This window comes from Carcharodon carcharias, chromosome 10 (genome assembly GCF_017639515.1).
Source record: "Carcharodon carcharias isolate sCarCar2 chromosome 10, sCarCar2.pri, whole genome shotgun sequence".
Taxonomy (NCBI): domain Eukaryota; kingdom Metazoa; phylum Chordata; class Chondrichthyes; order Lamniformes; family Lamnidae; genus Carcharodon; species Carcharodon carcharias.
In genome coordinates this window covers 62,300,743-62,421,086 of record NC_054476.1, presented here as the reverse complement: position 1 = coordinate 62,421,086, position 120,344 = coordinate 62,300,743, and the positions used below count along the sequence as shown (strand labels likewise).

General features: G+C 44.1%; 5 protein-coding genes across 15 annotated transcripts in view; 3 read left to right on the top strand and 2 right to left on the bottom strand.

Annotated features, from left to right (window-relative positions):
* Positions 1–2,311, bottom strand: part of ddb1 (damage-specific DNA binding protein 1) — a 100,701-nt gene extending 98,390 nt beyond the window's left edge. The window contains exon 1 of the mRNA XM_041196910.1: positions 2,188–2,311. Coding sequence (XP_041052844.1) covers positions 2,188–2,248 — 61 coding nt within the window. The 5' untranslated portion in view covers positions 2,249–2,311. The remainder of the gene's footprint in view (positions 1–2,187) is intronic.
* A 7,671-nt stretch (positions 2,312–9,982) lies between these two features.
* Positions 9,983–27,254, bottom strand: LOC121283600 (cytochrome b ascorbate-dependent protein 3). Of its 3 annotated transcripts, none has more exons than XM_041198357.1 (7): positions 27,149–27,254; positions 25,965–26,017; positions 24,868–25,061; positions 21,020–21,228; positions 17,751–17,905; positions 13,386–13,557; positions 9,983–11,103 (listed from the first exon to the last, which is right to left on the bottom strand). In XM_041198357.1, the coding sequence occupies exons 3-7, from the start codon at positions 25,052–25,054 to the stop codon at positions 11,083–11,085; spliced, it is 744 nt and encodes a 247-aa protein (XP_041054291.1). In that variant the 5' UTR covers positions 25,055–25,061; positions 25,965–26,017; positions 27,149–27,254; the 3' UTR covers positions 9,983–11,082. The 3 variants fall into 3 exon arrangements, with proteins under 3 accessions (XP_041054291.1, XP_041054293.1, XP_041054292.1); XM_041198359.1 differs by lacking the exon at positions 27,149–27,254 and adding an exon at positions 27,008–27,032; XM_041198358.1 differs by lacking the exon at positions 25,965–26,017 and having other exon boundaries at positions 27,149–27,253.
* A 14,160-nt stretch (positions 27,255–41,414) lies between these two features.
* Positions 41,415–60,120, top strand: armc7 (armadillo repeat containing 7). 3 transcript variants are annotated; one of them, XM_041198186.1, is made up of 4 exons: positions 41,415–41,594; positions 56,252–56,368; positions 56,741–56,884; positions 58,288–60,120. In XM_041198186.1, the coding sequence occupies exons 1-4, from the start codon at positions 41,459–41,461 to the stop codon at positions 58,623–58,625; spliced, it is 735 nt and encodes a 244-aa protein (XP_041054120.1). In that variant the 5' UTR covers positions 41,415–41,458; the 3' UTR covers positions 58,626–60,120. The 3 variants fall into 3 exon arrangements, with proteins under 3 accessions (XP_041054120.1, XP_041054123.1, XP_041054121.1); XM_041198189.1 differs by lacking the exon at positions 41,415–41,594 and adding an exon at positions 49,952–50,011; XM_041198187.1 differs by lacking the exon at positions 41,415–41,594 and adding an exon at positions 53,855–54,282.
* Positions 60,121–64,424: 4,304 nt separating this feature from the next.
* Positions 64,425–89,267, top strand: tmem138 (transmembrane protein 138). 2 transcript variants are annotated; one of them, XM_041196587.1, is made up of 6 exons: positions 64,425–64,561; positions 72,670–72,767; positions 75,502–75,704; positions 77,400–77,571; positions 84,173–84,248; positions 89,064–89,267. In XM_041196587.1, exons 3-6 carry the CDS (start codon positions 75,577–75,579, stop codon positions 89,174–89,176), a joined length of 489 nt encoding a protein of 162 aa, XP_041052521.1. In that variant the 5' UTR covers positions 64,425–64,561; positions 72,670–72,767; positions 75,502–75,576; the 3' UTR covers positions 89,177–89,267. The 2 variants fall into 2 exon arrangements, with proteins under 2 accessions (XP_041052521.1, XP_041052522.1); XM_041196588.1 differs by lacking the exon at positions 75,502–75,704.
* Positions 89,268–95,212: 5,945 nt separating this feature from the next.
* On the top strand, positions 95,213–119,672 carry LOC121283428 (transmembrane protein 216-like). Of its 6 annotated transcripts, none has more exons than XM_041197994.1 (7): positions 95,213–95,275; positions 95,369–95,473; positions 100,527–100,543; positions 100,917–101,010; positions 105,853–105,945; positions 115,672–115,873; positions 116,396–119,672. In XM_041197994.1, exons 2-7 carry the CDS (start codon positions 95,464–95,466, stop codon positions 116,412–116,414), a joined length of 435 nt encoding a protein of 144 aa, XP_041053928.1. In that variant the 5' UTR covers positions 95,213–95,275; positions 95,369–95,463; the 3' UTR covers positions 116,415–119,672. The 6 variants fall into 6 exon arrangements, with proteins under 6 accessions (XP_041053928.1, XP_041053930.1, XP_041053932.1 ...); XM_041197996.1 differs by having other exon boundaries at positions 100,280–100,543; XM_041197998.1 differs by adding an exon at positions 105,447–105,532 and having other exon boundaries at positions 95,237–95,473.
* The last annotated feature ends 672 nt before the right edge of the window (positions 119,673–120,344 follow it).

Below are 120,344 nucleotides of genomic sequence, written 5' to 3'. Positions count from 1 at the left end.
ACTTAACTCCTATAGTGCTGTTAGGTCTGGATTCCAAAATTTTGATCCAGCAATAATCATATGTATTTTGCCATTCATCCAAGCTAAAATAAGTTTGTTAAAGGCTTTCTTGAGGATATTGCCCTGTGGGAGATTCAGTTTGGTACACATTTCATTCATCCTGTATTATTTTCCAAGATAATATGCTCCCTTTCTTCATAGTTGTGAGGATCCTTTTTGAAACCTTACCAAGGCACATGGAGTCCACACTGGAGAATGGAATGTATATGATCATGCATTTTTATTTTCCTGGTTCCAGCTGCAGTTTCTGAAAGCAAAGTTCTGAGGAATTACTTTAATTAAGAGGTTCTAAACAAAAGCAGAGTGTGCTTGAGGCTGTGCTCTTTCTTTTGAGGTGAAGGGAGTATACTGGATGAAATAAGGAGATAAAAAGGAAGCTGGAAGATACAGCAGGCATACCACTCTCCCTTTTCTCCCAGAGATTTGGGCTCAAGTGCAGCCCAACTGCAGAGGAATCTTTCATTCAATGGCCCAACAATTTCATTCCAAATTGCACTAAAATTTGGTACTAAATTTAAAGTCTCACTCAGCAAAGTTATTGGATACCTGCTGCAAAATATAGGGGATATTAATTAATAAATGCTTCTCTGAGATATGAGTGAGTGATATTGTTAGAGCAGAGTACGGGAAGCTTTGCACTGTATCCAACCCATACTTAACCAGGGAAACCTAGATACCTAGTGGCCTAAATGGAAAATCGGTCCATTTCTCAATGCTATAATCTCTCACTTGGCATCCTAAAAAATGATAAAAGCAAAAAACTGCAGATGCTGGAAATCCAAAACAAAAACAAAAATACCTGGAAAATCTCAGCAAGTCTGACAGCATCTGCGGAGAGGAACACTGTTAACATTGAGTCCGTATGACTCTTCAACAGAACTAAGGAAAAAATGATATCCTGTTCGCAACTATAGAGGAACAGAACACCACAATGGAAACTATCAGAATTAACATGCGATGTATGCCAGTCCAAAGGGCAACATCCTCATGAAAATTTTCAGTAAACCTTTTTAATTTGGAGAAATGGCAAAAGGCCCAGAAAACCAAGAATCATTTCTGGGAGATAAGCATTACGCAAAGATAATATGGTAAGGCTCAAGTTGGCAAACAAATTCATTGAAGATCACATTAATAAAACTTGTATTAAAATTAGATTTCTGATTACTCTGTAGATAAATGATGTGATACTGGCCCTACAACCTGTATTTATACAACACCTTCAAGACCCAAAGTGCCTCATAGAGGTGAAAACTGCAATGCAGGAATAAATATAGGGTCAGCACCCAAAGATAAGAAAAATATCTGTTCCCATGTTCCAGCACTATACAGTTCCCTGTTTAAAAGTGCATATGTGCAGATATTACATGTGCAGATGATTGAATCTGGTTGCGACAAAACACAAGTGTGAAATAGCCTGACATTTACTGTGTAGGCTCAAACATTAAACATGCCCACTTAAACGAGGCATAAAGGGTTGGTTACTGGCATCCAAATAGCAGCATCCACTGTGGTCTGCACATTTAGCAGGGAAGAAATGAGAGATCCAAATTGTCTAATTTCAGCCCTTCACTGCCCTGTTATTAGTAATTAACTGCTACAACCGTGCACACTATTGAGTTACATCTGAAGGAGTGTCTAAGATAAATAACAAACAACTGCCTATGTAAATAATTTACTCAATTTATTACAGTCAAGGAAAGTTAAAGGAAGCAATATCTCAAGAAAGGCTGCATGACTCTTTTACCTTTTGTCTTGGGGAGGGTTTTCTCAAATCTGTTCTCCGTACCATGATTTTAAGTTAATTAGAAGATATTAATAAACAAACAAAGGTTTGTCATCTTTTGATGTAGTGAATGCTGCTTTAACATTAACGTCCTACTGTAATTAATATTAAGCCGCATAAATATCAAGAGCTGAATCAAAAGTGCATTTCCTAACTGCCCCAAGGATTGCTGCAGCGTCTACCTGCTGCTCACTCAGTGTTGAATGTTGTGGCTAGGCCTCACTTGAGGCCTGACCCTGCCAGCCCAAACCCACCGCTCTTCCTTCCTCAAAACCAAGCTTCTTTGCCGAACAGGGAAAATGAGAAGAGGGACTGACGCTTTTTTCCGCGTTCAAAATATTTACCAGTAACGCAGGCATTCACGGCGGTCGGTTTCTGCGCTGTCACCACATAGTTGTAAGACATGGTGGCAACCCGCGCTCTCCGGCAATACCAGCTCCTCTCGCTCGCGCTGCTTCCAGCCTCGCGGTCCCGCCGCCCCTATCACGTGATGATAGTCCGAGCAACGGCCGCTGTCGCACTAACAGCGGCCATCTTTGATCGGGGCAAATGCAGACACCTAACTCCTGTGGCTGGTAATCCAAAGGGTTGCTCAGCACCTCAGAAGAGACTGAACAACTTACTCACTTACTCAACATATCCATTTCCCATTCATGCCACCCAATGCCATTCCTAGTCAATGGTCATCCTACAGCCAGCACACGTCCAATTGTAAAAAGCCAGCATCTTATACCGCACCCATCCTGCTGTACCATCACACCCCTCTTCAATATGCTTTTCTAACAGTGCCTTCCAAATCTACCACCTAGAAATACAAGGGCAACAGATGCATGGGAACACCACCACCTGCAAGTTCCTCCCGAAGCCACATACCATCCTGACTTGGAACCATATTGTCATTCCATAACACTGGATCAAAATCCTGGAACTCCTTCCCCAACAGCAGTGTGGGTATACCTACACCACATGGACTGCAGCAGTTCACCACCACCTTTCCAAGGGCAACTGGGGATGGGCAATTAAATGCCAGTGGAGCCAGCAGCACCCACACCCTTTGAAAGGATAAAGACAAAGCTCGACGCCTCGGACGGTGGCTAGAAAACCAGGAAGTCAAAGTGGAGCGCACATACAACTACTGAAGGCTTAGGCAGACCGACTGGACAACACCCCTGAGTCCAAGAAGCCCGAAGGAGAGGGAGATTCCCCTCGTGTCTGACAGGTGAGGTAATAGGGTTGCCACATAGTGGATTAATAACTAAGGTCAGGATACATGGAGCCAAGGGACAAGTAGCAGACAGATCAGCAAGCTAGCTACACAACAGAAGAGGTTAAAGGTAAATAAAAGCAAAATACTGCAGATGCTGGAAATCTGAACTAAAAACAAAGTGCTGGAAAACTCAGCAGGTCTGGCAGCATCTGTGGAGAGAGAAACGTAGTTGACATTTTGAGTCTATGACTTATCATACGGGCTTGAAATGTTAACTCTGTTCCTCTCTCCACAGGGGTTAAAGGTATTATTCAAGATTGGCAAAGGTGGCAAGCAGTGTTTCACAAGGATTGATATTGGGAGCACAGTTGTTCACAATTTACATAAATAATTTGGACTCTACCTCTCATTAAAAACCACCATTTTGAAAGTCCCCCCCTTCTTTGGCCATGTGTTTTTCATTTGTGTCAAATCTTCTTTGCCAACTTATACTCAAAACTACACATCCTGATCTTGAAAACATTCTCTCATGTGTACATAACTAAATCCTAATTTATATCCCTCTTCGCATTTTCTAAAATCTACCATTTTATTTCTCTCAAATATTCTAATATCTCAGCTTCGAAACAAAAGCAGGGAGAAAATAATTAACCGGTCAGACTGTTTTCATGGCACATGATCAAAATATTGTTTGCTTGGCTGTAATAAACACCACCACTGTGCATGAAACCAATGATGTCATAAATTTGAGATAGCCCACAATGCATTGCTAGAAGGTTTACAAGGACACAATTGAAGTCTGAAACCATTTATGTTTAAGGAGCAACCAGATTTGCAAAACTATTACCAAAGTTACTTGTGCTGGTTTTGTTTGTCATCATGTGGATCAATTTGTTTGCTGGCCTAACTGGTTACACAAATATTGATTGCAGACCTGATTGTATTTGGAATCACAATTGTTCCAGAATTACAGTAGAATTTGAGTATGGGGCATTGTATAAAAAAGTATCAGAATCTATCAATTACATTGACGCGGATAACGGGGGAATCAGTGACATGTCATTCGTGTTTACTTGCAGTGATTGTTCCATGTGCTTTGTTGATTTCCTGATGACTTTCAATTTAAATCATGATAGTCACAAAGTACAGAGACAAAGGCTATATTTACTCTTATCTAGATATCAGATATACTTTGTGCACTCATAACATCTGCAATCTAACCTTGCAAAATACTGATGCATATAAAGTCTGTTCCCCAAAGCACACTGCTTGTCTGACATCCAGTCTTCAGTAAACTTTAATCCCCTGCAAATAATTATTAAGATCAAAGCCACTGCCTTTATCTCCCACCACAAACTTAAGGGGCAGGATTTTCCCGTCGGGGAGCAGGGCCCACTCGCCGACGCGTAAAATGACACACGGTGATGACAGGCAGAACTCCCAACGTCACTGCGCCCCATTTAGGCGGGGGCGCAGCAAAATCAGCTGTGTGCCCACCGACCTGTCAATGGCCAATTGAGGCCATTGACAGAGTAATTAAACTAATTAATGGACCTGCCCGTCCAACCTTAAGATTGGCGGGCAGGTCAGGAGCCCCGGCAGGAATTATAAAAAGCATGAAACCTCATCCACGGGCAGGATGAGGTTTAATGTAGGTTTTTTAAAAGTGTTAATAAAGTTTTTGTAAAAATTATGGACATGTCCCAACTCATGTGACAGTGTCACATGAGGGGACATCAGGATTTTGTTTTTTCTATTTTTAATATTTGTCACAGAACAGCCGATCTCCGCAAGGCAGCACTTAGCCTCAGGGAGATGAGTGCGTTCTTTTGTGCGCGTGTGTGAAAGAGTGCACTCTCGATTTTGGGATTTCCCCCCCCCCCCACCCCCATCCCTGCACAGGGAGCACATAGCGCTTCTGCGGATGTCACGTTGGGCGGGCCTTAATTGGCCCGCCCACGTAAAATAGCACAGCGCCCCCAATCAAAGGCGCTGATCAGAAGTGCGCCTGTGCTTGCCCGCCCTTCAACTTTGCCCCCGATGGGGGAATAATCCTGCCCATTCCATTCTCTTCTCTAGCCATTATTTTTAAGCTGAACCAGTTTGCGAGCTCAGTATCTGATTTGATTCCAATGCTGCCTATTCCAAACAAGCCCCATTTAGTCATCAGTCCTGTTCTTGCTAATCCACATAGGCCCTCAAGTTCTCCAATTTAAAATTCTTATCCTGGTGTTTAAATCTCTTCGTAGTTTCATCAGTTCTGATTTGTTAGCACCACTAACTCTACAATCCCATCTAACTTTCCATTCCTTTGATTCTAGCTTCTTGATCATTTCCTCCTACCTTCTACACATTGTTGGCAGCTTGCCTTTGGCCTCCAAAGCACTACATTCTGGAACTACATCCCTAAACTCCTCATTATCTCTACCTCATTCACCTTTAAGAACTCTTGCCAAGTTTTTCCTCATTCCTGCTAATATCATTCTTTCGCTCAGTGTCACTTTATTGCTGGCATCTTTGCAAATCATTTAGTGTCTTTAATGGACAAAATGCTATGTAGATACAATGTATTGATATTGTAAAAACAACTGATATTTAATCTATGGAGATAATAGTATAGTTGTAATGTTATTGGATTAATGCTGTGGAAGCGAGTTCAAATCTCTCAACGGCAGCTGGAGGAATTTAAATTCAATTAATAAATATGGAAGAAGAAGCTAGTTTCAGAAATAATCATTTAACCATTGGATCGTCATAAAAATTCAACTAGTCCACTAATGTCCTTCAGGGTACAAAATCTGCTGCCTTTACTTGGTCTGGCCTACATGTGACTCCAGGCCCACATTAATTTGCGGTCTTAATTGCCTTTTGAAATGACCTAGCAAGCTTATCAGTTGTAGACAGCTAACCATCACACAAAGGGCAATTAGGGATGGGCATTAAATGCTGACCTTGTTACCAGTGCTGACATCCCAAGAACAAATAAAAAATCCAATATTTCATCATTTCATTGATAATTATTTTGAAGGAGGCTTATTCGGGATAGTGTCACATCTAAATCAAGCATGTTTTTTTTCCTGTGAAATATATGGGAGAACACAAATAGTAGCTTTGAGCCTGCATCACCATTCGACAAGATCACGACTGATCCGATTGCGGCTTTAGCTCCACTTTTCTGGGAGAGTCCTCTACTGGATAAGATGTTCTGTAATTTGAGCCTGTTTTCTGCCATTTGTTCTGGTTAACAGGCAACTGAAAAAGTGAACCGGAATTACCATGGAATGCGGTGTTAATGATGAAATGGTGCCTTATTGGACTTGTACCCTGAAGAGACCAACCATGAAAAGAAAACCCAAAGAAGGGTATATGGCACTGATCATAAAAGCAGAACATTAGCAAACATCATTGTGTGTAAATCTACATTTTTCTGATGTTACTCCAAACATATCAACTGAGCGCCAAAATCTCAGCATTTTTCACTCCGAAAAAGATGTTTTATATCTACCAATCCCAATTTATATTGTTCACCAATAACATATCAACTTGCCTCTTCTATACATCCACCAGAGATGAGTCATTATGGTTACTGGGCACTAACTACTCCATTTTTCTTCATTTTAAGCAAACTATAAGTGCCAATTCCATAATCAAAAAATCCATTATGCAGATTACAACAAAAGATGTACAAGTAACAACCCAACAAAAGCTGCTATCCACTCAAATTACACAATTTACTATTATGGATGTGGTATTAAGCTAAACTAAAAAAATCCAAAGTTGCATTATCCCTCTACTTCATTATTAGAAAACAATTCAGCAAACATCACATCATAAATTGGCTTTTTTGGGAGAAAAACTGATGCATAAAAATGCAACAGTTTGAAAATAACCACTTTAGGGAATTTTGAATTTGTCACCAGGAGCCTGGGTCTTCCACTGTACGCAATCTAAAATGTCACTAACATCTAGCTGGACCATCAGACTTGGGCTGAAAGCTGCATGTTTGCTTAACTTTGCTTATCCTGTTTGTTGATACATTGACAATTATGAAACAGATACATCAGTAATTGATCCTGAAAATATTAACGTATTGAGGAGCTCTTTTTCAGACGTCTCCAAGAACCACCTTGGGAGCTGAATGCAGCTTGCACTGCTGACCTGGCTGTACATCTGTGACAAATAAAACACCACTTATATCAGCATCTGCATTAAACAGTCAGCTTCGAATAAGTTTTGAATGGATCTGCTTCATAATCAAAGCATGGTAGACAAGACTGAAGATAACCACAGATCCATCTCAATTTAGTTTGCTCTGTAGCATACCCAAACCACAAGGCATGGACGGGAACTAAGAAAATTAATGATAAGATTAGATCTGTAAGTGGCACATATCTGTCAAATTGAAAGAATTTATAGGGGAAAACGTGAAGCCTCCTGGAGATGAGTAACCCAACTGCTGGCAAAATCTTCCCAGTTTAATTCTTCTGTGCCTCAAAGCCTATATCCCCTTTCCTGAAGTTTAGATTTAAGCACAATCATATTACTGCCTGTATTTTTTAGGGTTGTGATAGATTGCAGAGTTTCAAATAAATCCTTTACAATGACTTAATTGTACATTTGTTTTCAAGTTTACATAACTCCGTTCCAAATATTACTTAAAATAGGAATGAACTCTGACCCATCCCCTGCATTGTTCATGTGGTTACCTCTAGTATTTAATCTCCCCATCCTCCCCAGGGAATTCTGCCTTGTTGGAAGTACAGTCTTGCAGATGAGATGCTTAACCAAAGCCCTGTCTGTAAAAGATGCCCCAGCAATAATTTTGAAAAGCAGGAGTTCCCCTGTTACATTCTGGTCAATATTTATCCCTCAACCAACATAGCTTAAAAAAATTTGACTCCAGTGCTATTTTTGGACTCTGTACACATTTAAATTTTGACTGCTATTTCTCGCACAAATTCATTGTCTGCAAAGCAATTTGAAGTGTTCTACAGACCTGAAAGGCAGTATATAAGAGTTTCTCTTTAGCTAGTTAAAAAGTTGCTATCATTTTCCATAATCAGCCCTTGCAGTTTAAATTCAATCTAAGCCGGTTTTTGTTTATTTAATATCTGCAAAGATGCCCGATTTGAAACCCTCTAATATCTGCCAAGGTACCCTTTTTAAGAATGGGCCAGGGCAATCACCATTTGAAACCCTGGATCAACACCAGTTTATCCCTACCCTCCGATCTAGCTGACTCTTAAATTGTTCTCTGAGGCAATTAGGGGTGGGCAATAAACGCTAGCTTAGTCAGCGATGCACACATCCCTTGAATGGAAAAAAAAATCTGGTAGCTGTGCGGTCTTTGGCTTTGTTAACCTAGCTGAATTACAAAGTCAATAAAGACCCCTCAGAGAATGAGGCTGGGGAAATAATGGGGAACCAGGAAATGGCAGAGGAGTTGAATAAATACTTTGCATCAGTCTTCACGATAGAAGACACTAATTAGCATACCAAAATACTATATAATCATGGGGTAAAAGGTTAGGGGGAGGGGAGGAAATAAATACAATAACTTTCACTAGAGAAAAAGTACTAGGGAAACAAATGGGCTAAAGGCTGATAAGTCCTCTGGACCTGATGGGTTGCATCCTAGGATATTAAAGGAAATAGCTGCAGAGATATTGGATGCACTCGTAGTAATCTTCAAAGAATCCTTAGATTCTGGAAAAGTCCCAGAGGATTGGAAAACTGCTAATGTAACACCCTTATTCAAAGGGGGAGACAAAAAAACAGGTTAACTATAGTAATTCTGTTTTTGTTTTGGATTTCCAGCATCCGCAGTTTTTTGTTTTTATAACTATAGGCCAGTTAGCTTGACATCTGTCATTGGGAAAATGTTAGAGTCTATTATAAAAGATGATAAAAAATAGGTGGGAAGGTAAGTGGTGAGGATGACAAAGTCTACAGAGGGATTTAGACAGGTTAAGTGAATGGGCAAAAACATGCAGGTGGAATATAATGTGGGAAAGTGTGAGGTTATGCACTTTGGCAGGAAGAACGGAGGAGCTGAATATTATTTAAATGGAGAAAGGCTGAAGAAAGCTACAGCCCAGAGGGATTGGTGTCCTCGTGCATGAATCCCAAAAAGCTAGCATACAAGTTCAGCAGGTAATATGGAAGATAAATGGAATGCTGGCCTTTATTTCAAAGGGAATGGAGTATAAAAATAGGGAAGTCTTGTTAAAACTATACAAGGCACTAGTCAGACCACACAGAATACTGTGAACAGTTTTGGTCCCCTTATCTAAGGGGAGATATATTCGCATTGGAGGGAGTCCAGAGAAGGTTCACTAGGTTGATCCCAGGGATGAAGGGATTTTCTTATGAGAGGTTGAGTAGGTTGGGCCTGTGCTCATTGGAGATTAGAAGAATGAGAGGTGACCTTATTGAAACATAAGATTCTTAGGGCACTTGACAGGGTAGATATTGTTTCCCCTTGTGGGAGACTCTAGGACCAGGCAGCATAATCTCAGAGTAAGGGGGTGCCCCTTTAATACTCAGATGAGGAGGAATTTCTTCTTTCAGGAGGGTAGGCAATCTGTGGAATTCTTTACTGCAGAGGGCTGTAGAGACTGGGTTGTTGTTCAAGGCTGAGATAGATAAATTTTCAATCAGTAAGGGAATCAAGGGTTATGGGGAAAAGACAGGAAAGTGGAGTTGAGAATTATCAGATCAGCCATGATCTCACTGAATGGCAGAGCAGATTCGATGGGCCGAATGGCCTACATCTGCTCGTACATCTTATAACGTCCTAATCCACTTAAATGGTTCTTTTATAAAACAGGATGTAGGTTCTGATGTTGGTGGCCAAGGCAACAAATTGCAGTCTATTAAGTAGATTTGCATAGTATATTGCTGGTTAACAGTAAATACACAGATGAGTGATAAAACATCAGGAATCCTTTATATGGTTGTATACATTAAATACATTGACAAATGATTCTTATATCTAAAACCAATCAAAAACAAAAAATAGCTTTTGGTCATAGTACTAATAGCTTCGCTTCTCTCCCAATAAAGTGATTTCTTGTACTCCAGGAGTACATTAAAAAGGCTGTTGACCCATCAAACAAAGTCAGATAAAGTGCAAGTGTAGAGTGGAGCTCTTACTGCTGTTAGGCAGCTAACTGAACCTACAACAGAATATCATTAAAACTTGTGGATATCTTGTGCAAACATTAATTTTTGAACTGTAGTCAGAACCTAGCTTTGGACAGTAGGGACTACCTACAATCATTACAATCAAGTGCCATAAACATGGAGATTCATCCCAATAATCTGAGCTGGATTCATGTGTAGTCCCAAAATGCTTGGTTAATAATTCATTGCACTGTGGAGCAGAACTTCAAAAAGCTCAGGATTACAATCTAGGTTCTAGAAATACATGTCAATGTGCTGTTCTATTCCATCAACTAGATCAGTTCCTCTTTCCTTAAGTGAAGTGAAAAGCACAGATTTGAAAACCATTTTCTTGGAAAATGCTTTGGTCAATGATAGAAATCTGCTTTAAATGGTGGCTAGTTAACAAGCCTAGAGATTACTTTTTCCAGCAAGCAAAAAAGAGTTCAAGTTTCTTCATTCAAACATGATTTTTTTTTAAAGTAAAGTTGCTGCCTTCAAATGTAAAGTGCAGCACAATGTTGTTAACCAAGTTGGTTATGTGCAGGGCCCAGCTTTTTGAACTGGCTGACTGCAAGTCTAAACTGTAAAGCAGATGGAAAGTCATTCCACTTCTCACCTTTTAGGCATTGCTAGTGACATTTAAATTCATTTTCAAATAAAATATCAACTTGGCCCATCAAATATTTATCTTGCCTGTTCTTAGACTTGGCAAATATTGTAACAGTAAAATTACTTTGAAATCAATGCTTTGGGGGACAAGACCATCATTGTGAGGAATCAGTAGTTCAGTACAGTGGTATATTAGTATGCAAATCTCAAGACTGGCTTCTTCAACTGCATACAGAAGCTTCAGTGATTTCCTCATTTAGTTTTCAGTCAGAAGTGGCTAAAGAAAAATACAAACAAAATTTCAGTCAGCAATTATTAGCTGGCTATACAGATGCATTTGTCAAATGAATAAGTGCAGTTACTGTAGATAATTAGATGGTATTAGATTACCTGGCTGCTGCAGAATGCTTTGTTATAATTATTTGTCCATGTATCATTTATTAAGTGCACTGATAACATCTAGTGACAACGTTCACCCAAAAATCAAATTTTGTTCTTCACCTAACCCCATTTTTTTGTTTAAACCTTGATTTAATGTCTCATCAACAATGGCCAAGACCCAGTTTGAGAGTCAGAATGCAACAATTTACCCTCCATCTGTTTTTTTAGTTAGTGAACTTCTGCTGGAATATTGTTCCACAGAAGCTGGCAGCCTTTGAGACTCCTCAATTAGGCACTCAAAACTACAGTGAATACTGGCAGGATATTCTTATCAAGCTCAATTTTTTTGTCAGCAAATAGTATATGTGCATGCACTGGATGTGAATCAGTCACCCAGATTGATAACCAAGCACAAATTGATCAAACCTGGCACCTTCTGGTCAATAGCTTGGTACCATCCTGCAGGGCATATCTCCCCCAAATAAACCATCAGGGAGACAATATTTGTTAATTAAAATCAGGTAATTTAGCATATATCAAGTTCAAAAATTTGGTTAATAGCTCAAAGTTTAGATGTTATTCTTTCATATTGAAGGATAGTTACTCCTGCCAACAAACTCATCAGCACAGTTCAATATACTCAAGGCAACCTTTACAGTAAGATGCTACTACACATGTCTGGGAGTTACAACCTTGAACAGGTTTTAAAACAGTATATTACATTAGTTTAAACTAAAGGATGAGGAACAGTAATTCTGTACAAGTTGGTTAGCCACACCACATTTTCTGGATCACATAAGCAAGTTAGTTTCTTGAAGGAAATTCATTCAAGATTTTTTTTTAAAATATCATTTGGAACAAGACAAATAACAATATAATAGGAGTCGAAGTTGTTTGTGTATAATTTAACTTTGATATCAAATAAAATTGTGGGTTCTGACAAGCAGCCCGAAAAGCTGTGTTTTTCTTTATTCTCCCATAGGATGTGGGTGTCACTGGCAAGATCAGCATTTGTTACCCTTCAGCAAAGCTAGGCCATTTCAGAAGGCAGTTAAGAGTCAACCACATTGCTGTAGGTCTGGAGTCACATGTAGGCCTGAACAGGTAAGGACAGCAGATTTTCCTTCCCTAACTAGTGAACAAGATTTTTAAATGACACAATCGACAATGGCTGCCATGGTGGGATTTGAATCCTTGTCCCCAGAGCGTTAGCCTGGGCCTCTGGATTACTAGTCTAGTGACGTTACCACTATGCTACCATCTCCCCAGACTTCCACCCTCAGTTTCCTTAACTAATTCAACTGAGTGACTCCAAGGGCAGAATTTGTTGATCATATGGTACAGTACCAACTCATGATGCACAATATCGTAGAGGGCACACCAAATGAAGAAAGTACTATTTTACAAAGACAGGAACATTATATGCATGTCCCTTTATGACTACAAGTTTGACTGCTAGGGTAAAGCAGGTATTTATACAAAAGTTAGACTTGTAGACACTCCCAGTTCCTAGAGAGAGTTTTGTTTTTTGCACATTTGCTTTGTCGCACTAGTTTAATGTTGAAGGAAATGTGCTATAAGGATTTTGTATAATCTTACTTAAATTTGAATTCAACATTTGTTTTGAGGAACGTATAATAAATGTTCCAGAATGACATTTCAATAAAAATTCAGTTTGTTCAAGAATGAGAAGCAGTGAAATAGGGCTATTATATTCTAAAGAACAGGAAGCACATTTATGCATTGACATAGCATGTACTCATCTGCATTCTCTACTTCCATCATGGAAATTTTCACAAAAATGGAAGCCAGATGGAACAAACCAAGAGATTACTCAATTAGTGTGTCTAATTTCATGATACCTTAGGAAATAAACAAGGCTGAGCTTTGCCAATTTTTCAGGTAGGAGGTTATCAAAAGCACAGTCAGCCCAACTCACTCCACAAGGGCTCATGCACCTAGTTGTCAAGATTAACAGAAGTCTGAATATTAGGTTTTTCCACACCCACTAAGAATTTTGTACATGATATAGGAACAATTGAGGGGGTGGAAGGAAGGAAACATTAGAATTTTTGCCCTTAAAATATATCTACCAGTCATTGCAAAACAAACAAATGGGACAAAGACATTGCAGTTTGATTTAGATGATAGTGTATTGAGTTTGTTTGCACAAGGTACCTCTGTGGCATCGCTGGGTGCAGTTGTATGTGCATTTGGTCGCTGCCATTCATGTTTGAGGAGCATCCAGGCTACAGTCAGTGAAAAACACAAGAGTAACACTCCCAAAGTGTTGGCCAAATATGCCTCAGGTGGAAGCTTCTTATAGGGAGCAGTTGAGTTTGGAGCATTGCTAAATGAAAACAAGAGCATTTAAAAAAAACTGCTATTAGAGTAATTAATATTTGAACAGGTCAAAATTATTTGACTTTTCATTTTTGCTTCCCACGCCATCCCCAAAACCATGATTCTGCAGAGAATGGTTTGACAAGTGGGCCTGTTCCCAACCCTCTGGCACCACTGCTCAAGGTACAGATGGTGCACAAAAACATGAGTAAATACAGTTAAACGCTTGACTTGTTTGATTCTCTGTTGAAAAAGTACAGGAACAGGAGTTCAACATTTTTGCTTGAGGGCTACTCCGATTCCTTCGTGAAATTCAGACCCTGTAACAAGTATTTTCTGTACAAGATAGTTCTACAAATAAACAAAAACATACATAATGTGAAACTTGGGATGCTGGTGCTGAGCAACAATTTTAAGATTTGGATATTTCAGTAGCAGAGTAGATTGTGCTCCATTTACCAGATCTACAGATTACGAGGCAGATATCAGACAAAAATAACTTGTTCTAGTTAAAAGTAAATTGATCAAGTAAACAAGGACACTCAATCCCAGCAAGGATATCTCCGCTAAGCTTCCTGACAAGGCTGTGTATTTCCTTACCATAGTTGGTGGTGAGTAAGCTTAGTAAATGGTACTAGATTTAAAGAATAAAGGTGGCTGACAACCTGCCATCAACCCTCTGTAACCTCACCCGCCATGCTAAAGGCAATCGCCCCCATCTTGTGGTAATTAAGAATGGGTAACAAGGAAATAGCAGAGACTCTGAGCAAATATTTTGCATCTATCTTCATGGTAGAAGACAAAGCATTCACGAATAATCAAGGGATAGAAGGGAGTTAGGAGATCAAATCACTGGAGAAAAAGTACTTGTAAAACCATTGGAACTAAAGGCTGACAAATCTCCTGGACCTGATTGCCTGCATGCTAACATCTTAAAGAAGTTGCTACAGAGATAGTGAATGCATTGGTTGTAATCTTCCAAAATTTCTTGAACCTAGAAAGATCCTAGCAGATTGGAAAGCTGAATGTTCGAGAAAGGAGGCAGACAATGAAGGAAATTATAGATGTTCAGCTATTTGGCCAATTAAAAGGAAATAAGTGGACATTTTAGAAAAAAGTCAAGTGGAGTCAATACGGTTTTGAGAAAGAAAAAAGAAATCAAATCATGTTTGACAAATTTGAGTTTGTGGATTTAACAAGCAGGGTGGATAAAGGGAAACTAGGAGATGTCAAGTATTTTGATTTCAAAAAGGCATTTGATAAGGTGTCCCAAAAGATTACTACACGAGGTAAGAACGCATTGTTTTGGTGGTGATATATTAGCATGGAGAGAGGACTAACTAGCAGTCTGGATAAATGGGTCTCTTTCAGGATGGTAAATTGTAATTAGTGGAGTGCCACAAAGGGGCCTCAACTATTTACAATCTATATTAATGACTAGGATGAAGACAGTGTATTGTAGCCAAATTTGCTGACTATACAAAGGTGGGAAAGCAAGTTTGAAGAGGACAAAGGCTGCAAAGGAACAGATAGTTTGAGTGAGTAGGCAAAAAATTGGCAGATGGAGAACTTGTCCCTCATGACAGGTAGAAAAGTAGGTTTAAATAGAGAAATTACAGAATAATGTAATATAGAGATCTGTGTGTCTTCATGACTCAGTTAGCATGCAGGTACAGAAAATAATTTGGATGGCAAATGGAATGTGGGCCTTTATTGCAAGGGGTAGAGTATCAGAGTAAGGAAGTCTTGCTACAACTGTACAGAGCATTGATGAGACTGCACCTGGAGTACTTTGTACAGTTTTGGTCTCCTTACTTGAGACCTACTTGCATTGGAATGTTCACTAGGTTGATTCCTGGGATGAAGGTGGTTGTCGTAAGAGGACAGGTTCAGCCTTTACTCATTGGAGTTTAAAAGAATGAGAAGCTATCTTATTGAAATGTAAGATCCTGAGAGGACTTGAGGGTAGATGCTGAAAGGTTGTTTGTGGGAAAATCTAGAACTAGTGACATATTAAAGAGGTCACCCATTTAGGACAGTTGAAAAAGGAATTTCTTCCAAGGGTCACTAATCTTTGCAATTCTCTACTTCAGCTGTGAAGGAAGAGTCATTGACTATATTCAAGATAGAGATATAGTAGGGGAGTCAAATGTTATGAGGAAAGCAGGAAAGTGGAGTAAAAACCACAATCAGTTCAGCCATGAACTTATTGAATGGTGGAGCAAACTGAAGGGGTATATGACTCATTCCTACTTGTGCAGTTAAGTGGAGACTACACCAGCGTGAAGCAGCCCAGAGCTCTGTGCTGGAAAAGAGTACCAACCCTCCAGATTTGGCCTGGTGTCTCCAGGAATTGAAGATCAATGTCCAGGACACTGCTGTGTGCAATCCTGGAGAAAAATCCAGACAAGATTTTGTCATTTTCTTTGAACAGTTCTCTTTATTAGATAGAAAAGTATTGCAAATGGGAAAAAGGCTTTTTGGCTGACAGTCAAGCATCATCCAATTGGGTAAAGTCTTTTTGCTTTCCAATTGATATAGGAAGGCAGTACATCACAAGGATGGATATGTTGGCCAATGAAAGGCCTGAGTGTGGTTAAGTCATGTGATGAAACCTCCAGGAATGCATTTAATCACTTTTAGCAACCCTAGAAAAGAGCCTGAATATGGGTAAACTCCAGTGAGACACTTGGACACATTTTGGGGTCTGTAATCCTTCAGTCAACATGTACCAATTTCTGCAGTTATGTACAGTGTATGTGAGGAATACAGTCTGGACCCTGAATGTGTTTATTGACAGCAATTTACTGGACCCATTTATCTTCATTTGCCCCTTGGCTCCAGCACCTCGGTTTGGCTCAAGTGAAGTCTATTGGCATCTTCAATTGTTACAAATTTTTGCTTTACTCTGCATCAACATATTCCTTTCTTTGCATGGAGCTTCCCCTCATCTGAGTATCACATTACATGTAAAGTTAATTCAAAAGGGGCCAATGGGATTGGAGGCTCTTGTTCTGTTTTTTCTTTAAATTTAGCAGATTGACAGTTGATAAAGATTTATCACCTGACAACTGAAAATGTCAATGTGCATTTTGCAGTTAAGTATCAGGTGTGACATTAAGAAAATAAAACAAATGGATGAACCTGTGTGCCAGTTTAGCCTGCTTCTCCATTAGAGCCAATCACATAGTCCACCAACTGAAAATGAATTGGTTCTCCACTCATGTGTAGTTCAAGGTGAGGAACAGTGAATAAAATAGAGATTGAAATTATACTCAAGATATTTTGATAATGCAGTTCCCAAGGAGCCACTGGCTGGCATTTCAGTCCAATCACTAATATTCAGCACCAACTTCAGTTTGGCCAAGTTTTTTTTGAAGACTCCTGGTCAAGAACTTCTGGCATAGAGCCATGTCAACACATGCATTTATTATAGTGCCTTTATGTAGTACAACATCCTAAGGCACTTCACAGGAGTGTTTTATAAAATTTGACACTGAGCCAGAGCTATTATGACAGGTGACCTCAAACTTGGTCAGAGGTAGATTTTAAAGCAGCGTCTTAAAGGAGGTGGAAAGGCTTGGGCCCAGGCTGTTGAAGATCTTTCTGCCAATGTTGGAGCAATTAAAATCCAACCACACCTAAAGAATGGTCACTTAAAGTTTGTTTTGGGAAAGGGGATTGGGAAGTGTATTTGGATCTTCCCTTCACATTCCATCTCCCCAATTCTTACTATTTATTGGCTGGAACTTAATCTATTTTTGCCTCGACTCATCTGAGAATCTGGCATCTGCATTTCAGTTACATAAGCAGCAGCGACCTAACTCCACATTCAAATAGTCATTCATAAGAACCTGCTTAGAAGGCTAGTTCAGCTTTCTGGCTAAGCAGGATATCAGGGCCAAGCACAATTCAGTTATCACTGACACTTCCAGCAGGGGTCACTGGATAGTAATCAGAATTTGGAAACCAGGCCGATTTTGCCCCCATCTTTAGGACACTCCAAATCAATATCATTCAGTTTCAGTAATGAGTTTAGCTACTCCCTGTGCAGATCTGCTATTGTCTCGTAAGAATCTGAATGATGTCAGAAGATTGACAACAGTAATTAGTATGAAGGGGAAAGAGTATGAAGTGGCTGTAATTATGGCTTCAAACAAGGGGGATATTTTATTCTTTTAAACCTTAAAATTTACTTACAGTACAAATATTAACTTTTCATTAATTCCTGACAGAGAAGCAGCAATAGTCATTGCCAAGATGCAAAGTCCAGAGAAAACATGCAGGTCTTTGTAAGCAGCTCGAAGCCAGAGAGGTGTGCAAGGCAGCAAAAATGCCAGGAATCCCAGCAGCCACTGTAGATCAAAAGGAGGAACACATTAGATCATCACAAAAATGAAACCAATGGCACAACCTACATCTTGTACTTGTTTGACCAGTCCCTCATGAGCCAGAAACCATATTCCAGGTTTGTCCTGGTTAGTGGACTTTAGTGATGTAGTTGTCAGGGGGAGAGGGTTTACAACTGGCAGTGTTAGTTGAGTAATCATGTTGGCTAGGACATGAACACTGCTCTGCAGATGTGAATAGAATCTTGCATCTTATTGCAATGAGCACCTCAGGTAATACAATGTATTGCATTGGGGCATTAGTCTAGATCTGTGTTCAAGTCCAAATTTGAAGCTTGCACTCTAATTTATGGGGTAAGGGGAGTGCTGATCATACATTATATGCACTAGGATGGAAAAAGTATAGTCAAGTTGGAGTAGCAAAAGCACTCCAGCCATCTAACGAGCAGAGCTGCACAAGTGGAAATCACTGCAGACATGGATGGTGAAAGCAAAGGGAGCATGACCTTGTTACATGATATACTAGAGGGGAATTTCAGTAGAACATTATATATCCTATAAATGTTAATCAGACAGGTCATCTTAAGATGAATGGTATATAAAAGGCAACATCAGAACTACAAAATGTCTGCTCACAATCTCAATAGTAACAAGACAAAACAATTCAGTTGAAAGTCTTATCCAAACTACTTGCTTAGTAGTTTTAGAATCTTTGTTACTTGTAATTATCAAAATTTTAAGACAGCTAAAGTTCCTTGCCTCCAAATTGTGCTGTCTTCTCTTGAAAGGATTGACTCATGCTAGTGACCAGTAGATATTCTGATACTTCACCCAACTGTGCAGGTCATTCATTTAGGCTTTGAGCAGGTGTCATCAAGACATCACTGCCAAGTGATTTTTAGTCAGTGGTAGGACATGCATTCAGTAGTAATCAGGAGCAGTATCATGGCTGATGTTCAGGTTCAGTGAATAAAGGTTCTATTGCAAACAAGGGTATCAAAAGTGGAAGTGAGAAGTGGTTTTGCAGAACTATTGTGATAAATGAAATTGTAAGCTAGGAGGGAAGTTGCCAATTTGGAGATTTCCCCCTGGGGAAGATATAGAAGGAAGAGGCGGGATGCACATGTAGGGGCAGTAGTTTAAGGATAGAAAGCACATGAGTAGAGAATCCACACTAACAAGATCAAGAGGGCAGCCATGGCCAAGTGCTACAGTGATTACAATACATAGAATATAAAGCATAGGAACAGGTAGGGGCAGTGGTTTAAGGATCCACAATAACAAGATCAAGAGGACAGCCATGGCAAGGGTTACAGTGATTACAATACATAGAATATAAATCATAGGAACAGGGTCATTTGTCGCCACTGATGTATGCTGGATACGCAACTCCATATACGTCATTACATTTTTAGGCGCATTCCCTTTTCACCTATGAACTTACCTAGTTTCCATTGGGAAACTCCAAGCTATTTGTCTCAACTACTGTGGTAGGGTGTTCCACATTCTAACCACTCCAGGTTAGAGAAATTCTCATCTCCCACTAGATTTATCAATAACTAATTACGGCTTAGTTCAATTCTCCCACAAGTGAGAACATTTTCTCCACATCTACCCTTTCCAATCCATCAATTTTAAAAACCCCTTTTCCAGATCAATCTTTCCAGATAGTGCAAAAAGATTTACAGGGATACCAGTTGTTCCAGTGCTTGTCCTTTTTATAGTTAGAGACTAGACTATGCATTGTGGCCTGACCAGAATTCTATGCAAGTGTAACATTACTTCCAAATTCCATACCAGTTACTCACTTTGTATATTTGCTAACATTTCTTTTTCCAATATTTGGTGATCTATAGTATACCCCCATTACAATGATGGATCTCATCTTTTATCTCAATTCATGTTGATTCTGTATCTATTTTATTGCTAGTTGCATCTTTGCTATTTATGAGTACAATTACTTTACCTCCTCTCCTTCCCATTTAATATTCAGCAATAATTATCAATCCTGTTTCATAGCCATCTTTGCTGTCTGTTGCATCTGAAGAGGAGTTGAGGGAAGAACTGGTGATCAACTAATTCAGAAGAGAGGGCAAGGGGAAATTGAGAAGAATACCATGGAAGTAAAATGGCCATGTGAGATCGCAAGATTGAGATAGCCATGAATATGGACAAAAATGCTTAGAATGGAGGGGAGTTTGACAGGGGTGGGAGGGATGAAGAATCAGTGTAAAGGCGGAGACAAGAGCTCAGGTTTTTAAAACAAGAGGAACAAACTAATGTGTTTGTAGGATAAAGTACCAGAGGGAGTGACTGACTTTCAGACAAATTTTAGGCTTAAAGAAAGTCTAGGGTAGCAATAGGAGTTCAGGCAGCTTATGGTTATTGTAGGGATGCAGGGTCAAAATACTGGTGTAAAGAAAATAAAAGATGCATGAACTGAGAAAAAAGGAAACAGGGGAGAAGGGCCAAAGTGGGAACAGAAAAATGAGGCGAGTATTGTTCAGGCTCAGAGTGGCAGCCAAAAACATATGTGAATAGACAAAGGAAATTCAACTTAGAGGCATGGCTGATTGCAAACAGTAGGGAGAAGACAAGGAGGAGCCTGAAATTAAAGAACACAGCCTTACCTGAGTGTTCAGAAGTATAACAATTAGAAAAAGGTGTTGCTGTACAACCCAATAGCTCAAATATCCTCATGCAAGAATGGCCTAGGTACTCGGCAGTTTTGATCATGTGGAAGAGGGGGCCTCATACAAGCCTAATCCTCAATGTTAACACTAACACATCAAGAGTTTGTAGAGTAACTAAAACTGGGAACTTCTCTCCCCTTAACACCAGGGAAACCAGACCAAATGTAGCAGCTTTATTGCAGCCCCAGTGAATCTGAATCTATTGCTGTCAGAGTTCTATGATATTCTGCTCTACATAGTCAAATACCTGCAGTCCATTGATTGAAAAAAAATACAAATAGTTAAGGCATTATCTTAGCAGAAATTAGGTCAACTTTAATGGTTGTGGGAGTAGGTTAGCAAGTTATTTTTTGCCAATACAAGAAGTTATTTTGAAAAACGTGTTTATAGGAGAGGTCTACAATAAATACATTTTAGCACTGCTTACCTGCAAGCCAAAGAGAATGACTGCTGCAAATCCCACCCAGCTATGCATAGAATACAAGTTGGGAATATGCATCTTATTGTGGAACCCAAATGCTGCTAGTAACCCAATGACAGCAAAAAACAATGCACCAAGGTTTAGTGTAGCATGAACTGACTTTAGGATCAACTTGTTGCTGGACCAGGTGAAGGGCAATCTGTATACAAGAATAGCTGGAAGAAAGGAACAGGTTACAGTTACTCCTCTATCCATACAATGTACAGGTTAATTTCCTGGTGGATTTTAAAGCATTTACCCAAATGGGCTGGGGTTTTCCACTTATGCTCACTGACTTACAATTTTCTGCTCAAGATAAAGGCTGGTGAGCACCCATACCCACTTGGTGCTGTACACACATGCACTTCCCCTCTTAAGTCAGACCAGAACCAGTCAGGGTGGAGAAAATGGACAAGGCTCAACTCAGTATAGCACCACCGGTAACTTGCGAACATCAATACCCTGTTCCCTTCAGGTTAAATCAATACAAGAACTAAACCCACCCTGTTGGTCACTCAGGAGGATGTTCCATGTGTGGATGATCAATGTCACCTGTTATTAGTCTTGAGTTGCTGCCCCATTGCTAAATATGTTTCACATGGTGCAAAAAGAAATATTTGTGACATTTGCATGTACTGGAAGCTACATATTCATACACAGGGCCCTGTTCTTTGTAGGCAGAAAGAACATGTACACACATGGCACCTGTTTCAGCTAAACAAAATAAGTGACAGCCATTCGCTGACTCATTCTTCAGGGCAATGCCTTGACCAATCAGGGTCAAGCTGCCTGGTTTAAATTTCAAACAATGCTTGGCAGCTGACTGTCAGTCACCATCATTGGTGTATTCTCAATGGCAGCACCTCTACTAGAGTCTACTTGCTAGCCAACCAATCAGCACTATATTCACATAAAAGAGTATAAATTGTTGTTTCCCCTTATATTGGTGACCTTGTGAAGAGTCCCAATGAGTGCTAGATGAGAAGCTCAGACTTGTCTCTTTCAGCAATACGCAAGTTCTGTACTAGCATAAATCTATTTTAATAGTAATTTGGAAGTTCATTTGTGATAGTCTAATAAAAGTTCAGTTCCTGTCTGAGACGATGAAGATCAACTAACAAAGGGTCACCATAATTGAGAGAAGGTGAATTGTTTTCTCAAAAGAGAGAGGCAAGGATTATATGATGTGGCATAGCAGGATCACCCAGTGAGAATATTAAAAGATAAAGCTAGCATTGATAGGAAATAATTATGGAAAATACTTGAGCTACCAGGCTCCCAGTGAAGGACTGACCAACTACACAAGCATGCACTGGGCAATTTGGTGTTAGGACCATTTAGTAACAGGTACAAGGCCCAAAGCATTCAGCTGCAGAAGAGAAGTGCAGCACCAGGAAGGGATAAACACTCTTGAGAAATGCCAAGTCTCACATCCATACCAACATAGGATTTAGGAGTAGGCCATTCAGCCCTTCAAGCCTGCTCCACCATTCAATAAGATAATGGCTGATCTGGTTGTGGTCACAACTCCACTTTGCCATCTGCTCCCCGTAACTCTCGTCTATCAGAAGTCTGTCTAACTCTGCCTTGAATAAATTCAATGACCCAGCCTCCATTGCTTTCTAAGAAGAGAGTTCCACATACTAACAACCCCTTGGGAAAAAAAAGTATCTTAAACAGTAGGCTTCATTCACTGTGTCCCCTTGTTCTAGTCTCTCCCACAAGTGGAAACATCCTCATGATATCCTGTAGGTAGTAGCAGTGTGTACTGGTGGAAAACAGAATATTTAAGATGGTGGAGCAAGTGCCAGTCAAGCAGACTTCACTTCTGTGTGGCACTGAGCTTCAGTGTTGTTGCAGCTGCACTCAGCCAAATGGGGTGTACACCTGAGGAAAGTAGGGAGTATTCCATCATAGGCCTGACTTGTGTCTTCTGGATGGAGCAGTTTTGGGGAGTCAGGAAGTGAGTTACTCTCAGAATTGCAAGCATATGATGTACTATTCTAGCCATTGTATTTATATTGGCTGATCCAGTTCAATTTTTAGCCAATGGTAACCCACAGGATGTTGATGATGGGGAAATCTCAATGGTAATGCTGTTGAATGTCATGGGGAGATGGTTAGAGGTGGTCATTGCCTGGCACAAACTTGCCACATATCAGCCCAAACCTGAATGCTGTTTAGGTCTAGCTGAATATGGACACAGACTGCTTCGTTAGCAAAGGATTTGCAAGTGGAACTGAATATCCTTACTTCTTATGTTATGATGAAGGGAAAGTTTTTATCTACCACCCTCCCTCAACTGATGAATCTGAGCTCTTCCATGTTTAACACTATTTAGAAGAAGCACTGAGGGTAGCAAGGGGACAGAATGTACTGTGTGGCCAGCTGAAGATAGTTGAGCCTAGGACACTGCCCCAAAAACTCCTGCAGCAATGTCCTGGGACTGAGATAATTAGCCTCCTAACAGTTTTGTTATTTGCAATGACACGCTGGGCAGCCGTTATTGAACATGGGGTGTTTGTAGAGCCTCCTCTCATCAGTTGTTTAATTATTCAGCACCATTCATGACTGGATGTGGCAGGAGTGCAAAGCTTTGATCAGAGCCATTGGTTGTAGGATCACACAGCTCCATCACATGCTGCTGTCACTGTTTAGTATCCTTGTAGTCCTGCATTATATCTTTAGAAGTTGCAGATTCTTAGCTATGCCAGATGCTGCATCTAGCATGCCCTCCCATACTTCATTGAACCAGGGTTGGTTCCCCCACCTTGATTGTAATAACAGATTGAGAGATATGCTGGGCCAAGAGGTTAGAATACAATTCTGCTACTGCCCCACAGCACCTCATGGATGCCCAGTTTGAGCTGTTGGATCTGTTGAGAATCTATACCATTTAGCACAATTATCCTCAATGTGAAAAATGGGACCTCATCTCCACAAGGATTGTGCAGCAGTCACACCTACCAAAACTATCATGGACAGATGCATCTGCAGCAGATAGATTGGTAGAGTAGGTTTTTCCCACTTGTTGGTTCCCTGACCATCAGCTGCCAGACTGGGTCTGCAGCAATGTCCTTCAGGACTTGGACAGTAGTGGTGCAACTGAGCTACACAGTACATTCTGTCCCCTTGCTACCCTCAGCGCTTCTTCTAAATAGTGTTCAACATGGAAGAACTCAGATCCATCAGTTGAGGGAGGGTGGTAGATAGTAATCAGCAGGGCGTTTCCTTGCCTGTGTTTTACCTGATGCATGAGACTTAATGGGGTCCAGAATCAATTTTGAGGACTCAGGCCACTCTTTCCTGAGTGTATACCTCTTGGGCCACCACCTCTGGAGGTGGTGACCTGCTGATGGGATAGAGGAGTCAGGGACATTGGCTGCAAGGTATGATTCCTATATCAGGTTGCTTGACAAGCTTGTGGGACAACTCTCCCAATTTTGACATCCCCAGATGTTAGTGAGGACTTTGCAGGGATGACTGGGCAACATTTGCTTTTGTTGTAATTGGGGCCTAGGTTGATGCCATGTGATTCCTCTTTATTCAACTTTTCTGCAGCAGTTTGGTACAACCTTGTACCATCAGAGACTGCAACTATGGTGACACGATATAGCTAGATTGAATGGAAGGTGTAGACTATAGCAATTTACAGATGCTAAGTATTAATGTAAACAATCAAAAATTATGCTTATAATAAGTTTGAAAGGTAGGCTAGTCTCACCTATGCAAATAATACAGTGCAGCATTTAAATATCAAGATGAAATGGTAGCTCCGGAAGCAAATCAACTAGAAAAATGTATTCCGAGCTTACCATTCCCATAAAGGACAACAAGCCCAGTCACCATGCAGACAGGATGCCAATTAAACATCTTCGCTGTTCCATCCCAGGCAAAGCCTCCTCTGTAGCCCTTACTCCATGTAGTCACAAATATTATACAAAGTAGACCAAAGAGGAGAGACAAGGTGTAGACAAGATAAAACACATTGCTGCTCTTCATCTTTGCCCTGTACAACAAAAATAATAAAAGTTATTGTTCATTTTCCACACATCTCTCAAAGTTGCTGACTTGTGCCAAAGTACAGAATCAAGAAAAGTGGGATGGGCTAGTCAAGTCAATCATTACTATAAACAATTTGTAAAGTTAGTTTCACAAACCAACTCTGCCACTTTCACCTATGGGAGTTCAATTATTTATTCAATTCCATACATAACTCAAAGTTGGACATATGCAATTTGCCTCCCTTCAGAAAGTTTACCGACTTTCCCTGGGATAGGATTCCATTTGGCTGGTGTCCCTCCTGTAACTTCTAAATGCCATTGTCAGCGTATAAACTAAGTCAGCAAATTTTGATATTGGGGCTGAGGAAGGAAAAAAGAGGCATAAAATCCATTTCTAGAAAAGGGCAAAGGAAAAAAATGGATGATGGAATTAATGTACATGGATAACTTTCCTATGGTGGGACAGAATTGAACAAGGGAGTATAACCTTAAAATTTAAGCTAAGCAGTGGGTGGGGGAGGAGGGGGATGTCAGGACACAGATGTCCCTACAAAGGGTAGTGGAAATCTGAATATCTCAACACACAACATAGATGAGAGTATCAAGTTTTACAAGATCAAGACAGGTAAATGGAGTTAAAATATCGATCAACCATGGTGGAACAGACTCAAAGAGCCAAATAGCCCACATTTCTCCCAGATTGGGGAGGTGAAAATTTGGAACATGGATCAATTGTAGTATTTAGAAGTAGTACCCAGCTAAAAGCAACTGAATAATTAGACATATCAAATCCCAACTTTCTGGTCCACATGGTTCAATGCAACAGTCTTTATACAAATTCAAGTTTTTGGACATAATCACTCTAGATAAAATTTAAGTATTTTTGCATAGTTACATATTTCACTTACCCCAAGACCTTCCTAAAATAGCCACAAAATACAAGATTTCTGTCAGAATTTCACTGTAAATACAAATGTGGAACAAAGTTATTCAAGAATCCAAAAAGAGGAGTGTTTACATATCCATTTGTAGAACACAAGGCAGTGAAGGACTATAAACATAATTTTAAATTCACTAAATAGAAATATTGAACTGCAGGGGAAATTGCACATTTTGATGTATTTTTGAACTTTACAGACCAGAAAGTCTTTAGCCCTGTGCCAAGTTAGCCATTGGAGTAGCCACTATAGCTCCTTTTGTACTGCACACGATGCACATATGCCACTAGCACCCAATAGAAGCAACATTGCTGTCAACCCAAAACTAAACTTGCCAAATTCCAAGAGTAGATCATGTTTCCAATTATAGAAGGGATTCAGTAATAACACAAGAAATAGGAGGAGCAAGCCAATAAGACCTTCAAGCCCACTCCACCAATGAGATCGTGGCTGATTTCCAACACAATACTCACATCCCTTGATGTTTTTAAATATGTAGAAATCTATGGATCTTGAGTCTTGAACACACCCAAAGGATATAACTGACGTCCTACAATTTCCCTTATAGGAGCAGGTAAAGGCACTGGTCATATGATTTATAAAGTATAATTTTTGGCAATCAGAACTTACAAAGTGCATTGAAGCCATTAATATTTTGCAGTTAACATATATAGAAACTGATGTCGAGTATCTGCATACCAACTACAGTGTAGCTGCAGTTTTAAAAAATGTTCCTAAATCATCTTTTTAAATCGATAAAACCAATGCACATTTTGTTGTGCATTTGAGAAAGCTCTAGGGACCTTTCGCTAACAGTCCATTAAGTGACACACTTAACAATGGTATGAAATTGATCATTAAAATGTTCCATTTGTTCGTGACAGCAGCTTGTACCAATGATATTGGAATTTAAAGGAGAAATCGCGATCTTGAAAGTTTCGAACTTCACAGAAAATAGCCACTTCCGCTTGAATTCCACATGCAGCAATAAAATCGGCTTAACAGGAAGCTACCATTCTGTCGAAGGGTCATGAGGACTCGAAACGTCAACTCTTTTCTTCTCCGCCGATGCTGCCAGACCTGCTGAATTTTTCCAGGTAATTCTGTTTTTGTTTAGGAAGCTACCATTCTTTCCCAGAATTATAGTTTCTTACCTTACACCTCCCTTCTCTAGAATTAAAGCTAGCCTGACGACCTTCAAGCATATCCTCTAAGCAACTCAGATCACATTCCGCATCTAACACGCAAGCGCATCGAGCACATTGCATTCGGGGTATTGTAGTCCTAAGGACCCAATAGAACGCCAACTCTCACAATGCAATGATAAAAACAAAAAAACTGCGGATGCTGGAAATCCAAAACAAAAACAGAATTACCTGGAAAAACTCAGCAGGTCTGGCAGCATTGGCGGAGAAGAAAAGAGTTGACGTTTCGAGTCCTCATGACCCTTCGACAGAACTTGAGTTCGAGTCCAAGAAAGAGTTGAAATATAAGCTGGTTTAAGGTGTGTGTGTGGGGGGCGGAGAGATAGAGAGACAGAGAGGTGGGGGCGGGTGTGGTTGTAGAGACAAACAAGCAGTGATAGAAGCAGATCATCAAAAGATGTCAACGACAATAGTACAATAGAACACATAGGTGTTAAAGTTAAAGTTGGTGATATTATCTAAACGAATGTGCTAATTAAGAATGGATGGTAGGGCACTCAAGGTATAGCTCTAGTGGGGTTTTTTTTTGTAATGGAAGTAGGTGGGAAAAGGAAAATCTTTATAATTTATTGGAAAAAAAAGGAAGGAGGAAACAGAAAGGGGGTGGGGATGGGGGAGGGAGCTCACAACCTAAAGTTGATGAATTCAATATTCAGTCCGGAAGGCTGTAAAGTCCCTAGTCGGAAGATGAGGTGTTGTTCCTCCAGTTTGCGTTGGGCTTCACTGGAACAATGCAGCAAGCCAAGGACAGACATGTGGGCAAGAGAGCAGGGTGGAGTGTTAAAATGGCAAGCGACAGGGAGGTTCGGGTCATTCTTGCGGACAGACCGCAGGTGTTCTGCAAAGCGGTCGCCCAGTTTACGTTTGGTCTCTCCAATGTAGAGGAGACCACATTGGGAGCAACGGATGCAGTAGACTAAGTTGGGGGAAATGCAAGTGAAATGCTGCTTCACTTGAAAGGAGTGTTTGGGTCCTTGGACGGTGAGGAGAGAGGAAGTGAAGGGGCAGGTGTTGCATCTTTTGCGTGGGCATGGGGTGGTGCCATAGGAGGGGGTTGAGGAGTAGGGGGTGATGGAGGAGTGGACCAGGGTGTCCCGGAGGGAGCTATCCCTACGGAATGCCGATAAGGGGGGGTGAAGGGAAGATGTGTTTGGTGGTGGCATCATGCTGGAGTTGGCGGAAATGGCGGAGGATGATCCTTTGAATGCGGAGGCTGGTGGGGTGATAAGTGAGGACAAGGGGGACCCTATCATGTTTCTGGGAGGGAGGAGAAGGCGTGAGGGCGGATGCGCGGAAGATGGGCCGGACACAGTTGAGGGCCCTGTCAACGACCGTGGGTGGAAAACCTCGGTTAAGGAAGAAGGAGGACATGTCAGAGGAACTGTTTTTGAATGTAGCATCATCGGAACAGATGCGACGGAGGCGAAGGAACTGAGAGAATGGGATGGAGTCCTTACAGGAAGCGGAGCGTGAGGAGCTGTAGTCGAGATAGCTGTGGGAGTCGGTGGGTTTGTAATGGATATTGGTGGACAGTCTATCACCAGAGATTGAGACAGAGAGGTCAAGGAAGGGAAGGGAAGTGTCAGAGATGGACCACGTGAAAATGATGGAGGGGTGGAGATTGGAAGCAAAATTAATCAATTTTTCCAAGTCCCGACGAGAGCATGAAGCGGCACCGAAGTAATCATCGATGTACCGGAGAAAGAGTTGTGGAAGGGGGCCGGAGTAGGACTGGAACAAGGAATGTTCCACATACCCCATAAAGAGACAGGCATAGCTGGAGCCCATGCGGGTACCCATAGCCACACCTTTTATTTGGGGGAAGTGAGAGGAGTTGAAGGAGAAATTGTTCAGCGTGAGAACAAGTCGGCGCGACATTAGTCGTCTCAATTTCTCTGCTCCTCTCACCCATTCTAACCTGTCTCTCTCTGAACTTACTGCACTCCATTCTCTCAGGTCCAACCCTGACATTGTCATCAAACCCGCTGACAAGGGTGGTGCTGTTGTTGTCTGGCGCACTGACCTCTACCTCGCGGAGGCTGAGCGTCAACTCGCAGACACTTCCTCCTACCTCTCCCTGGACCATGACCCCACCACTGAACATCAAGCCATTGTTTCCAGGACTGTCACTAACCTCATCTCCTCTGGGGATCTCCCTCCCACAGCTTCCAACCTGATAGTCGCCCAACCTCGGACGGCCCGCTTCTATCTCCTACCCAAAATCCACAAACAGAATTGCCCCGGTTGACCGATCGTCTCAGCTTGCTCCTGCCCCACAGAACTCATTTCTCGTTATCTTGACTCCCTTCTCTCTCCCCTTGTCCAGTTCCTTCCCACCTACATCCGTGATTCCTCTGACACCTTACGTCACATCAACAATTTCCAGTTTCCTGGCCCCAACCGCTTCATCTTCACCATGATCGTCCAATCCCTCTACACCTCCATCCCCCACCAGGATGGTCTGAGGGCCCTTAGCTTCTTCCTCGAACAGAGGCCCGAACAATCCCCATCCACCACTACTCTCCTCCGTCTGGCTGAACTTGTTCTCACACTGAACAATTTCTCCTTCAACTCTCTCTCACTTCCTCCAAATAGAAGGTGTGGCTATGGGTACCCGCATGGGCCCCAGCTATGCCTGTCTCTTTATGGGGTATGTGGAACATTCCTTGTTCCAGTCCTACTCCGGCCCCCTTCCACAACACTTTCTCCAGTACATCAATGATTACTTCAGTGCCGCTTCATGCTCTCGTCGGGACTTGGAAAAATTTATTAATTTTGCTTCCAATCTCCACCCCTCCATCATTTTCACATGGTCCATCTCTGACACTTCCCTTCCCTTCCTTGACCTCTCTGTCTCAATCTCTGGTGATAGACTGTCCACCAATATCCATTACAAACCCACCGACTCCCACAGCTATCTCGACTACAGCTCCTCACACCCCGCTTCCTGTTAGGACTCCATCCCATTCTCTCAGTTCCTTCGCCTCCGTCGCATCTGTTCCGATGATGCTACATTCAAAAACAGTTCCTCTGACATGTCCTCCTTCTTCCTTAACCGAGGTTTTCCACCCACGGTTGTTGACAGGGCCCTCAACCGTGTCCGGCCCATCTCCCGCGCATCCGCCCTCACGCCTTCTCCTCCCTCCCAGAAACATGATAAGGTCCCCCTTGTCCTCACTTATCACCCCACCAGCCTCCGCATTCAAAGGATCATCCTCCGCCATTTCCGCCAACTCCAGCATGATGCCACCACCAAACACATCTTCCCTTCACCCCCCTTATCGGCATTCCGTAGGGATCGCTCCCTCCGGGACACCCTGGTCCACTCCTCCATCACCCCCTACTCCTCAACCCCCTCCTATGGCACCACCCCATGCCCACGCAAAAGATGCAACACCTGCCCCTTCACTTCCTCTCTCCTCACCGTCCAAGGACCCAAACACTCCTTTCAAGTGAAGCAGCATTTCACTTGCATTTCCCCCAACTTAGTCTACTGCATTCGTTGCTCCCAATGTGGTCTCCTCTACATTGGAGAGACCAAACGTAAACTGGGCGACCGCTTTGCAGAACACCTGCGGTCTGTCCGCAAGAATGACCCGAACCTCCCTGTCGCTTGCCATTTTAACACTCCACCCTGCTCTCTTGCCCACATGTCTGTCCTTGGCTTGCTGCATTGTTCCAGTGAAGCCCAACGCAAACTGGAGGAACAACACCTCATCTTCCAACTAGGGACTTTACAGCCTTCCGGACTGAATATTGAATTCAACAACTTTAGGTTGTGAGCTCCCTCCCCCATCCCCACCCCCTTTCTGTTTCCCCCTTCCTTTTTTTTTCCAATAAATTATAAAGATTTTCCTTTTCCCACCTATTTCCATTACAAAAAAAAACCCCACTAGAGCTATACCTTGAGTGCCCTACCATCCATTCTTAATTAGCACATTCGTTTAGATAATATCACCAACTTTAACTTTAACACCTATGTGTTCTATTGTACTATTGTCGTTGACATCTTTTGATGATCTGCTTCTATCACTGCTTGTTTGTCCCTACAACCACAACCCCCGCCCCCCCCCCCTCCACCTCTCTGTCTCTCTATCTCTCCGCCCCCCACACACACACCTTAAACCAGCTTATATTTCAACTCTTTCTTGGACTCGAACTCAAGTTCTGTCGAAGGGTCATGAGGACTCGAAACGTCAACTCTTTTCTTCTCCGCCAATGCTGCCAGACCTGCTGAGTTTTTCCAGGTAATTCTGTTTTTGTTTTCTCACAATGCAATGTCTTCCGGGGAGTTTGGCACTTTAAAGGGGAATGGACAGTTTGAGGATTACCTCTGCCGAAATTAAAAACTTGTTAATATTATAATTTCTGCTCCATCTCCCTTGATGAATCTGTAATTACAGTAAGGAGGATCTGAAATGTGATTTTTTAAAGAGGCATTGTTATCAGATCCAGATGCTTGGGGGCAGCATCTATGTTAACAATCAAAAATTTGATGTCTGGTTCAGATTTTGGAAATTTCTAGGCACTGTAGTCAAAGTCGTGACTTTTATGCTAAACTGGAAGAGTCAGGTGTACTTCTATGTCCTTCCATCACAACTGAAAATGAGTTCTAATAAAAGGTTACCAACCTGAAATATTAACTGTTTCTCTCTTCACAGATGCTGTCAGACTAGACGAATATTTCCTGTATTTTCTGTTTTTATTTTCACTTGTCTGGTAAGTTTTAAGCGTCAGCCTTGTTCAGTTATAGCACATATGTCAATGCCTTCAACCCCACATCTTAGACTACGTAGTCTAGGTTGACATTTCAGTGCAGTACTGAGAGAGTGCTAACTTTTGGATGAGACTTTAAACTGGTGCCTTATCAGCCCCCTCAAATGAATTTTGAAGGAGCAGAAAGTATGTATGTTCTGCTCGACATTTAGCTGTTAACCAACAGCACCAAAATAGATTATGTGAGAGCTTAGCTGTGCACAAATTGGCTGCTGCATTTGCCTACAACTGTGACTGAACTTTAGAGTGTTTCATTGACTGTGAAATGCTTGGGATGCCTTTGGGAGAAAGACGCTATATAGATGCAAGCTCTTCTTTTATTTTTATTTTTCTGGCACTGACTTGGCTGAAACCAAAGTTCTCTGTGACTTTGGAGCATCATACCTCCTTAAGCACTCTCCAGTTTTGACATGATCGACCACAGAATCCTGTTCTAATGCCTCTCCTTCATTGTCCAGCTTGGTGACTCTAGCCTCACTTGATTTCACCCTTAAATATCAAATAGTAGCTACAGAATCTCAAATAATGACTTCCTGCCCTTACACCTCTGGAGTCTCCCTGAGAATTTATCCTTGGGCCCCTTCTTCCTGACCTACATGCTGCCTCTTGATGACATCATATGCAGACATGGGGCCATCAGCCCTACATCTCCACCACCCATTCCGAGGGACAATGTTAAAGTAATGATCTCTCATCACTGACTCTTCAACAAATGGAAAAAACCTTTCCCTAGTCCCCCAATAAAAACATCCATAATTTCAAAAGTCTTTATTAAATCTCTATGCATTCACTGCTTCAGGAATGGAAATAATCCCAGTATCTCAAGTGTCTCCTCGTAACTCTGGTGAAGATCCTTCAATAATGAGCTAGATAGGGATTGTTGATAGGCTATTAAACCGTAGATTAGATCACAAGACAAGTCTAATCATATCCCCACTGATATCATTACACACACATTCTGACAGGAGTCACTGGATAATGATAAGGAGTGAGAAATGTGATTCCCGCCTTCTCTCCCGCCTCCTGCTACCTCCCCCTCCCCCTCCCCCCCTTCCCCCTTCCTAGCCCTGGAATGTTGAAGCCATCTGTAGCATGGAGTTCATACCAGTTAACTCAGCACAGGCCAAAACTCAAATCAGGGATGGTCTGATTTGTAAGATCAGTACATAAAAACCATCAGGGAAGCTCCATCTTTGAATTTTAAGAGACACAGTGATGAAGGATAATGTAGGTGGGACAGATACATGCATTCAATCGAGGCAGATATACAATCTCTTGCATTGCTGATCAAAGTTAGTTATGCCTTAGGGAAGCTATAAGTCATCTAGCAAACTGTTCCCGGTACTGCATTCATATATTTGGTCTACCTAAAGGGCAAGGAGTCTGAATTTTGGCTTCAGTGGGTACAATACTGCCAGTCTGAGATCCCCAATACAGTTGTAAGTTCTGCAGATTACTTAGAATCAATTACATAGAATTTATGTCACAGAAACAGGCCATTTCTGTGGCAATTTTTAATGCTGCAACTGAGCCTCCTCCCACCTTACTCCATCTCGCCATATCATCATATCCTTCTATTCTTTTTTCCTCATGTGCTTATTTGGCTTTCCTTTAAATGCATCTCTACAATGTGCCTCAACTGCTCAATAATAGCTGTTGTTTACATATAATGGGATAGTCCATGCCAAGTTGCAGCAATATCCAGATTTGGGCTGATGAGTAGTAGGTAAAATTGTGCCATAAAAATGCCATTCAATGATCATCTCCAACAACAAAAATCCAAGTCTCTGCCCTGCCCTGCAGACCTTCAGTAGTAACACCTTCCCCATGTTTCTATCAGCAACAGTCTTGGGGCTTGCCTTTGACTCAAAATTTAAGTGGTCCATCCATATCGATACCATAGTTGCCAAACCAACGTAGCGACAGTCATTGAGTGGCTCACCTCCAGGTACTCAGTGCTCTTGCACAAGCTACAAGGTTCACATCAGAAGTGTGATGGAATAACAGATGGGTGCAGGTGCAACAAACAGCAAGAAGCATAGAGTTGCATGCTCCATACTATGCAGTATTGTTCTAATCTTAACGGAGTTTCCTACTCTTAAATACAACAAAGGTTAAACTGTTGTTCTCATATGCAGAGAGAAAATTGCATTACCAGCTCCATCATTTTCAAATTATACAGAAGACCAATTCATGGGCTTTGCTGGCTGGGCCAGCATTTATTGCCCATTCCTGGTTGCCCTTGAGAAGGTGGTGGTGAGCTGCCGTCTTGAACCGCTGCAGTCCATGTGGTATGGGTACATCCACAGTACTGTTAGGAAGGGAGTTCCAGGGTTTTGACCCCATGATATATTTCCAAGTCAGGATGGCGAGTGATTTGCAGGAGAACTTCCAGGTGGTGGTGTTCCCATCTATCTGCTGCCCTTGTCCTTCTAGATGGTAGTGGTCATGGGTTTTGAAGGTGCTGTCAAAGGAGCATTGTTGAATTCCTTGGAGTGACCCAGCACAGTGGTATACAGTCGGGATGGAGTTGCCCTGGGAGTCCTCAACATTGACTCCAGACCCCATGAAGTCTCATAGCATCATGAGCAGGGAAACCTCCTGCTGATTACCACGTACTGCCCTCCCTCAGCTAGTGAATCAGTCCTCCTCTGTGTTGAACATCACTTGGAGGAAGCACTGAGGGTGACAAGGGTGCAGAATGTACTCTGGGTGGGGGACTTCAATGTCCAATACCAAGAGTGGCTCGGTAGCACCACTACTGACCAAGCTGGCCAAGTCCTAAATGACACAGCTGCTAGACTTGGTCTGCGGAAAGTGGTGAGGGAACCAATAAGAGGGAAAAACATACTTGACCTCATCCTTATCAACCTGCCTGCCACAGATGCATGACAGTATCTGTATGAGTGACCACTGCACAGTGATTGTGGAGACGAAGTCCAGCCTTAACATTGAGGATACCCTCCATTGTGTTGTGTGGCACTACTACCGTGCTAAATGGGATAGATTTTGAACAGATCTAGCAACTCAAGACTGGACATCCATGAGGTGCTGTGGGCCAACAGCAGAATTATACTTGAACACAATCTGTAACCTCTTGGCCCGCATATCCCCCACTCTAGCATTACCTTCAAGCCAGGGAATCAACCCTGGTTCAATGAAGAGTGCAGAAGGGCGTGTCAGGAGCAGCACCAGGCATACCAAAAAATGAGGTGTCAACCTGGCGAAACTATAAAACAGGACTACTTGCATGCCAAACAGCATAAGCAGCAGGTGATAGACAGAGCGAAGTGATCCGACAACCAATGGATCAGATCTAAGCTCTGCAGTCCTGCCACATCAGTGGCCTCCAGTCGTGAATGGTGGTGGACAATTAAACAACTCAATGGAGGTGGTGGCTCCACAAATATGCCCATCCTCAATGATGGAGGAGACCAGCACATCAGTGTAAAAGATAAGGCTGAAGCATTCACAACAATCTTCAGCCAGAAGTGCAGAGTGGATGATCCATGTCGGCCTCCTTTGGAGGTCCCTAGCATCACAGATGCCAGTCTTCAGCCAATTCGATTCATTCCACATGATATCAAGAAACAACTGAAGGCACTGGATAGTGCAAAGGCTATGGGCCCTGACAATATTCTGGCAATAGCACTGACGACTTGTACTCCAGAACTTGCTGCACCTCTAACCAAGCTGTTCCAGTACAGCTACAAGGCTGGCATCTACCTGGCTATGTGGAAAATTGCTCAGGTATGTCCTGTACACAGAAAGCAGGACAAATCCAACAAGGCCAATTACCGCCCCATCAGTCTACTCTCCATCATCAGTAAAGTAATGGAAGGGATCATCAACAGTGCTATCAAGCAGCACTTGCTTAGCAATAACCTGCTCACTGATTGCCCAGTTTGGGTTCCGCCAGGGCCATTCAGCTCCTGACCTCATTACAGCCTTGATTCAAATATGGACCAAAAGAGCTAAACTCCCAAGGTGAGGTGAGAGTGACTGCCCTTGACATCAAGGCAGCATTTGACCGAGTGTGGCATCAAACAGCCCTAGCAAAACTGGAGTCAATGGGAATCAGGGGGGAAAGCTCTCTGCTGGTTGGAGTCATACTTAGCACAAAGGAAGATGGTTGTGGTTGTTGGAGGTCAGTCATCTCAGCTCCAGAACATCACTGCAGGAGTTCCTCAGGGTAGTGTCCTAGGCCCAAGCGTCTACAGCTGCTTCATCAATGATCTTCCTTCCATCATAAGGTCAGAAGTGATTGCACAATGTTCAGCACCATTCACAACTCTTCAGACACTGAAGCAGTCCATGTCCAAATGCATTAAGACCTGGACAATATCCAGGCTTGGGCTGACAAGTGGCAAGTAACATTTGCGCCACGCAAGTGCCAGGCAATGACCATCTCCAACAAGAGAGAATCCAACCATCTTGCTATTCAATGGCATTACCATAACTGAATCCCTCAGTATCAACATCCTGTGGGGGGGGGTACCATTGACCAGAAACTGAACTGGACTAACCATATAAATGCTGTGGCTACAAGAGCAGGTCAGAGGCTAGGAATAGTGTGACGAATAACTCACTTCCTGACCCCCCAAAGCCTGTCCACCATCTACAAGGCACAAGTCAGGAATGTGATGGAATACTCCCCACTTGCCTGGATGAGTGCAGCTCCTACAATACTTAGGAAGCTTAACACCGTCCAGGACAAAGCAGTCCGCTTGACTGGCACTACATCCACAAACATTCACTCCTTCCACCACCAATGCACAGTAGCAGTAGTGTGTACCATGTACAAGATGCACTGCAGGAATTCACCAAGGGTCCTTTGAAAGCATCTTCCAAACCCACAGCCATTACCACCAAGAAGGACAAGGGCAGCAGATAGTTAGGAACACCACCACCTAGACGTTCCCCTCCCAGTCACTGAATATCCTGACTTGGAAATATATAGCCACTTCTTCACTGTCGCTGGGTCAAAATCCTGGAACTCCCTTCCTAATATCACTGTAGGTGTACCTACACCACGTGGACTGCAGTGGTTCAAGAAGGCAGCTAACCACCACCTTCTGAAGGGCAACTAGGGATGGGCAATAAATGCTGGCCCAGCCAGCGAATAAACGGAACCGGAAATCAGTTGGCACCCAATTTTGTCAGCTGACTTTGGCTGTGGCCCTTTGTGATATACTAGGAATTGACCTGCTGAAGTCTATACGCTGTTATTCTCCATATGGCCCCTGTATTCTGTGCATCACATGTCTCTGATCAGACTAGTGTTCCCCATTCTTGTGTGTTATCAGATTGGACAAAGTTTGTAAATCCCTACCCATGTGCTGGTTATTGAATTTTGCCAGGTAGTTCTGTATTATCAGATCACACAGACTCTTTCCTGAGCCTCCAGGTGGGGTGACCAACCGTCCTGTATTTTACGGGATTGTCCCGGAATTATTGTTGATGTCCTGTGTCCTGCTCGGCAGGCATGGGGGTGAGTGTTCCAACAGACCCGGGGGTGCAAGAAATCCTGCATGCCCCTGGGTGCTTGGGGTCTCTCTCCCCCATTTCTGTCTCTTTTCTCTCTCTCTCTTTCCTTCCCTTCTTTTTCGTGCCCTCTTTTCCCACTCTCCCGTCACTGTCTCTCTTCGCCTCTCTATCCCTCCCTCTCTCTTTCCCCTCTCTCTCACCATCTCTCTTTCCCCTTTCCTCTCTCTCTTTCCCTCTCTCCCTTGACTACAATGCTTTACTACAAAGTTCAGATATGGATCACAGCTTAATCTCAAAGATGAATTCTTCCCTGAAAGGGTCAGTTTTATAAATCTCAGCATTTGTTCTTCTATTGAAAGCATATGTCTGGCAATGTAGTGCCCTGAGCTAGATGGTTGAATCTAAAAATAATTCTGTAAAACTGAATTTGATTTCCCCATGCTTTGCTCTGTAGAGACCGGTCAGAATATCAAGAGTTGGGCAGCAGTGTGAGAGTCAAGGGTGCCGAGGGCCATCAACACCACTGTCTAGACAGGCAGCAGCTTGATGATGTTCCCTGGCGCAGAGCTGATGAGAGAACAAAGAAATGCACCAGGATAAATAATCTTCAAATATCTTGTTTCTCTTTTGCAAAATCTTCAAGAGCTAAAATGAAAGCATGTTATGGATGTGACTTTCGAAATGCCTATTTCTCCTCTCTAGAATAAAAAGTCTGCTCAAATGAACGAGGCACAAGACAGTCAGCTCGCCACCATCAGTGAGTGGATGGTGGCTGAGCAAAAAGAGCATGAGACTCAGATGCTGACGCAAGTTTCCTGGCCCCAGGACTGGGTGGAGGAAGTGGATGGAGATTCCCTCCAGGTCAAAGGAGGTGCTCGAGACCCTACACTCTGCCCCCCATCACCTATCTCAGCTTCGAAAGAGGGATAAGATGATCAGGAAGCTGAGAGAGGGCATCCTTGTGTCAGAGGGAGGAGCTGCTGGAGGCTCAGAATGTAAAGCTACAAGAAAGGAATTGTAGTATTCTCATAATCAGATAACTCATTTATTTGTATGATACTTGCACCTCCTTCTGTGACTAAAACAGCATCAAATGGAAACAGATGTGTAAATTTGCATTGGCCCAATGGCCTCCCAGAATGACACTAATCATTTTTTATAATTATAGCAAGAGTGTCAGCTGGGAAAAGCTACCCAACGACGACTGTTTCCAACCGGCAACAGCCAACTGGCCAGCAACCAGTGTTAGCTGTTTCCAACTGAGAAATGCCAGCTGCCTGGCAATCGGGATCAATTGTTTCCCACTGGTACCTGATTTATGATTGGCAACTGCTTCTCCCTTTCTGGTTAAATTGTTTTTCCTTCTGGAGTCCATATATTTTAGCTGCTAGGATCAATTTGAAGTCAGCAAAATGCTTGTAGGTTTCAGATCAGCTCCGGGTCACTATGGCTTTCTTTTTTTGAATATTTTTAAAATGGTATGAAAGTATGCCCTCTGGTGTGTGATATCTGGATTGTGATGAGCTTATGAGACATTGGAGGATTGTCCAAGGCATTGCTTCCAGTAAGTCATTTTATATAAAAACAGAATTACCTGGAAAAACTCAGCAGGTGTGGCAGCATCGGCGGAGAAGAAAAAAGTTAACGTTTCGAGTCCTCATGACCCTTCAACAGAACTGAGTAAAATTAGGAGAGGGGTGAAATATATGCTGGTTTAAGGTAGGGTAGGGGGGAGAGAAGTCGTGGGGGGGGGGGGTGTGGTTGTAGGAACAAGCAAGCAGTGATAGGAGCAGATAATCAAAAGATGTCACAGACAAAAGAACAAAGAGGTGTTGAAGGTGGTGATATTATCAAAACGAATGTGCTAATTAAGAATGGATGGCAGGATACACAAGGTACAGCTCTAGTGGGGGTGGGGTGGAAAGACTAACAGGGTATAAAAGGTATAGATTTAAAAATAATGGAAATAGGTGGGAAAAGAAAAATCTATATAAATTATTGGAAAAAACAAAAGGAAGGGGGAAGAAACGGAAAGGGGGTGGGGATGGAGGAGGGAGTTCAAGATCTAAAATTGTTGAAAACAATATTCAGTCCGGAAGGCTGTAAAGTGCCTAGTCGGAAGATGAGGTGCTGTTCCTTCATTTTGCGTTGGGCTTCACTGGAACAATGCAGCAAGCCAAGGACAGACATGTGGGCAAGAGAGCAGGGTGGAGTGTTAAAATGGCAAGCGACAGGGAGGTTTGGGTCTTTCTTGAGGACAGACCACAGGTGTTCTGCAAAGCGGTTGCCCAGTTTGCATTTGGTCTCTCCAATGTAGAGGAGACCCCGTTGGGAGTAACGAATGCAGTAGACTAAGTTGGGGGAAATGCAAGTGAAATGCTGCTTCACTTGAAAGGAGTGTTTGGGCCCTTGGACGGTGAGGAGAGAGGAAGTGAAGGGGCAGGTGTTGCATCTTTTGCGTTTGCATGGGGAGGTGCCGTAGATGGGGGTTGAGGGGTAGGGGGTGATGGAGGAGTGGACCAGGGTGTCCCGGAGGGAACAATCCCTACGGAATGCCGCCAGGGGCGGAGGGGGGGCGGTGGTGGTGGAGGGAAGATGTGTTTGGTGGTGGCATCATGCTGGAGTTGGCGGAAATGGCGGAGGATGATCCTTTGAATGCAAAGGCTGGTGGGGTGATAAGTGAGGATAAGGGGGACCCTATCATGTTTCTGGGAGGGAGGAGAAGGCGTGAGGGCGGATGCGCGGGAGATGGGCGGGACATGGTTGAGGGCCCTGTCAATGACCGTGGGTGGAAAACCTCGGTTAAGGAAGAAGGAGGACATGTCAGAGGAACTGTTATTGAAGCTAGCATCATCAGAACAGATGCGACGGAGGCGAAGGAACTGAGAGAATGGGATGGAGTCCTTACAGGAAGCGGGGTATGAGGAGCTGTAGTCGAGGTAGCTGTGGGAGTCGGTAGGCTTGTAATGGATATTGGTGGACAGTCTATCTCCAGAAATTGAGACAGAGAGATCAAGGAAGGGCAGGGAAGTGTCAGTGATTGACCATGTGAAAATGATGGAGGGATGGAGATTGGAAGCAAAGTTAATAAATTTTTCCAGGTCCCGATGAGAGCTCTGGGGACCAGAGTTCAAACCCCAGCAGGTGGTGGAATTTGAATTCAATAAAAATTTGCAATAAAATGTCTAGTGATGACTACAAAACCATTGTTGATTGTTGTAAAAGCCCATCTGGTTCACTAATGTCTTTTAGGGAAGGAAATCTGCTGTCCTTACCTGGTCTGGCCTATGTGTGACTCCAGACCCACAGCAATGTGGTTGACTTTTAAATGTCCTCTGAACAAGGGCAATCAGGGATGGGCAATAAATGCTAGCCCAGCCAACGACTCCTGAACAAATAAAAAATTGGGATTTTTGTCTCTTCTTAAAGATTATATTGTATATACAAAAAGTGCCATCATTAGATGTGTGGAATGTGATATCCAGAGTGTGACATTTGGCACGTGCTGACATACTGTATTGTTTTTACATTATTTGTTAACACTACATGGCACTGATCATGATCGGAATGCACTATTTTGTAAAGACAGAAACAGGAAACATTATACCATTTTAAATACAATGGATGATTCTGCTGCTGAAGTATAGCTATATATATGAACAATTACACTGTGTAGCTTCATTGCTTAAATTAATCTTCAGCTTGCTTACAAGTCACGCTGTAGAACTTTGACTTTGTTTGCAGGAAACTGCAGACATTTGGCTCCAGAACTAAATGAGATACATAAATTTGAACGAGACTGTATGGCGTCTGGAATGTGACATTTGGAGTTCTGATGCATTACTTTAAAATGTTTACAGTTAAGTAGAGAGGCAGCTAAATACATATTGCCATGCTACAATAATGTGAGTGGTTGGAGCCGAATTCTTGAATATCAGCCTATGTCACAGATTGTGCAGGCACAATCACGGGCTAAGTTTTGACTCTTGAAACCTGATGTGCTTTCTTCTTGCTCTCTTTCCTGTCTCCCAGCCACCTCTCATCAGCATCTTTGGCTCCTTGATCCACCGAAGTTCTCCAAAATGGCCTGTTGTTAGCCACTTCTTCCCAGCTTACAGTACTGTTGGTAAAGGTACTTGAAAACTTTTAACAAGTATTTTTAAACTTTTGTCTTGGTCATATCAGCAGTCTTGAATCATCTGAAATTTCTGCATTTGAGAGATCTTTGGCATATGCCCATCATGGCAACTTAATTTCCTTGAGTACTTCAGTGTCAGGAACATTATCTCCACTCTGAATACTTAGAATACATTGAAAACAGCAGGCATAGGAAGAGTTTAATCTTTCATACCTGCTGTAGGTGGTTCATGTCTCATTGCACTACAGCAATGGTTGAACCATACTTAGCCATTCAATGGTAACTTCATATCATTCCACATATGCTTTGTCAATTGGTGAGATGTGATTGCTGCATTTCTAACATAAAAATTATCTAGTTTGTCTAGCAAGCAGTTATCTGACAGTTAATCCTAAGTAGCAGAACCTGAGTACAACTTTTAGTGTGGTGCAGTGTTGTGCCATGATCACTGTCTTCTTTATATTGATGGTAAGCCCAAAATCATTCCTAGTGAAAAGCTTTCTCAAAGCCAGAGAATAGTGCAATCTGCAGACTCTGACACCAGGAGGGGAGGGGGCAGGTGGTGCTTAGATAACTCATTGGGAGGTTTGTGGTGCTCTTTCTGATGCCTTTACTTCACCATTGTGTGTTCCCATTGAAGTCTCTCTATGTACTCGGTGCCTTCCCAAATGAACTTTCTCCATTTTGGTTAGTCACAACCCAGAGATCGGCACGGATGTTTGACCACTTCAAGGATGCTTTGAGGATGTCCCTAAAGTGTTTCCTTTGTCCTCCTGGGAGTTTCCTACTGAGTTCTGACTACAGCAGTTGTTTTGTGAGTCAGGTCAGGCATACAAATGTCATGTCCTGCTCAACAGAGCTGGCTTTGCATTATTAGTGCCTTGATGCTGGGCATGTTGGTTTGGGTGCTGCTGTTGGACCGTTTTTCTTGTCACAGGATTTGGAGCACCACTGGTAGTAATTTCCCAGTAATTTGAAGTCCCTGCTGTAGGTTGCCCAGGTCTCTGAAGCATATAGGAGCATGGAATTACTGCTGCCTGTCTGGTAAACCATGACCTTAGTTCTGGATTTGAGTTCCTGGTCCTCAAAATAGTATTTTCCTCAGCTGGCTGAAGGTTAAGCTGGCTCATTGGAGATGATGATGAATTTTGTTGTCTATGTTTGCCATCATCGAGAGAAGGCTCCCAAGATATGGAAAATGGTCCACATTTTCCAGGATCTTGCTACTGATCTTAATCGATGGGTTAGGTGTTGTGCTGTGGGACCTTGGTTTTCCAGGTGTTTAACTGAAAGGCCCATTTTCTCATGTGCTTCATATGCAATGTTGTAATGTAAGAAACGTTGCAGCTAATTTTCACACAGTATGCTCCCATAAACATCAGAATGATAATAAACACAATTTTTGTGGTCTTTTATTTGGTGTGGTCTCATCACAGCTCCAATCTCTGTAATTTCCAAAACAAAAACAGAAAATGCTGTAAAATCTCAGCAGGTATAACAGCATCTGTGGAGAGAAAAACAGAGTTAATGTTTCGAGTCCGTTTGACTCTTCCTCAGAGCTAAAGAGAAGTAAAAATATGATGAAATTTATACTGTTTAAGGGGGGGTGGAAGAGGTGAAGCTGGATAATAGGCCAGCGATAGGTGGGGGCAAAGGAGAGATTGATAAAGATGTCATGAACAAAAGGACAAAGGGGGTGTTTAGGGCAGTGGTACGGGCTAAAGGAGGTGCTGCTGGTGGCATTAAGATAAGAAAGCAGAATGTGATAATTGCAGGACAAGGGTAAGCACTCTGAAAAGAACAACATGAACAAGTGACAGATGGCCCTTGTGGGGGTGGGGTGGGGGAGAGGGACGGTGGTGGGGAAAAATGATCGAAAATAGGATAAAAAGTGGGGATAAAACAATGAATAAATGAATAAAAATGAAATAAATAAAAATAAGTGGATAGAAAATAAAAATAAATATTGAAAAAAGGGATAAAAACGGGGTGAGGATAGAGGAGAGAGTTCATGGTCTGAAGTTGTTGAATGCAATATAAAGTCTGGAAGGCTGTAAAGTGCCTAATAAGAAGATGAGGTGCTGTTCCTCCAATTTGCGTTGAGCTTCACTGGAATATAGCAGCAGACCAAGGACGGACATGTGGGCATGAGAACAAGATGGTGGTGTGTTGAAATGGCAAGAGACAGGAAGGTCTGGGTCATGCTTACGGACAGACCGAAGGTGTTCTGCAAAGTGGTCGCCCAGTCTGCATTTGATCTCTCCAATGTAGAGGAGACCACATTGAGAGCAGCGAATGCAGTAGACCAAATTGAAGGAGATAGAAGTGAAGCCCTGCTTTACCTGAAAGGAGTGTTTGGGCCACTGGGCGGTGAGGAGGGAGGGAGGTAAAGGGGCAGATGTTACACCTTCTGCGATTGCAAGGGAAGGTGCTGTGGGAGGGGGATGAGGTGTTGTGGGTGATGGAGGAATTGACTGGGGTGTCCTGGAGGGAACAGTCCCTATGGAATGCTGACAAGGGGTGAGGGGAAAATGTGTTTGGTGGTGTCATCATGCTGGAGTTGGCAGAAATGGAAGAGGATGATCCTTTGAATGCAGAGGCTGGTGAGGTGAAAAGTGAGGACAATGGGGACCCTATCTTGGTTCTGGGAGGGAGAGGAAGGTGTGAGGGCGGATGCGCGGGAGATGGGTCAGACCCGGTTGAGGGCCCTGTCAACCAAAGTGGATGGGATACCTCAGTTAAGGAAGAAGGAAGACATGTCAATGTTACTTGCTGAATTGTTTTCTACATCTGTGTGTTAACTTTTTGTGATTTGTGTACAAGAACAGCCAAGTCTCTCTGAACACTAACATTGCACTCCTTCGCACCTTTGAAAAAAATGTTCTGCTCTTCTACATTTTACCTATCAAAATAGATAACTTTACATTTCTCTGCAATATATTCCATCTGTAACATCCTTACCCACTGACTTAACCTATCCACATTCCTTTGCAGTCTCTGCATCCTCTTGACAGCTTATTTTCCTACTTAGCTTATATTGTCTGGATACACACTCAGCCCATACACCTAAGTCATTGATATAGATTGTAGATAGCTGAGGCTCAAGCACTGATCCTTGTGGTACAATATATTTACAGACAGGCAACCAAAAAATGTTTATTCCATTTTAATAAGATAGCAATGGATGGATGTGCACTTAAACCCAAATAAAAACAAATAACTTCAGAATACAGAAAATTGAGAGATATAGGGCAAAAAAAATTGAGAATGCTTTATTTACCTATAAAGGCTTTTACATGAACAATAGGTCATTTAAACTTTCCAAACATATGATTACACTAAAATGATTGTTTCAGATTGACTTGTAATTCATTACTGTGTGGTTAATGCTGAGTAGAGAGCTCCCTGAATTATACTTTTTTGAAAGCATTATAGCTGTCAGCTGTGTCTCCAGCCACAGACACATATGAGTCATATGGTTCAGGGTTCAAGTCCCTCTCCAGGACTTGAGCACAAAAATCTTGGCTGACACTCCAGTGCAGTACTGAGAGCATGCTGCATTGTCAGAGGTGCCATTGAGATGGTAAACTGAGGTCCCGTCTACTCTACCAGGTGGATGTAAAAGGTCCTATGCCACTATTTCAAAGCAGAGCAGGGGTGTGTTTCCTGGTGGCCTGGAATACTTAACGGCAATCTACATGGTGCGCAGAACTTTTTGTCCCGTGGGTGGGCGCGCGCCTGACCTGATTGGGAGTAAAATAGTGCGCAATGATGTCGGATGAGCATCCTGACATCCTCGCGCGCTCGCGCGATAGTTCGCTCAGCAGATGCATGCGGTTGCTGGAGCGGCACCTGCCATTAATTAAGCAGCCACTTAAGGCCGTTAACAGTCCATTTGACAGTGAATTTTCCTTGCCCATGCGATTTTCTGTATGTCGCACGGGCAAAATGGGCAGGTGGCCAGCTGACATTTTCACAAACCCCATTCAACGGCGCGATAAAAAGTGTCAGCAGCATTGCCAGTGTGAGTATTGAGGAGTTTTGGAGATAGTTTGCAACTGGTTGCTTATTGGTACTTGGCAGCTTCATCTCTGTTCTGGGCTTCATTCTTACAATTTCCAGGATTCACTTCAGGACTCATTGCTGCCTGTTAGGCCCCCGGAGGATTCAGATTGTGTGGACCCTTCCAGGTATCAGACAGCCTTCCCGTATCCGGGTAATGGAGATTGTGGTCTCCACTGGAGGCACCTGTTCTGAGGAAGAAGAGTCGGGGCAGAAGGGAGAGGAGGCCAGGTGACCCTATGCAGTTTCCAAGGGAGGACACGAAGGAGGAGAGGCCCAGGCACAAGGGCGTGGGGCCAGCAGGTAGTCCAAAGCAGAAGGGGTCACAGAAGATGCCACTATCCTGCTGCCAGGGATTGCAGGTGGCAATGCAGCTACCTCAATATTTCTGAGGTGAAATGCCGAAGGAGGCTCCGCCTCTCGAGGGAGACCGTGACCTCCATTTGCCAGATGATTGGGCCTGAGATCAGCTCCGACTGTGTGGGTGGACACCCCATGCCAGTGGCTCTGAAGGTCATAGTGGCCCTCAACCTCTATGCCTCCGGCTCTTTCCAGGGGTCAGTGGGGGATCAGTGTGGAGTCTCCCAATCAGCTGTCCACAGTTGCATCGAACTGGTGACAGAAGCTCTGTTCAGGAGGATACTGACCTTTATTCTTTACTGCATGGCAAGGCCAGCCAGGCTGAGAAAGCCAGAGGCTTTGCAGTGATTGGTGGGTTGCCCCACGTCCAGGGTGCAATAGACTGTACACATGTGACCATCAAGGTGCCAGCAGGTAAGCCCAGTGCCTTCATCAATAGGAAGGGCTTCCACTCCATGAACATGCAGATAGTGTATGATCACAGGATGCTGATTCTACAAGTCTGTGCAAGATACCCTGGCAGCTGCCATGAAGTGTACCAGAGACACTCCCAGGTGCCGAGGCTCTTCAGTGCTCCAGCCTGACTGGATGAATGGCTGCTGGGTGACAAGGGCTATCCATTGGAAAGATGGCTCATTACGCCTCTCCGCCACAGTGGCAGAGAAGCATTACAATACGAGTCATGCCTCCACAAGGGCAGTGGTAGAAAGGACCATAGGTCTTCTCAAGATATGCTTCCAATGCCTGGATCATTCAGGGAGAGCTCTACAATATCCCCAGAATGGGTGTCACTGATCATGGTTGCACACTGCACTCTCCACAATCTGGCAAGGGGGTCCCACTGGAGGAAAGGGTCTTAACGCAGCTCTACAGGCCACAGATGATGAGTCCAGTAGTGAGTCAGAAGAAGAGCATGGTGAGGAGAATACTGAGGGTGCGGAGTCAGACCTCAGTAACCTACAGAGAGGCAAGGACACCAGGGGTGCCTTGATCCAATGCTCCTTCAACTAGGCTACCAAAGACCAGCTTCAAACGCGTGCCAGGGCTGCCGCCTCCATCCAGGTGTCTGAAAGGACCCTTTCATTTGAATCCAAAGAACACTCATTGCTGTGAAATAAAGTTCAGAGCCACCTATGTCCAGCATTACATACTGGCATTCTCCGCACTAATGAAATAAAAAGGCAAAGCATACTCAGGCATGACAAAAATGTTATTCTGACAGTTCAGTAATCTTAACAGAAATGTTTCTGGTATCTAACATCAGACCGGTATACATAAAGTAAACAAAAATGAACATAAAATCACCCATGACCAGTCCGTCTTGTGCTCATGGTGCCTTTAACTTGCATTAGCGAGTGCTATGTCTAGGTGTTTCCCCCATCACTGGCACTGGCATTGGAGACAGCCTGCTGACTCTGCAGTCTTGTTGGCCTTGATGACCTTGGCAGTCGTTGTCTGGCCAGTGGAACCTGTGCTGACCCCGCCTGGGAGGGAGCAACCAGTGCAATGGCTGGCATCTCCCCAGTCACTGCATCCTCATCAGATGACACGGTCACTGGTGGAGGGACGGAGGAGCTGCTGCTGTCATCCAGAGTGCCCTGAGAGGAGCCTGCAGAGATGACAAGCAGCTCATGGACCAACATGAGGTCACTCTGGACCTTCCTGAACACCATTGATGGATGGGCACCTGGCTGGGTTATTGGATGCCTCATCCATCTCCCACACTGACACTGACCACCTGAGGTTGGTGCCTGTGTGAGGGCTTGCGAGTCCAAGTGCAATCCCAGGAAGTCCTCATTCTGTCCCTGGAGCAGCATCTCCATGAAAGTCGCCATGATCAATGGAGGAGACAGTGCACTTGACCATGACGGTCAACGCAGTGCTCACACTCCACATGCACTCCTCCATCATGGAGACCATAGCATGCACACCCTCATGGATCTCCACCTGATCCTCCCGCACATCTCACTCAGACACCCAGCATCTGCTGCCTAATGGACGACTCTACAGGCTCATCATCAGCCTTCAACTGAACATTGTCCTGGTCCCCAGCAGGGCTCTGACTGCTGGCACCCAGGGCACTCTCTGCCTCCGCCTGCACCTCAAGCAATTGTGTACCGAGATACTAGCCACCGCTCTAATGCTCACCGAGATGCTGGTATCTGCGCTGGTGCCTGCTTCAGAGAGCAGGTGTGACGCAGGTGCAAATGACATCTGGTGGTCCTCTGGTGTCAGGGATGGCCCTTTGGATCTGGATAGCAAATACTTTCTGGCGAACTTAAAAGGGAGAAGAAGGACATGTCATTAGTTAAAGTCATCACACTGTCACGGTGCATGCCAGGCACCCTGGTGGGACAACGGAGATTTGCATCATTTTGCCCTCATCTTCCAATGATCAGTTGGGACTCCAGTTTCGAGCCTCACACCAATGAAGAGACTACACTAGAATGGTTGCACAAGCTGAAATTCTCACCTCTGTGCACTGCACTCTTACCGTTGTTTGGCACTCCTGCCTCTCTACATCCAGTTGCATGTGGGGCATGCTGGCTCCCGAGCTCTAGGACATTTTGCTTGTACCTCAGGAGGATTAGGAGGCCAGTGGGGCCTCCGCTGGTCCACGACCTTTCTGTATTGTTCTGGGCCATTTTGTCCTGGAACAATAGAGGGGCATTGATTAGTCTACTCTGTACATGCAGCGCCATTGTAGCCTGGCCAACCCCAGCTGAGGAGCACCTGGCAGGGCACATCAGAGTCATGGCCCTCGAGCTGCAAGACAATCAGTCCAAGCAGCCAGGACTAACCCCCTTGGCCAACTCCAGAGTGATTGACAGTTGACACAAACTCTAGCACCCCTGAGATCCATGGGGGGATGGCCAGATCTTAACATATCTGCACACTGACCCTTGCCAACATGGTACTCGCCCTTCCTGAGCGCAACAGGTCATTAAATTGCTTCTGGCACTGCAAATAGGAGCGCTGCACCACGTCACAGCTGCTGACCAGTGCTGCCACCTGCTCCCATGCCCTCTTGGTGAGGTGTAGTAGCCTCCTCCTCCCATCCCTGGGATAAGAGGGGTCCCTCTTGGCAGTCACCTCCTCCAGGAGGATAGTGAGGCACTCATCAGAGAAGTGGGGGGGCTGAGTGTCCGCCTGATCTGGCCTCCTGCCTGCCGTGTCCAGCTGCTCTTGGGTCCATAGTGCTGGCTCAGGGATCGTCCTCCATGGCAGCATTCCAGGGGCTGTCTAGGTCGCTTTTAAACCGGCCACCGGGTCACTATTGGCACTCCTGCCACCATTCGGCCCTTCCTGGCCAGTGTAGAGCCACACTTCTTGCTAGACAGGCCTTAATCGCGGGCGACGATCCATTTCACAGCCACTCCCTGGCCTGCCTGACGAAGGGAAAATCTTAATCCATAAAAACAGATTATCTGGATAATCTGGTCATTATCACATTTCTGTTTGTGGAGGCTTGCTATGCACAAATTGGCTGCTGTGTTTCCTATAGCCACTTATAAAAGTGACTACACTTCAAAAGTACTTGAGACGTCTGGCGTCGTGACAGGGGCTGGATAAAGAAACAAAAACAGTATTACCTGGAAAAACTCAGCAGGTCTGGCAGCATCAGCGGAGAAGAAGAGTTGACGTTTCGAGTCCTCATGACCCTTCAACAGAACGAGGATTCGAAACGTCAACTCTTTTCTTCTCCGCCGATGCTGCCAGACCTGCTGAGTTTTTCCAGGTACTTCTGTTTTTGTTTTGGATTTCCAGCATCCGCAGTTTTTTGTTTTTATCTCGCTGGATAAAGAAAGTCTTTCTTTCTGCCTCTGTCCCTTTAAATGGAAATGCCTCTCACCGGTAGATGGCGCTAAATTGGAAGAGTAATTATGACGCTCCTGGGTGCGCATGCTCATAAACTTCGGCGACGTGTCTTGGTTTCCAGGAAATTACGTTGATGTTTTTCTATAAGGCATTTCCGGTTTGGTTACAAGGTGAGTAACCAGTTAGAATCCAAACTGAGCAATGGTTGTGTTAGGCTTTTTGTGTCCTGGGATCAGGCTGTTCGGGTTTGAGCTTTCTCCCTGCCATATGAGGTCGGAGAGGATTCAGTGCCCGTTTACATTATTTTATGCTGAGTGTGGCTGGAGTGAGGTTCAATAATGTTTCACAAAATGAAGACGAGTTGCTTCAATAACTAGTCACAAGTTTAGTCAAACGTGTTTCCCTATGAAATGTGTAATATCTCTGCGAACATTTCTCTCAATGTCGACTTCCAGCTGTACTTGATTAATATAAGTTTTACTCAAACTCAGACATCTTAGTTCAAATACTCCCTCTACTTCCTACAGTACCTTCCTGTGTAAACCCATTTGCTCTAATTTTACTTATGAAGCTCAGTATAACGTTTTGCTTTATGCCTCTCCTATGAAGTGCTTTGGGATATTTTATTATGTCAACCATATAACTGCAAGTTGTTGTTGAAGTGCAAGTAAATCGTTGTTTTATCAGGAAGGGGCCTTTGGGTCCTGGATGATAAGGGTGGAGGTAAAAGGGTAGATAGCCAAAAGCTTGGTCAAAAAGGTAGGCTTTAAGGAGTTTCTCAAAGGGAAGTGGAAAGGTTTAGGGAGGGACTTCCAAAGCTTAGAGTGTAGAAAACTGAAGGCACAGCTACCAATAGTGGAGTAATTAAAATTGAGGATGCCTCTGTAGTGCAACTAAGCCCCTATGCTTAGAGGAACCTTGGCTCCCAGAGATGCAAATATGGGCCCACTGGTGTGTGGACATGCCCTTGCATCCATCAACCAGGTCCCAGCAACAGGTCAAATTGTACCCAGAGCCCCCTTGCTTGGGGGAATAAAATGCAATGAAGTGGAGTCCTGTAAATGGCTGGTGATCACCTTGAGCAAGCACTTCTGGTAACTCCTGCAACCAAGTGACCTCCAGATGTAGGAGCTCCTGCCCTTCCTCTGGATTTAGTCTATAATGTCAAGAGGGAGATGCAGATGCTGGAAGTTTGTGTCTTCAAATCCTGCCCAGGTTATGCAGCCTGCATAAATGAAGAGGGCACTTCACCCTTAATAACAAATGGAGAGGACACTTCATCCTTACTCTTACCAGTGAGTGGACCAATATGTAGGAAGCGGTTTATGGGTTATGCTCCCAGTCTAATTAGTGCAAGGAAAGGGTTTCATGGGTTGCTTCTGGTGGAAAGGATCATTGCAATCTATTGGTCAGTTACTGTCTGCCTCAAGTTAGGCAACCCCCAACCAATAAGGTGCTGACCCGTCAACGTCTGCCTTCCTCTATTGGAGCATGAGGATCAGGGATCCTATCCTGACAAGCAGATGGTATTTAGGTACTGAAGAAACGAAAAGTGAAGTCTCTTTGTTTGTAAGCTGGCATGTCAGGACTGTGTGTGCTTGTGTACATGAGGACTTGCAGTCAACAGACAATGTACGTAATATGGCATTGATTGACTCTGAACTACACAAGTTCACCAATAACATTGCTGCTTTCCAAGAGGCTAGATTGAATGACATTGGATCTTTATGTGAGGCCAATTATACCTTTTGGCATGGCGAAAGTGCAGCTGATCACCGTGGACATGGAATGGGTTTTGTTGTCAAAAACAGATTGATGCAGATGATTTTAATGCCTGTTGTGACTTTTGAATACCTCATACCATGGAGGTTTTGTCAACATCGTCTGCGCTTATGTACCAACCAGCGCCAAAGACAAAGATCACCTCTACGACATTCTAGATGATATTCTGGAGCTTCTGCTACATGGAGAAAAGTTATTTCTCTCGGGTGACTTAAAGTAAGAGTTGGTGCATAGACAGTTTCATGGCAAATGTAACTTGGTCTTCATGGTGTCGGCAAGATAAACTTAAATGGCTGCTAGAACTTTGAGCAGAGTGTGGACTTTGCATTATCTTCCAGGGCAGACATCGGCACCAGATAATCAGCAGAAGATGTGATATGTCTCGCATCCTTCACACCCAGACCTATCACAGTGCAAATTGTGATACTTATTACTCATTTGTCAATTGTAGGGTGAAGGAAAATATACAAGTCCAAACACAATGGCATGCTGCACATCAACATTTCATACATAAGGCCAGAAGTTCTCAGGCAGTCTCTTCAACCTGAAGGCTCACCAGATAATGCAGATGAAGCACTGAAATCTCTGTGGTCAATCAACTACAAAACTGCAGTAACCATGTTTGGCAATGACTCCTGTCACTGAAGCAAAGAACACAGCTCACCAGGCCCCAATCCTAAAGCACGTGACAATTTTGTGTTAGCAGTTGTGCACATTACAGCAAGGTGCTGTGCCAACAAGTATTGGATCAATCTATGCAAAGAAACTGCTAGTTGACCACGAATAACCTTTGCACTATGTATGACGATATTAAAAGAGCAGTTGGCTCCACCATCACCAAAGTTGCTCCTTTGAAATCCACAGATGGAGAAATACTCCCTGACAGGAACGAACATATGGCTGCTAGGTAGATCACGACTCTGAGCTATAATGACGTGAAAAATATTTCTCTCTGCCTGTGCTAGATGATCTTCTGCAGCTATCTGTCATGTATGAGCTTGATGCAGAACCCTTGTTACTTGAGCTTGAAAAGGTCATTGACTCCCTAGCAGCAAGGAAAACACTTGGAAAGGAGGAAATACCATACACTCAAGCATGGAAAGTCTCACCTGCTGTCATACCTCACAGCCAATCTCCTCTGCTGGAGAGAAGGCTCTGTCCCACTGGAGATGTGTGATGCAAACATCATCACATTGTACAAGAACAAAGGTGATCAAGAGAATTGCAACAACTACTGGGGCATCTCACTGTACAACGTCAGTAGGAAGACCTTTGCCAGAGTCATTCTAATGAGGCTCCATCGATGAGCCAACAGAATATACCCGGAGGCACAGTGTGGCTTCAGAGTAGACAGGTTCATGGTACGCATGTTATTCTTTCTGTTAGCTTCAAGAGAAGTGCAAAGAGTAGCAAACACCACTCTACCTTGCTCCTGTGGCACTCTCAGAAGCATTTGACACCATGACCAGGATGGGCCTCTAGTGGATACCAGAGAAAATCTTTATGTCCTCCCAAACTTCACAGTTTTATACAGTCCTTCCATGATAATATGCATGGCACAATACAGCTCCACCTCTGACAGTTTTGAGATTAATAATGGGGTGAAATAGGGCTGCATCTTAGCCCCTATTCTGTTTAGTACCTTTCTCTCTGTCCTGTGCTTTCCTTTCTGACATGGAAGGAATGTACCTCCACACATGATCAGATGGGAAACTCCTCAACCTATCAAGGCTGAAAGCCAAGACAAAGGTGTGCCATGTGATCAGAGAACTTCTGTGAGCTGATGATGCTGCATTAGTTGCCCAGACAGAAGACCAACTTCAAAGGCTCATAGATGGTCTGTCCTGTGCATGTGTCATATTCTCCCTCACCGGCAGTGTCAAGAAAACTGTAGTTATCGGACACAGTTTTGTGCATCTGCCTATGATGAGATTCAACACACCACTGGAAGCAGTCAGTAAGTTCTGCCACCTTGGATCTACGGTGACGGACAACCTGTCTCTTAACAAAGAGTCCATCACATACATTGGAAAGGCAGCCACCAACTTTGGCTGACTGACAAAATGGGCATTGAAAACAACCGACTCACCCACTGGACCAAGATGCTTGTCTGTAAGGCCTGTATCCTCAGCACATTGCCGTATGGTAGGAAAGCCTGGACAACTTGTGCTGATCGTGAACAGAGGCTCAGTCACTTCTATATCTGGTGTCTATGGCGCATCCTTGGCATCACATGGAGAGACAAAGTCACCAATGAAGCCTTTCTAAAGCAAATATGCTAAGCATGCTACCACTAGTCAAGCAAAAAGGGCTTTATTGGCTTGGGCATGTGAACAGGATGGAAGATGGCAGTATCCCAAGCATAAACCATATGGAGAGTTGCCTGTGCCAAGAGTCCAGCAGAATGCCAAGCTGCGATTCAAGGATGCTATCAAAAGTGGCATGAAAGCCCTCAACAGCAATCACTAGAACTGGGAAACTCCAACTGACGATCGATTCAAATGGCAACAGACACCAGCTGTGGGCTGGGACTCACCAGCATGATGAGATATGCTTTCAGAAGCTCCACAGTGGACACCAGTCCTGCAAACAAGCGTCAGCAGAGATCATCCCAAGCCACTGACAAGGGACTACTTCTTGTGTCATGAATCACAAAAAGGTAGAATACAAGTTCAGCAGATAATAGGGAAGGCAAATGGAATGTTGGCCTTTATTTCAAAGGGAATGGAGTATAAAAATAGCAAAGTCTTGCCAAAACTATACAAGGCACTAGTTGGACCACACACAGAATACCGTGACAGTTTTGGTCCCCATATCTAAGGAAAGATATACTGGCATTGGATGGAGTCCAGAGCAGGTTCACTTGGTTGACCCTGGGTATGGAGGGATTTTCTTATGAGGAGAGATTGAGGTTGGGCCTGTACTCATTGGAGTTTAGGAGAAAGAGGTGATCTTATTGAAACATATAAGATTCTTAGGGGGCTTGACAGGGTAGATGCTGAGAGGTTGTTTCCCCTTGTGGGAGAGTCTAGGACCAGAGGGCATAATCTCAGAGTAAGGGATCACCCATTTAAGACAGAGATGAAGAAGAATTTCTTCTCTCAGAGGGTAGTGAACCTGTGGAATTCTTTACTGCAAAGGGCTGTAAAAGCTGGGTTGTTAAGTATATTCAAGGCTGAGATAGACAGGTTTTTAATCAGTAAGGGAATCGAGGGTTATGAGGAAAAGGCAGGAAAATGGAGTTGAGGATTATCAGATCAGCCATGATATCATTGAATGGCGGAGCAAATTCAATGGGTCGAAAGGCCTACTTCTGCTCTCACGTCTTATGTTCTTATTCACTTGTGGCAGACTTTGCCTTTCCAGAATCTGCTTGCTCAGCCATCAAAAGAAATGCAGCAAATGATCTCATCTGACCTCACCAAAGTTCCAAGGCTACATTAACATCATCTTTTGCAGATGGAAGGATGCCAACCACAATCAACCAACCGCCGAGTATTTCCGGCATTGTTCCAGAGACTTATATTGAAACAAATTTAAAGCTAGCAGTCTGAAATATAGATATTAAAAATATAGATATTCTTGTGATTTGAAAGGTAATCAGTCTCCATATGTCACAATAGGTAGTTGACTTGACTTTCCAGGAGTTTTATGAGGGAAGTGTTTGAGAGAACAGGAGCTAAGTCTCATGAGGGCAATATAGGTTGGGGATGTGGGAAAATCCATTTGCATTATAGGTTCAGGATTGAGTTGGGAGTGAGGAGGAAATGGTGGCTGCATGAATAGCTTTGCTCTGAGAGATAAATTACATCATAAGCTCCTTGCACTTGGTCATCAATGTTGATAAAGTTAACAGTGTTTTTGTGGAAGGCAAAAGAGTGAGCTGGAGATGTTGAAAGAGTATTGCTAATTTTTTTTAGGAGCAATGATGAGAATATTGCAAGGGGAGATGGACAGAGAAAGTGATGATTTACTGATTGGGAGAGGTTTGAGTGATAAGGACAAAGGGGTGGGGGACAATGAATGGAAAATTTTATTTCAGGGTTAAGTTAAACTTTGAGGACTCAGAAGCCAGGTGAGAAGGGACCTGGGGAGGTGAAGTGAAGTTTAAAGTACCACGGATGAGAAGCCATTCAGTGCTGATACTAATAGAGCAGATCTTGGCCAATAAATCACCTTGCATTAACAGCAAATGACTAGGAATTTGAAGAACAATGGTGGAAGAGAGTGATATGCTTGGAAAAACAAAGAATGTATCAGAGTTGTAAGGGGGAGAGACCCTTGATCATGGATCATGATGGCAGCTTCTCCACTGCATGGTGAACTGTGTAGCCATGTGGGACTGTCACTTTAATATGGCTGTGGCTGGACTGAGTTCCTAAGCCAGCAGTGCATAGAAATATGAGTGAGCCAATTGGCTCATTTGTTCTGTCATTTTGTTTACAACGGAAACATAGGAACAAGAGTAGACTATTTGGCCCTCAAATGTTTGAAGATGATTACGCAGTTTCTTATTTTTTAATCCTATCTCTCTGTTCTTCCACCAGCTGGAATCAGGTTATGTCCCACCACTATTTCCATACTGCAATTGGACTAGGTTTGTAATCAGTTTTCTCTTTTATGTGCAGCTGACTTGAGATCAAGTAAAATGGCCAGTTCAGGTCAGCTGAGGGAAGGTAAATCCCAAGACCGGTTTGACTACCTACAAGCCCTGGTTACCGAGTTTCAAGATACTGATAGTCAAGGTAGGATGACAAAAAATGTAGGATGGTGATCCATGATTATCAGACGCAATACAGGATTGAAACTATGGGATTCTAAATAGTAGATGTTCAAAAAGGAACTATCACAGGGATGTTTGGAAGTGAAGCACAGATTCTAATATTCTTGTTGTGCTCATGTTTTTTGCCACACAAAACTGCCATTGTCTTCAATTTATGCTGTTTAGTATTTTTTAATCAATTTGTTGCAGTACTTCAAGGCATTCTGGGCAAACATTATTGAAGTTGCCTTTCACATGATGTTTGTTCTGTGATTGTGCATGTCAGTCCCAATGACTATGACAATGCCAGTCCTGTGTGTATAAAATCTAACATTGTTTTATTCTAACTTCTCAGAGGCAAAGGAGCAAGTTCTGGCGAACTTGGCTAATTTTGCATATGATCCCAGTAACTATCAATACCTTCGACAGCTGCAGGTTATTGACCTATTCCTGGATATGCTCACAGAAGATAATGAAAGATTTGTAGAATTTGGAATAGGTAAAACCTAAATTTTTAATTGTCTTTTTTCACACTCCTTTAGTTGGGAGATATGGATCTTCCAAACTGTGCTAATGTTGTCATAATCAATCAGCAAGAAATATGCTTTTTAATTAAATATGACGTATTTATATGTTGAAAAAGCACAATACCAGAAACATTGGTAATACCATCTCAAGATTTTTATATTTACCTATTTATCTGATTTTCTGTGATGTAGCTCAATGGTACTCTGGGATTTGAAATATGGTTGTTATGCTTAACTGCTAACCTGACATGTCCCTTTAAGGTCATTGCTCAAGTACTTCCTGTAGGAAAGTATTTTTTCCAAAGGCTTAAACTTTATTTCTGCAAGAACTTAGAGGGAGAAGGGAAAGAAGAGAGAAAGCTTGAGGAAATAATATATGCACCCAGTCAGTGGTGCACTTGTGGAATGGAGATTTAACACAAATAAAGTTTTCTGACTTCTGTCCCTGGTTACAGACTAATCACATTCAAAACCATGCCTGGGAATCAGAAACTAAGCTTTTCTTTGGGTGAAACGGAATGCCGGCAGCAGATCGATTAGAGTTACTCAGCTGAGGCAGGTCACAATCCCTTGCGTATTTAGCTTGGCCATACGTCATTCTGACTTGTGAAAAAAGCCAGGGAGACCAGTTCAAAGGGAGAACTGATTTTGAGGCTTTGTTCTTATTTTTTTTTGGCCCCTTGTCCAGGGGTTGTCCAATAACCTTCCCACGCAACTTGAGGCCGAGTACTCTTTCAATCTTGCCAAGAACCTGGTTGTTGGGTATGACTTTTCCCACATTCATAATCAGCAATGACCTGGGGCTTTTCACTGATTCTTGTGGCCAGTTCCTTGATCAAAGGTCAGTTATAGTTTAATTACCGCTAATGAGGGAATTTTCAGATAGCAATTACAATTTTCCAGGTCAATCTGTAAAACTTCCTCACCATTAGGTTATTGATCTGGAATTAACTTGCATATAAAATAATTGGCCTTCTTTCTGCTTTGGGCCCTTTGAAGTGTAATGGATGCTCTTCAGACTCCCTCAAAACTTTATATAGGTAATGGTAGATCTTCCAAGACTTTCCTCATGGAAGGCTGGGCATATATGTTTATGCTATGCTGTGTGCCTGTACATTATCATTAGGGATTTTTCTATTCCAAAGTATTATGGGACTTTCAGAATAAGATTGTTTCTTTCGTGGTAATTATAAATCAGTGATCTTGTTTTTGTGTGTGCGCTAAATGGGAAGGGAACTGTCAGGACATTTACAGCATTATTAATATTTAATGTGAATGACCATTCATCATATCCTCACCTGTACTTCTAGTACATTACCTCCTTCTCCAAATTTTCATGGACCAAAGTGTTGATAATGTTTTTTATTTCCTTCAGGTGGTCTCTGTAACCTGTGTTTAGACAAGGAGAACAAGGAATACATTTTGCAGAACAATGGAGCTCAGGCAGTCCTGGATTGCTTATCCAGCCCTAATGAGGACATAGTACTGTCTGCCATTACCACTTTAATATACTTGATGACTCCTTTGTCCCGGAAAGAAATCACAGCAATACCAGTTGTTGAGTGTATGCTACGGTTCTCTATGTCCAAAAACAAACGTCTGAGTAACTTAGCGACCCTGTTTCTGGAAGATTTCTGCTCACCAGAAGAGGTAGAAAAAGCTCAGAACTTGCAGAATCACACAGCACTAGGAATACCACTTCCAAAAGAATAGGCTCAGAAAATGTTTAGAATTCTACACAATTTTGATGCTTATGGGAAGGGTACAGCTTCTGGGCGTGGTACACTAATGTGACAGGTGCACACTTCTGGATTTCTTGCTCCATTTGATTCATGTAATAACTCCAGAGTTTGCAGTATATGGTCCCATTGCAGAACCGTCCCATGTTATACTTTGTTAATTGTGCTACGTTGTCTTTTGGAGGCAGGTTCCAAGCTTGTTCCCTGACTTCCATATGGTGTTGGTTGCAGTATAAAATGCATACATATACATAATTATTATCAATTTTAATGCTGTCCAAGTGCCAGCTTGGGTGAGTTGGTAGCACTCTTGCCTTTGATATAATCAATGCTGACACTAAGGAAATGTTACATTGGTAGAGATGTGCCAACCTTCAGATGAGACAGTAAACCAAAATCCTGTTCAGGAGGGTACTAAATATCCTACAATTATCTTCAATGAATGGGGCATTCTCCTAGTGTTCTAGTCAAAATTCCTGCCTCAACAAAGACTGTAAAAAATCAGATTAATTGGTCATTCATATCGTTGATGTTTATGGTATAGAATGGCTGCTGCGTTTACCTACATAAATTGTTACACTTCACAGGTATTTCACGGATATTTCAACAGTACTACATAAGTACAAGTTTTGTTTTTCTTATCTTTCAGTGAAAATGACAATAACATGAACGTGCCAGCATCCAATATAAATGGATAATCTTAATTATGTAATTTGGAACCAGTGCTGTCCCCTGAATTGAAGTACGAGGGGATTATGTCTGTTTTTTCTGCTGGGGGATTAGACCAATTTTCAGTTTCTCAGTTTTACACACCAATGGAAACTTACTTATGCAATTCAAAGGGAAGCTGGAATTTTTGATGTCTCTTTATCCACAATGTGTTTATTTACCTGGTTACACTTGGGAATTTTTTATTCACACTTGCGCATACAGACCAAATCCTTCCATCACTTTCTGAGCAGTGTTACACAATTTCCTTTATTATAAAAAAAATGTAAGATTTGTTTTTTGTCCTCCAATGATACTGGCTCTCACTGAGGTACAATTGCATAAGTGCCAGCGTTGCCTTCCTTCAGTAACGTCATGTAAGTGCCTGTTCTTCACGTGAGTTTAGACTGAGTATGTTAACAGGCTATTTAACAGTGAATCTGAGCTTGATCTTGACCTTACCTAATGGAATTCTGCTTCTCTAATGTTAGGAACTTTGACATCAATCAATGAGCTTTGTACTGTTCCGACTCATAACTGATCAGTGATTGAACCAGAGGTCTTTTGAGTTTGTGCAGCTTGATATTGCAACATGTGTTGTCATTATACACCATGTGCAGTGTGCATAGAATTAGTTCACGGTTAACTTTATGTTGTATATAATATTTGTCATCTAATATATTTGTAGAACTTTTACATAAAAGTTCTATGTAAAAGGTTGAGTTGGGATGCTCAGAATAAACTTAGATAAACCCGCAAAAGTGCAACTATATGGAATTGTGTTTCGTGTGCAACCCTCCTGATCCCTCCATATCAACTTAAACGATGCTAAGATTAGTGCATGCTTGTTGCGCAGACTATTAGGAAGCCACATTCCAAGTAATATCAGATGGGATTACCAAGTGCATGAAATGCTTGAGAGAGAAAATGGAAGACTTCACATGCTACGTCTTTTCATCTTCTCAAGCATCACAACAGATCTCAAACTGACCTATTCACTGTGTTTAATAGTTATATAAGACTGATTGTTAAATACGCAGCGCTGGTTTGCAATGCTGGACTTCCCAAAGAGCTTGCAAACTAGCTCTGAAGTGTTTAGAAATGAGCATTAAAACTGACCTTGGATAGCTAAAGCCAAAATCAAACAATGAATGTGTTCCCTTGCTGAAAAGTAGAAAATGTTTCGTCTGGACTACGCTAGAAAACTCTTGAATCCCACCTCCTATTGCCACTATCTCTTGCTACAAACACAGAATCTTTACAATGCAGGAGGAGGCCATTGGGCCCATCGAGTCTACACTGGTTCTCTGAAAGAGCATTCTACCTAGTCCTATTCCCTGCCATATCTACATAATTTTCCACATTCTCTTTTCAGATAGCAATCCACCTCCCTTTTGAGTTGGATTCCTATGCAATTGCAGAAGGTGCAACATCTGCCCCTTTAACTCCTCCCTCCTCACCGTCCAAGGGCCCAAACACTCCTTGCAAGTGAAGCAGCACTTCCCTCAATTTGGTCTTCTGCATTTGCTGCTCCCAGTGTGGAGAGACCAAACGCAGACTGGGTGATCGCTTTGCGGAACACCTTCGGTCTGTCAGCAAGCATGACCCAGACCTTCCTGCTTGCCATTTCAGTACACCATCCTGGTCTCACGCCCACATGTCTGCTGCAATGTTCCAGTGAAGCTCAATGCAAACAGGAGGAACAGCACCTCATCTTCTGATTAGGCACTTTACAGCTTCTGGACTTAACATTGGGTTCAACAATTTCAGACCATGAATTCTCTCCTCCATCCTCACCCCTTTATTATCCCCTTTTTTCAATATCCATTTTTATTTTTTAATGTATTTTTAAATTTTTATTTTTTCCACTTTTTAAAAATATATTTTTATTCATTGTTTTATTCCCCACCTTTTAGCCTATTTTCAATCTTTTTTCCCCACCACTGTCCCCTCCCCCCACCCCCACTAGGGCCATCTGTTATTTGTTCATGTTGTTCTTTCCTGAGTGCTTATCCTTGTCTGGCTATTATCACATTCTGCTTTCTATCCTTAATATTAGTCCTCTGGCATCACTCCTGTGCCTAAGGAAGACTGGAAGATTATGAATAGTGCAATTTCCACAGCCGCTTCCTTTAATACCCTTGGATGCATCTCATCTGGTCCTGGTACCCTATCTATTTTAAGTAAAGATAATCTTTCTAACACCACACTTTCTCAATTGTAAATTCTTCTAGTATACCAGTTATCTCCACTCTTACCTCAGCCTGGGGAGCATTCTCTTCTCTTGTAAAGACAGATGCAAAGTACTCGTTTAAACTTCTGCTATTTCTCTTGTTTCCATGTGCAAGTCCCCATTCTTTAGCCCTAATCGGCCCTACTCTTTTTTTTAACCACCCTTTTATTTATATGCTTATAGAAGATCTTGGGATTCCCATTTATGTTAGCTACCAGTTTCTTTTCATGTTCTCTCCTTGCTTTTCTTATTAGCTTTTTCACTTCCCCTCTGGTCTTTTTGTATTCAGCCTGATTCTCCATTGTATTTTCTACCTGACATCTGTAGTACATGCACTTCTTCCTTTTAATCTTCACCTCTACCACTTTTGTCATCCAGGACACTCTGGATTTGTTTGCCCTACCTTTCCCCTTCAAGGGAATATACCTTGACATTGCCTGCAATACTGTTTCTTTGCAGCTGGCCCATTCTTCAGCCACTGTCTTTTCTGCCAACATTTGATTCCAACTCACTTGACTCAGATGCATTCTCATCCCATCAAAGTAGGCTTTCCCCCAATTAGTTATCCTTGCTCTGGATTGTTCATTGTCCTTTTTCATGGAAACCTAAACCTTATGATACAGTGGTCACTGTCCCCTAAATGCTGTCCCACTGATATTTGATCCGCTTGGACAACTCATTGCCCAGAACAAAGTCCAACAGTGTCTGCCCTCTTGTTGGACCGAAAACATACTGAAATAATTACCATTAACGTGCTCCGGAAACTCCATCCCTTTGCAGTATTCCTATCCCAGTCTATATTTGGATAATTGAAGTCCCCCATTATAATTACTCTCTAATTCTTGCACCTCTCTGCAATTTCTTTGCAAACTTGTTTCTTTACATACTCTTCAATAGGTGGTGCTCTATATAGTAAAACGATCAATATTATTGCACCTTTTTCATTCCTTACCTCTAGTCAGAAAGATTCTGTCCTTAGGATGTTCTGGAATATCCTCTCTCTCCAGTAACATAATGCCATCTTTTTTATCTATTTGTTCATGGGATATGGGCATCACTGGCTAGGCTAGCATTTATTGGCCATCCCAAATTGTCCTTGAACTGGGTGGCTTGCTAGGCCATTTCAGAGTCAACCACATTGCTGTGGCTCTGGAGTCACATGTAGGCCAGACCAAGTAAGGATGGTAGATTTCCTTCCCTAAAACACATTAGTGAACCAGATGGGTTTTTACGACAATTGACAATGGTTTTGTGGTCATCATTAGACTTTTAATTCCAGATTTTTATAGAATTCAAATTCCACCATTTGCCATGGTGGGAATGTGAAGCCAGGTCTCCAGAGCATTACTCTGGGTCTCTGGAATACCAGTCCAATGACAATATCACCATGTCACCCCCTCCTTTCATCAATACCACACGAATTATGAAAGTAAATATGCAATGGAATTAAAGGAGAAAAGATACCATTCTGCAAATAAGACGTAATATGAATAGACTGAGACAGCCCAATTCCTCATGTCATAAAACTCAAAAGTATGCAAATGATTGAAAATTTAATGAATTCAACTTGACAACATATGATCTAAGGACTTAAATGCAAAATGCAGAGTATTCTGTAAATTAAAGAGACCTGCGTTTTACAATGTATTATTTGTACATTAAAAATATTCAGAATTGTGAACATTTCATTCTTTACTTTATTCTTGTCTATAACAATGCTCCGAATTATGATTACTTGTTTTATTTGTATTATCACAATTCGGCACATGTCGCCATGGTCTTTCAATAAACCAATTATATGTCCAAAAATGTAAATTAAGAATCCTACACAGTATGATATGCAAATATATTTACGTATTTCAGATGAAAGTCATGATCTGAAGCGTTAACTCTGTTTCTCTCCACAGATGCTGCTCACCCAGCCTTATCTGTTTTTATTCCAAATTTCAAGCATCTACGGTATTTTACTGTAGTATGTACACAAAGGTTCCCCTTGTTCTTGATAAATGCTGGAGGGATTGTAGAGGAGTCAGACAAACTCTTAAACGATTAATTTTAAATAATTTTACAGCATGTAGAAATTGAAAGTTAAAATTTTAACCAAGATAACCATTGTCTTAATGATTTGAATGCTAACAAACCGCGGATCACAGTGTTTCCCTTAATGCTTAAGATTTAAATTTTCTCCATGAATTATAAATAAGCAGTTGATAACAAACATGACAATTTTCCTGAAAAATAATCATTTCACGGCTTCTTTGCAAATTATTCAATTTTCTCAAATTAGGTTGGGACTCGTTTGCAGTTCCAGGCCTTTTTCTCACTTAATACAGAGCTTCGCTGGTACAGCAGAAGAAATTCAACTTCACAAATGTGCAAATTTTGATCACATGATGTTTTTAGTACTTAGCCCTAGATTCGCTTTTTAAATAAATGGATTCGGTAAGGAAGCAAAGGACGGTGGGTAGGGGGGAAAGAGAGACACATGAAAGATCTTTTATAGTTCGTGCATCTTGTAGGTGGCTGCTGCTGCTCCTTAATCTTTGCTTCCTGAAGATTTTATTCGGTTTTTGGTGACCCCAGTGTTCAGGCAAACCTGCTCCTCTTAGCGGGGACAGATGTCGCTGGTTTGGAGAACACCAAATGCGGCCACCGCAGCTCCTGTAGTCGGTCAGGTGTCGCCATTTTAGCGGAAACGAGCCTTGACCGCTGCTGCTCCTCTAATCCGACAGATGTCGCTGTTTTAGCGGGAACGAAGAGCGGCCGCTCCCTCTTCAGTCCAGCAGGTGTTGCTGTTTTAGCGGGAACGAGGAACGGCCGCTGCTGCTCTTCCAGTTCGGCAGGTGTCGCTGCGGAGGACATGCGCATGCTCAATGCTCGCCTCCCGGTTTCCATGAAAGCCGCAACGGCCTCGGGAATTCTCTGGTCTGAGCCGGGATTGGGGACGGGGACAGAGTGAGTGGTCCGAGGTGAGCAATCACTTATTATTGTGATTTTCGTAGTAGTCCCGGCTTCTATCCTGTCCCTGTGAAAAGCTGCAATTATCTTAACCTGGGGGAAATAAACATTTGGTTTAAGTTCTAAAGTAAAATACTGCGGATGCTGGAAATCTGAAGTAAAAACAGAAAATGCTGGAAAAACACAGCAGGCCTGACAGCATCTGTAGAGAGGAAAACAGTTAACGTTTCGAGTCCGTATGACTCTTTAGAACGGTTTAAGGCATAGATCGGATGGTGAGGATTGGAGGTGAAACCTAGGAATGAATAAGAAATAGGCTGGTCGACGGGAAGTGTTAATTTCAGAGGTGAGGAAAGGACAGGCCCCATGCGAGCTTGGGCCCAGGGGTCAGTGGTGAGAAATTTCCTGTTAGTCTATATTTAGAGAGTGAGCGCTAACCTTAATCAGAGATTTCCGTGTAGGATCAAATTTAAATTATTCCAGGTCTTTGATCACCTACAGAATTTCCTGACATCTGTCTTAAAATTATTTGTCTCCTTTATCTCCACTCTTTAATGTCGAATAATCTTAAGGGTTAACATTTTTTATTTCTATCCCTTATAGATATTTTATAGACCTTGATAAAATTACCTCTTGCCCTCTCTCTCAGCCAGACACATCTTCATTGTCTTCAGTAATCAAATGTGTCTCATATTTCTTGGTGATCAGCATTTTGGGTGCACTGAGGTTTAATTATTACGTTCTCTAACTTGTATTATATCATTTTAACAATGTTGTTGAAGTAGCCTGTTAGCTTTGATTGGGGTTTTGCCTCAGTCAGGATTAGACAATGCCTTCATACATTTTGAGTGTTGTATCTACTAAGACTCTTGTATTTCTTTTAACTTCACAATGAGCTATTACTCACAAGTCCTTCTGTGACTGGGTACTGCAGGGATTGGAGTATGTACTGGATGTGAGTGATATCATTTGACTTTTTTTATGTCATGGAAAGTGGGCAAGGCCAACATTTGTTGGCTGTCCCTAATTGCCTTTGAGAGCAGTTAAGAATCAACCACATTGCTGTGGGTTTGTAGTCACATGTAGGCCATTAGTGAAGCAGATGGGTTATTATAACAATTGTTCACCATTACTGAGACTTGATTTCAATTCCAGATTTTTTTCAATTAATTGAGTTAAAATTCCACCAGCTGTTGTTGTATTTGAACTGTCCACAGAGCATTTGCCTAGACCTCTGGATTGCTAGCCAAGTGACATTATCTCCATCCCCCCATAGGTTTATAATTTAGAAGTTTCATTTTTATACAGTTTAGTTCTGTATTTGTTTGCCCTAATTTTTTTTTTAAAAAGGCACATTTGCCTGATTTTGCACTGCGACTTTCTAGAATCTCTAATGGTTTTATTGTAAGGCCATACTTAGCTGTTTTAATGTTATTCATTGAGTAGTTGTCATCTATTTTTATTCCTTTCATAGCACTTTCCATTTGTCAGCATTAAATTTTTTTTTTTTGCTTTTTTTTCACACGTTGTCCAATTAATTGTGTAATTTATTTGGCTGCTTTTTTGAAGGCTGGTTGGGCATCATCTATAAATTTGACCATTTTATTTCTGATTCTGGACTGTGGGGCATTTATATAAAAACAGTAGTGCTCCAAACATTAAGCCCTGAGGCCCTCAATGCAGTTTTTGTTGTCCTAACAAATCAAGTGCCCCTTTATGTCTTTAGGAAAGGGTAAAGAAAAAAAGGGAAGCTTATGACAGACACTGAAGGCTCAGTACTGCAGAAAACCAAAAAGATTATAAGAAATGCTGGGGTGAAATTAAGAATAAAATTAGGAAAACAAAGAGAGGGCAAGAAAAAAATATTGGCACGTAAAATGAAGAAAACCCAAAGATTCTTGATAAATACATAAAAAGCATGAGGATATTGAAAGAAAGAGTGGGACCTATTAGGGACCATAAGGGTAACCTCTGTGTGGAGGTGGAGGGCATTGGTATGGTTCTTAATGAACACTTTATATCTGCTTTCACCAAAAGAGAGATGATACAGACATTGTAATCAGGGATTTGGGGGTGGAGGGAGGGGGGGGGGGAGGGAGGGGGGGTGGGTGGGGTGGGGGGGGGAGGGGGTGGAGGGAGGGGGGTGGGGTGGGGGGGGGAGGGAGGGGGGGTGGGCGGGGTGGAGGGGGGGGTGGGCGGGGTGGGGGGGGGTGGGTGGGGGGGTGGGCGGGGGGGTGGGGGGGTGGGCGGGGGGGGTGGGGGTGGAGGGAGGGGGGTGGGGGGGGGAGGGAGGGGGGTGGGGGGGAGGGAGGTGGGGTGGGAGGGGGGGAGGGGGGGGAGGGGGGGGGTGGGGGGGGAGGGGGGGGAGGGGGGGGAGGGGGGGGAGTGGGGGGAGGGGGGTGGGGGGGGAGGGGGGGGGGAGGGAGGAGGGGGGGGAGGGGGGGGGGGGGGGGAGGGGGGGTGGGGGGTGGGGGAGGGAGGGGGGGTGGGGGGAGGGGGGGTGGGGGGTGGGGGAGGGAGGGGGGGTGGAGGGAGGGGGGGGAGGGGGGTGGGGGAGGGAGGGGGGGGTGGAGGGAGGGGGGGTGGGGGGTGGGGGAGGGAGGGGGATAGGGGGAGGGGGGGGGGGTGGGGGAGGGAGGGGGATAGGGGGGAGGGGGGGAGGGAGGGGGATAGGGGGGAGGGGGGGTGGGGGGTGGGGGGGGAGGGGGATAGGGGGGAGGGGGGGAGGGAGGGGGATAGGGGGGAGGGGGGGGTGGGGGGTGGGGGGGGGAGGGGGGATAGGGGGGAGGGGGGAGGGAGGGGGATAGGGTGGAGGGAGGGGGGAGGGGGGGTGGGGGGTGGGGGAGGGAGGGGGATAGGGGGGAGGGGGGGTGGGGGAGGGAGGGGGATAGGGGGGAGGGGGGGAGGGAGGGGGATAGGGTGGAGGGAGGGGGTAGGGGGAGGGGGGGTGGGGGGTGGGGGAGGGAGGGGGATAGGGGGGAGGGGGGGAGGGAGGGGGATAGGGTGGAGGGAGGGGGTAGGGGGGGAGGGGGGGTGGGGGGTGGGGGAGGGAGGGGGATAGGGGGGAGGGGGGGAGGGAGGGGGATAGGGTGGAGGGAGGGGGTAGGGGGAGGGGGGTGGGGGAGGGAGGGGGGTGGGGGGTGGGGGAGGGAGGGGGGTGGGAGGTGGGGGAGGGAGGGGGGGGAGGGAGGTGGGGGAGGGAGGGGGGTGGGGTGGGGGGGGAGGGAGGGGGTGGGGTGGGGGGGGAGGGAGGGGGGGGAGGGAGGGGGGAGGGAGGGAGGGGGGGTGGGGGGTGGGGGAGGGAGGGTGATAGGGTGGAGGGGGGGGAGGGGGTAGGGGGGGAGGGGGGGTGGGGGGTGGGGGAGGGAGGGTGATAGGGTGGAGGGGGGGGAGGGGGTAGGGGGGGGAGGGGGGGGAGGGGGGGTGGGGGGTGGGGGAGGGAGGGGGGGTGGGGGAGGGAGGGGGTAGGGGGGGAGGGGGGGGTGGGGGGTGGGGGAGGGAGGGGGATAGGGTGGAGGGGGGGGAGGGGGTAGGGGGGGAGGGGGTAGGGGGGGAGGGGGGGGTGGGGGGTGGGGGAGGGAGGGGGATAGGGTGGAGGGGGGGAGGGGGTAGGGGGGGAGGGGGGGTGGGGGGTGGGGGAGGGAGGGGGATAGGGTGGAGGGGGGGAGGGGGTAGGGGGGGAGGGGGGGTGGGGGGTGGGGGAGGGAGGGGGATAGGGTGGAGGGGGGGGAGGGGGTAGGGGGGGAGGGGGGGTGGGGGGTGGGGGAGGGAGGGGGATAGGGTGGAGGGGGGGGAGGGGGTAGGGGGGGAGGGGGGGTGGTGGGTGGGGGAGGGAGGGGGATAGGGTGGAGGGGGGGGAGGGGGTAGGGGGGGAGGGGGGGGTGGGGGGTGGGGGAGGGAGGGGGATAGGGTGGAGGGGGGGGAGGGGGGGAGGGCGGGTGGGGGGTGGGGGAGGGAGGGGGATAGGGTGGAGGGGGGGGAGGGGGAAGGGGGGGTGGGGGGTGGGGGAGGGAGGGGGATAGGGTGGAGGGGGGGTGGGGGGGAGGGGGGGTGGGGGGTGGGGGAGGGAGGGGGATAGGGTGGAGGAGGGGGATAGGGGGGAGGGGGGGAGGGGGTAGGGGGGGAGGGGGGGTGGGGGGTGGGGGAGGGAGGGGGATAGGGTGGAGGGGGGGGAGGGGGGGTGGGGGGGAGGGGGGGTGGGGGGAGGGGGGGAGGGGGTAGGGGGGGAGGGGGGTGGGGGGTGGGGGAGGGAGGGGGATAGGGTGGAGGGGGGGGAGGGGGGGTGGGGGGGAGGGGGGGTGGGGGGTGGGGGAGGGAGGGGGATAGGGTGGAGGAGGGGGATAGGGGGGAGGGGGGGTGGGTGGAGGGAGGGGGGGTGGGTTGAGGGAGGGGGAGGGAGGGGGGTGGGGAGGGGGAGGGAGGGGGGGTGGTGGGGGGGAGGGAGGGGGGTGGGGGGGTGGTGGGGGGGAGGGAGGGGGGTGGGGGGGTTGGGGAGGGGAGGGGGGTGGGGGGGGAGGGAGGGAGGGGGTGGGGAGGGGGGGGAGGGAGGGGGGTGGGGGGGGAGGGAGGGAGGGGGTGGGGAGGGGGGGGAGGGAGGGGGGTGGGGGGGAGGGAGGGGGGTAGGGGGGAGGGGGGGGAGGGAGGGGGGTGGGGAGGGGGGTAGGGGGGTGGGGGGGAGAGGGAGGGGGGGTAGGGGGGTGGGGGGAGAGGGAGGGGGGGTAGGGGGGTGGGGGGGGGAGGGAGGGGGGGTAGGGGGGAGAGGGTAGGGGGGGAGGGAGGGGGGGGTAGGGGGGAGAGGGTAGGGGGGGAGGGAGGGGGGTAGGGGGGGAGGGAGGGGGGGTGGGGGGGGTGGAGGGAAGGAGGGGGGAGGGGGGGGGAGGGAGGGGGGGGGGGGGTGGAGGGAAGGAGGGGGGTGGAGGGAAGGAGGGGGGGTGGAGGGAAGAGAGCGGGGGAGAGAGGGGATGGAGGGGGAGAGGGGGGAGGGGGGGAGAGATGAAATTACCAAATTGAGAAAGGAAGCATTAAGGTGCTTAACAACTTTGAAAGTGGAGAAGTCTCCAGGCTCAGATGAAATGTACTCTAGGCTGTTAGGGAAAGAAGCAGAAGCTCTGACCATCATTTTCCAATTCTCTTGTGACTAAAGGTGTGGTATCAGGTGACTGGAGAACAGTTAACTTACCATTTTTAACACAGGAGAAAGGGATAAACTGAATAATTACAGTCAGCCTAACTCCTGGTGGGAAAATTATGGGGAAGAAAATTTTGAGTGACAAGATGAATCTTCATTTAAAAAGACGCTGATTAATCAAAGGTAATCAGCATTGATATTGAATTTTTTGAGTAGGTAACAAGGAGGGTTGGTGGTGGTAAATGCATTTGATGTGGTCTAAGTGGATTTTAGCAAGGCTTTTGATAAGGTCCCACATGTAGACCAGTCATGAAAGTAAAAACCTTGGGGCTTGAAGATAAAGTGGCAAATTGGGTCCAAAATTAGCCTAGAGGCAGGAAGCAAAGGGTAGTTGTTGGTGTTTTTGTGATTTGGAAGTCTGCTTCCAGTGGGGTTCCACAGGGCACAATAAAGGATCCCTCGCTTTTTATGGTACATGTCAATAATTGGGACTTAAAAGTAGAGGCTATGATTAAGAAGGTTGCAATTACACAAAATTGGGTGTGTAGTTATGATGGAGTTCAACCTGGAGAAATGTGAGGTAATGCATTTGGGGAAGGCTAGCAAGGCAAGGGAATACACAATAAATGTAGGATACTGAAGTGTAGAGGAACAGAGTTGGAGTGCTTGTCCGTAGATCCCTGAAGATAGCTACAGGTAAATAAAGTTGAATGTAAAAACAAGTAGGTTATGTTAAACTTGTATAAAACACTGTTTCAGCCTCAACTGGAGTTTTGCAATGAGTTCTGGATGCCACACTTTGGGAAAGATGTGACGGTATTATGAGTCAGATGGTTAGCTCCGATGGTTAGTGCGTGGTACTAATAATGCCAAGGTTGTGAGCTTGATCCTTGTGCTGGCAGAAGCTTGTGTTCCGACTGAAGTAATACCAAATTTTAGGGGAGGCGCTAGTATAATGGCAATGTCACTGGACTGGTAGTCCAAGGGGCCTGGGTTAATGGTCTGGGGACACAGGTTCAAGTCCCACTGCAGCAGCTGATAGAATTTAAAACTGGAGGGGTTGTTCGCTGGATGGCTAGCATTTGATGCAGAATGATGCCAAAAACAGCCTGGGTTCACTCCCCATACTGGCTGTGGTAGTTCATGGAGGCCAGCCTGCCTCAATTTACTCCATGCTTGTGGAATATGGCCCTCAAGCTATAGATAACCAATTGTGTCTCTCTCTCTCTTTGAGAGAGATGGTTGTAGTCCTGTGTGGACTATGGCTAATTACAGAAGGCATTAGAAAGAGCGCAGAAAAGATTCCCAAGAATGGTCCCAGGCATGAGGAGCTTCAGTTATGTAGATAAATTGAAGAAGTTGGTACTGTTTACCTTGGAGAAGAGAAGTTTGAGAGCAGATTTGATAGATGTATTCAAAATTGAGGGGTCTGGACATCTTAGATTGCAAAAACTGACCCCAATGGTAAAATGATTGAGAGGGCACAGATTTATTGTCATTGGCCAAAGAAGTAATGGAGCCATGAGGAAAATCTTTTATACACAGCCAATGGTTAAGACCTGGAATGCACTGCTTGGGTGTGCAGTGGATGCAGGCTCAATTGAGGCATTCAAGAGGGAATTGGATCAGTAACTGAAAAGAAAAAAATGTACAGGGTTACAAGGAGAAAGCAGGGGAATGGTACTAGTTGAATTACTCATTCTAGAGCCAGCGCAGACACGATGGGGTCGAATGGCCCCCTATGCTGTAACAGTTCTTTGATTCTGTGAAGTGGTCAGTGGTTATGGAATACTTGCATTCCACGTCTCAACTAATAAAAGCAAGAGCTGGGAGGTTATGCTGGTATCGTACAAAACTTAAGTTAGGCTACAGTTGGAGTACTGTGTGCAGCTCCGGTCACTGCATTTTAGGAAGGATGTGATTGCAGTAGAGAGGGTACAGGGGAGATTTCTGAGGAGATTGCCTGGACTGGAGAATTTTAGTTGTGAGGAAAGATTGGACAGGCTGGGGTTGTTTTCTTTGGAACAGAGGAGGCTGAGGGGAGATCTAATTCAAGTGTATAAATAGTAATGAGTCTAGATAGTGGATAGACCCTGTTCCCCTTGGTTAAAGGTCCATAATTAGGGGGCATAGGTTTAGGGTGGGCAGTTTCGAGGGGAAACTTTTTTCACCCAGAGACTGGATGGTGTCTGGAACTCTGTCTGAAAAGGTGGTCGAGGCAAAACTCTCATAAAATTTAAAAAGTACTTGGAAATGCACAAGTTTACAGCTGAATGGCTGATTGTCGGCTGGCATGGACATGATAGGCTGAATCCATGCTATAAATTTCTGTGATTTCCAAAAGACTTACAAGAATGGCTCCAAAGTTGAGGAACATCAATTATGTGAATAGATTGGAGAAGCTGAGGCTTTTCTCCTTGGAGAAAAGGAGGTTAAGATGATATTTGACAGAGGTGTTCAAAATTATGAAGAGTCTAGACAAACTAGAAATAAATTGTTCCGAGAAGGAACTGAGAACCAGGACTCAGATTTAAGGTGATTGGCAAAAAAACCAAAGATGACGTAAGGAAAAACTTTGCTGCTCAGCAGTTGGTTACAATCTGACATTAGACTGCACCATTTTTTCTTTTTGTACAACAGGAGGTTTCACAGTATTAATTGTCTTTACCTTTGAGCAGTGGTAAATTGAGTTGTATGGAAGTAACTCTTCACAGTGACAGCACACCTGCACTGTACAGAGAGCAGTGTAGCATTCAACATCTATTGGCTACTTCTTATCTCTTCTATTAGAGTAAATGAAAGGCCAAGATGTACTTGCAAGATAATGTTTCTAATCCCAGAGGTACTATCTGCATAATTAAAGGACCATATTAATCTGCTTTGTATATACTCTCTACATAATTTGTGGTTCCAATGTTAGTGGAGAGGAGAAAATAAATAGAAATTACCAATTTTTAAAAAATTATCAACTTCTTTTGTTCCATAACACAGGACAGAATGCTAACGGTGGGACAAAGATAGTGGAAGATACTCAAGAATCCACAGTTGGAAGGTTGTAGCACTGACGACGGTTACAGAGAGAGGGAAAGGTGAGACCCTAAAATGATTTGAACACTAGGATTAGAATTTTAAATTGGTTCCTGGTCACCAACACCAATATAGATCAGCGAGCTGGACTTTGCTTGGGTTCGGATAATGACTGCAGTTTTTGGGGTGACCTGAGGATGATGGGAGGTGGGGGGGGTGAAAGGTGGGTATCCAGCTTAGAGAGCATTAGAATAATCCAGTCTGGAGATAACAGTGGCTCCCTGAGGGTTCTGACAGTAGATGGGTGGAAGTAGTAGACTCTCATTATGATGAAGAGAATAGAGGGCCAGAGCTCTCACCGAGTTTGTGAGCAGTCTTTTTCAAACAAACTGGATGGCGAATGGAATCTGTGGCAAGGATCTAGAGTTTCCGTGGATCCCATGGGAGCCAACAGTCCACAAGTACCTTGTTCAATTTGCCATTCTTTGTGTGAGCATCCATGACAGATATCAGCAGGATATTTCATCGCAGGCTGTAAGATCTAATGTCTACATATTCGGTTCTAGCAAGAGTCACTAGGTGTCAATGAAGAATTGGTATAGTGTCTAATATTTTCTACCTGCCTGGCATGGAAGGCTGGAGCTACCACCAGCCTGGCTGAGATTAGATAACTCAGTACAAGCATTCCAGGAAGCTTCACAGAAGCCTTCACTAAGCCATGTGAGATTATGGGATATGTGACCCAAAACTCGATTAAAGAGGTAGGTTTTAAGAAGTGAGAGCAAAGAGAGGTAAAGAGGCGGAGAGGTTTATGGAGGAAATGCCAGAGCTTAGGATCCAGGTTGTATGCAAGATAGTATTTTACCAGCTGTTTTTTGAAAGATGATGATGATGATGTAAGGAGCTAATTGGCTGTAATTTTATTTTCATTCCTATAAAATGGAAGCTAAATAAGCATGCAGATTAGAGTCAATCTCTTGATAACAGTGACTCAGTTTATATAACAAACTAAATATAGATTGGCATACAGTTCTGTCTGGTTTCAGTAGACTTGTACAACATGATTTCTACGGAGGTGGGGTTGGGAAGAGCTTATCAACAGCATCACTGTAGTACAGGCATGTGGTCCTCATGTTGAGCCTAGAGAGATCATGAATGAAAAGATCTTAAAGGTTAATGTAACAGTTGTCACACAGCATCCATGCATGCATGCTTCCCAGCAGCAGGAGCTCAGCGTCACTGGTTTTCAGTTTGCGTGAGATCCCTCCCTGATTTATGTTTGTCCTCATAACAGGTAATTATAGTGTTCAACCATTGCCTTAGCTGAGATTAACTTGGCATCCCAGCCTGTGTAAGAATGGATGTGTGTGTGAATATATATGTAATTGTTAATCAATTGTGAAACGTTTTCTTACATTAAAACATGTCAAAAGTAACTCTCATGCTCTGAAGCACTTTCGGATATCCAGAGCTTGTGAAAGGCACTGTATAAGTGCAAGATTTCCTTAAATGCTGTGTTACAGATTGGAAGGTCTGAGGACTTTATCTACAGTACTGCAAACATAAGACCAGAAATTGCTATAAATGGAATTTGGTTTCTTTACAACAAAAAAAGACAACAAATTGGGTAGGGGTAGGTGGGTTTATTTGTAGATTGCCTTGTACGTGAGAAAATATGATAATTGATTACATGTTGTATGATCCGATGACACGAGCTGTGCTTTTGTCACTCAGCCCTTTGTCAGTCTTTGAGCACACTGTCTATTACCCCCATGAAGAGTGAAAGAATTTGGCCAATGCCCTGCTTGTAGAATCATAGAATAGTACAGTACCGAAAGTGGCATTCAGCCTTTCCAGTTTGTGCTAACTCCTTTGAAGAGAAATTGAGTTAGTCCTACTTCCCTGCCCTGTTCTTTCATCATATCACTTCAATTTTTTCTCCTTGTAGTATTTATCTATTTCCCTTTTGAAGTTTAATATTGAATCTGTATCCACACCACCTTATCAGGCAAGATGTTCCAGATCCTAATGACTCGTTCTATTTAAAAAAAAAGCTTTTCCTCATCTCACCTTTTTTGCCAATCATCTTAAACCTTTGTCCTCATCAACTGATCAACCATGGAAACAGTTTCTCCTTATTTACTCAATCAAAACCTTTCATGATTTAAATACTTCTATCAAAACTCTTCTTCGCCTTCTCTGCTCCAAGGAGAATAACCCCAGCTTGAACAATCTAAGCAAATAACTGTAATTCCTGATCCCTGGAGCAATTCCAATAAACCACATTGTACTCTCTCCAAAGTCTTCACAGCATCTCGTGCGTACAGCTACTGAAAGAAAGAATGAGAGACAGCAACTACTTTTTCTGTTTGTGGCTTATGCATAATACCTTGCCAGGACCCAGGAGCAGGGACTGTAATTGGACAGGTGATTGATTAGTCATGTAGCAGGTTTGAAGTTGTAACCATAAGCAGTGAACTAAGTTTATGACTTAGTGAGTTTAACCTGACCACACTTCCTTATTAGAGATCTTTGCAGTTAGATCTTGAATTCAATTCATCACAAGACTAAACTAGTGCCCCTGCTTGTACTGGATTAGCTGATCTCTATTAGGATAGCATTTGAGATATCATGATAGAGACACAGTATGTCGTCCCAGATTCTCTCATCAGTAACCTTCTACCTATGGGGAGGTGAGGGAAGTTGGGATTTGTTGCGAAGTTTATATCCCCATAATTCTATTTTGTGTGCACATTTGTTTTAATTCTGTGGCTGAAGTATATCCTTGTGTTCCAGGTTGTTGAACAGATCATGTGTTTACATGACTGTACCACTGATTTTCTGTGTTACCAACACTGACTTCACTGGGGAATGCTCCAGACATCAAATTACAGCCTTGTGCTGGCAGTACAATTCCTTCTCATGATCTACGACCTGTTGGCCAATTCCTTTTCTGAGCTTATATTCACGGAGCCAGTCATCCCGCTGATAATGTTCATGTGAGTGTGTGTGTGAGCATGAGAAGATATTTATATTACAGAACTACAGAAATGTTAACTCTTATCTCGGGTACACAAAAAAAAAAATTCTCTATCTCTTAGTAACATTAAATGTGAGTACACCTTGCAGTTCGGCCTGTGATATAGGAAATCAAAGGTTGTTTACCACAGTTGAACAAATCTTACAAAATTCAATGAGATGAGAGATCCCAATGCAATTATTATATTTGTTACCAAGTCTTTAGTTCTTTGCTTTATCCTGAAAATCATCTTTGCGGTTTTGACTTATTTTGGAATTGAATTGCACAACTATTTTAAGACATAAGTCTGGTTTAATAAAGACAGTTGTGTCATCTATGGAAGCAAATTTCCCCTCAATTGAATTTGCAACCACCTAGGAAAGAATGTGGATTTGATCCCAACCCAAAGATACAATACTAAGCCCTCAATAAAATGAATTTTAGATAACCAGGAAATTCTCATAAATAAACACGAAAGATATATAGACTTTGTGATTTTAAATGTGATAATACTCTATCATCTGTAATCTTGTTTGATAATGTCCTGCTGCATGGGCCTTCACCAGGCTTTTCTACTTTAAACATTTACCAGGGTGCAGTGGAACCTCCTAATAGCCAATAAGTAGAAGATATCTTGGGAAATAGAGATCTAAGATCAAACCACATTTTCCTCCCAACCAAAACATGTTCGGTAGAGACAAACAGCTGTGTACAGAGTGAAAATCTTAGTTCTTTCAATTAAAAATATACTTGCTCTCCTCCAGTTCCTCCATTTGCCTTGTAGGTAAAGGTAGTAGTGCGAGACTGTACAAATCATGATTAGTTAGATTCTTATGACTGCAGTATAGAATCTTAGAATGAGGCCATACAGCCCATCATGCCCGTGATTGCTCTTTCACCTTGTCCCTTTCCCCCAACTTTTCCCTGTAGGCCTCCAGTTTATTTCCTTTTCAGATAATTATCCGATTCCTTTTTGAAAGCCACGATTGAGTCTGCCTCCACCACATTCCATTCCAAATCTTAACTGCGTGAAGACGTTTCTCCTCCTATTGCCGTTGCTTCTTTTGCCAATCTATGCCCTCTTGTTCTCAATCTTCCTGCCAATGGGAACAGTTTCTCCCTATCTGCTCTGTCCAGACACCTCTAACACATCTCCGCTCAGCCATCTGTTCTCCGAGGGAGCTACTAGCTACGTACAGGTTGATGAGGCACTATTCACAAATTTAAATTTGACATTATTTGTAAATGGGGAATAACTGGCTTTCAATACTATATCCCATTTGCCATTCAACTTGTGTGAACCTAGACAATTAATTTTACAGGTTATTAAATCAAAGAGGGCATCACTGTTACCCTGACATAATATGATTGGGGCTAACTGGACAATGTTTAGGAGCCATGGTGGGTTTCCCCTTCCTGATATGGTGGGAGTGAGACCAATTTTGGACCTTGAATATTACCCTAGCTGAGATCAGCACTGACCAGGGATCTAGCCTGTATGGCTCAGTATTACACAAGGCACTGCATTTACCAGTTTGATCACTTTCAAACACTCTGTTGCCGATTTGCATTTAAAAGGAAAGTATGTATTGATTGGCATTGTTATTTCAGAACTGCTATAATTAGTCTGGGAACTTTTAAAAACAAAAGTCTGAATGTTTTTTTCTTTCTTCAGTATTCAAGACATTGGAATCCTCTTCAATATCATCATCATCTTCCTAATGTTTTTCAACACATTCATCTTTCAAGCTGGCTTAGTCAAATTGCTGATTCACAGGTTTACAGGAACCATTCTTGTCACTGGTATTTACTTTGTTCTGAGTGTCAGCTTTCATGTTTGGATTCAGGTACGCAAGCTTTATACAAAGGAAGAAGTTGTAAATAATGCATTTGAGTGAATAACAAATTACTACACTTCCAAGTAATTCATTGCATGTGAAACTTGAGATGCTGTAACAATGCAATCTTTCATTTTTTTTCTTGGGTGGGGGGGAAGCGATAAATATGCCTTTCTAGTTGAATATGACTAATCTTTTAGTAAGTAGTGAGGATAGGAAATAAACACTTTAATTCAAGGCAGAAAACATTGGAAATTAATGAGTAAATCAACATCCAAAAGAAATCAAAGGCATATGAGGATTTAGCTGATCTCAACCAAAATGGTGCTGCAGTTGCCCTTTGGACCCTTGACAGGAAGATTAGCCAGGTATTAAATAATCCTCCAAGACACCTGCTTGCGCAGATGCCTGGTTATGCTACACTTCAATAATTTACCAATACACTATCTGGGCAAATATAAGAGTCAGTACCCTCAGTAGGGAAAATGAAACAATCATTTCCCTGACATTTGTCTGGTCATAATTATCTGCAATTAAAGGGGCAAGTGACTAACCTGCTCTCATCCCAATCAGTGCTGGCTGAAAGGTGTTTGAAAGTAACTTATTTTTATTTTGCCTTTTTCCTTGTAAGTTTTTGCTTCTGCTTAATTGTCCCCTACACAGCATGACTGAGATTTAGAAGCCTTGTTTCCTGCCAATTTTCTAAGTCCTTTTCTGAATGGGTTGATTCTTTGCCTGGCTACGGATCTTTGATACCCTTGGTTTCAGATGGGATCTGAGATAGTGAAAGTTGGCAGGCTTTTCTGTCATGTAAGAAACCATCACAGAGCCCAAATGGCACCTTCACTCAACTCCACTTCCAGCAGTGATTGCTAGATGTCAGTCACAAGCAGAAACACTGATTAGCTTTCTCCTCTCGAGCCATTTGCAATGTCTTTACTGGTGTGCCACAAATATCAGCTAGTTTAGCATCGGCTTTGGGTTCAAAACTGCTCCTGAGCTGTTTTAGGTCAGCTATTCATTAAATAGTAGAGAAGCTAGTACTTTTATTGAGGAACTCTGATGAAATGCCAAGGCAGCTGGTGCAGGATACCACCAATGTTGCAAAAAGAATTACAGCTGACAAGGTAGGTCACAGAAGTGATCAGATGTCAGCATGCTTTGGTTTCAAATTGTTAGGTTATATGAAGAGAGGAAAGTTAAGGAGTTTCACAATTTTGAAGTCCAGGCAAAAATGAGAAGTAATGCATGCATCTTTATTTCAACATGGTGGAACCATAATATTATCAATAAAATGGATCAAAACAATGCAGCACACAATAGTAATACAACGTAAATATGCTTAGGTTCTCTTAAATGATTTTTTTTAGTCTAGGAGAATTTGTTGTGCAGTGGTTTTATAGTTCATTGAGATCTGTCCTTACAGTTAGAATGCTTGAGATAGCCTGGATGTTTTTGCAGCTAGTGATTCTGTAGGAACTGCCTGACAAATTTGATTAGAATTCTTTGGGGAGGTAACAAGCGGGATAGATAAAGGGGAACCAGTAGATGTCATATATTTGGATTTCCAAAAGGTGTTTGATAAGGTACTGCATATAAGGCTACTTAATAAGATAAGAGCCCATGGTGTTGGGGGTAGTATATTAGCATGGATAGAGGATTGGCTAACTAATAGAAGGCAGAGTTGGGATAAGGGGGCATTTTCGGGATGGCAACCTGTAACTAGTGGAGTGCCACAGATCAGTGCTGGGCCCACAATTATTTACAATATATATTGATGACTTGGATGATGGAAGTGAATGTACTATCGCAAAGTTTGTTAATGACGCACAGATAGGTGGGTAGGCAAGTGATGAGGATGACACAATCTTCCAAGGGATATAGACAGATTAATTGAGTGGGCAGAAACTTGGCAGATGGAATATAATGTGGGAAAATGTGAGGTTATGTACTTTGGCAGGAAGAATGTAGGAGCTGAGTATTATTTAAATGGAGAAAGCTGCAGCACGGAGGGATTTGGGAGTCCTCATGCATGAATCCCAAAAAGTTAGTATACAAGTTCAGCAGGTAATAGGGAAGGCAAATGGAATTTTGGCCTTTATTTCAAAGGGAATGGAGTATAAAAATAGGGAAATCTTGCTAAAATTATACAAGGCATTAGTTAGACCACACCTAGAATACTGTGAACAGTTTTGGTCCCCTTATCTAAGGAAAGATTTTTTTTATTCATGGAATATGGGCCAGCATTTATTGCCCAGCCGTAGTTGCCCTTGAGAAGGTGGTGATGAGCCGCCGCCTTGAACTGCTGCAGTCCATCTGGTGTAGTTAAACCACAGTGCTACTAGGAAGTGAGTTCCAGGATTTTGACCCAGCGACAGCGAAGAAACGGCAATATATTTCTAAGTTAGGATGGTGAGTGACTTGAAGGGGAACTTTCAAGTGGTGGCATTCCCATCTAGCTGCTGTCCTTGTCCTTTTAGATGGTAGTGGTCGTGGGTTTGGAAGGTGCTGTCTAAGGGGCCTTGATGAATTCCTGCATTGCATCATATGGATGGTACACACTGCTACCACTGTGCGTTGGTGGTGGAGGGAGTGAATGTTTGTTGATGTGGTCCCAATCAAGCGGGCTGCTTTGTTCTGGATGGTGTCAAGCTTCTTGAGTGCTGTAGGAGCTGCACTCATTCAGGCAAGTGGGGAGTATTCCATCACACTCCTGATTTGTGCCTTGTAAATGGTGGACAGGCTTTGGGGAGTTGGGAGATGGGTTACTCGTTGCAGGATTCCTAGTCTCTGATCTGCTCTTGTAGCCACAGTATTTATATGGCTAGTCCAGTTCAGTTTCTGGTCAATGGCAGCTCCCAGGATGTTGATAGTGAGGGATTCGGTGGTGGTAATGCCATTGAGCGTCAAGGGACAATGTTTAGATTTTCTCTTGTTGGAGACTTGCCTGACACTTGTGTGGTGCGAATGTTACTTGCCACATGTCAGCCTAAGCCTGGATATTATCCAGGTCTTGTTGCATTTGACATAGACTGCTTCAGTATCTGAGGAGTCACGAATGGTGCAGAACATTGTGTAATCATCAACAAATCTCCCCATTTCTGACCTTATGATGGAAGGAAGGTCATTGATGAAGCAGCTGCAGATGGTTGGGCCTAGGGCACCACCCTGAGGAACTCCTGCATTGATGTCCTGGAACTGAGATGACTGACCTCCAACAATCACAATCATTTGCCTTATACTGTGTATGACTCTAAGCAGCAGAGAGTTTCCCCCTGATTCCCATTGACTCCAGTTTTGCTGAGGCTCCTTGATGCCACACGCAATCAAACATAGCCTTGATGTCAAGGGCAGTAACTCTCACCTCACCTCGGGTGTTCAGCTCTTTTGTCCGTGTTTGAACCAAGGCTATAATGAGGCCAGGAGCTGAGTGAACCTGGTGGAACCAAACTGGGCATCAGTCAGCAGGTTATTCCTAAGCAGTGCTTGATAGCACTGTTGATGACTCCATCCATTACTTTACTGATGATTGAGAGTGGACTGATGAGGCAGTAATTGACCCATTTGGATTTGTCCTGCTTTTTGTTTACAGGACATACCTGGGCAATTTTGCATATAGCCAGGTAGATGCCAGTGTTGTAGCTGTACTGGAACAGCTTGGCTAGTATCGCAGCAAGTTCTGGAGTACGAGCCTTCAGTACCATTGCTGGAATATTGTCAGGGCCCATAGCCTTTGCACTGTCTAGTGCCTTCGGTTGTTTCTTGATATCATGTGGAGTGAATCGAATTGGCTGAAGACTGGCATCTGTAATGCTGGGGACCTCCGGAGGGGGCCAAAATGGATCATCCACTCGGCGCTTCTGACTGAAGATTGCTGCAAATACTTCAGCCTTATCTTTTGCACTGATGTGCTGGGCTCCCCCATCATTGAGGACGGGGATATTTGTGGAGCCTCCTCCTCCAGTGAGTTGTTTAATTGTGTACCACCATTCACAATTGGATGTGGCAGGAATGCAGAGCTTAGGTCTGATCCTTTGCTTGTGGGATCACTTCGCTCTGCCCATCACTTGCTGCTTATGCTGTTTGGCATGCAAGTAGTCCTATGTTATAGCTTCAGTAGGTTGACACCTCATTTTTAGGTACACCTGGTTTGCTCCTGGCATGCCCCACTGCACTCTTCATTCAACCAGGCTTGATCCCTGTCTTGATGGTAATGGTAGAGTAGGGGATATGCCGGGCCATGAGGTTACAGATTGTGTTCGAATACAATGCTGCTGCTGATGGTCCACAGCGTCTCATGGATGCCCAGTCTTGAGTTGCTAGATCTGTTCAAAATCTCCCATTTAGCACGGTGGTAGTGCCACATGACACGATGGAGGGTATTCTCAATGTGAAGACAGGACTTCGTCTCCACAATGACCGTGCAGTGGTCATTCCTAACGATGTCCTGCTGGTGGGCAGGACATACCCAGGGATGGTGATGTCTGGGACATTATCTGTACAATAGGATTCCGTGAGGATGACTGTCAGATTGTTGCTTGAGAGATTGCTGTGAGACAACTCCCAATTTTGGCGCTAGCCGCCAAGGAGGACTTTGCAGGGTTGACAGGGCTGTTTGCCATTGACGTTTCTGGTGCCTAGGTCAATGCCGGGTGGCCTGTCCAGTTTCATTCCTTTTTTTTTGAGACTTTATAGCAGTTTGATACAACTGAGTGGCTTGCTCCATTTAAGAGTCACTTGTAGGCCAGACCACGTAAAGGGCATTGTTGAACCAGATGGGTTTTACAAATCATTAGACGTTTAATTCCAGATTTTTATTAAATTCAAATTCCACCGTCTGCCGTGGCGGGATTCAAACCCAGGTCCCCAGAGCATTGCCCTGGGTATCTGGATTACTATTCCAGCGACAATATCACTATGCCATTGCCTTCCCCTAGATACTAAGATATACTGGCATTGGAGGTAGTTCAGAGAAGGTTCACTAAGTTGATCCCTGGTATGGAGGAATTTTCCTATGAGGAGAGGTTGAGTTGGTTGGGCCTGTACTCATTGGAGTTTAGAAGAACGAGAGGTGACCTTCTTGAAACATATAAGATTCTTAGGGGGCTTGACAGGGTAGATGCTGAGGTTGTTTTCCCTTGTGGGAGAGTCTAGGACCAGACGGCATAATCTCAGTAGGGGGTTGCCCATTTAAAATAGAGATGAGGAGGAATTTTTTCTCTCGAGGTAGTGAATCTGTGGAATTCTTTACCACAGAGGGCTGTGGAGGCTGAGTTGTTAAGTATATTCAAGGCTGAGATAGACTGATTTTTAATCAGTAAGGGAATTGAGGGTTATGAGGAAAAGGCAGGAAAATGGAATTGAGGGTCATCAGATCAGCCATGATCTCATTGAATGGCGGAGCAGACTCAGTGGGTCAAATGGCCTACTTCTGCAACATCTTATGTTCTAACTTTCTTGCTGTTGATTAGGGTGGATTAAAGAAGATGGCATTATTTTCAGATAGGGTAACTGTAAATTCTATCATGCACGGAGACAAACCAGGGAGGGGCCATGTGCAAAGTATAGTAGATAAATCATAAGTACAACAAAAGCCATTCAGCCTATTGAGCCAATACTGGCCCTTTCAATGAGCAATCCACTCCCCTGCACTTTCCCCATATCCCTGCAACTTTTCTCTTTCAGGTATTTTTCAAATTCCCCCTCCCCCAAAGGGAGTGATAAGAGGAAATGTGTATCGAGAAGCAGAGTGCCATGTTACAAATGGGTGGCAAAGACTAAGAGGGGAACTCGGAGAGACTAAGAATGAGAGTAGACGAGGGAGAAAAAGAGAGAAAGACATCCATTTATATTGTGCCTTCATCATGACCATAGGACATCCCAAAGCACTTTGCAGCCAATGAAGTACTTTAAAGTGTAGTCACTGCTGTAATGTAGGAAACACACATGAGTCAAGGACAGATCCAGTTTTTGGGGATGAGGGCAGCAGAAAGAAAAAGATTGGGAGTATAGCTTACAGTTCATCCATCAGAATTCCTTTTATTACTAACATTGCATTAGTAACTTGCTGTATCTTACTGCTATTTATTCTAATTGTAAAGAAATCTGATAGATCAACGAGGATAGGTTAAAACTAAGTTTGTCATACTTTTTGGACAAGATACAAGAATGTGGTGGACATTCACACTATCTCCATTTGACAGTATCATATTTACAAGATAATTGTTGACCTTGGTCATGCAATTTTAGACTTGGTATGCAGAAGGTGGAGTCTTCAGCTCATAGGAAACTTAATTTGCTTTGAATGTGGGATGCACTGTTGGGAGAAAGCCCCAGTGCAGCTGCTACTGTTCAGGCTATGTTTGACCATCACAGATGTTGGCAATGCTCATGTTTTCTGATATGCATGTGCTGAAAAAGGTCAAGGGGATTTGGCTTGCTTATAACTGGTAATCTTATTAGCTGATACGTAGGTGTCATGTTGTTAAAAGCATTACTAAACCTGTTTGCAAGTTGTTGAAAATGGCTATGGGAATTGCTAGAAATAATTTCCCTGAGCTGCTTAGTCTTATTCACCTTCAGTGTCCACTTTAATTCCCATTCCTATCAGAATCTGCGATGGTGGAATATGCGTAGGTACGTGTGGACAAGTGGACTTCAGGCACTTTTCGTTTTCCAACGATTTGGTAAGTGTGCTTCTGGTAACTTTTTCATATTGTCAAGATTGCCTACATTTTTAAACATTCTTTTGTGTACATGCTGATTTTTACTGAGGTAAGGTTCTTTCAACGCTGGTCATTCTTCATGTGTGAATCCAGACAGTGATTTTCAACAAGACACTTAACAGCAAAGGTATTACAGTTGAATGTTCATAGCCAAATGCAATGGGGGACATAGGCTAACAATCAGGAGCAAGAAACCTGGCTCCTTAGCTCAGGATTGCTGAGGCCAAGTGCAGTGCCCCATTGTGACACACTGCTTGATTGCATCTAATTTGACATAAACTAAGGTTTAATTCTGAGTTCTTCCATACAGTTCACTGCTACATCAGGTTCTACTAGATAATTGGAGAGGAAAGAAAATGACAGTGAATTCATTGCGGATGTAAATAAATAGAGCATTGTGGACTGTGCCAATTCACTGAGGCATGAAAGAGGGTGAAATACAGGACGTGTTGTGGATTCGCCCCATATGGGAGTTATTCAACCTTACCTTTACTGTCAGGCGAGTGGTCGAATCACAAGATGGAGCCAGATGGACCCATATAGGAATAAAGGAACTAGGAATGGGCTAGGGGACAGGGAAAGAATGAAGAATGGACGGAAGAAAGGAGGATTGAGAGGATTGAAAACAAGTCAGTGTACACTTCCTAATGGTTAGCTTATGAAATGCCATTGGGCAAAGGCATGGGAAGTGGTGTCCTGTTTTTATCCTGAGCCAGGGAACTATGTGTAGCAGACAAGTATAAGCTAAAGTATAAGTACAAGCTAAAATTGATTTTAAAATTGTTAATACTTCTTAACTGGCATCCATGATCGTAAGATGCCAACTGCCAGTAGTCGGCTTTTAGATTCTGCATCAGTAAGGTAGCCCCTCCTAATGCTTCCTTTGTTTGAAACTGAGATTGAAGAAGCCGCTATATGGAGCAATGCAGGGTATAAACATGTATCCATTGTACTTTATCAGTACTGCATGTGTTTCAAAAATGTTTTTTTTCTTACAATCTCCTCAGAAATCTAAAAAGTTTTGCAGGATTGATTCAGCCTGCCACTTCTGTCTTGTCCTCCAGGGACTTTGAACTTTTTTTCAATCTGGGTGCCAGATGCACATGTCAAAACCAGTGAGTGGGTCACATTTTACTTATGCAATAATGCAAAAATGAGAACTGTCTCTCAATCCTCCTTTCTTCCATCCATTCTTCATTCTTTCCCTGTCCCCTAGCCCATTCCTAGTTCTCTCCCTTCCCCTCAGTGACTGGTCTCCCTCTCATCTTCTGATTTTTTTTTTTTTCCCCCGCCCTCCCCACCCTTTCCTGGTCCTCTCTCCTGCTCTTTCCTTTGACCCTGCCTGTTTGTCTCTATTCTCTGCTTCACCCTTTACCCTGCCTCACTCTTTAGGCTGTTATGTATTCTTAGAAATATTTAATTATAATCCTCACTTCAAAAGATGTTTGCTTCATGAACATGAGGAGCAGAAGAGTGCTTTGGCAGTTCACAGATGCTGTGCCTGAAAGACAAGTAATTACTTTGTCTTTATTGGGATGTGGGCCAGCGTTTTTTGCTCATCTCTAATTGTCCTTGAGAAGGTGGTGGTGAGCCATCTTCTTGAACCACTGCAGTCGTTGTGCTGTAGGAACACCCCTTCAGGAGGGGAGTTCCAGGATTTGGACCCAGTGACAGTGAAGGAACGGTGATATATTTCCAAGTCAGGATGGTGTGTGGCTTGGAGGGGAACTACTAGGTAGTGGTGTTCCTATGTATCTGTTGTCCTAGGTGGTAGAGGTCGTGAGTTTGAAAAGGTGCTGTTGAAGGAGCCTTGGTGAATTGCTGCAGTGCATCTTGTAGATGGTACACACTGCTGCCTCTGAGTTCGTGTTGGATAGGGTACCAATCAAGTGGGCTGCTTTGTCCTGGATAATATTGAGCTTTTTGATTGGAGCTGCACTCATCCAGGAAAATGGAGAATATTCGATCACACTCCTGACTCGTGAAGAGGCTTTGGCAAGTCAGGGGGCGAGTTACTCGCTGCAGAATTCCCAGCATCTGACATGTTCTTGTAGCCAGCGTATTTATGTGGCTGATCCGGTTCAGTTTCTGGTCAGTAGTAACTCCCAGGATGTAAATAGTGGGGTTTCAGTGTTGGTAGTGGCATTAAATTACAAGGGGCAATGGATAGATTCTGTTTTGTTGGAGATGGTCATTGCCTGGCACTTGTGTGGCACAAATGTTACTTGCCAAATAATCAGCCCAAGCCTGAATATTGCTGCATTTGGACACTGATTGCTTCAGTATCCGAGGAGTCCCAAATGGCACTGAACATTGCAACCATCCGCAAACATCCCCACTTCTGACCTCATGATGATGGGAATGTCATTGATGAAGATGGTAGAGCCTAGGATACTACCCTGAGGAACTCCAACGATGTCCTGGGACTGAGATGATTGACCTCCAATAACCATAACCATATTCTTTTATGCTAGGTATGTATGACTCCAACCAGTGGAGAGTTTTCCCCATGATTCCAATTGACTTTAGTTTCGTTAGGACTCCTTGATGCCACACATGGTCAAATGCTGCCTTGATGTCAAGGGCAGTCACTCTCACCTCACCTTGGGAGTTCAGCTCTTTTGTCCACATTTGGACCAAGGCTGTAATGAGGTCAGGAACTTGAGTGTCTCGAGTAGAACCCAAACTGAACATTAGCGCCACTTAATAGCACTGTCGCCAACACTTTCCATCACTTTCTGACACTGTTCCCTCAAAATCCTGTACTCCAGGCTCAACAACTTTACAGAGCTTGAAGGTGCTTTGGATTACTATGCTCAGAAGCACAAGTGAGGAAGGATCTGCCTCTTGTATTCAATCAACCATCCAGTTTTTTTTAATTCCAAAACTTTTTTCAATTCATAAAAAGAAAAGCAATTTTTTAAAAGTTAACTGAATTAATTTAACAGTCATCTTTTGCCATCCAATGTATTACTGAACTACAAAGACACAAAGTTCCAACTTAATTAAGCTCTTGGTCTGTGTTGTTAACTGACCTCAGCTGAGGTGATCATAGGGATGCCACTTTTGGCCTTTGTGTCCCTTGGTCAGGGAGGGGAGAAAAAAGCAAGGTTCTTAAAGGCTATCCTATGACCTTATGGAAAGTGCGTGTGTGGACATGTGGAGTGGGCATGGTCAGACTTGGATATGAAGTCCTTGATCAGCCCGCTGATGCTTATTAACAAAGAGTGAGGAAAGGTGAAAAATTAGGGAGCTGGGTAAAGCTTTCTTTCTGTAAAACCTTTAAATTATACTATCTCAATTTCTATTATTTCCTGCTTTCTGGCGGTAAGTAATACATTTGCTGGTTTTGAAGAATGGTCTGTATGCAATTAAATGTAACTTATAATTTTTCTGCTGAGTCAGAAATTAATAAATACTGAATATTGCTTTTGTTATCTCCCTAAATTACATATAAGGCCCAGTACAATGCTTGACCTTTACTTCCAGGCCTCTGCTTGCCCCATAAATCAGCAGCAACCCCTCTCCTCCCCACTTTTCACCGCACTGCTGCCAACAGTTAGCTGATACACAGCATCTTCCCAGAATGACATAACTAGAGTGAATGATCAAAGGTTTGAAATTATATCATAATACATTGTCAGTAATGACACACAGCAGCGGATTGTATTACTTCACTCCTTGCCTCCCCTGATATATATCCCTCTACTCAATAGTCTGACCTCTGCCTGGGTACAGTTGTAAAAGCACCAAGCATCCTCCAGTACCACATCATAGTGGTCTTGAGTTTAGACAGTGAGTATTTCAACTTCTTTATCTTTGGAGGACTTCATAGCTAAACATAAATCTGTCCTTGGCTTGCTGCATTGTTCCAGTGAAGCCCAACGCACACTGGAGGAACAACACCTCATCTTCCGACTAGGGACCTTACAGCCTTCCGGACTGAATATTGAATTCAACAACTTTAGGTTGTGAGCTCCCTCCCCCATCCCCACCCCCTTTCTGTTTCCCCCTTCCTTTTTTTTCCAATAAATTATAAAGATTTTCCTTTTCCCACCTATTTCCATTATATAAAAAAAAACCCCACTAGAGCTATACCTTGAGTGCCCTACCATCCATTCTTAATTAGCACATTCGTTTAGATAATATCACCAACTTTAACTTTAACACCTATGTGTTCTATTGTACTATTGTCGTTGACATCTTTTGATGATCTTCTATTACTGCTTGTTTGTCCCTACAACCACACCCCCCCCCCCCTCCACCTCTCTCTCTCTCTATCTTTCCGCCCCCCACACACACACCTTAAACCAGCTTATATTTCAACTCTTTCTTGGACTCGAACTCAAGTTCTGTCGAAGGGTCATGAGGACTCGAAACGTCAACTCTTTTCTTCTCCGCCGATGCTGCCAGACCCGCTGAGTTTTTCCAGGTAATTCTGTTTTTGTTTTGGATTTCCAGCATCCGCAGTTTTTTTGTTTTTATAAATTTGATCCTGCTATTTGCACTTTGTAACAACAATTGGAAATTATTTGGCCTCAGCACTCCCAGGCTACGTGAATGTTGAGGCCAAATCCAATAGCCTGATCAATTAACTTAGCATGGATCAGGAACTGAACCTGGGGCTTCCTAGTATGTAAAGTTTTATGTTACACACAGTATGAGAAAAGCCTTTGATCTGTTTCTACAGATACCTTGAGCCGGTTGCTGTAGAAGGTTTCAACTGTAATTCCATCAAGCACTAACCTGAAACTGTTTGATTTTATCACCCTCCAGCTGCTGTTTTATACTATTACTTTTACAAAAGAACTATCCTCTGCCTTGGAGACCCTCGATTATATGAGGACTCAGAATGGCTCCGAAATGAATTCTTTCGTGTCCGAAAATAAGATGGCAGAGTGACAAATGCAGTGACACACAACATTAAAAATGGACTGTTACATGGATTTTTACCTGAGTAAAAAGACATTTTTTAATTTGTATGAATTTTATAATTATTTTTGAAAAAGTATTCTTTGGGGACTGCTGCACACTAATATGTTCATATTATTTCTGAACTCAAGCAGTAAGAGGTGGAAATTCTGAGCACTTCACTGCTAAATCATGCAGTTGCCATTAGTTCTTTCTGTCAAAAGGGTATTAATTTTGCTCAAATCTCACCAAACATACAGATTTTCTTTATAAAAGCAAAATACTCTGGATGCTGGAAATCTGGAGCAGGATCTTCCAGTCGACGAGTGGAGGTGGGGCCTGCTTGTCAATGCATAAAATGACGCGGGATGACGTCGGGTGGAACTCCCGACGTCACCCTGCGTCATTTCCATTTTCAGGTCGGTGGGGGTGCAGCAGTGTCTGCTGCGCGCCCGCCGACCTGTCAACGGCCTATTGAGGCCATTGAAAAACTAATTAAGGTCGTTAATGGACCTGCCTGTCCAATCTCAAGGTTGGCGGGCAGGCCAGGAGCCCTGGCGGGCTTCGGAAAAAGCATGAAACCTCATCCATACGCGGGATGAGGTTTCATGATGGTATTTAAATTTTTAATAAAGGTTTCAGTTAAAGTTATGGACATGTCCCAACTTGTGACAGTGTCACTTCAGGGGAAATGTCAGGGAAATTTTTCTATCATTTGTATTACAATTTTTAATTCGGAGACAATCTCCCTGAGGCAGCACTTAGCCTCGGGGAGATCTGTGTGCTCTTTTGTGCACGTGTGGAAGAACGCACTCCTGGCTGAGGGAATCCCCCCCTCTGCCCGCATAGGGAGCGCATAGCGCTTCCTGGCGGACGTCACATTGGTTGGGCCTTAATTGGCCTACCCACGTAAAATGGCGCTGCGCCTCCGATTGGGGGTGCCGGTTGGAGGCGCACCCGCTCCTGCACTTCCCCGATGGGGGGGAAAACTTTTCCCCTGAAATAACATCAGTAAATACTCAAGAGGTTAGACAGCATCTCTGGTGAGAGAAACGGATTTAATGCTTCAGGTTGCTGACTTTCCATCAGAACCCTGTGCAGATTTTGTTGTCAGCAATTTTCCCCCCTTTTGTCACTACATTTCCCTGAAGACACTTGCTCTTGCTGAGGTACAGTTCTGTGACAATGGTAGTTCTCCATGTGGCCGTTTTTCACGAGCAATCTAGATTAGTGAATGTCAATACTGCTTGACTACAGAGAGCATCATAGCATGTGCCATTCATGTCTCCATCCTAAGAGGTGGATTTGAGTTTTTACATTTACTCATTAGGGTAATTACTAATGACATTACTTGATGCCCACACATTTACTTTTCAGCAGCGGTTCTAGTTGATCAGGATGGGAATGCAGAGCTTTTTTATTTCGCTAGACCAATGATAGACTATAGTAAGTTAACTCAGTATATATGGAGTTTAACCTGCAGCTGTACTTGTCTAACTTGATGCTACACTGTTGTGAAGATTGTGATGTTTGTCTTTTAATTAGTGTTTTGAATGTATTAATATCCAGTATTAAAAATGAACAAACACTAATTGTGATCATTTTAAAGCTTTAATATCACTCAAGGTTTCTCACTAAGTGTCCATGCACTTGCTGATCACTAACTGATGGAAAGAGAAAATTTCACAGTTACCCAATCCAATATTTTTTTAAAAAAGAATCTTCACTTGGGACACAGGTATATACTCATATATCTATACCAATTCTCACACATGATTTTTAGGTATGGGGAGGGGGCGTCACACTGGGTGGGCCTTAATTGGCCCGTCCACCTAAAATGGCGCTGCGCCTCCGATTGGGGGTGCCGGTTGGAGGCGCACCTGCTCCTGCACTTCCCCCTAATGGGGGGAAAACTTTAAAACCTAATGGGGGGAAAACTTTAAAAGGGTCTGGGAGGAACAGCCAATCGATGGGAGGTACTGCACACCTTTATTGACTCAGAACTGGCATAATGAGCTGTACTTTTGGAGTGTGTTTCCACCAGCAGCCCTACAAGACGGGAGGAGGTACCAAAGATCCATGTACACTATATGGGACAAAGGTGGCCAAGTCTCTGAATTGGCAGAGTAATCTGCAATTGTTTTTGAGTTTTTGCTCTATATTTTAATTGTTGTATTTATGTATTTAGAACTTGGTTTTTAAAATATTTTTACTTTTTATATTTTTGAATCATCATGAAAGAAATGATACTTGGGTTTCTTCTGATGTACGATTTCAATTCTGACTTTGTTTGCATTTTATATTTGAAAAGTATTTTGTAGGAATATTAAATCCTATGCATATTTCTTATATTCTTAGCCATACATTTATTTTAATAATGGCAATTTCATGTAATCTGTCAATGACTGCACTTTGAAACATTTGTTTTAGATCTTTTTTCCTAGCAAATCTGTGTAAAATGGTTGTTTTTGTATTACCTATGTAAAGAAAATGTTCAAAAGTTTTACTTGAATTTTTTGTCACTAATTTCCTTGTAATGAATTTTGTGGTTTAGTACTGGTTGGCTTTTTGTTTATGCAGCCCAATAAATTAGACATTGTTCTATTCTTGTATTCTGTCCCATTTCATTGGCAGATTTAGTCATTATGGTTTGGGACATTTAAACACTTGCAACTGCTGAAAGAGAGGATGTATATTTTGGGTTACTTGACTGGAGATTAGTTGCCCTGATGCTGCACACTGGAATCTGTAGTTCTCATTTGTTTCTTGTTTGGAAAGAGGCAAGTACCAAACATTAGATCAACTTTGTTAAATTGAAACAATTGATCTAATTTATTTATAATTTACAGAAGGAAAGATATTGGGCAAATGCTATTCAGCACAAGTTATAACAAAAGGATCAAGGATCTGGAAGCAGTCCACAAAGGACTTATTACTATTAAGGAACTAGGCAAATTTATGGGATTAAAGGCTGACACACCCCTGGAGCTGATGGCCTGCAGCCTTGGACCTTTAAAAGAAATGGCTGCAGAGATAGTGGATGCATTGTTTGTAATCTCCCAAAATTCCCTATAATCTGGAAAGATCCAAGCAGATTGAAAAACAGCAAGTGTAATGCCCCTATTCAAGAAAGGAGGGAGTCAGAATTAGGAACCAAGCCAGTTATTAAAAAATCTGTCATTGGGAAAATGCTGGAATTCATTATTAAGGAAGTAGTAGCAAGACTTTTAATACAATCATAGTCAACATGGTTTTGTAAAAGGGAAATCATGTTTCACAAATATATTAGGATTCTTTAAGGATATAACAAGCAGAGTAGATAAAAGGGAACCAGTAGATGCTGTGCTTCGGATTTTTAAAAAAGCATTTCGATAAGGTGCCTCATAATTATTGCACAATATAAGAGCCAACGACACGAGTTAATATTAGTATGGAGAGGATCGGCTAACTAATAGGAAACAGAATTTGGACAAAGGGGAATCATTGTTGGGTCTCAGCTATTTGCAATCTAAATTATTTATTTGAATGAAGGAGCATAATGTATTGTATCAACATGAAGTCTGGCTGCAAAGATAGGAAAGCAAGTTGTGAGGAGGACACAGTCTACAAAGGGGTATTGGTAGGTTAAGTGAGTAGGCAAAAGTTTGGCTGATGGATATATGTGGGAAAATGAGTTTATCCACTTTAAGAATAGAAAAGCTGAATATTATTTAAATGGTGAGACTATAGAATGCTGCAATACTAAGGGATCTGTCTATCCGCATCCACAAAACAAACCTAAGGTATAAGCAAGCAACTAGGAAAGCAAATGGAATGTTGGCCTTTATTGCAAGGGAAATAGCATAAAAGTAGGGATGTCTTGCTGAAACTACACAGCATTAATGAGACCATACCTAGAGTACTGCATACAATTTTGGTCTCATTTTTAAAGTGGTATACTTGCATTGGAAGCAGTTCAATAAAGTTCACTAGGTTGATACCTGAGATGAAGGGGTTGTCTTCTGAGATGTTGAGCAGGTTAGGCCAATACTCCAGTTTAGAAGAATGAAGGGTAATCTTAGAAACTTAAGATTTTGAGGGGGCTTGACAGTGTAGATGTTGATGGGATATTTCCCCTTGGAGGTATCTAGGAATAGAGACCACAGATTCAAAACAGCACATCTTCTATTTAAGACAGATTAAGAAAAAAAAATTTTCTCACTTGTGAATCTTTGGAATTCTCAACCCCAAAGAGCTGTGGAGACTGAGTTATTGAATATATTCAAAGCTGAGATAGACATATTTTTGAAATATAAAGGAGTAAAGGGTTATGAAGAACAGACAGGAAAGCGGAGTTGAGGGCAAGGTCAGATCAGCCATGATTTATTGAATGGTGGATCAGGCTCGAGAGGCTGGATGACCTGCTTCTGCTCCTCTCATATTCGATGTAAATCTTTTAAAAAAAACTTGTTTTAGCCAGTCCCCCAGGACGAAGGAAAACTTGCTTCCATTCCAGTTTTATGGATTCTGGGATGGCTGATAAATATGTGTGATTCGCAGGCTCTGCTACATGCGGGGCAAGTGGTGCTTGCAGGAATGTAGGTTTGTCTTGACTTTGCCTCAGCGTGTTCCCAAAGTCTCTTGGTGCCTTCCCAAATGAACCTTCTCCATTTTGGCCGGTCACAAGCCGGAGAGCCCCATGAGTTGGCGGAGATATTTGACCTCTTCAGCACCATATGTGTTGCCATGTGTTTATCTTGTTGGTGGAGCAAGGTGTTGCTTATAACAATGTTATGTCCAAAGTTTGATCTCCTTACTCCTTTCTTGCCAATCACACCCTTTGAGAGATCTGAAACCTCATTGCAACATTTCAAGAACGCTTTTCTAAACCCAAGTGTCCAGCTCCACTTCCGCGGCATAAGACTTGGATATCCGAAAGAAAACTAAGAATGTCATTTCACAACCCCAACCCCACATCGTGATGAGCTTACCAATTATTGGTTAATGCGCATTCCTAGAATCCCAATATGCATTGAATCAAAAAATTAAATATTATCTGTGGATATTAATATTTAATGATTGTAAGTTTAAGAGTTCTTTTTGGAAAAACTATCCCCAGTATCTTGCATAGACCACCTCCAGTAACTCCTATGAATTACCTAAGCCCCAGTAGGCGCCAAAATTTAACCCTTGTGATTTACAAATGACTATATTCCTCCCGATTACTTCAAAAACATCAAGCCATTGTTTTTTTTCTCTGAGCTGATTTGGAGAGTGAATGAGCCTGTTCTTCTTCAACGCCATGCCGCTTGGCCTAAATAGCCAAGTGGTTATGGTACTGGGCTTGTAACCCCAAGATCAAGAGTTCAAATCTCATAATGGCAAACTATGAAACAATGTAACTTCATCTGAAACAGATGGAAACGGGTTTGTACTCGAAAGAGTTACATCTTCCGGGGTCGAGTTCTGGTCATAAACCAGCTGATCGCCACCATCCCTAGGCTTGGCCTAAATAGCCAAGTGGTTATGGTACTGGGTTTGTAACCCTAAGCTCAAGAGTTCAAATCTCACAATGGCGAACTATGAAGCAATGTAACTTCATCTGAAACAGATGGAAACGTGTTTGTACTCGAAAGAGTTACAAAGATATGTTAATTATAAGCTTGGCCTAAATAGCCAAGTGGTTATGGTACTGGGTTTGTAATCCCAAGATCAAGAGTTCAAATCTCACAATAACAAACTATGAAACAATGTAACTTCATCTGAATAGCAACAGATGGAAATTGTTTGTCCTCGAAAGAGTTACCTCCAAGTGAGTTGCTAATCTGGGCCCTGAAAAGGGTAAAGAGTCCACCTCTAGTTTCTAATTGTAACCCTAGAAGCTTATCAAGAGTTCAACGCCATGCGGCCACGCACGCGCACAGTCGCACGTTCAAACAGAGCACGCGGTCCTGGATTTCCAGATTATCCAGTTAGAACGTTGGGACAGAATGGCCAATCCGGAGACTGAAAAGTGAACCAATTAGAGCAGCGGAAAACTTTCCAATGCCGAACCCATTTGGGAAAGAAAAACCTGCCGCCATTAGGGGTGGCAAGTGGTATGAGTCTTATATTCTGTTCAGTATGATTTATAAAACTGATCACTTTCGGGGGTAGGTTGCAGAGAAACGTTGCTTATTCTGTTTAAACAGGTTGAAGGTATCCGTCCAGCGGGGTTACCCGACCTGGGCATGGTTACCAGGAAGTGACGGAGCGACACTGGAAACCGTTGTTGAGGAAACGCAAAATGGCGAGAGGTAAGGGATCCGGTGGTTGATGGCAGGAGGAGAGGAGTTGGTTGAAATGGCGTAAAGGGTTGGTTATGCGGAGAGGAGGCGAAGCGGTTATGTGGGGTCGGCGGATGTGGGGGTGGCGATGCGGACGGTGGGTTGGGGGGTCGTGGGGGTGGCGACGGGGTGGGGGTGGGGGGTCGTGGGGGTGGTGACGCGGACTGGGGGGTCTGTGGGGGGGGGGGCGACGCGGACTGGGGGGGTCTGTGGGGGGGGGGGCGACGCGGACTGGGGGGGTCTGTGGGGGGGGTGACGCGGACTGGGGGGGTCTGTGGGGGGGGCGACGCGGACTGGGGGGGTCTGTGGGGGGGGCGGTCATGGGTGTGGAGATATGGACGGGAGGTCGTGGGGGTGGCGATGCGGACTGGGGGGTTTGTAGGGGGGGGCGGTCATAGGTGTGGAGATATGGACGGGAGGTCATGGGGTTGGCGATGCGGACTGCGGGGTTTGTGGGGGGGGCGGTCGTTGGTGTGGACATGCCTGGGAGGAGGAGGAGGAGGAGGAGAAGAGGGGAGGAGGTCGGTCGGAGGAGGAGGATGGGGGGGGTCGGTCGGAGGAGGAGGATGGGGGGGGTCGGTTGGAGGAGGAGGAGGAGGAGGCGGGGGTCGGGGACGAAGGAGGCGGGGGTCGGGGACGAAGGAGGCGGGGGTCGGGGACGGAGGAGGTGGGGACGGAGGAGGAGGGGACGGAGGGGGCGGAGGAGGAGCGGGGGTCGGGGACGGAGGGGGCGGAAGAGGCGGGGGTCGGAGGCGGGGGTCGGAGGTGGAGGAGGCGGGGGTCGAAGGAGGAGGAGGCCGGGGCGGAGGAGGAGGAGGAGGGGTCGGATGAGGAGGCGGGGGTCGGAGGCGGGGTCGGAGGAGGAGGCGGGGGTCGGAGGAGGAGGCGGGGGTCGGCGGAGGAGGAGGCGGGGGTCGGCGGAGGAGGCGGAGGAGGAAGGGGGGTCGGGGAGGAGGTGGAGGAGGATGGGGGTGTCGGCGGAGGAGGATGGGGGTTCGGGGGGAGGAGGCGGAGGAGGATGGGAGGGTCCGGGGGAGGAGGCGGAGGAGGATGGGGGCGTCGGGGGGAGGAGGCGGAGGAGGATGGGGGCGTCGGGGGGAGGAGGCGGAGGAGGATGGGGGGGGGTCGGGGGGAGGAGGCGGAGGAGGATGGGGGGGTCGGGGGGAGGAGGCCGAGGAGGAGGGGGTAGAAGGTGGGGGTGTTGGGGGAGGAGGAGGAGGGTGGTCGGCAGGAGGAGGATGGGGGTTCGGGGGGAGGAGGCGGAGGAGGATGGGGGGGTCGGGGGGAGGAGGCCGAGGAGGAGGGGGTAGAAGGTGGGGGTGTTGGGGGAGGAGGAGGAGGGTGGTCGGCAGGAGGAGGATGGGGGTTCGGGGGGAGGAGGTGGAGGAGGAGGGGGTGTCGGGGAGGAGGCGGAGGAGGAGAGGGGGGAGAAGGTGGGGGGCTCGGGGGAGGAGGTGGAGGAGGAGGGTGGTCGGCAGGAGGAGGTGGAGGGGGGGTCGGGGAGGAGGCGTAGGAGGGGGGTCGGCGAGGAGGAGGGGGGTCTGGGGGAGGAGGCGGCGGAGGAGGGGGGTCGGGGGGAGGAAGCGGAGGAGGGGGGTCGGGGGGAGGAAGCGGAGGAGGAGGGGGGTCGGGGGAGGAGGTGGAGGAGGAGGGGTGTTGGGGGAGGAGGCGGAGGAGAAGGAGGGGGGTTGGGGGAGGAGGAGGGGGGTTGGGGGAGGAGGCGGGGGGGGCAGTCGGGGGGAGGAGGCAGAGGAGGAGGGGGGTCGGGGGGAGGAGGCGTAGGAGGAGGGGGAGTCGGGTGGAGGATGGGGGGGTCGGCGGAGGAGGATGGGGGTTCGGGGGGAGGAGGCAGAGGAGGATGGGAGGGTCCGGGGGAGGAGGCGGAGGAGGATGGGGGCGTCGGGGGGAGGAGGCGGAGGAGGATGGGGGGGGTCGGGTGGAGGAGGCGGAGGAGGATGGTGGGGTCGGGGGGAGGAGGCGGAGGAGGAGGGGGTAGAAGGTGGGGGTGTTGGGGGAGGAGGAGGAGGGTGGTCGGCAGGAGGAGGATGGGGGTTCGGGGGGAGGAGGTGGAGGAGGAGGGGGTGTCGGGGAGGAGGCGGAGGAGGAGAGGGGGGAGAAGGTGGGGGGGTCGGGGGAGGAGGCGGAGGAGGAGGGTGGTCGGCAGGAGGAGGTGGAGGGGGGGTCGGGGAGGAGGAGGGGGTCGGGGAGGAGGAGGAGGGGGTCGGGGAGGAGGAGGAGGGGGTCGGGGAGGAGGAGGAGGGGGTCGGGGAGGAGGAGGGGGTCGGGGAGGAGGCGTAGGAGGGGGTCGGGGAGGAGGAGGGGGGTCTGGGGGAGGAGGCGGAGGAGGAGGGGGGTCTGGGGGAGGAGGCGGAGGAGGAGGGGGGTCGGGGGGAGGAAGCGGAGGAGGAGGGGGGTTGGGGGGAGGAGGAGGGGGGTTAGGGGAGGAGGCGGAGGAGGAGGAGGGGGGTTGGGAGAGGAGGCGGAGGAGGAGGAGGAGGGGGGTTGGGGGAGGAGGAGGAGGAGGGGGGTTGGGGGAGGAGGCAGAGGGGGGGCAGTCGGGGGGGAGGAGGCAGAGGAGGAGGGGGGTCGGGGGGAGGAGGCGTAGGAGGAGGGGGGTTCGGGTGGAGGAGGGGGGGTCGGGGGGAGGAGGCGGAGGAGGGGGGGGTTGGGGAAGGAGGCGGCGGAGGAGGAGGGGGGGTCGGGGGGAGTCAACGATAGGAGGAGGGGGGGTCGGGGGGAAGCAACGGTAGGAGGAGGGATGGGTGCGGGTGGACGGGGTTTTGGGAGGAGGGGGAGATCGGGGGAGGAGGAGGGGGTGTCGGAGAGGAGGGGCGGGAGGGGTGGAGGAGGTGGAGGGGGAGGGGCGGGAGCGGAGGAGGAGGAGGGGGGATCAGGTGGGGAGGAGAAGGAGATGGGGATTGGGGGGGGAGGAGGATGAGGGGGGGTTGGGGGCAGGGGGAGGAGGAGCAGGAGGGGAGGCGGGATCGGGGGGGGGAGGAGTGGTGGCGGATCGGGGGGGGGGAGGAGTGGTGGCGGATCGGGGGGGAGGAGGAGGGGGGTGGTTTCGGGGGGAGGAGGCGGAGGATGAGTGGGGAGGAGGAGTGGTCAGGGTGAGGCAATGGTAGGAGGAGGGATGGGTGCGGTAGGAGGGGGAGATCGGGAGGAGGAGGGGGATCGATAGGAGGGGGGTTCGGTCGGAGGGGGAGGAGGAGGGCGGGGTCGGTTGGAGGGGGTGGAGGAGGGGGTGTTGGGGGCGGGAGGAGGAGGAGGGGTGTCGGGGTCGGGGGGAGGAGGAGGAGGGGGGCTGAGGGAGGAGGAGGGAGGTCGGGGGGCTGAGGGAGGAGGAGGGGGGTCGGGGGCTGAGGGAGGAGGAGGGGGGTCGGGGGCTGAGGGAGGAGGAGGGAGGTCGGGGGCTGAGGGAGGAGGAGGGAGGTCGGGGGCTGAGGGAGGAGGAGGGGGTCGGGGGCTGAGGGAGGAGGAGGGGGTTCGGGGGCTGAGGGAGAAGGAGGGGGTTCGGGGGTTGAGGGAGGAGGAGGGGGTTCGGGGGCTGAGGGAGGAGGAGGGGGGTCGGGGGTAGGAGGAGGAGGGGTGTCGGGGGAGGGGACGGAAAGGAGGGGGATCGGGGGCGGAATGGAGGAGGAGTTGGGGGGTCGGGGAGGAGTTGGGGGGGGGAGGAGGAGGGCGGGGTTGGGGGGGGAGGAGGAGGAGGGTGGTTGGGGGGACGGGGGGGAGGGCGGTCGGGGGAGGAGGAGGAGGAGGGTTGTCGGGGGCAGGAGGAGGAGAGGAGGGGGGTTGGGGGGAGGAGGCGGAAACGAGGGGAGTCGGAGGCGAAGGGGGGTCGGGGCACGGAGGAGGAGTGGGGGGTTGGGGGAGGAGGGGGAGGTCGGGAGGAGGAGGAGGGGGGTGTTGGGGGGAGGAGGAGGAGGGTGTTGTCGGGGGAGGAGGAGGAGGGTGTCGGAGGGGGTGTCGGGGGGAGGGGGAAGGAGGAGGAGGTGGTCGGGGGGAGGAGTAGGGGGGCGTCGGGGGAGGTGGAGGGAGGGGGAGGAGGAGGGGAGTCGGGGGGAGGAGGATGGGGGTGGTCGGGGGCAAGAGGTGAAGGAGGAGGGTGGTCGGGGGAAGGAGGCGGAGGAGGGGGGTGGTCGGGGGAAGGAGGTGGAGGAGGAGGAGGAGGGGGGGTCGGGGGAAGGAGGCGGAGGAGGGGGGGTCGGGGGAAGGAGGCGGAGGAGGGGGGGTCGGGGGAAGGAGGCGGAGGAGGGGGGTCGGAGGAGGAGGAGGAGGTGTCGGGGGGAGGAGGCGGAAAGGAGGGCGGTTGGAGATGGAGGGCGGTTGGAGATGGAGGGCGGTTGGAGATGGAGGGGGGTCGGGGCGCAGAGGCGGAGGAGGAGTGGGGGGTTGCCGGGAGGAGGGGGGATCGGTAGGGGGAGGAGGAGGAAGGGGGTCAGTGGGAGGGGGAGGAGGAGGGAGTCTGGGGGGAGGAGGAGGAGGGGGAGTCTGGGGGAGGAGGCGGAGGAGGGGGGGTCGAAGGAGGAGGGGGGGGTCGAAGGGAGGCAACTGTAGGAGGAGGATGGGGGGTCGGGGAGGCAACGGTAGGAGGAGGGATGGGTGCGGGAGGAGGGGGTTTTGGGAGGAGGGGGTTTTGGGAGGAGGAGGGCGGGGTCGGTCGGGGCGGAGGAGGAGGGAGGGGGAGGAGGGGGGGGTCGGGTCGGTTGGAGGAGTGGGGGTTGTTGGGTATGGCCCACCCAATTATAAATTGTTCATTAAAATGTTTACAAACAGACAACCTTGCAGTGTGAACCTCGTCAAACAGTATTGACAGGCAATTTTACCATGAGCAGCAGAGCTCTGCCTGGATTTTGTCTACTTATAGCATCCTGCCTGCCTCAGATCAGCGGACACAGCACAGATCAAATCCGGACCTTTCTGGTCTGCCTGACACCATACCAGATTAAATGGTGTGTTTTCAAATTGAGCAGTTCCTGGAGCATATTTGCAAGTTTTTAATGACTTTTGTCATCTTTTGCAGGAAAACCTCCTCCAGTTGTATCCTTTTGTGAAGTAAAGTTGGTGCAAAATTTACTCTCTTTTTTGCGACTGCAAGCACACAAAAATATTGAAGATTGAAATAGGGCAACAAATGAGAATTGAAGTATCATTCTTCACTCTGAGACCTAGCTTCAAAGTCTCCCCTCTGCTGATTGTGTGGGTTCTACATGCAATGAACCTTAGGTTGTTTGAATTTGGTTGATATGAGGCCACAGGACAAAGCAACTCTTGAATTATCAGCCTCATTATGAAAAATCTTATCAGTTCTAATCACTGGGAGATTAAACCAACACTGAAATTCTTTTGAAATAAAAAAGCTGTAGTAATAAAGATTTGTATGTATGGTATTTCCTTAATGTTTTTTCATCAGCTCTCCTTGACTTCACTGGAAGTTCTGCTATTCCTGAACAGCTGGTACTATGCTGCATACTTTGTGGCAGAGATCCTTCTTTTCATATACAAAAGTAGGTTTTGAATCCTGGTGTGAGTGTATTTTAACTGTTATTTTCTCTTTATCTGTGTCCTTTTGGGATAAATTAAACACAATGTTGAACACATTATTTTGTGATTAGTGACAAAGTAGATTGAGGGTAAAAAGTGTTCCTATATTTTGCACTTTGACAATTTTAGTGAAAAAGTTGTGTTTTATGATCGTACTCGTTTCAGCAATTTTTCAAATGGAGGAAAACACAAGGCTTACAATTTTTCTAAATTATATTCTCAGCAATAAAATGAAAATACAGACGGAAAAATAAACAATTCAACTGAAAACTCAACTTTTTTTCTGTGAATTTTCTGTTCTTGCCAGTGATTCTTGATGGGTTACAATTCTGTGCCTTCCATGCCTTTCTTTAACCAGCCATTCTTTATACATTGGGCTATTTTTCTATATGAAGATACTAGATGAATACATTTTATTATATGAATGAGATTGTGAATGTCTGAAGGTGATTTTTTAGAGGTCTTTATCCTATTCTGTTTCAGTGCCTTTATACCCATATGTATTTCAGCAACATAACTAGTCATTGGAAATAGCTTATTTGGTGTATATAGGGGTAGAGCTGCTGAGGCTTGAGCCCCTTCCAACTGTTTATCTGGCCAAACATGCTATCAGCACACATTGGCTATCAAATCTTAGACTCTAGTCAGCTATACAGTTTGATGCCACATCAGAGATTGCATAAACCCGAAGAACCAGGTCTTTGAAATGTTTAAAGTTAACCATAGGAATTGTTCTATTGATTATCTCTCCTCTTCCTAAAATTAAAAATGTCGGACAGCATTGACCCTGACGGCTCAACAAGCTCATGCAGTGAGTGACTGAGCTATAATTCAGATTTCAAGTTTCATATATGCGTCATACCAAAATTGTTAATCCTAGCCTCTATGGTTGGCATTCCTGTTTGACTGTTATCTAAAAATCCCTAGAGTATGCATGTGTGCAATTGATAGCACCAGCCCTAGTTGTGATGCTGCTAAAATTGAACGGAACATTCATATCAGATTTTTACTAAATTTCATCCATAAGGTATTGGATAGCATGCATGGTACTAGACCTGTCAATAAACAGCTTTGGGAGACAAGGGTAGAGAAAACTTAGTACAAAGTAGTATAAAAAAGTACAAAGCTTGTATCTCACCCAAGTGCCTGAACTAACTGGTCTTTCACCAGGCTATAAATTAAAGTTACAACCTGTCAGAATAGCTCCAGCAGAATCAACACAGGTGACCATCAATATACTTTGCATGTTATGGAGCTAGTTGTTCATTGTTTAAGTAAAATGCTTCAGTCTTGCAGGTCAACTTCTGAAAGCACAGATATATCCCATAGGCTATAACAACAATAGCTTGCATTAATACGGAGTTAGAACATAAAAACTAGGAGCAGGAGTAGACAATTCAGCCCCTTGAGCCCCCCCCCACCATTCAATACGATCATGGCTGATCTCATTTTGGCCTCCGCTCCACTCTCCCATAACCATTCAAACCGTTACTCAGTATCTAGGAAATGGAGATTTTGTTGGGACTGAAGACAGGCCAAGATAAAGGCCTCAGTTTTCCTAATATTTAATTGGAGAAAATTTCTGCTCATCCAGTATTTGGTGTCAGATAAGCAGTGTGACAAATCATATGCAGTGGAGGAGTCAATAGAAACAGTAGTGAAGGAGAGATGGTGTTGTTGGCACTGTTGATATACCAATTAGTTTTGGTTTTGGCAAAATGCAGCTCAGTGCAATGTTCAAGTAATTTCAAGAAAAAATGACGAGTGGGGATCAGATAGCTGCTCCCTTCCGAGAAGTGTTTGTTGTTCATTTGAAAGTCCTGAAAAGAGAGCCATTCAAAGGAACAAACAGAAATGATTTATTTATCTGTTTAAACCTTTCGTGAACTGATTTAAAGCTGCTTTATGTCAACTGACCTCCAAACTGGCTTACTGCTTAATTGTATGAATAACCACCTGTGAATAAATCTATTTGATAGTTTTAGAAACCAACTGACATATACTGATCATGTTCGAAATGACTTTTGCACTTAATAGAAATCTGAGCATAAATCCAGCAATGATTAGCTGGTCAATTGCTTGCCTTGGACGTGTTTTCCCAGATTACTACTTGTCCAATAAAACACAGTTTGAAAGACGTTGGGAAAACCATATTTTCACGAACAGTATTTTTCTTTTAAAATATGGGAGGACATTGTGTTATCTGGACATTTGGATGCTGACCTGGAGTCATAAGTTCACCTTGAACCTGTCAACAAGCATGGCTTTTCCAAGAAATCAACTGATCAGCATGGCACTTGAAAAAGAGCTTTTCATTTGTTTTGAACTTTAATTGATGGGGCGGGGGGAGGTGCGGAAACTGGTAAAGACATAGGCAAGTGATTTACTAGAAATCACATGGCAAAGAGAAGATTTAAGTTCCAACCTGTTGTTTTGTGAATTCAGTCGTGCTGGGGAATAAGCTGAGCAGAAATGCTACCCTAACTGACTCTATCTCACTCTGCCATGGCTAAAATTGTGTGTGTGTTTATAAACCTGTAGCCAGAGAATCCTTCTCTGAGTGTAACTTGTATTTGGACCTGCAAAGCTGAGACAGGAAGAAGGTCCAGCTCCATATTCTCCTCCACGCTGAAGCTCTGTTGGTGAGAACCTCCACAAATCTACTGGGACCAGCAGCCCATCTTCATACGAGGGAACTCCAGATCAACAGCATCGAGACCCTGCAAACTTTATCTTTTATTTTACATCTCTGCAGAGAGACCCTATTTTGTTTGTATGAGTGTGTGCTGGGATATTTTTTAAAAGGGATAGATCATTACCTTTCCAGAGTATAATTGTGTTAACCAGTTCTTGAAACTTGCTTGAAAAAATAAGTTTTGTTTTATAATAAATCAATCATTGAGTTTGCAGAACTTGAATATGGCTTTTTAAAAAAAAAAGACATATCTAAGCTTTTTGTCTTGTACTCATCAGGACACTTGCAAAAATACCAATATAAGGGGAAAACAATTTATACTGTACATGAAGAGAGTGCTGGTTGGTTGGTTGGCAAGTCATGTTGCTATGGAGAATACATCACTGATGGTGACTGACAGTTAACTGCCAGGCATTGTTTGAAACTTAAACCAGGAGGCTTGACCCTGATTGGTCATGGCATTGTCCTGAGAACTGAGTCAGCAAATGGCTATCACTTATTTTATTTAGCTAAAACAGGTGCAATGTATGTACATGTTCTTTCTGTCTGCAAAAACAGGGCCCTGTGTATAAATACTTGTCGCTTCCAGTATACGCAAATGTGCCATACTGCAAGCCCGACAGACAATTTTATTGGTTGTCAGCGTAACTTTTAGCACATTCAGGATTGTTCAGCAAATGTTGTCCAATTGCGGAATCAAATCTAATGTTGGACACTGTGATTCTGAGTTTTGCAAGCATGAGCTGGTTGGGTACCGTATGTACCCTGTCCATTGCAAACAGTGGTTGGGATATGCTGTTTGATACGTCCCAAAGACTGGTGGATTGTACGGCCTACATACCTGGCAGCACCTTGGCACTGAAATTCATTTACCTCATCACTCATTTGATAGGCAGAACATCTTTTTGGTTTGATGGCAGCATTCTGTTAGTGACGAATACCTCTCATTCCTACTGCTTAGTATTAGTGTGAAGTAGCTAGCTTCACACGTTGCTCAAATTTTGAGATACCTTGCCTATCCAGGGTAATCGTAAGTAGACTGGGCACTTTTCAGGGCCGAAAGTGATGGTCTTAGTCCTGTTCATTAGCTTGCGTGATACACTGCGAAATGATCTGATCAGTGTAGCCATTATCCTGCAGGATGCCTTTGATGCTGTATTTTAGCATCAAGCTTTAATGGTGATCAAATGGCTCGGGCCTTATTTACTTTTTATTTTTACTATTTATTTTTATAAGACCAATGTTAGCATGTGGAACTATAAGAATCCCAATGTGTATTTTGACCAATGAAGGTAGGCTTGTGGTAGAGAATCCCCTGGCAGATTTCTCAACTAGTATGTCAAGGAACAAGAGTTCATTTAACTGCTCCATTTCATAGGTGAATTTGAGTGCAGAATGGAGCCCATTAAGACATGTAAGGAAATTGTTACATGCAGCTGCGGATTTAAACATAGCAAACATCATTCACATATTGGAAATATGTGAGGTAGGAAGTTATTCCATTGAAGGCATGTTTCTTATGGAACCCAACAAAGATGTTTGAGAGCTGGGCCTAGAGGGGATCCTATGGCAGCAACATCTATTTTGGCAGACATGCTGTCATTAAAACTGAACTTGACTTGTCTTCCCTTTTATACTGGTATTCGTGCAAGCGTCCTGATGAATGCAAGATGAAAAGCTTAGACATGTCTCTTTTTTCAGCAGCATTCTGAGTTTACTGAAAGAAGCCTGGTTACAGTCTCTCTCATTCTGGGTCGAACAGTAGCAAAGATAAGTAACTGGCCATTTTGGTGAGTGGAATTAAACTTTTAAACTAATGGTGCAACCTGCAGAATAGTGGGGCAAAATAAACTCGCACTCCTCCCATCCCGTCATAACAGACATGATTAAAAGGAATTTGGAGAAACATGATTTATAATAGTTGCATCTCCCATTCTCTTGGCCAACAGACTGCCCATACTGGTAGCTGCTTTTGCTGGTTTGGTCTTTGTGTATCATTAATATGCATCCTCTGTGGCAGGGTCTAGTCTTGACTAATACCAAAAATGTACTTCTGTGTATAAGTCTGCTTTTGCCCTCCTGTAAATGTTTTTCTGCTGTTATATTGTAGGTCTGCTCTTGCCATATACCTCCGCAAATCTGGCTTTAGATCTAGTGATGCTCTTTCTGTACCTTGGAGTTGAAGTAACAAGAATATTTTTTGGTAAGTGACTGTTACAGTGGGTTGTATGGTTCATCCCATCAAGTCATGCCTTAATCTGTCCTTGTGTTCCTCTGATGTTTTCTCCTCCTTGGAGAGTCTTACTTTTTTTTTCCACCCCTCTCATCTCTCATTCAAGATACTCATTTTCTACTGCCCACCCAAGTACCATGAAGATGTTCTCACCTAGATATCTTCACTCCTTTCCTCTTCAGCCTCTGCACCACCTCTTGGTGAGTTCACCTCCATTCATCATGCTCTCAAGTTCACTGCCCTCTTACCCATCTTAAACCTCTTCCTCCAATGCATTCATAGGAACTCCCTTGACCTTGTTATCACAAGTGGCTTTGCTGCTTCTGTGCCATCAAAGCTAAGGCCATTTATGATCACTTTTATTTTTAATATATCACTCTCTACACACTTCCCCTTCCAACCTTCCTTCCTTCTGTGTCTGCTCCTGGGAAAATAAACTCTCCCAATTCACTTGCAACTACAAGTGAAAATCTCACTGCCTAGGCTTTGGTTCAACATAACATTTCTGCAGCTACCAATCTGTTCAACACACTTTGCCCCCACTTTTGACGCCATAGTTCCCATTGAAAACATTACTCACTCTCACTGGCCTTCCTTGGTTTCTTTTCTCTACTGCAGACCACCTTCTTAAACTGCTCTCCCCCTTGTCCTCCACATTCGCCTCTAATAACAAGTGTGGTGAGCTCATGGACTTCTTTGGATGGTTTCAAATTTCGTGACAATTGGCTGCCTCAGCCCTTTCCCTAGCCCAAACGTCTTCCAAGGTTCCCCCTGCCCTGGCCCTGAACATACATCTTCCTCTAGTTTCTCTTCTATCTCCCATGTTCCCTTTCCGAGCTCATCTTGTTTGTGTAACCCACCTCCTGCTCTTTCGACCCTATTCCCACTAAACTGCTGACCACCCAACTTCCCTTCTTGGTCCCCAAGTTGGCTGATATTGTTGACAGTTCTCTCTTCTCAGGTTCTGTTCCTTTCTCCTTCAAATCTGTTGTCATCATCTCTCTCCTCGAAACAAAAACCACCCATGATCCCTCTGTCCTCCATCTCCAACCTTCCTTCCTCTCCAAAGTGCTTGAACATGTTGTTGCTCCCTAAACCTTTGCCCATCTTTCCATGTCAAATTATGATAAATTTCCACCCCTGCCACAGTACTGAAATGGCACTCACCAAAGTTACAAACAACATCCTATGTATCGTGACAAAGGTAAACCACCAGTCCTCGCCCTTTTTGATATGGGTCTTTGTTGAACCTTTGTCATGGTTGACCCCATCCTCTTCCAATACCTGTCCAATGTCATTCAGCTGGATGGGACTGTGTTCACCTGGTTCCTTTCTTATCTATCCAACTGTAGTCAGCGTACCACTTGCAATGACTTCTATTCCTTTTCCTGTACCATTACCTCAGGTGTACCCCAGGGATCTTATCCTTGGTCCATTTCTCTAGAAAGAGATTGACAGTTTCCTCACCAGCACCTCTCTCCTCTCCTCACCTATTTCCATGTTCATAGCATCATCCCTATCTCAGCTCATCTGTTGAAACCCGCATCCTTACCTTTTTTACCTTCACACTTGACTGTCCTAATGAACTCCTGACTAGGCTTGCCCATCCTATTCTCTGTAAACTTGGGGCCATCCAAAACTCTGCTGCATGTGTCCTAACTCTCGCCAATTCCTGTTTACCCATAACCCCTGTGCTCATTGATCTTCACAGAAACTAAGAACAGGAGTAGGCCATTCGGCCCTTCGAGCCTGCTCCGCCATTCAATATGATCATGGCTGATCCTCTATCTCAATGTTATATTCCTGCTTTCTCTCCATATCCATGATGCCTATAATATCCAAAAATTTATCAATTTCTTTTTTGAATATACTCAGTGACCTGGCCTCCACAGCCTTCTGTGGCAGAGAATTCCACAGGTTGACCACCCTCTGAGTGAAGAAATGTTTACCTCATCTCAGTCCTGCTCCGTATCTTGAGACTGTGGCCCCTGGTTCTAGACACCACAACCAGGAGAAACATCCTCCCTACATCCAATCTGTCTAGCCTTGTTAGAATTTCAGACGTTTCAATCAGATCCCCTCTCATTCTTCTAAACTCTGGTGAATACAGGCTCAGTCGAACCAATCCCTCCTCATACGACAGTCCTGCCATTCCTGGTATCAACCTAATGAACCATCGTTGCACTCCCTCTATGGCAGGTATATCCTTTTTTAGGCACAGAGACCAAAACTGCACGCAATACTCCAGGGCTGGGATTTTCCGGCCCTGTCACAGGCTGGATCTGCCACGGGCAAGGCAACGCCTCAGGCAGAAGTCCATTGACTTGTGGCGAGACTGGAAGATTGTGGCGGCGGGCGGCTGCGGAAAATCCCACTGTAGATATGGTCTTACCAAGCCTCTGTATAACTGCAGTAAGACATCCCTACTTCTGAACTTAAATCCTCTTGCAATGAAGGCCAACATATCATTTGCCTTCCTAATTGCTTGCTGCACCTACCCATTTAATTTCATACACTGGTGTACAAGGACACTCAGAACCCTTTGTACATCCACATTTCCCAATATATCACCATTTAAATAATACTCTGCCTTTCTGCTTTTCACACCGAAACATATAACTTCATATTCATACACATTATACTGCACCTGTCATGTGTTTGCCCACACACACAACTTGTCTCAATCACCACAAAGCCTCCTTGCATCCTCCCCACAACTCTTGACCCTGCCCAGTTTTGTCATCAGCAAACTTGGAAATAATTGCATTTGGTTTCCTCATCCAAGTCATTTATATCTATATCGTGAATAGCTGGGGCCCAAGCACTGATCCCTGCAGTACACTACTAGTCACTGCTTGCCATCTGGAAAAAGACCGATTTATTCCCACCTTCTGTTTCTGGTCTGTCAACCAATTCACAATCCACTCCAATATATTACCCCCAATCCCACGTGCTTTAATTTTGCCCACTAGCCTCTCACGTGGGACCTTATCAAAAGCCTTCTTGAAATCTAAAATATGCCACATCCACTGGTTCTCCCTTATCTATCCTACTAGTTACATCCTCAACAAACTCCAGTAGATTAGTTAAGCATGATTTCCTTTTCATAAACCCATGCTGACTTTGTCTAATCCCATTAATGCTTTCCAACTGTTCTGTTACCACGTCTTTGTAATGGACTTTAGCATTTTCCCCACTACTGATGTTAGGCTGACTGGTCTGTAATTCTGTTTTTTCTCTCCCTTTTTTAAATTGTGGTTACATTTGCCACCCTTAATCTGTAGGAAATACTCCAGAGTCTAGAGACTTTTGGAAGATGAGCACCAATGCCTCCAGTATTTCCAGGGCACTTCCTTTATACTCTGGGATGTAGATTATCAGGCCCTCGGGATTTTTTAATCTTTAACTCCATTAATTTCTCTAGCATTGGTTTTTTTACTAATACTGATTTTCTTCAATTCCTCCCTCTCACTGGACCCTTGGTTCCCTAACATTTCTGGGGAATTTTGTCCACATTTGTAAAGACAGAACCAAAATGTGTGTTTGATTCTTCTGCCATTTCTTTGTTCCCCATTATGATTTCCTCTGTTTCTGACTGTAAGGGACCTATGTTTGTCTTCGCTAATCTTTTCTCTTCACATTTATAGAAGCTTTTACAGTCAGTTTTTATGTTCCGTGCAAGTTTACTTTCATTCTGCATTTTCCCCTTCTTGATCAATCTTTTTGTCCACTTTTGCTTAATTCTAAACTGCTCCAATCCTCAGGCTTGCTGCTTTTTCTGGCAATTTTAAATATCTCTTCTTTGGATCTAATACTATCCATAATTTCTTGTGTAATCCATGGTTGAGCCATCTTTCCTGTTTTATTTCTGCGCCAAACAGGAATGAATAATTGTTGTAATTCATGCATATGTTCCTTAAATATTAGCCATTGCTTAGTCAACCCTTTTAGTAAGGTTCCCCAACATGCACCTCATACCCTTGTAGTTCCCTTTATTTAGATTCAGGACCCTAGTTTCGGATTCAACTTCTTCACCCTAATGAATAATTCTACCATTTTATGGTCGCCCTTCTCTAAGGGGCCCCGCACAACAAGATTGTTAATTAATTTTTTTCTCATTGCACAATACCCAGTATAGGATAGCCTGCCCTCTAGTTGGTTCCTCAACATATTGGTCTAAAAAAACCATCACGTACACACTCCAGGAAATCATCCTCCACAGTATCATTGCTAGTTTGGTTTGTCCAATCAATATGTTGATTAAAGTCACCCATGTTTACAGTTGTACCCTTTATTGCATGTGTCTCTAATTTCCTGCTTAATGCCTTCCCTTACATCTCCATTACTGTTTCGGGGCCTATAGACAACCCTCACCAATGTTTTCTGCCCTTTGGTGTTTATCTCCACCCAAACAGATTCCACATCGTGATTTTATGAGCCAATATCCTTCCTCACTATTGCATTGATTTCCTCTTTTACTGACAATGCTACCCCACCTCCTTTCCCTATTTGTCTGTCCTTCCTAAATATTGAATACCCTTGTATGTTCACCCTGCAGCCATGTCTCCGTAATTGCAACTACATCATAACCGTTTATATCTATTTGTGCTGTTAATTCATCTACCTTTATTGTGAGTGCTCTGTGCATTAAGATACAATGCCTTTAGACTTGTCTTTTTAACCTTGTTAGTCATCTTAGCTGTACTTTGCACTATGACCCAATTTGTTTTTTGCCCTTGTTTTTTCTGCCTTCCACTTTTGCTTTTTACTTTTCTGTCTTTTGTTTTTATCCTTGTTCCCCCTTCCCCTGTTTCCCTCAGGTTTCCATTCCCCTGCCCTTGTAGTTTAAACCCTACCCTACCGTACTAGCAACCACCACCTGAGGACATTGGTTCTGGTCCTGCCCAGATGCAACCCGGCCCCTATGTCCCAGGAATCTGAATCCCTCCCCTCTACACCATTTCTTCAGCCACGTATTCATCTAATATATCCTGTTATTTCTCCTCTTGAAAGCACGTGGCACTGGTAGTAATCATGAGATTACTACCTTTTGAGGTCCTACTTTTTAATTTATGTCCTAACTCCCGATATTTAGCTTGTAGGACCTCGTCCCCTTTTTTTTTTAAACGTATGTCGTTGGTACCAATATGTACCACGACCACTGGCTGTTCACCCTCCACCTTCAGAATGCCCTGCAGCCTCTCCAAGACATCCTTGACCCTGGCTTCAGGGAGGCAGCATACCATCTTGGAGTGTCTCTTGTGGCTGCAGAAATATCTGTCTGTTCCCCTTACTGTTGAATCCGCTATCACTATAATCCTGCCACTCCTCTTCCTCCCCTCTTGTGCAGCAGAGCCACCTATGGTGCCATGGACTTAGGATCTTTCTGCTTTCCCCTGAGAAGTAGTCTTTCCCAGCAATATCCAAAACGGTATATCTGTTGGCGAGCGGGATGGCACAGGGGACCCCTGTACTACCTGCCTTCCTTTACTCTGCCTGGTGGTCACCCATCCCCTTTCTGCCTGTTCAGTCTTTACCTGCAGTGTGACCATCTCACTGAACATGCTGTCCACGATAATCTCAGCATCGTGGATACTCCACAGTGAATCGACCCGTAGCTCCAACTCCAAAATGTGGTTAGCCAGTAGCTGCAGCTAGACACACTTCCTGCACACATGGTTGCCAGGGTCACTGGAAGTGTCCATAACTTCCCACATAGCGCAGGAGTATGTCACTGGTGCAAGCTCTGCTGCCATGACTTCCCTTTAGATTAAGCTCGTTAGTTACTCCCTTTAAAGAATACTAATTACGTTAAGGGCCTTATTCCATTCCAAACAATCCCACTACAGTCCGAAGTCCTCACCTTGTTTTGTTCAAGCTAATGGACTGCAGCAGTTTAATTAGTAGAAAAAGTAGAAGTACTCAGCTGCCCGCCCGTACCAATCAGCTGCCTCTCCTGCACCCGTCATTTTTTGAATCATGACGTCACTTCGAACTCCACCGCCTGAAGGTCCTGAGGGCACGCCTCTCTTCTCCGGTCTCGGCCTCTGTTTTTCCACCCCTTATGTAGTGCTCTCGCTGGCCTCTCCTCTCGAGTCAGCCCCAGTCTCCCCATAACTCTTGCTCTGTCCTCGAACTACTTTCAGCCCTGAGTCTCCCTGGAACTCTTGCTCTGTCCTCGTGCCACTTTCAGTCCTGAGTCCAGCTCCTGCTCTTTTAAAATCTTCACTCTGCCTCTCAGCTCCTGCTCTTTTTAAATCCTACCAAGGCCGCCGCTCCTCTCGCACTGCCTCCCAGTCCCCCTCTGGCCTCAGGCCTGGTTTTCCTTACATTTTAAAATCTAAAATTTAAAATAGGTTCCTGGTTAAGCAATGCTTGGATTTTACAATTCTTGTCCTTGTCTTCAGATACCTCCATTATGTCACCCTCCCTATCTCTGTAACCTCCTTCATCCACACAAACCTCCAATATATCTGTGGCCCTCTAATTCCAGCCTCTTGAGCATCTCAAATTTTTATTGCTTTGGGAAGATGGTGAAATAGTGGTGATGTCATTGGACTAATAATCCAGAGGCCCAGACAAATGCTCTGAAGACATGGGTTGAAATCCCACCGTGGCAGCTGATGGAATTTAAATTCAATTCAAATTAATTCAATTAAATTCAAATCTGGAATTAAGCCAGTCTCAGTAACGGTGACCATGAAACCATTGTTGTTTGTCATAAAAACCCATCTTGTTCACTAATGCCCATTAGGGAAGGAAATCTGCTGTCTGTACTTGGACTTGGCTCCATGTGACTCCAGGCCCACAGCAATGTGGTTGATTCTTAACTGCTGTCTAAAATGGCCTAGCAAGCCACTCAGTTGAAGGGCAACTGGGGATGGGCAACTATCCCATGAAAGAATAAAGAGGAAAAAAAACTGTTTACAGCCATGCTTTCAGCTTCCAAGCCCTTAAGTTCTGGAATTTCTTTCCTAAACTTCTCCACTTTCCTCCTTTAAGACTTTGCTTAAAATCTACTTCTTAGTCTATGTGACCAAAAGCTTGGTCAAATATCTCCTTATGATGATATGGTGGCTTGGTTTTCTAGTTTTTTTATATCACTCCTGTGGAGGGCCTCGGAATGTTAAAGATACTATCTAAATACAAGTGGTTACTGTTATAGATTAATTCTAAAATTTTGCACATAAGACAACTTTCGTATAGTGCCATTAATGTGATAATATCCCAAGGTGCTTCATGGGCATTGTAAAGTAAAGTTTCGCATTGAGTCACGTAAGAGATAGTCAAGTCTAGAGGAAACAGAGGCATGGATGAGGATTTCAGCAGCAGATGAGCTGAGGCAGGGTGGGTTTATTTGATACTGAGGTGGTCTTAGTGGTGGCGTGGATACGTGGTCAGAAGCTCATCTTGGGCTTGGGACAAATATGAACGAAGGTTGTGAACAGTCTGGTTCAACCTCAAAGTTGTCAGGGGGAGGGATGAAGTCAGTCACAAGGGAAAGGAGTTTGTAGCAGGGACTGAAGACAATTGTCTCTGTATTCCCAAAATTTAATTGGATAAAATTTCTGCATATCTAGGGCTGAATGTTGGACAAGCAGTTTGATAATTTAGCCATAGTGGAGTCGTCGAAAGAGGTGGTGATGAGGTTGAGCTGGGTGTCGTCAGCATATGCGTCAAACCACAAACTATAGGGCAGTTCCATGAAGGAAAAGGCAGGAAAAATCTTTTTTAATCGCAGAGCACTTTACACAGCAGTGAGCAAAAAGAGTGAACAGGAGAAAACGAAGAGCAGGGTTGGGAGGACAAAGGATGAGAAGGTTTTTGTAAACTGGAAATGGAGTTATTGATGTCAGGGTTTTCTAAAGGCAAGGGCAGTTGTGGTTGAAGGACTGGAGACTAGCGTAGAGGAAGCATGGCACAAGGAAAGGAGAATGCTGGTTTTGGAGAAGTGGACAGTGTGAAAACAGACTTGCAGCTAGAGGAGATATCTGAGATAAAGCATAGCAAGGCCATGGATGAGGTTAAAGATAAAACCGTACATGTTAAAATCGACTTGAATTTGGGCATCCAATGAAGATTGAATATAACTCCTTTCCCTGCCATCCCAGCGCCACCATCCACCCCTGCCCCTTCTCACTCCTCAGGCAACATGTTTGATTCTTTACCTCATTCTTTGATGTTGACCTTTTCTAATGTTGTATGCCTGGGTTTTGGTTTATCTCCAATCGAGCCAAAGTTAAGGTCACTTTAACCCTGAGGTGCTACTCTTCCCAGTGCATCTGAGTCATTGCAGCCAAGGCTTTGTGTTTGCATTCTTGCCTCTGAGTCAGAAGGTTAATGGTTTAAATCTTATTCCAGTCTGACAATTCAATGCAACACAGACGGAGTGCTGTGCAGTTGGAGAGATCACCTTTTGGATGCGATGTTACATCGAGGTCCCATTAGGTGGATGTAAAAGATGAGCAGAGAAGTTCTCCCCTTCTCAACCAGGATCACTAAAAGTAATCTGGTTGTCACATTGCTGTTTGTGGATTCTAGCTGTGAGCAAATTGTTTGCTGCATTTTCTATATTACAACAATGACTACACTTGTAGAGTACTTCATTGGCTATAAATTGCTTTGGGATGTACTAAATTGTGAAAGGTGCAGGAGAAATGCAATTTTTTTTTTTAACTTCCCATAACTAAGCTAAGATCTTGAGTTACCTCTCATAGCATCCCTAATGCAGTCATGTGCCAGACAATGCAAGTTATTTTGGGCCGTTCTATGATTTTTCATATCTATAATGGCTGAGATGTCTTGATTCATTTGAGAGTCAATAACAGTGGTTATCAGGATAATCTGGTTGAATTCCATATCCTAGGATCAGAATTAACAAAATGGAGAGAAAAATTCATGTTCGGGATCTGTCAAGTCTAATAAAGGTTGTGACAAAGCAAAGATGGGAATTAAAATATACCACAAATAAAAACAGAAAATGCTGGAAATACTCAGCAGGTCTGGCTGCATCTGTGGAGAGAGGAGCACAGTTAACATTTCAGGCTGATGACCTTTCATCAGAACTAATCATTTATGGGAGTGATCGATGCCCTTGAACCTGAGAAGGTCTCTATGAAAGACCCAAAACATATAGAAATTCTGTTGTTTAAAAACTTCCAATAGAATTGTATTGTAGGTACAGAGATCAAGGCAAGATGCAATAGAATCTGACGAGGAAGGTGTTTTGAGCAGGAGATGTAAAAGATCTTGAAGGAAAGATGAGAGGAGGGTGAGGAATTGATATGTGGAGAAGGAGCCAGAAAGGAAGGAATTTCCAAATAGAACTGGAATATGGTAGAGCGTGAAGTGAGTGACTAGTCTTGATGAGAAGGAAGCAGATCACCAACAGAGAGGCTGGTTAAGTTTCCAGATGTTGACTTCTGTGGAACATATTAAATGGGGAAAGCAGCAAGAGACATGGGCAGAAACTGCTGAGTGAGTGTGGCTCAGGTGAGGACTGATGTCTTTTGTGGCTCAAAAGTTAGACAGCTCTCATTTTCTTGGATCATAAATGAAGCAAGAGGTACCAGAGGTGCTGGAATCTCATACTTAATTTATGATCCAAGAAAATGGCAAGAAGTCACCACTTTTAAGGTATGGTGGAGTGAATGTATTATCATTTCCATCTTAACACTTTTGTTAATTCCTCCTTAGGTTCCAAGGGGAATCTGTCCCAGCGTAAGGTGCCTCTCACTATTAGCCTGGTGCTGCTTGGACCATCTACAATAATGGCTATTTATTATATGCTACTCCAGACCTACGTTCTGAAGCTGGAAGTGACGATCAATGCAATACTATTAGTGTTTTACATCTTTGAGCTGGTTCTGTACACTGTGGGTTTGATAAGCTTTTCAAGGTGAGCAGAATCTATGTCCTTCCAGATTCCTGGATGTTAGTCATTCTTAAATGGTTGTGCATTGTTTGCATTTGATTGTGTAAATATCACTAATATAAATTTTGGGTTTGAAAGTGACATCGGCAGGAAATACTTCAATTTCAATGTGAACCCAATCCACCCTGCCTTCTTGTAAAAGTTTTGTATTCTTTGCTAATGTAGTCAAGCAACTTCTAGAACTCCAGCATTACGATTTACAAGTTAAATTAACTAAACATTTACCCCGACAGCTGGCAATGTTTTCTTCTCAGGAACATATCAAGTGTCCTTTCAAAGGGCTAGTAATGATTCCATGATTTTATCACTCACCATTTGTTCGAGGACATTGACTGAAAATCTAACCTAACTCTTTGTCTGTGTTTTATAGGTTATTATCTCTCATCCTAATGCTCTCCACTTAAAATATTAAAGTAATTTCTATGAGTAAGTATCTATGGTAGCTGAAAGATGGTTCTAATTTTACATTTTATTTTGTTTTCTTAGTGCAATCATCAGTGGCTGAGAATCTGAAGAGGGGGAATGTGCCCTGTAACTGATGAAATGTCTCTCTACACTGGCCGCAAAATAATTGTAATACATTTTATGCTGTTTTTGTACATGGTCATCTTAAGGATAATTTGCCAATATTTTGTACAGTTATATCGTCACTGGATTGTGGGTCTTTTCTTTTTGCTCAATTTATTTCATATGTTGTATTCCCTTTCTTTTGCTCTCTTGTGCCTAACATCAGCTGTGCAAAGGTGGTTTAGATGTCAAATGTACCCTTGAGTCAGGCCTATTGGGTGTATGAGGGCAGCCTGGAGCCAGCCTTCATTCTTGTTCCCCCTTCCTTGTACAGTAATATATTTACTGAAATGACACTGCACCCACCCTCATTTGCTCTCTTTTCTTTCATGTCTTAAGGCATCGACTCATGCAGGGCTTATGACCAAATATCTACACTTCATTTGTAAACCTAGAACATGAGTGTCAATAAGTACAAATGGAGTGTCAGCTGTGGAAAGCATCAAAGCCAAGTTCTGATTTCATCCACAGGCAAATCTATACACATGCACACTTCCTTGAGTGCCAAAAGATGGTAATCAAGAATAATCCGCTTGATTCCTCCTTACTATTCTGAGGACATTGGCGTCAACTGAAAGGCCCTACAAAATATCTTGATCAAGTACGATCTGGAAGTTAGAAAATGTATTGAGTATGAACACAAAAAAGACAAAAAAAAAAAATGTAGTTAGAAGGAATGCATTAAAAGAAACTAGTGAAGATTGAAATGGATGGCGTCACATTGGAACAAGTAGAAAAGTATGTATATTTAAGACAAATTATAACAGAAGATGACAGATGTGTTGCAGAAGTTAAGAGAAGGATAGAGATAACCAGGAGTAATTTTGTGAAGGTGAAGGGTGTGTTAACTCAAGCTTGTAACAAGGAAAAAAAACCTATATTCTATCCACTTTCCTGTATGCCTCAGAAACCTGGATAATTAAAGATTTTGGAAGAAAATAGAAGCCTTTGAAATGTGGATGCTAAGACCTATGCTAGAAATTCCACATCAGACCATAAGATAAATGAGCTAACAAGTGACATCTTGAAAATAAAATTTCAGTTTTCAGCCATTTGATCAGTACTGAAAAGTTAGAGATGTCTCCTACAGGATGAAGTGGAGGGCAGTGGAAAATAGATTCAACCTAGGTGTAGTTGGATGACTGATATCAGAGCGGTTGCAGACAAGCTACAGTGGATGTGTGAGGATGGCGCAAGACAGATGAGTGTGACATACCATGACAGCAGATCTCCTGCCAGGAGTAGCTACTGTATGTATTTTGGTAAAATGTATGTTACCCACAACTGTTAGGGATTCCATCTAATACATTTTATTTAATACACTAGTGGGTCTTACCATTGCTTATGGTAAATCTGAGTATATAATGTTTGAGTATTATATCAGGGAACGCACAATGTAATATAGTGCTACAGGGAAATGTGTGTAACTTGGTATTGCTCTTGAGACTTCCTTGAGTGGCCAAATACCAAGTGACTTTCTACACTTCTTTGTGCCTCTGTTGCTTTCTGAATTAATTGAACATGTCTCCTGCCTCTGGATGATCTGGGTTCTTGATCTAGTTCAAGTTGAAGTCTGCTGTTCTTGCAAAATGCTGCTTTCATTTACTGGATTGGCTGTGTCAGCCCCACACAGGTTTAGTTCTGTGTTCCAGTTTCACTAGTAACTGTATGGGCTAACAATCTTTTAACATTTAAATCTTTGACCAACAGTGCTTTGCACTGCAATGACACTAAAACTCCAATCTCTTTTACACCTGTCCAAATAGATAGTTGAGCCACACTTATAGGTGGTAGTTTCCTTTCCAAAATATGAATGTGGGTACTTAGAAACTGATCATAGAAACTTTGAAACTGGAGTAGACCACTTAGTCCCACAAGCCTGTTTTGCCATTTAGTAAGATCCTGCTTGATATGCAACCTAACTGCATTTACTTGCCTTTGCCTCATATGTCTTAATGCCTTTGGCTAACAAAAGTCTATCAATCTCAGTTTTAAAACTATCAGTTGATCTAGGATATGGGTGTACCAACATGAGACTCGCAGAAGTCATGATAATCAATTATTTTATGATAAAATAATCCTTACTTTCCAACAGAAATACTTGTGAAAACACTTGAGTTATGTTACTGGCCCAAGTTCCTTCTGCCATCCATGGTGGTTTGCTAATAATAAAATGCTTTTAATCAGTTATTGTACTCTTTCTTAAAATTTGGGTTAAGGATGGACTTGATTAAATTATTTAGGTAAAAGTCATGGGCTATATCAACTGAACTCCCATTCACTGCTGTTTGAGGCTCACTCTGTCAACTTGAGCACAGTTTTTCTCCTTCCTCTTTTTGCCTGTGTTGATCATTTTAATCATTATCAAATCCTCCTTGTATCTGTGCCATTAATTTTCACCTTCTTTGTCAGCCTATGTATTTCAACTTTATTTCACCATTAGCTTACTTCCACTAATGCAACAGTTCTAACTCAGTCAACATCGTTCTGAACTTCTGTGCTCCTAGTGACTTCTATTTGCTTATGATACCTTTACTGTAAGACTTATATAGCCTGTTTGGCCCTGTGGATGATATTTATCCCATTTTAGCTGCCGTCAGTTGATAGGGTTTGGGTTACTCTCAGGAATTTAACTTGTGTTCACAGCAAGCAGCAATAAGAACAAGTGTACTATGCATTGAATCAGCACCTTTATGGCAGAGTTAGTGGGTCTACAAGAATTACTGTCCTAATTGTGATATCAGCTGAAATGCAATAAGTACTACAGATACAGATTTGTCCTTTTTTATGTGAACAGAACTTCTTGTCACAGGCACGTGGTGTGGTTATATAGAGAATCACTTAGGCACATTCTAAGATCATTGGATTTTTTTGTGGCTGGGAAATTTTTTTGAAACCATAAAATTACTTTTTTATATATCTTTAAAGAGTCTGATAGAAATTTGTATGTATGACTAGAAACACCTTTGTATAGTTTACTTGTATGTAATATATATCTTCCTAACTCTGCTAACTTGCTTAATTACAGAAACATCCTCATTGTATTTGTGGAAAGGAGTGTAATGTTATACCTATTAGCAGATTATCTTGAATCTTTAACTTTTGCCATTTATATATTTATTATATTTATATCAGTTTTTTTTTAAACTGTCCTCATTTAAAGCACTTTCTTAGCAAAATTAAAGCTTATTTTTTAATGAAATCTAAGATTTTGTTTTTAAATACTTTGGAAAAAATCTTGGTAACATAACCTGGACCCCCTGCTTGGAATACTAATGATTGGAGCCTCCATTACGGTAATATATTTAGAACCAGCAATAGGCCATTCAGCCGCTCTAGTCTGTTCTTCCCTTCACTGAGATCATGGCTAGTCTGCGACCTATTCCATATGGTCTTTGGCCCGTATCCTTAAAGATTTTTGTTAACCAAAAGCATTATCGGGCTTAGATTTAAAATAAAAAGCAATTGATGTTAGACCAATTGCTAGTGGAAGAGATTTCATAACTACTACTACTGCCACCCTTTGTGTATGGAAGTGTTTCCTAATTTCACTCCTAAGAGATCTGGTTCTAATTCTTAGGTTACAGGCCTTAACCCTAGACTTCTCAACCAGCTTCTACTGAGATACACAAAGGGCTTAACAGATTTGATAGAAATGTATGACATACACTCAAAAACCTGTTTATGGTGTGATGGAGGCAACCATTTTCCTTTTTCTACATTTTTATTACAAAAAATCTGAAAAATCATTTCATGTGGAGTACGCAAGTACTTTGCACTGTGACATAAATATTGAATGGTGTGCCCTGAACCAGTACTACTGCTATACCACATGTGGCAGAGTCTGCAGATTTGTTTATTAGACTTA

Bases quoted from the DNA above. Each gene is read 5' to 3' on its own strand.
- LOC121283600 (XM_041198357.1), bottom strand. From the start codon at position 25,054: ATGAAGAGCAGCAATGTGTTTTATCTTGTCTACACCTTGTCTCTCCTC. The intron at 21,229-24,867 runs GTAAGCTCGGAA...CCTTTCTTCCAG, and splicing joins TGTTGTCCTTTATGGGAATG to CTATTCTTGTATACAGATTG. The intron at 11,104-13,385 runs GTACCTTGTGCA...ATTTTTCTTTAG, and splicing joins CACCCAGCGATGCCACAGAG to CCACTTCTGACTGAAAACTA.
- armc7 (XM_041198186.1), top strand. From the start codon at position 41,459: ATGTGCTTTCTTCTTGCTCTCTTTCCTGTCTCCCAGCCACCTCTCATC. The intron at 41,595-56,251 runs GTACTTGAAAAC...TTTTATGTGCAG, and splicing joins TTACAGTACTGTTGGTAAAG to CTGACTTGAGATCAAGTAAA. The intron at 56,369-56,740 runs GTAGGATGACAA...CTAACTTCTCAG, and splicing joins TCAAGATACTGATAGTCAAG to AGGCAAAGGAGCAAGTTCTG.
- tmem138 (XM_041196587.1), top strand. From the start codon at position 75,577: ATGCTCCAGACATCAAATTACAGCCTTGTGCTGGCAGTACAATTCCTT. The intron at 75,705-77,399 runs GTGAGTGTGTGT...TTCTTTCTTCAG, and splicing joins ATCCCGCTGATAATGTTCAT to TATTCAAGACATTGGAATCC. The intron at 84,249-89,063 runs GTAAGTGTGCTT...ATCACCCTCCAG, and splicing joins TTTCGTTTTCCAACGATTTG to CTGCTGTTTTATACTATTAC.
- LOC121283428 (XM_041197994.1), top strand. The intron at 101,011-105,852 runs GTAGGTTTTGAA...GTTATATTGTAG, and splicing joins CCTTCTTTTCATATACAAAA to GTCTGCTCTTGCCATATACC. The intron at 105,946-115,671 runs GTAAGTGACTGT...ATTCCTCCTTAG, and splicing joins AGTAACAAGAATATTTTTTG to GTTCCAAGGGGAATCTGTCC.